At 48.8% G+C, this 127042-nt stretch overlaps 1 protein-coding gene across 6 annotated transcripts; it reads right to left on the bottom strand.

Moving 5' to 3' along the window:
• Positions 1 to 30372: 30372 nt before the first annotated feature.
• On the bottom strand, positions 30373 to 88794 carry SYT6 (synaptotagmin 6). 6 transcript variants are annotated; one of them, XR_009564342.1, is made up of 8 exons: positions 88518 to 88794; positions 77583 to 77931; positions 75232 to 75787; positions 42505 to 42625; positions 37876 to 38047; positions 36515 to 36665; positions 32913 to 32980; positions 30373 to 31226 (listed from the first exon to the last, which is right to left on the bottom strand). XR_009564342.1 is itself a non-coding variant. In XM_030869344.2 (7 exons), exons 1-7 carry the CDS (start codon positions 88678 to 88680, stop codon positions 31155 to 31157), a joined length of 1584 nt encoding a protein of 527 aa, XP_030725204.1. In that variant the 5' UTR covers positions 88681 to 88794; the 3' UTR covers positions 30373 to 31154. The 6 variants fall into 6 exon arrangements, 4 of the variants coding, with proteins under 4 accessions (XP_030725204.1, XP_030725210.2, XP_060156960.1 ...); XR_009564343.1 differs by having other exon boundaries at positions 36536 to 36665; XM_030869344.2 differs by lacking the exon at positions 32913 to 32980.
• Between the last annotated feature and the right edge of the window lie 38248 nt (positions 88795 to 127042).

The raw sequence follows: 127042 nt of genomic DNA, 5'->3' as shown, positions 1-127042 counted from the left end.
ACATAAATCTGATTAGTTTTTACCTTATCCATTCCACCCATACCCTAAAAAAAGGTAGAGGAATTTTCCTTAGAATGTAGAGGGAGGAGGAATGATTGTGAATTCACTAATACTTGTGTCCTTATCTAAAATATGATGACTTTCTTAATTAAGGTTTTTTGGATAAAAGTAACCAAAACCAACTCAAGCCAGTTTAAGTCAAAAGGAGAACTTATTACATACATTCATGGAATCAAAAGAGGAGTTGACTCATGAGGTTCCTGAAGAGGTAAGAAAAAGGGCAGCTCCAGGGGCTTAACATCAGATATTTGTGGTTCTTCCTCCACTGTGACTCACTGAAGAGGAGAAAAACCATGAAACCTTTCAATTATTCCCAATTTCAAGAGGATAAAAGTATTACATGAATGATTACTGCACTAATAAAATTGCAGGGGGGAAAAATGCATGCATATGCATATATAGGGGCATGACAATGTTAATCGAATTATAGTGCATAGTTTTAAGGCCTAATTATTGAAAAATGATAGGTCTAAAAGATCACTACACAACAACCACAATAAACTAAACTGATATTTATAAAGCTAAACAATCAACAAGCCAAATCTACAGTAATTTATAATGAATGCAATTTATAATTAATGATCAATATAATTAAGCTATCAAAACCCACAGTCAATTCTAAATAACACTGATGAGGCACTGACAATGAAGTGTCATTATCCCACATGCCAGGAATTCCAGCTCTCTGTGCGCCTGTGCTGTGAGAGCATCTCCTCATTGCCAGCTTGGCCCGGCAGACAGCTTCCTCAGCAGAACATCAATTTAGAGTTCTCTTTTATAACAGTCACTTTAGTTTGTGGACCCTACATTTTAGTGATCCACAATGACCCGTTCAGTAGAGTATTAGAAAATAGTCACTCATTATATATAAAATGTATGGCATTATATAGAAATGTCATTTGCACAGAAGAATAGAAGCAAGGCCTTGCATTTTGGGAAGGTTTGAGGCTCGCCACGTACTTTGGGAGTCACTGCTCTGGAAATCTACCATGATTTCCAGCAACTAACAGCTCACTCATCTTCCTCAGATCAAAATCTCCAAATCCCAAGGCAGAGATTGCAATTGACCCAGATTGAGCCAGCTTGAGCCCAGTGTCCATCCTGGACCAGTTATCCATGAGGTTGGAATTGGGGGTGGGGGGAGGGGGAGCAGGACCTCTTTATGGGAAGATGTTTCGTTTGTCCGCCCTGTGGATGTGGACGGCAGTTCCCACAGAAGCGGGGCTCCACGGACAATAGCATCCACTAAATAACAATACTGACAATGAATACTGGATTAGGGTCATGAGACGTATACCATATCTTGGACATCCAGAGGGAATTGGAATCTTTATTTTGTCTCCAGCCTTTGTGTAGCTGGAAGAAAAGTGTAGATTCAGTTCAATCCAGGCAACAATGTAAACAATACCTCTGGGGAAGAATCTCTCTATGAAAATGCTCAGTCTCCCAGTTTCTGGAGCCTTTTGTCCACTCACCCCCACCCTACTGCCCCCTTGGAATCATGTGGTGGTGTCCCTGCTTCCTGAGTCTCCAGGGCTCTATCTCTGTCCCTGGTCCTGGTCACTGTTCGCTCTGCTAAAGCCGGCAGCTAGAGGGATTTGTGATTTGGTCCCTCTTAGCCTAGGCAGAGCCCTACATTACTCCCTGGCTAACTCAGCCTCCCTAAGCGTTCCTGGCTGGGAGGAGGTTCCTCTGAGTTTCCATCATGTCCCTCATCTGGCTCCCCTACACTGGTGGTCTGTTCATAGTCTTTTCTAGACCCTCATTCTGCCTGACATGGCTACTCGGTCCTCATTGTCTATGCTTTGACTCATGAGGTCTTTATGTCCTTAGTGCTTTTCACTTTCTGGGTGTCTGAGAAGGTCAGTCCCAACAGTGGGGTGTGTGTGTGTGTGTGTGTGTGTGTGTGTGTAGTGTGTGATGTGTGTCTATGTGTGGCGGTATGTGTGTGTGATGAGAGGGGGGAAGTTATCTCCTTTCTTTCTCACTTTCTCACCTCCTCTCCCCATAATCCTTCTCTATGTCATGTCCCTCATCTACCATAGAGAGAGCTTCACAGCTTCACTGGCACTCTAAGAGCTGGTTCCTGATACACTAAAGGGGAAGATAAAGGAATTTTGAAAGTGATACCCTATGTTTATTGAATACTCATTGTATTCCAGACACTTTCTAACTACTTCCATGTATTTCAGAGTTTGTTATCTAAAAGGAATCCAGTTTGTTGAATGTGTGCTTTATGTGTATTAGCTTGTTAAATTCTTATAACAAACTTCTGAGGAAGGTACCATAATTACTCCCATTTTACAGATAAGGAGACCGAGTCATAGAGAAATTCAGTAACTTTCTTAACGTCACACAACTGGCAAATGGTAGAACCTGGATCTGAATACAGCTATTATGCCTCCGAGTCTGTCATTTTAGCCAATTGGCAATTCTAACTCTTTCAAGATAATAGCCTGGATCGAAAGATTAGTGTCTTGCTGAGAAACCTCATTTTAAATGTCCATAGCAGAATATTAATTCTTTATTTCTTTTTGCGTTCTTCTGCAACAATTTAATCTCTCCAGGCACATGATGCTTGGGGCTAAGTAAAGGGAAAGTCATAACCTCTGAAAGGCAAAAGAGAAAAGCACATCAATTATTTTTCAAAACACTGACTTCACCATCTTCATCATAACAATAATAACGATACAGATGCATAGAAACAGGAATGTAACAGAAGCAATTATCGATGGTGCCAATCTAAGCACTGTTTAGGGAAAGGAGCTCTTGCCCAAGTAGACTAACTGCTAAGATCTTCTGGACAAGGTTACTTCTGATGTCTTGAGAGGTCCTCAAGCTACTTAGCTGAGTGATATGCCCCAAGGTGATGGGATCTCCTAGAACTGCTAGGGACTCACTGCTCACTAAGGACTTTCTGGTCATGTGGCCTCTCATGTTTCTCATCCACGGAGAGAAGAGGCACTGGTTAGGTTCACTTCAGTCTCTGACCTGTTTGACAGTTGTGTTTTGTATGGTAATTAAATTGGTGGGTATTCTATCCTGGTGAGGTTGGGTGACATAAGCTTCCCCTGGGAGAGATCCTCTATTTGATTATGGAAAAATCAAATTTCTGAGCCGAGAAGGCTGAGGACAAGACATGGAGATCGGTGAATTAACCAAGATCAGTGCCCTCTCATGGAACCCACTTGTGCAGCCAGGCGAGTCACCTTTCCTGTCTCTGAGTCACCTTTCCTTGGGGTCACCTTTCCTGTCTCTGTCTGAGCCTGGGATCGCCGGAAAGAAGAGCCCGAGACAAAGCCTTAAATGTGAGATTTTATCGGCTAGTGGGAACAAGAGAGCATGAGTGGGAATCAGAGGGCATGAAGCAGGGACGGAGAGAGCTAATTCAAAGATACGTTATCAGGTGGGCTACTTCCTGGTTGCCTGATTGTGTGGGACTGTCTGAGAACGCCTGTCTGAAGGAAAGAAAGAGAAAGCATTTCTCCATGGGTTCCCATCCCTCTCTGGTCAGAGGTTTGTCCCTCTACCAACTGGCCAAGTGTTGACTCCCCAGCTCTTTTAGTTTCCCCTCCTTGTAGCTGAGAAGTCCTGGCTGGGGAGCAAGCAGTAGTGACTGCCAGGCTTAACAGCATGCAGGGGGTCCTAGCCCACAGAGGCCCGACTACTGCATAAAGAGAGAGCGGTAAGGCCAAGAGGGTCTGAAGATGTGTGTGTATGCAGTGCCTCCTTCTTCAAATGGCCACAACCAGCAGTATGATCTCAGGTGGGTCATTTCAGCCCTTCAGGCTTTAGTTTCCTCATCTGTGAGGTAGGAGGGCAGGAAGATGGGGCAGTAAACTCAGTCATTAAGGCCCCTTTTGATTTCAACATTCCGCATAGAAAAAAACTTCCAAATGGGACCTGAGGAGAAAGGATGGGTCAGGTATCAGACTAGCAGGAAGGAGCAGGCTTCCTGGGGAAGGTGTGACTTGGGAGTCAAGTGAAGGAGGTGCAGCTGAGGTAGAAGATGTGGAAAGGCTTCCATGACATGGGGATAAGGAAAGCTCAGTTTGGGTAGAATAGTAGGTGATTTGGGGATTGAGTAGAGATGAAGATTTGAAGGTGTGTGGTGTGATGGAAAGAGTGGACGGGGGATAAACAACAAGGTCCTACTGTATAGCATAGGGAACTATATTCAATATCCTGTGATAAGTCATAAGGGAAAAGAATATGAAAAAGAATGCATCTATATGTATAACTGAATCATTTTACTGCACATCAGAAATTAACACTTTGTAAATCAACTATACGTCAATAAAATATAATTTTTAAAAAAGTTCTTATTCACCAACTGCAGTGTGAGCTCTAAGTCAGAAGATCAAGTAATAAATTAATCGAGGAAACAAACAAAAAGAGTGGATGAGGGTCTGGGATCTGATTCCAGCTGTGCCTCTGACCAGCTATGACCTTGGGCAAGTCAACTGCCAGGTCCAAGTTCTTCTTCTGTAAAGTGAAGGAGGTATTTCAGGGCTCTCGGAGGCTTGGGTTTACTCACAGCAGGGCGGGTCAGAGTGGAGGGCCTTTACTAGTTGAAACTAGCACCTGGCAGCTGACCCAGCTGTGGGCGGAGAATGTGGCCTTTCTAGCCCTACAGAATGAGTGGACACCTTTACTGATATAGCAGGCAGACATTCAGTCTGAGACCCCTAATGAAATAGCAGGGTTTCTAAATAGTAAAGACCCTGAGGGGAAGCTGGAGTAAGTAACAAGCACCAGAGAGGTGAGTCTGGGATTAGTTCAGCCCAGATGTCTGGCTGCGGTCATCACCTGGGCACCATTCTGCTGGGAAGGGGACTTATTTATGCAAGCAAGACAGGCTTTTGTCAGCCTTTCAGGTGGCCACTGTGACAGTGGTGGTAGCTGTATCTCCAACTGGAGATCCAATGTTAGGATGACAAAGTCCACAGTCTTGTGAGGTTTAAACGCCAGCGGAGGGAGACATGTAACAAGTGGGCACGCTAAGTGCGTGACTTATAGGAGCAAAATAAATTCAGTGGTGGTGATCTTTTCTGCACTGTAAATGTGGGCAGATCTGAGGACTGGTCTGCTCACACCTGGGTTGTAGACAATCCTTTGGTCACTTTAAGTTGTAAAAACAGCCTCAATCTGGAAACCAGAATGTCTGGTGCAAGATAATGATTAAATGCTCCAATTTCATCCAAAGCTGGCTTCTTGACTCTAGGAAAAAGGAGGGATGTGGCCAGCTTCTGCTTTCTCTTATTACATCATCTTCCCCACCTCACCTTCTCACCTCTTCCTGGCCAGTATTTTGCTCCTTTCAGGGTGGAGACTGTGTATGTGAGGGGGAGAGGGAGTGTGTGTTAAGGGGATGGGGCAGTTCTTACTAGACTGGGAGATTCTGTGTTCTTTGGGTCAGGCAGATGTTTAAAGCTGACCCTTTCTTTGGAGATCACAGTCACTGCAGTTTCTTTGGCCCAGGTAGATGCATCTTCATTGTGAGGGGTTATTTGCTTTTCTTCCTTGGTCCCTAGAAACCTGGTCTTCTCTTCCAGCTTCTTCCTGCTGGGATTACTGCATCCTCTGGGGGCCTCACTGGGCGGAAGAACCCAAGACAAACCTTCTCTGATTTTTCTCACATGTTCACATTGGTCCAAAGGAAATACTCAAGCATCTCATATTCCAACAGGCTCTGGAAGCACAGACTGAACCTAGTACAGCACCCTCCATCCTGTTTTCCCAGGCTGACCACTTTGGTTTTCTCGAGGGGAGTTGGGCACAAGTCCAATATCTAACTCTCTTCCTCTCTTGCCAACCTGAGAGAACACACAGTAAGCCCTCCAAGTGGTCCTCTAATGCCCTCTCTGCAGGCTTGCGTGAAGGAGTTGGCTCTCTCAGGACAGCGACAACTCCTTCCAAAAAAATCCTCTATAAATCCCTCCTTCTTCATTTTCTTACCTCTCTTTTTATATATGTGAACTGGCTGAGGGGACCAACAATCATGGAAACATTCTTGACCATTTTCTTTGTAGATTTTGTATACGGTTATCTAGCTTTGAAATTTCACATCTATTGTTCCTTGGTGTTTTGGTGGAAACTTCCATTTCAATGTCCTATTACACAGGTAAACAAAGAGAAGATAATTTCAGATTTTAATAAGCTGCATGAAGAAATGGAAATGGGATGATGTGACAGAGGATGGCCTGAGGGGAAGAAGAGCTAATTTAGAAAATGTGATCTGGGAAGGCATCTATCTTGGAGGACGCGGCAACCTGAGCTGTGACCTGAAAGACAAGGAACCAGTTCTGCCAAGATCAGCCAGTTCTGCTGCTGTGTCGGGGGTGAGGGAGGATAAAGCATTTCAGGCAGTGGGAACAGCAGTAACAGAATCCCGGGGGGAACAGGTATGGTGTGATCAAGGAAGGCCACAGGCTGGATTGAATGGAACAAGTGATGAGAGTACATTGGAGAGGTGGGCAGGGACTGGATCATGCAGGACCGTGGGCTTGGTGAGGGTTTTGGATTTGTTCTAACTGCGTGGGGAAGTTGTTGGAGGGTTTTGAGCAGGAAATGACCTGATCTGATTTATATTTTAAACAGATCAATCAATGACACAGAAAGAAAGAAGGAGAGGGAACTATTATAGAAGAAAAGAACCTTGAAGACATAATGAAACACAATGTATAGACCTGCTTTGAATCCTTATCTAAACAGATTGTGAAAAGAGATCTTTGAGGCAACCTAGGAAATTTGAATACAGACTTGGTGTCAGATGATATTAATTAATTATTGTTAGTTTTCTTAGGTGGGATAATAACGTGATTCTTAAAAGAAATTCTGTATTAGTTTGAGACGCATAATACACAGGTGTTTATGGGTGATATGCCATGATATCTAAGATTTGCTTTGACATATTACACACACACACACACAAACTCAAACAAAACAACAGAAAACTGGGGCTTCATTATACTATGTTCTCTACTTAGGTATCTTTTTTTTTTAGAATTTAAAAAAAAATTATTTAATTTATTTATTTTTGACTGCATTGGGTCTTCATTACTGCGCGGGCTTTCTCTAGTTGCGGTGAGTGAGGGCTACTCTTCGTTGTGGTGAGTGGGCTTCTCATTGTGGTGGCTTCTCTTGTTGCAGAGCACAGGCTTTAGGCGCGCGGGCTTCAGTAGTTGTGGTGTGTGGGCTCAGTAGTTGTGGCGCACGGGATCAGTAGTTGTGGCGCACGGGATCAGTAGTTGTGGCGCACAGGCTTTGTTGCTCCGCGGCATGTGGGATCCTCCCAGACCAGGGCTCAAACCTGCATCCCCTGCACTGGCAGGCAGACTCCCAACAACTGAGCCACCAGGGAAGCCCCTCTACTTAGGTATCTTTTAAAAAATGCATATGATATAACTTAAATGTGGAATCTAAAGAACTGATACAAAGGAACTTATTTACAAAACAGACTCACAGACATAGAAAACAAATTTATGGTTACCAAAGGGGAAGGGGGCAGGGACAAATTAGGGATTGGGGATTAACAGATACAGACTACTGTATGTAAAATATGTTAAAAAGGTCCTACCGTATAGCACAGGGAACTATATTCAATATCTTGTAATAACCTATGATGGAAGAGAATCTGAAACAGAATATACATATTTCTCTGAATCACTTTGCTGTATACCTGAAACATTGTAAACCAACTATACCTCAAAAAAATTGGGGGGAAATGCATATTAAAAGTTACAAAGAAAAGAATTCGGCTGTTGTGTGGAGAATGGATTGCAGGGGACAAGAGTGGAAGCAAAGAGACCAATCAGGAGGCCTTGGCAGTCATCCCAAAAGAGGAGAGAGGTGATGGTGGCTTAGAGTAGCGTGGTAGGGTTGGGGTAGAGATGGGAATAAAGATAGAGATTTCACAGATAGACCCAACAGAGCTTGCAAGTTGGATGTGAAGGATAGGTAGCAGCCTGGGTAAGACTAATAAGAAAGTGACACTGGGGACGATGCGGGAGCTCGTTTTTCCACCCCAGGTCTTTCATTCTCAAACTAATCCCCACTAGATTGGGGATGGAGAAATGGGGAACTAAGGCTCTTTTGATTACTCATGTCACAGGTCAATTTTTTGTTCTTGGCTTTGGGGCTGGGCTGAGCCCAAGTTAGCAGTACAACTGTAGGGAGCTAGCAAAGAGGCAGGGAGAACTGGAAGACCGGCTGAAAAGTTTGGAACAGCTGCAAATTCTGTAATTCTACAAGGCAATTGGAAGAAATCACTTCCCATTAGAAGTTGTGGTCCTAAACTTCCGGGAAAATCCTTGGTTTATCTTCTCCTGGATGAAATGGTTTTTTCCATACTAGGCCATCCCATAATGCATTTCAGCAGTGGAACCCAGAAACACAGACCTCAAATCTACTCTTGGTGAGATCAACTGTGCAAACACCCGTTTCGCCGCTAGAACCACTGTGTCAGCATTTGGGAGCTTTAATACAGCCACAAGTACTGGTGCCAGTGAAGGGACTCCTGACTGCCTGTGATCTGTTCAGAGGCAAAGCTATTTGTTGGTAGCTCTTTGTTTTTGGTGTCACCATTTTCTTTTTCCTTTCTGTACAGCTGGTAAGACAAATGGAGATGTGCGTCTGTCACTGTGGATCTATCAACGGTTTGGATTTTCCGGATATAATCTTGTTTAATGGAGCCAGGTCTTTTTCTGCCTGAGTTTTTTTCCCTGTGTGTAAAGCATTTTTTGTTGTTGTTGTCGCTAAAGTGCTCTGATGTCCTGGCACTAAAACACAAAACATACACACACACACACACACACACACACACACAGTGCTTTTACTGCTCGTCAAGAATGGAGGCTCTGAATGGTGCTTGGAATGCAGTTGGGACAGCGCTGTGTGAGACGAGCAGACCTCATCCCTCATAGGTGGCTGCTGCCTTGCCTGTTTTGTATTCTGTCATCCTCCCTGATCCTGCGTCTGCTCGGTCTACCCTGTCATGTTGTTCTCTAGAAAATCAGGTCACCCTGTACCTAACTTTCCCCTGGTCCATGACTTTTAGCCACTTATTGGGCTTGTTGTGCTGTATCTAATCCTTGCTCAGCCTAGCCATGTGCGCTGCCATTAGAGAACATGACAAATCATCGCTTAAGGACCATAATATCCACTCTAATGGTTAGAACACAAGGTTGCCCTCTCCCTTGTGTCCAAGCAGCAGTTGTAAGCTCTTGGAATAGGTCCGTCATTGCCTTCTTAACAAATACAGTGTCTTCTGAGTTGGGGTCTCAAATCTCACTCCTCAGAGCATAGTTTTCTTTAGTTTTTTATTTTTATTTTTTAAAATTAATTAATTAATTATTTTAAATTTTTGGCTGAGTTGGGTCTTCGTTGCTGCGCATGGGCTTTCTCTTTGATGCGGTGCGCGGGCTTCTCATTGCAGTGGCTTCTCTTGTCGCGGAGCACAGGTTCTAGGGACGTGGGCTTCAGTAGCTGTGGCACGTGGGCTCAGCAGTTGTGGCTCGCAGGCTCTAGAGTGCAGGCTCAGTAGTTGTGGCACATGGGCTTAGTTGCTCTATGGCATGTGGGATCTTCCCGGACCAGGGCTCAAACCTGCGTCCCCTGCATTGGCAGGATTCTTAACCACTGTGCCACCGGGGAAGTCCCAGCATAGTTTTCTTTAGAATATGCTCATTCATGTGCTTTCTCTGCTACCAGAGTTTGGCACCTGCTCCCCAGCTGTCACTTATGGATTTCTCCAGTAGGAACCTTCCCTAACCACTTGCCATCAGGCAAGTCACTTAGTATATTTGAATCATATATCCTTCTTAGGTAAATAAGAGTAACATTCCTCCCGTCCTTCTTTCTTGGCATTGTGCCAGGGCTGGGGGCGTGGGGGGGGTGCTGGGATTATCCGATGAGACACAACTTGTGAATATCCTTTACAAAATATAAGACGCTGCATGAAAGTTAGCAGTCATTGTAATAACCAAGAAGCGTCTCTAAGTGGTGGGAGGTATATATACAGCAATAGCTAAGCGTGTCTCTTTTATTCAACACACCTGTATTGAGTATGTGCCAAGTACCGTGATCAATAAGACACAGTCCCTGCATTAGGAACTTAAAGTCTTGTGTTATGGACAGACAAGAAAACAGATGCTTACAATTCAGAGAGATAAGAACTATGGTAATACTAAGTCCCGTATGGGAGTGCACAGAAAACACATCTACCCTAGACTAAGAGACCTCCGAGAAGACCTCCTGGAAGAGGTGTGGGGCATGAGCAAAGCTGAGCCAAAAGAGAGACTGGAAGACGGAGGCCTCTGGGGACTGTAAGTTGTTCAGTATGGCTCTAAGAGTGAAGTCCAGAGGTAAGGCTGAAGAGACAGGCAGAACTAGATTATGGGGTGCGGGGGGGTTGGAACATTGAGGCACTACTGAAAGGTTTTAAGAGTGACACTCAGATATGTCTAAAAGCCACATGAGGAATATTTTGGAAAGAGGGAAGACTGAATGGGGAAGATCAGTTAAAAGGCTACAGGGATAAACTAGTTAAGAGATTACAGTAGCATTCTCTAAGCTAATGCTGGAGGGTTGAAAAGAAGTAGATGGATTCAAGAGATATTTGGGAGGTAAAAATCAATAAAATTTGATGTTTAATTAGATATGAGGCTTGGAGTAGAAGAGATAGTGAAGGGTAACGCCCTTATTTCCAGTTTGACGAACTGTATGGATGGTGGTGTCATTTACTCAGCTCAAGATCATGGAAGGAGAAGGGTGGCCATAGAGAAAGATGATAATTTCAGTTTGGGCTGTGACTCATTTTCAGGGCTTAGGGAGTCCATGTAGAGATAGACATAGTATTTGGCTATTCTGATATTTATTTCATGATGCTTGACTGCTCATAACTGCAGGAAGGGACAGAATTACAGAGTACATTGTTCTTACGTGACTGCCCATGCTGGCTCCACATAGAACTGATGGCAGACACTGGCTGACCAGCAACTGTTTGTGTGTGGTCTGGCTCAAACAAATGAGTGATACCAATTAGATTCCGTCTCTGGAGAGTTTCAACGAAGCCACTGAATACTGCCAGTCATTAAGGGACATGGGTGTTGGAAGGTCTTATAGAATCAGGGGCTGTGGTAGCAGTCACTGGGGCCATAAGTATGTGGCTGAGAGGGCAGCAAGTTGGTCCCCCATTGTCTTCCTGAAAGGCCTGAAAAGACAGGAGGATGGAATAGACACAGACTGATGAACAACTGGGTGACCACGTCACCACTTCTGAGAGAGAAAGACAGAGACAGAGAAAGAGAAGATGTCTGGTTTATTTTCTAATTTTTACTTCCAGTTTCCTTGAGCCTGGCTGTCCTTGTTCTTTCTATCCCTTAATCTCTCTCTCTCTCTCTCTCTCTCTCTCTCTCTATATATATATATATATATATATATATGGATATATACACACACATACACACTCATATATATCCACACATACATGTACGCACACATACATACACACGTATATATACATATATATGTTTAAGTGTTACATAAACATATTCAAAATTTTTTACTTTAGTTCTTTTAAAAGTGTGCAACCAGAAAAGTTGTAATTAGGATGGAAATTGGTACCAGGAGTGGGATTTCAAGTGCTAGAGCCTTAAGACTTGAGACCAGCTATGGTATCATTGGAATGAGACATAATAAAAAACTTTCATTATAGGATAGGAAGTTTGCAGTCTGTGATTTTTGGTGGAAAAACACTAATTAAGTTGTCACCTGCTATCCCTTGAGACCCAGACCATAGGCACACCAAAGGTGAAACTTTGGGAGGCTTGAGGCCTGAATGTAAGGATAATGAAGTAGATTACTTATTGCTTGAAACCTTAGATAAGGGCCAACAGCAAAGAGACAAGTTTCTGTCCAGAATACCTGTCTATGAGCAAATAAGAAAAACAGGGTGATTATGTAATTCTGGTGCAGGAAGCCCATTTTGCCTGTAGCTGGAGCTGTCTGATTACTTAGAACCAAGTCCAAAAACCAGTGGGCCCTGCCAAAGTTTGGTCTGGTCCTAATTTTCTGTCTCATTGAGTTTCTAGTGCCAAAGTTAAAAACTCTGATAGACAAAGATGGATGTTCAGGCCACGGGGAAACAATTATTTGGGAGGAGAAAGGGTTGCTGGAGAAGATGACACACCCCACAAGCTCCTCCTAGGTATTTCTCACTCTGCCTTCCCCAAGAAGAACCCTCCCACCGAGAGGCAAGTCTCACAGTCAGAGTTGGAATTTGGATAAGGAAAGACAGGTTAGGAAAGACGAACCAAGTGTTTTTCAGCTACATCCCTTCTGTACCATGTGGCATCAGCCATTAAGGGAAGGACAGTCAGATTGAAGAAGCTAATCCTGGCTTCTAAACAACAGATTTGTGGACCTGGTCCTCAGGATTCATTTGGGCTGTGAAGGATAGGCAGCCTCCCAAGGACATTGGCCTTTCTGTGCCAGCTAGGGGTTCCCTGTTGCTTTGGGATCTGATATATGCTTGGACCAGGAGCCACTGTATGATTCTTGTCCTAGAGATTTCTTTCTTTCCTCTATTTGTCAAAGTGAATGATTTTCCCCCCTGCTGTCCTCCTGTTTTTTCCTCCATTGTTGGATATCAGGGGAATGGCAGAGGTTGCATTTACCATTTAGCTCACAGATTGCAAGAAAGCGAGCAGTCATACTTGGACAGGATCTCACAGAAATAGAAGAGGAATAGACAGAGACTGAATGTTGTGGACTCTGGGGCAAGCAAGCAATCTCTGAGATGGCCTTAGGATACTCACCAACTCTGGATGAGGAGCAGAATGTGACTGTGACTTCCTGGTGTTTCTGTTGGGGAGGTGTATGATTTGTAGCTGTAAATGTGATCAAGTTAGGTGAGAGTGTCTTTGGAAATGTTTGAAGAGGGAAAAGTTCTGTGTGCCAGGCAGGGAAGCAGAAGAATGAAATTGACAGGCCTTCATTACTTGTCCTGTCCAGTGATGCTAGAGGGACAACTCTATCTATTGCATGATTGCCTCCCTCTATCGTGTCACAGCTCTTGGACCCGTGATGGACACCTAACCCCGGGCATCCAATCCTATGACTTCTGTTGTCTGGATTGAGTGGATAGAATCATCCAAGCAGACTCTTTCTTCCAACACTTGCACAAGGATTCATGGAATCTATTGCCATTTGGAGTGGGCTCTGGAGTTGGGTCCTATGCACTTGGGGGTTAATGTGTAGGCAGAGGAAGGTGATGGGGTGTGAGATGATAGCAGAGCAGACCCTGGAGGGTGGGGAGACAGAATTGCTGCTTCTGTTCCTAATGGGTTTCTCCTGATTTCAATTCCAGATCCTCTCATATCTGGCAGTGTTTTATTTTCTGTCATTGGAGTTCATTGGACTTCTGCTTACTTTAAATCCCAAACTGTAGCAGAAATCTAGAGTTCAGGAGAGAGATCTGGGTGGAGATATGGTTTTGGGGCCCATCCACATTTCCATGGAATCAAGACCCTGAGAGTAGATGAAATCACCTAAGGAAGGTATAGAGGGAAACAGAAAATGTTGCTTTTTTGATCATTTTAAATACTTTACATGCTTTAAAAGACACTAAGTCCTGGTGTATATGATTTTACTTTCCCGTCTAAATAACTCTGTGAAGTAGCCATTATTATTAACCTATTTTTACAACTAAGGAAAGGTGATAATGAGGGTTGAATCACTTTGCCCAGGTCACACTGCCTATAGCAATAGCAGCGATGGGCCCTGTCTTCTGACTGATCCATTTTTAATCCCCCGATAGGAACAGGTAGGGATCCACGGAGCCAAGCTATTTGCTCTGGGTGGGAATCTGGGGGCATCGTTCTCCCCTTGAGGTGGACACCACTTTGTAACTCTAAGAACCAGCATCGCATGCTATTTGCAGAGAACTTGTCAAGGGAGTAAATGAAATGAGGGGCGTCATGATCCCCATGACGAGCCTGCTGGTCTCCAGAGCCTTTAAGGAAGACAACTGATGCCCCATCATCGCAGCAGGGAGGGACTTGTGCTCCAGAGTTATCCCTCCCTGGGACTTCCCTGGCGGGCCAGTGGATAAGACTGTGTGCTCCCACTGCAGGGGGCACGGGTTGGCTCCCTGGTCGGGGAAATAAGATCCCACACACACACAAAAATGACAAACCTATCCCTCCCAAGGTCAATTCCCAGTCCCTCTGAGATGTGTTTAATGCCCCCAAATTTTACTAGTTGGGGGTGGGTGATGGGGGGAGATGGTAAATGGTATTTTTTGGACAGAGGGTTAGTTTGGGAAATGCTGAGTTGAATAAACATAGAGATTTCTTTACCACACTTCTCAGAGCGTTAGATGTGTTAATGTGCATCTCCCCAAGGAGCATATTATGGAAAGAATTTCCTAAACCTACTGGACCCCAGAACGCTTCCGAATGTGGCTGTGATCTGATGGGGGAGGGAGAGATACTGCGGAGGTGGGAGGCCGGAGGCTCAAACACACCTCCTGGGTAAGCAACCACCCCTCTCTATTTGCAAGCTACTGGCCTGGACGGGAACTCTCCCGACTGATAAGTGTGTGTGTGTGTGTGTGTGTGTGTGTGTGTGTGTGTGTGTGTGTGTGTGTGTGTGTGTGTGTGTGTGTGTGTGTGTGTGTGTGTGTGTGTGTGTGTGTTTAGCAAGTGTGTATTTGTGTCTATGCACCCGCAAGCAGACAGAGTTCCTGGCCATCAGCTCAAAGGCAGGAACCAGATTGATTTTTATCACTTAGCCCTTAAGGTCTTTCATCTCCTAATATTTGCTCAGGTCCCTTTGAGCTTTGAGGACTCCCTGTTAAATAAGGCACAGACTGCCTCACATGGTGGTGTGTGTGTGTGTGTGTGTGTGTGTGTGTCTCCAGTTGGTTGGAACAGGGCAGGGCAGGGTGGGAGAGCTCATTATCATTCTTATCAAAGTTGGCTTATTATATCGTTTTTTCCAATAGCTACTTTCTACTAAAATTATATTTTCACCATGATGTTTGTGATCTCATGAATTCTGTTTTTGAAAGTGCTCATTATAAAACCTTTCAATGCATATTTATTATATGTTTTAATAAAATCCTAATAAGTAAAAAAAAAAGAAAAGAAAGTCTAGGAAGGAGACAAGGCAAGATAAGAGGACACTTGGGCCCTTGCTGCTGGCCCTGACCCCTTGGGGGCCCTCTCTTTGGCCTGCCCTACCTACTGAGGATGGGTTGGAGGAGTCTTGCAGGGAACTTCTCTCAAATTGACACCCTCTGTTTATTTTTGCACCCCTAATTACCCTTTCAACTTGCCCTGGTTTATTTTTAGAGGTTTCCCATCCCCCTCATTAACAGTTCATAAAGCTCCTGTCTCACATTTCTACCATTTATACCCTTAATTAAACACCATGGCCTTTGTTATCTCTGAACACTCGCCTTGTTAGAATTTAAATGGAAAGACTCCCAGCTTTGGCCTTACTGATTTGAAGCATTCCCTCCCCTTCCTACAACCCTTTTGTGTGCCCTGGGGTTGTCGAGAGCGCTGTCTCCCCGGGGTTTTCTCTGTTGCCTTTTGGTTATTCTTTTTCATAATCAAGGACTGAGCATGTAGAAGAAGAAGGTTTGAGACTCTGGGTGTTCTGTCTTGTGTTTTGGTTTTGTTTCGTTGATTTTTTTTTTTTTGGCACCCTTGGCCTCCTTCCTCTACCTCTGCCTGAAATTATGAGGAAAGAGGTTGGTTGGGATCTTTTCAAGCTTTGCCATCCAATGTGTAAACAGAACAGCGATGCTTAATTAAATGCACACCAGGACTCAGATCCCTGATCTTACACCTGCTGATCCTCCCGTCTCATCAGGAAGGTGTTGCCTAATTACCTTTTCCTGCTGGCCCAGTTTATATTCAAAGCCTCTTAGTGGGAATGGCCAAAGTATTGAAAGCATCTATCATCAGAGGCATAGATTCCAGGTACCACTTTGCAGAGGAAAGAAGGCTGACGTGGGACAGGAGCAGCGCTTTGTCTGGTGACACTCGGTGGCACGGGTCCAGGTTTCTAGGGCAGAAAAGAAGATGCTTCCTGGGCGGTGTTTGGGGACCTGTGGAGGAGCCAGCACTTTGGGCAAGCAGCCAGTGGCCTGTCCTTCATGGCTCGGGCCCAATTTGCCTTGTGGAGCTCACAGCCTTCCCGGCAAGAGACAAACCTGTTGTCCATGCTGATGACTCAGGGGTGCAGGCTGTGACGGTGCCCCCGCCCGCTAGAAGCAGGACAGAGTAGTTAGGGTCAGACTTTTCCAGGTTTTATTCTCAGCTCTTCCCCTTGGCCTTAGACAAGTGACTTGACATCTCTTACTTGTTTCCTCATCTGTATAATGAGATAATACTAATTGTACCTACCTCCCTGTATTGATGTCAGAATTAATCAGGTAATGCAGGTAAAGAAACTGGCATGGTGACTGGCACATCAGAACTATTTAACCGATAATAGCTGCTAGCATTAGTATTAGTATTGTTGGAAGGTAGTGGCCATGTGGTCCTCAGTGGCCATTCTGGACCACGGGGCAGTGGGGATACTTAGAGAACCTTCCACAGATGTATTCTCTTTAGCCCGTTTCTCCCAGAAATTATCCTGTGTTCTGTGGATGGTGTAGGATAATTCTGAGTCATGGTGATGACGTTGATTCTAGTGTGTAGGAGAGGTTATCTACTCATTCATTCACATGCCAGCTTAGCCAACAGACGTTTATCAAGCATCTACTATGCAAGGTGCAGTGGGGACATCAGCTCTCAAGCAGGCTCTACTCTGATGGGAAGACCCTAACTATGACATACATCAGAATGAAACGTATTCTAGGAAGGAGATACAAAAGTTGGACTTAGAGGCACAGAGAAAAAGAAGCTGTTAATTTTGACCTGGGAGGTGCAGAACTCAGGGATGGTGGAGGAGGGACATTTGAGCAACAACATGAAGGACAAAAAAGGTTTCAAAGGGGCTTCCCTGGTGGCGCAGTGGTTGAGAGTCCGCCTGCCGATGCAGGGGATGCGGGTTCGTGCCCCGGTCCGGGAGGATCCCGCATGCCGTGGAGCAGCTGGGTCCGTGAGCCATGGCCGCTGAGCCTGCGCGTCCGGAGCCTGTGCTCCGCAACGGGAGAGGCCACGACAGTGAGAGGCCCGCGTACCACAAAAAAAAAAAAAAAAGGTTTCAAGGCGAAGGAGGAAGGGAAGAACACTCCAGGATGAGGGAACAGCATTAGCAAAGTCATGGCGAAGTGGAGATCCATAGTTGTTTAGGAAACGCAGCCTGTGTGGAGAGAGGGGAACATGGCACTGGACTTGAATGCTCCGGTAGGGAGTCTGAAGGAATGGGAGCGGGTGGCCAAAGAGACGTGACATCAGATCTTTGTTTCAGAGAGATAGCTAACTGGGACTGTGTGAAGGTGGGTTTGCTCCCAACATTTCACCACGAGGAAACCCCTTTCCTTAATTTACCTCCATAGATCTCACAGTTTGATTTGGGCCATTTAACAAATTCTGTTTATTAACATCTGTGAGGCTGTATTGAGGTAAATGTACAGTTTCTAGTAGTTCCTTTAAATATTGAAGATCCATAGATAATCTGAAAGTGCCGGGTTGGGGACCAAGGGCATCGAGAGAGGTCAAAGAGCAGAGATCTGCAGACCCCTTAGTAAATGCCCACAGTCTCCTGGGCCAAAGTCGGGGGACTGAGCTTAGGCAGGGCTGTGCTTTCCAAAAGGCAGGGATAGGTGGGAGACAGTCTGTGGGTGCAATGGACAGGACCTGTGAGGGAGTGGGGCAGAGGAGAGGGAGGAAAAGAAAGAAGGTGATTCAGAGGCCCTGGGCCTGGGGATGAGACCATCAGTGGTGCATTAACCAAGGGAGGGGGCAGACTCCAAGGGAGGAGTCAGCAGAGAGTGGGATACAGAGTTTGAGGGGCCTACAGTCATCCACATGGAGTTCTCCAGCAGGAGGTTGGGAGCTTGGGGGGCATCTCAAGACATTTTCTCATGGGCAGAAAAACTGGGGCTCTGTTGACCTTCTATCCTCAGGCTCAATGCATGGGATCAGCGGGTGGGACTAGCGATCCTAGGCCTCCACCTTACCTTTTTTTTTTAACATCTTCACTGGAGTATAATTGATTTACGTTGTTGTGTTAGTTTCTGCTGTATAACAAAGTGAATCAGCTATACGTATACATATATCCCCATATCTCCTCCCTCTTGCGTCTCCCTCCCACCCTCCCTATCCCACCCTTCTAGGTGGTCACAAAGCACCGAGCTGATCTCCCTGTGCTATGTGGCTGCTTCCCACTAGCTATCTATTTTACCTTTGGTAGTGTATATATGTCCATGCCACTCTCTCACTTCGTCCCAGCTTACCCTTCCCCCTCCCTGTGTCCTCAGGTCCATTCTCTACATCTGCATCTTTATTACTGCCCTGCCCCTAGGTTCTTCAGAACCTTTTGTTTTTTTTTAGATTCCATATATATGTGTTAGCACACGGTATTTGTTTTTCTCTTTCTGACTTACTCCACTCTGTGTGACAGACTCTAGGTCCATCCACCTCACTACAAATAACTCAGTTTCGTTTCTTTTTATGGCTGAGTAATATTCCACTGTATATATGTGCCACATCTTCTTTATCCATTCATCCTATGATGGACACTTAGGTTGCTTCCATGTCCTGGCTATTGTAAATAGAGCTGCAGTGAACATTGTGCTACATGACTCCTTTTGAAATATTCCACCTTATCTTTTAACGTATGCTCCAATCAATCCCTGATCACATAGAGTCTACTTCCTAAAATTCTCCTGTACCTGTCCCTTGGAGCCTAGGCAATGCTTGTTGACTATCAGAAGGCAAAGATTGGGTTAGGAAGCAGGGTGGACGGAGGGGCTCTGGATGGCACTCTGCCACCACCTCCTGTGTCCGTGCCCAGCCTGTGGTCAGCCTGATTTAGAGCAGATGCTCTCAGTCATGATCAACCTCTCTGTCTCTGCTTTTGCTCTGTGGTGACAGAGCAAGGGTGTGGAATAGGAAGCAGATGGCTTGCCCTGCTGTACTTGGGACTGAATTGCAATATTGGTGGTGGGGGCACTGGGCAGAGTTTCCAGAGTGGGTACTTTTGCTGCTAACACCCCTTCCTGTTCAGGTTGACAGTGTGCTGCCCTTGGGGCTGCCAGACAGATACATGGTGGGGGGCATAATCCCACCCCAAGATTTCCCATGAATGCGGCCCTCTGTGACTGCCCACTGTGTGGAATTCAGGAATTCAGAGCACAATCACCCTATGAGGTGGGTCTGGGTCAGGGTCTTCTTGATTAGGAACAGCTGTCCCACGCCAGGTAAAGCCAATCTCTAATTCTGGGACCAAACGGTCCTCCGTGCACGGGCTCGGACTTTACCAGCATCAGGATCATCCGCCAGCTTGTTGGAATACAGATTCCTAGGCTCCACCCCAGGTCTGGTGCATCAGAATCCCTGTGATAATGATTTACATTTTTAGCAAGGTTTCCAGGTGGTTCGAATGCACAGTAAAGTTTGAGAGCCACTGCTGGAGACCATCCGTATTACCATGACGCTTGGTTTTCTAGAAACTGTTTCCTGAACCACACGCTTGTGTTCTGAATCTGGGTACTTGACTCTGGTCTAGGCTCGTGTGTCCTCTAGCTTCTGGCCGTAGGTGCTTCCTCTCTTGCAGGCCCACCATGATGGGGCGCCTGGACATGCAGGGCAGCAGGGGGAGCTGGACAAGAAAAAGGGTCCGATCGTGTTCACTGATGTGGGGAGAGCTGGGAGTCGAGGATCAAACCAGCAGGATAATGCTGAACTTCACAGACAGCCGAGGGAGAAGTTTGCTTTGGGAAATCCTGGGTTTATGCTGCAGCAGGAGGGCCTTGTCTGTGGCAGGTGGCAGTTTGGGTCTGGTGCTCCAAGGGTCATGGGCTCTGGGATGTGGACCAGCATCGGCACGGAGGTGGTAGGTGACGTGGAGTTGGCGGTGGGTGAAATTGTCCAGGGAGAGGGTGGAGAGGTGGAGAGATGCCAAGCACTGGGCCTGGGGGCCTTCTCCCTTCTAGGGATGTTGGTATAAGAGTTGGGATGGATGCAAAACAGGATCCTATGAAGGAGACCAGAGTCAGGTAAGGGGAGAACCTCAAGGAGGGAGAGCTGATGGTGCAGGAGGCACTCCATCCAGGAGCCACAGAGATGGAGTGGGAACACTTGCTTTAACAAGCCATTGGCTCTGCGTACTGGCGAGGAGACAGTGGAGGCGAGTGTTCACGAGCTTTGGCTCTGCTCTAAGTGGGGTACACTTGGGCGGTGGAGCACCTGTGCGTTTGGCTTCCCTGAGGGGCTGGCATGGACTCTCGCACAAGCGGGCTGCAACAGGGCAGTAGAAGGGGAGCCCCTCCTCTGACATGTCACCGTGTCCTCCCTGTGCAACTGGGCTTGGCCAAGGCTGAGCTGTTAACCGCTTGCCCCGTGCTGGCTTCCCATGCCCTGCTCCCCAGGCAGTCTAGAACACCATGGCCCTCCTCTGCTCCTCGAGCCAGAAACTGCACTCTGCTAAATGAGCTGGACTTGCTGGAACTTTCTCGTCCGCCTAGGCCACTTAAACTTCCAAATTGGTTGAACACCAGCTGGTTTTCCGTTTGGGTTTGAGTTGCCCCTCCTCCTTGCACCTCGGCGGCAGCCGGTGAGGTCGAAGAGACTGGCCGCTCAGCTGTGGCTGAATGTGGGGAAGCTCACTCCGGGGGGCAGGCATGGAGTTGGGGATGAAAACTGATCCGTGCCACTTGGCTTCACGTTTTTCTCCCCAAAGTGAAAACCCAGCTGGCTCGTTCTCCCTGGTTTGCTTCTGAAGCTGTATCCGGTATTTATAGAGGACCGAACCAAGGGCCAATCAGCTCGGAATGGAAATTCCTGAGCCTGGAGTTCTCTGGAGCAACCGGCTCTTGGCTTTCTCTCTCCCTGGAGTTCAGCTGAGGTTTTCTCTTGAAAACTTTCAAGTTCTGAGAAGTTTGAGGAGGCACAAATGGAGGATGGACATGACAACACACTGTCTTCTCTTGGTGTGGACACCCTGTGTGCTTTTGGGGGTTGACGGCCACGGATGGGTGAAGGGCCAGGAGAATGGATCAGTGGGGGACCCTGGGGAAACAGCTGCGGTGCCCAGCTCTCTGGGGGTGACAGGCATTGTCTACTGTTCCTGCAGCCTCTAGGACCTCCCACTTCTGAAATTATGTGCCCGTGCTGACCTACTGGCTATCAACCAGAATTGGTGGTGGTTGTTAGCACGAGCCTTCCAGCTGCAAGGAAAAGGGATTGTGAGAGATTTGACATTTAAAAAGACAGCTGCAATGAGTGAGGTATTGACTGACACATTAACTAAAGGTCACCACTTTTGTTTCTGAAATTTTCAACGTTCAGTGCTTAAGTTATTCTAAATTAATTACATAGCCACTTGATTTATTCCTTACATTCCCCCTCCCTGCTCCCTCCCACCCTCTCCAAGCTTAAGAGCAGTACATTGGCTTATCCCCTTTGTTCTCAGGTTACTCAGTTGTGAAAGTGACAGGTCTTCAAGGGAAAAGGAGAGGGTCCAGGCCGCTGTGCTGCAGTAAGCTCTCAGGATGCAGATCGAGGTGGAGCCTGACCACTGCCATCAAAGCAACTACACCCCTGTTTTACAGATGAAGGAAATGAGGCTCAGAGAGGTTACGTGATCCGCCCAGGGTAGCCTGGAGAAGCTTGAGAAGGCAGGACTTAACCCACATCTTCTGGTTCTAGGTTCTTGAGTTTTCCAGATATACTGGGGTCAGAGAGTTGAATCCACCCTCACAAGGCAAATCTGGCAGGAAACAGGTAGCTGCTGGGATTGAAAGACTGGAGAATATAGTTCTACCCCCTGCTTCATTGCCAGGGAGAGAGCCCCTGGGAGCATAAGGGCAGCTCCAGGTTCGAGACCAGGGGTTACAGGAAGAACTTCTCTGCATAGCAAGTCACATATATTTGGATCATTTGGGAAAGAAAGTTCCTGGTAATTGAAGGATGACAGTGTCTGAAGCTCGTCTGGCCCTTTGATTTCACAATCCATTTTAACTACAGTGTGTCATTGTCAGTAATTTCTCCAGGGAGATGAAAGACCATGGTATAAAGGGCCATAGCCCTTTCCGCCATGATTAGCAAGTCCTCTGTCATCTCAGGGACTCACGTTTCCAAAAACACTGAGAATTTCTAGCCACGAGTTTTCATTCCTTATTGCTCCAGACTGAAGGGGCCTCACAAACCTGACTCAGGCACAGATTGCAAGGTGAAGCCACAGAGAAAAGAACTGCTACATGTCTCAGTATGCCTGAGGCTCCTGCCCACGTTGGCGCTCTGTGTCTCTCTGGATAATTCCTGATGTGTCACCAAACTTCCCCAATCTGTGCAGAAAAAAGAGCCACCTGGGGAAAAGAGTCACATACCTCCCCACTCCTACCCCCAGGACTAATTTACCGTGAGTTACTCGTCCTCGGCTGAGATCCCTGTAGGAGGAGACTCACCACTCTGGTTCTGAAAGGAAAGAGATACAAGAAGGCAGAGCTAGCCTGTGTGCATTCCTGAGTTTCCAGGCTTCCTCTGAACCCTCTGAATTCTTCTGTCTGTCCTCTCCCATGGCAGCTCATCATCAGTTTCCCTTTTCATCCCGGCTAATGGCACAGGCTTTGTTCGGAGCGGCACATGGTAGAGTGATAAGCCCTTGACTGTGCTCAACACTGCTTTCCAGTAGAGCTGCTGAATTACTGCCTTCACTCTTCCTTGTATTGTCCAACATAGAACACATTTATGGGCTGGCTGGCTGGGGCTGGGCGTGATGGGCAGACTCCCCAAGTCTTTAGCTGTTCCTAGAGGAGTAACTGATGTAGGGAATCAAGTTAGTATGTGTGACTGAGGGTTCACAAAGAGGTCGTTGTAGGGCTGTCTCCAGGAAGGGATGAGGCTGGGCTCTCAGAGGGTACATTTGGGATGCGCCATGAAGGGGATATGCATAGATGGCTGGGGTAGGAAATCCTTCTCTAGGATGCCTTAAGTCTCTAGTATATCTCTAGCATTGCCCTTACCATATTGTAGAATAATTTTCTATTTTTGTGTCTATCTCCTCCTCTGAATTGTGAGCTCCTTGAAGAGCTATGTTTTGTTAGAAGACAGCTTGGCATCATGCTTAAGCATGTGAGCTCTGGGATTTAGATATCTGGGTTCAGCTGTGTGACCTTGGGCAAGTTTCTTAACCTCTTAGGGCTAGACGAAGAATTAAGTGATATAATGGATGTAAAGAACTTAAAACAGTGTCTGGCATATAGGAAATGTTTTGTGTTCATTAGTTATTATTAATTTGTGTGCCCTCAGCCCTAGCATGTTACCTGATATATACTAGCTGCTCAACACATGTTTGTTGAGTGAATACCTATGTGCATGCAGAAGCAGATGAGCCTTCTTCATTCATGGGAATGAGTCCAACTGAAGTTCTTGAGTGTTCTGGAACTGAGTGGGCAGGAAAGAGAAACTGGGCTATAGGGTTGAGTTTGGTCAGCAGGTTGGGAGTTGTGCCAGGACATTTGCAGTTGTGAGAGGTGACTTCTACAGAAACTTGGCAAGAGTTGAGTTTAGTGTAAAAGGTCTAGTTAGCTGGTTTGAACTCCATGACTTGGTCCTGCACCAAGGATCACAACATGTGTTTAGAAGTAGGAACCCCAGAGGTAACGATGAATTTGTGGACAGATTGTCAGCAAATGGCATTTGTGGGTAATCACAGTGTCCTTAAGAGTTGGATCTCTACCTATACTACCCAAAGCAATCTACAGATTCAATGTAATCCCCATCAAAGTCCCAATGATTTTTTTTTTTTTTTGGAACTAGATTCATCCTAAAATTCATATGGAATCTCAAGGGACCCCAAAGAGCCAAAAATAATTTTGAAAAAGGACACAGTTGGAGAATTTACACTGCCTGATTTCAAAACTTACTACAAAGCTATAGTAATCAAAGCAGTGTGGTACTCACATAAAGACAGACCTATAGACCAATGAAACAGAATAGAGAGCCCAGAAATAAATCCACACATATATTGTCAAATGATTTTCAACACAGGTGCCAAGATCATTCAATGGGGAAAAGACAGTCTTGGCAACAAATGATGTAGGAAAAAACTGGATATCCACATGATAAAAGAATGAATTTGAACCCTTACCTCACAGCCTATACAAAATTTAACTGAAAAGGGATCAAAGACCTAAGTATGAGAGGTAAAACTATAAAACTCTTAGAAGAAAACACTGGGGGAAATCATCATGGTATTGGATTTGGCAATGATTTCTTGAGTATGACACCAAAAGCACAGGTAACAAAAGAAAAACTAGAAAAGTTGGATGACATCAAAATTAAAAACTTTTGTTCATCAAAGGACATGATCAACAGAGTAAAATGGCAGCCCACAAAATGGGAGACAATATTTGCAAATCATAAATCTGATAAGGGGTTAATATCTAGAATACATAAAGAACTCTTAAAACTTAATAAGGGCAACAGCAAAAATTCAAAAATAAGCAAAGGACTTGAATAGACATTTTTCCAATGAAGATATACAGAGGGCCAATAAGCACATGAAAAGATACTCAGTGTTACTAATCATTAGGAAAATGCAAATCAAAACCACAACAAGATACCACTTCATACCTATTAGGATGCCTACCATCAAAAAATCAAACAATAACAATTATTGGTGAGGATATAGAGAAATTAGAATCTTTGTACACTGCTTGTGGGAATGTAAAATGGTGCAGCTGCTATGGAAAATAGTATGATGGTTCCTCAAAGTATTAAAAATGGAATTACCGTGATACAGCAATTCCACTTCTGGGTATATGCCCCCTCAAAATTGAAATCAAATCAAGGACACGAAGAGACACTTGTGCACCTACGTTCATAGCAGCATTATTCCAATAGCCAGAAGGTGAAATGTCCACTGTGGATGAATAGAAAGCAAAATATGGTACATACATATAATGGACTATTACTCAGCCTTAAAAAGGAAGGAAATTCTGACACGTATTATAACATGGATGAACCTTCAGGACATTATGCTAAGCGAAATAATCCAGGATGAAGAATAAACGTCATGGGAATTCCCTGGCAGTCCAGTGGTTAGGGTCCCACACTTCTACTGCAGGGGGCACAGGTTCAATCCCTGGTCAGGGAACTAAGATTGTGCAAGCTGTGTGGTGCAGCCAAAAAATAAATAAAATAAAAAAGAATAAACATCATATGATTCCACTCTCATGAGGTACCTAGAGTAGTCAAATTTACAGACAGAAAACGGAATTATGGCTGCCAGCAGCTGGAGGGAGGGAGTGGTGGGGCTGCTAAATAATGGGTGTAGAATTTCAGTTTTGCAAGATGAAAAAAGTTCTGTGGATGGATGGCAGCGATAGTTGCACAAAAATGTGAATATATTTAAAGTCACTGAGCTGTACACTTAAAGATGATTAAAATGGTAAATTTTATGATATGTATATTTTACTACAATTAAAAAAAAAAAGGCAAGAGCATAGCTGAAGTGGCAAAAAAAGAGGTGGGTCCCTGCAAATGTGGGTGAAAATAGACTAGTGAGTCAAGTTACGTTTAAGCACTTTGGATTAACTTGTTATGAAGAAGTATTTTATGAAGCCCTTGATTGATGTTTCTGTTCATTAGCATTTTCATCGATTAGCTTCACTTGGGGACACCTCCATTATTATTCACATCACTTCTGTTCTCCTTGACCTCTCAATGTTTATAGGTCCTGAAGAACATCTCTTTGAGACTCTCCTTGTATTGGCGTGGCAGCGTCAGCCTCCTGTCTTCACACCTCGTTTTGGTGTGTAAGCTTTCTATAAATTAACATCTCATGCCTGACCTCTCAGGCAAGTAGCATGTTGGACTGCAGCTGCCTGCTAGACATCCTTCCAGCATCTCAAACTCAGCTGGGCCCAAACTGGACTCATCAGTTTTTTTCTTGTTCTGCTGAGTTTCTGGTTCCCTCGGAAGGCACCATCATTCTTCTGGTGCCTCGAGTGTAAAGCCAACAGCTTTGCATCCCGTTTCCCTCTCCCTTCTTCCAGATTTGCTCAGCTGTCAGCTCTGTGGTGTTTTCCACCTGTGATCACCACATCCTGTGCATGTGCCCTTGTTTCCCTGTGCACTGCCTGTGCTAGCCCAGCCCTTGGTCCATTCTCGACTGGACCACTGCAACTGCCTGCTGGTCTCTTCGTCTCCAGTCTCTCCCAATGGGCTTGCCACAGCTGTGCGGGGGGTGCAGCTGTGACCCAGCCAGAGGAAAGCCGGGGAGAAGCCAGTCCCGTTCCCTGAGCTAGAAGATCAGACATGAGGATAGAGCTTACTTCAAAGAGGAGCAGAGCAGGACAGGACAAATCATAAAGTCCCGAGTGGCTTGTCGCTGAGAAATAGCCTGAGGAGGTAAGACTGGGTAAGTGGATGAGGTGTGGCAGCTGGGCTAAGTCTCAGATGCAGGCAAGTTTTGAAGTTCCAGGTGATCAGCCCTTTTGGGAGCAGAAGCCTAGCCTCCAATGGGGGGTGGGCAGCAAGTCTGTTTCCCAGTGGAGGCAGCTGACAAGAAGTACGCAGGGACCAGGGTAGGGGAAAGGAGCGCTTCTCGGGCAGAAGTCCAGCATTCTGTCTGGGAAGAGCAGTGCAAGCAAGGGGGCAGTGGTTCAGGGGGCTCCTTTGTCTCCCCTGGATGCAGGTGGCTTGGCAGCCCTCGGAATTCCTCAGCTCTGGGTCTTCACGTGTATGGACCCCTCAGCCTGGAATGTGCCCCCTCCTCACAACTTCCACATCCCCAACGCCTACCCATCCTTGAAAGGTCTCGATCAGGGGCCCCTTCTTCCTCGAGCTGTCACTCCATCTGCAGAGCTGTGGTATTCTTTCTTGGACTTCTGTAGCTTTTTATTTCACCTCCCTTCCTGCATTTACCACTTTCTACCTTGGACTAGAGTTACTTATGTTACCAAGTTACTAGACTAAAAAGCTTTTTGTGGGCAAGATTCAAGCCTGAGGCTAGCACAGGTGTGTGGCCCAATATATAGCCGTGTGACTCGACGTACAGTCCTTGATTTCATTCAAAAATGAATAGACCACAGTTTCCCTTTATTGGTTTCTCGGAATCAGCCCTTCAGTGGCTGTCACCCTTTACGGGTCTGTGAAGTTCACTGTGGTCCTACCAAGTCCTGATGACCAAATATTTCTACTTCTTCTTCCTCTGGGAGCTTGAACCCCTTATGTTTTGGAGGCCACATGAGTAGTTCTGGGCAATGAACTGTGAAGGAAAGTGACATATATTCCTTCTGGGCCAGAGCACTGAGGCCGGGATGAGACCCTTCCGAGTGCTCTTACCCTCGGGCGTGGCAACTGGCCATGTCTGAGATGTTGGCTGCTCTGTCATCCTGAGTTCCCCTGAATCAATCCGATGAGCAGAGCCCCGCCTTGCCGACCTGTGATGAACATATAGCATGAATAAGAAATAAGCCTTTGTTGTTTTCAGTCGCTGAAATCTGAATGTTGTTACTGCTGTATAACCCAGTCCAGCCAGCCAGATGCATTTACCCTGATGGCTGATCTGCTGTAGATGTGACTAGCACAGCGGCAGATCCTGGTGGCTGGTGGGTGACCTGATGGGAAGTCAGAAGCAAGAGGAAGCTGCATCTTTGGGCAGCAGAGTGCTTGTCTCAGCAGTTTGGCTCCCTTGGTGTCTTCTCACTGTGGAGTGCCAGTAATTCAGATGCAGATGTGCAGGAAGAGCTAGTACCTTCCACTCTCTACTCTATGGGTTGCTTTCTAAATTAATTAAAAGCTGGGGGTGAGCACAGAGGACATTCTATTAAGTTAGAATGTTTTTGTTTTTGTTTTTCTTTTAATTTTCGAGTCTGCAACAGGATTTTCTCAAGTTGCGTTTTATGAGAATTAGCAGGATTCCTCTCGCGGTAGGCGAAAGCATTGCACTTTCCCAGTATGAGTGTGTGACCCCTTCCCTAGAGAAGCTTCAGCATCTGGAGCGGCTGCTTGTTGAGCTCAACAGCTGAGAAAACAGCAGAGCCCCGTGTGCCAAATGCCCTGTGAGCTACAAACCTGACAAAACAGGTGGATTCCAGCCTTCCGGGGTACACAGGTATTCCTTGGGCAGAATAAAATATGAACAAGCCCTTCCACTGTACCTTGATTGAAGGCAAGTGGTTATCTATGTGAAACACAGATTAAAAAAAAAAGCTTTCCAGTGTCCTGTGTGTGTGCTGACTGCTAAACCTCAGGAATGTACGATGATAAGAGAAACAGGCAAGAGGAGATTTAATTGAATAAAAACTCCAGGCTGTGACAAGGGTGGGACGACACAAAGCAGTAACTAACAGCATACTTTTTTAAATGACGATGCAATTAATTGCATCCTGAGTGTAAGGGGAGGGAAGGGGAGGGGAGAAGCATTCTTCAGCCTAGAAACACTGCTCCATAAAGGGAACTTTGCACTTTCAGAAAAACATCGATGTACAAAAGGCCCTGGTTATCATGACTTCAGCGAAGCCCATATCACCAACCCAAGAAAGAGGTTACTCGTGGCAGAGGAAGCTGACAAATGAATCAACCTTGTATTTCATTTTATTCCGCAACTTGTAACCATTTTATGCTCATCTTTGAGGGAGAGAGATCAGGGTAGACAACGAAATGGGCAGAAATTCAGGTTCCATTCATGCTTTGGGTTGAGGACTAGTCTCCCCTGAGGATGCTGGAGGCGGGGGTCCAGGAGCTGAGAGCCTCCCTGGCGTGGGCTCCCCAGCCTGTAGATGTTTACTAAAACTGCCGTAGTGGGACTGGTAGCAGTCGGTCAGGGTGGTGTGGAGGCTAACCATAATCTGCTCAGGAAATGATTTTTCACAGCCACTGGGAGGCTCACTCGTGTGAGGTGGCTGCTTGGACATAAAAGGAATGCCTCAGAGCAGTGACTCTTCCATGATTCGCACTGATCCTATTCCCTTCTCAGTCCTCCCCATCTGCCTACAGGTTTGAAGACGACAGCTGGACATGTGTTTCAAGCTCACTTCTGGAAGGAACCCCTCGCACTAATTTCTGGGCTCCCTATGAGGCTGGAAAGTCAATGCCCCCTTCATAGTTACAGGACCCCCAGCACCTGCCCAATGATTGAGATGGCCATCTCGATGGGATCATTCTAGAGTCAAGAAACAGAATGAAGTTCATGGCCTGTTGGAAGTCTTGTCATGACCTTGAGTTTCTTCTTCTCTCAAGAGAACATCCAGCCGCAAGGCCACTTGACTGGGAAGGCCTGTCAGTCACAAGACTTATCTTTACACCAATGACACATTAGCCCCTAGCCTAAAGCTCAGTACAGGGTGAATTCTCAGTTTATCTCCATTGTTTTAAGATGCAAACTTCTTTTGCCACGATATCCTGTTACCTCCTGCCCAATCTGGTCATTTTTAGGACTTAGGAGACACTACCCAAAGTTATATCAGCACAGAAACCTGATAACTTGGCTTAAAACAAGGGTTACTTTATTGAATCGCTGCTCCTAAAGCATGTGACATATGTAAAGAGTGAGACACAAGGTGTGTGAACAGTTTTTACGTTCTTGACCTGCCATTGTTGAAGGAAGCGCTTCTTCAGCAGACTTCAGCAGCAGTCACACGCACAGCTCTGGAAATTGGCATTTCACAGCCACAAACTGAAGTGAAAACCCACCCACACATCTACCAGGGCTATACAGACTGAGATGGAGCAAATCAATCTAGTTCTAGGGGGTTGGTGGGAAGGCCACTATTAACTCAACAGAAATGGACGATTACAATACAGAATAGTTCAAACATTCTTTTTTCCTAAACTGAATTTGACCTACGGTAGAGATCTAAAGAAAAAAAAAAAAATCCTTCACTACCACTGAAACAAACACTAAAGTCCTTTATAATCTATAGAACTAAAGTTTAAGATGAACATTGTCCTAGCATCTAGGGGGCTGAAATAGACTTAAGCTGACTTGGTTTTAATCAAGAAGGTACTGTTCATAAAAAGACTACACCTATTCCTTGGATTTCAAAACTTCCCATTCAGAAAAGAACATTTTATGTAGTTTTTTCTTTGATCTCTTTAGGCATTTTAAACAGTTGCTTGATACTTCATGGAACTATAAAGCTAGGTATAACGCAGAAATCATTCCAGAACATATGTGCTTCCTTTTTTTTTTTTTTTTACAAGAAGGTTATTTTTGAGAACAAAGATCTTGTTTTCAAACAAATATGGTCATTAACTGTGGCGCGTCAGAAAACACAGGGCATGTTCGTTTCAACAGAATTATTCCTAAAGGAAGTGACTCAGTTCCCATGAGGAATCAAGACATGTTCAATTCACGAGGACTGGGAGAGAGGAGCCCTGCACGACCAGCTGAAGGTTCACAGATAGCTCGGAATGCTCCCAATTTCAACATGGGGCCAGGAGTCCACATCTCGGTTTATGTCACATCAGCAAAGAGCTTCTAAGAGTCGTAAGCAGTAGCCTTTGTAAAGGCTCTTCGCTGAAGCCCACTTAACAAAGTAGCCATTGCCCGTCTCCCACTTCCCTCTCCTCCGGGGTTAGGGAGTTCAGTGGAGACACAAAATTTCAGAAACTCAAACCACCTCCCCCTCAAAGACGACTATGTTACACTGTATTTAATAGAACAAATGTCAGGGCTCTCCCCTCTTTTTTTTTTTTTTTCTCTTCTTTTCTTCCTGACAGCAGATCCATAAAAAGTGAAAGAACCAGAAAAACATCACCTTGGGAGACAGAAAAGACTAAGACAGATCTGACCACACGACAATTGTCTCGGCCTTGACCTACACGGGGCAGCTAAGACTCTGGAGTGAGAGGCACTGCCCCTACCGCCGCTGCTGCACAACACTGTGTTTAGACGGTTGAACAAGTGCAAAAAGAACCCTGCTGAGTCTCGTTGGTGTGGCCCGGCCTGCGTGCAGCTCAGGGTGTCGGAGGTGGTCTCGGAGACGGGCACGAGCTCTCGCTGTCGAAGCTGGCGGCTCGGCCCTGCCACTGGGGAGAGGAGAAAAAGCCACTTACCCGTTGCCAAGGGAATGTATATTTCAACTTTTGAAGCTCATCCGGCCCATGCACTGAATTCACCTTTTCCCGGCTTTTCATAAGCTTTCGTGAATTTTGCTGTTAGCCATGCAAAGACGTAAGGAGACCAGCTTTCGAGCTTCTAGTTTGGAAGGCCTGATTTTTAGAAAAGACCTGCTGCAGAGATAATGAAAGCTTTCTCTAGCGTGTGGAATGCATGCGTGCAGGTGTGTGTGTGTGCACGTACGTGCGTGCGTGCGCGTGCGTGCACGTGCGTGCATGTGTGTTAGTTAATGAGGTGCTATGACTGGACCATTTCTGAATGCTTCAGCCATTTTTCACGCTGAAAATCGGATTTTGTTAGCAGCGAAAGAGGCCGTCTGCAGAGTATGCCCTTACGGCCAAGATCCTGCAATCATGAATTCTTAGCAGTTTGTCTGGGAGCTGTTCGTACAGCTAAAGCCCTGATCTCGCTTCAGCGCTGGGCTCTCCTCTTCAGTCTGAGTGCTTCCCGGGGGGACTTCACACTCAACTTGTGAAGAGGTGGGAGGAGATGGCAGCCCCCTGCCCTTTCGGGTGCCTCCACCTTTCTTTTCCTCCCTCTCCTGTCTCACAGGCTGCCACTCCCTCAGCCCGACTCTAACCTCTCTGTGAAGATGGTGATGTAATGAGGTGTAATGGAGTGAGGAGAGGGCTGAGGGTGGATGACCCACACTTGGACCATCGAACCCTTCTCTACATTGAAAAGCCAGGCAGAGCTGGAGCCATGTTTTCTGGACAAGGATCTGACCCTGTGAATATTCCAGAGCCGTCTGGTGACTGTATAACTTCAAAGCAAGTCAGTGTCCACTGCTCACTCCATCCTTTCTGTGAGCAGAGGAGATGCCATACTCTCCTAGGTGCCTGCGGGACAAGGCTCCAGGGAGAGGTTAGGTACGTGGGTGAGATGGCCTTTCTGAACCTGAAGTGCAGCCCCTTTTGCTTCTCATGGGTTTTTGGGGTCTCCATGTGGAGGGATGGGGCTGAGGAGAAGTGGACTACACCTCTGTGTTATGTGTAGGGGTAGGATGGGGAAGGACGTGGTCCCTTCTCCACCCCACACCTCACAACACAGCCCTTTCTAGACAGAGCCAAGCCACTTAAGGATTAGACCATCCCTTCCAGCATCTCCTGTGGGAACCCACAACGCAGAGGAGAGACCCAGACCTGCTGATTGCTTTCATGTTCCTGGCTCTTAGGAAAGCCTCTGTCACCTGTCCCCAGGCTCGGTCCTTCATGGTCCCTTAGTACCCACTGGGCAGGCCAACCTGAAGATCTTTACAAGTAATCAAAGGCTGGACAGGCAGGTATTGATGACCACCATAGTGTGACCTGGGCCTGAGCAATCTTAGCATGCGAAACCTGGAGGCAGGCCTGGGGGATCATCGAGGCTAGCTCTTTTGTTCTTGCAGATAAGAAAACCAAGACACAGAGGAGTCAACGCACAGCTCGTTAGGAGCAGAGCCAGGATCTGAGGCCAGGTCTCCTAACTCCGTCCACACTCAGTGTTCCCTCCGCTCCATCCTGTGGCCACCTTTGCACCTGGCCACATCAGGAGAAGAAGGAGACACACAATGGAATAAGAAACCTAACCTCTTTGGTGCCATACCAGGTACTTACTCCTAACTCCGGTGGCAGTCTCTCTGATTGCAGCATCCACGTGAGTGAAATCACAAGCGAGGGTTTCCCTGGTGAAATATTTTACATAAATAAATGCCTGGTTTTTGAGCCCACTGTGACTTCTGACTCAAGTGTTTCTTAACCAGAAGGTGACATAAGATGATTACTAATGCTTTCATTTAACAGATCTTCATTTTAGAGCTTCTGCTTTTTCTGTTACAACCTTTAATGTTGGTGAAAGGTACATTGTAATTACTGGCTTCTCCCCTGGGTAAGCATGCCTCTTAAACAACCCGACTGATAGGCCAGCTCAGAGGAGGAGAAAAAGAAAGGGCTACACAGAGTACATCTTTCTTCCTTTATATAATAGCTCAAAGAGAAGTCACACGGAGCATAATTGTTTATCCAGGACACATGAAGAAGGCACACTGGCTCCCCTGCCAGCCCCTGATTTTTCCTGTGAAGATAAACAGAGGGAGGAGATGGGGTTCCTGGACAACGGGAAGATGAATGGTTCCTGCAGGCTTATCATGGTGGCTCTGAAATAGCATGAATTGGTCTCCGGGACACCAATGAGGATGATTATTCAAGGGCGGCTGTGGTCCAGTGAGATCTTTTATTGTTCTGAAATGTGTGACATTCCAACAGAGATATAAAATCTCTGGCAGATGATCTGAATTTGACCCTTCATAGTAAACCCCCTTGGAGAAGATCGCTGGTCAACGTGGGCTGTGTGTGTGGTGACAGCGACAGCACGTAGCATTGGGCAGGAGTGCTGAGAGGAAAGAGGCCACAGCCTCTGCTGGGGAAGGATGCTCACTGTGGCTTAATCAATTTTTATTCATGAAAAAACCCCAGCAGGGAAAAATACCTTTTCAGTTAAATTGTTCCTTCAACCTAATTTTAAAACTCCAAACAAACAAGCCAGTATGGTGCCCTCTGTTCTCGTTAATAAAAAAGAAATGAGGGCTTCCCTGGTGGCACAGTGGTTGAGAGTCCGCCTGCCGATGCAGGGGACACGGGTTCATGCCCCGGTCCGGGAAGATCCCACATGCCACGGAGCAGCTGGGCCCGTGAGCCATGGCCGCTGAGCCTGCGCGTCCGGAGCCTGTGCTCCGCAACGGGAGAGGCCACAACAGTGAGAGGAAAAAGAAAAAAAAAAAAAAAGAAATGATCACAGCACTTGAAACTCCTCTAAGAAAGGTAGAATATAAATATAGTGCTTTCTAGATATGATGCCACTTATCTTCCCAGGAGGGGGAGAATAAGAGTTTTGTATGTATTATACAAATGGGAGAAACAAGCTCCAAGAGCAAGGTTCTTGCTCAGTGTCCAGAACAGGACCAAAAAGAAGGCAGGAGCTCTAAGGATGATTGAGATGATAAATGTTCAAGTACAATGCATCACATGAACACAAAGAGGGTGTACTTAATGTTACCCTAGTGGTTTTTAGATGCATCTCTATACAGGTACTTAAACTGTGGATGCTAACAAGTGCAGGTACACATTTTTACAAATTTGTACTGAAGAAATCCTAAGTCGCCAAGATGAATGTCATTTTCAGCTTCTTCACACAGAGAAATGATCAGCTGAGCAGAAAATGGAAGGCCAGGGAGTGGGGGAAGGGAAAGTCTCGGGAACTTGGTGTGCGAGGTCAAGAAAAAAGTAAACCCAAAGGATATGAATCAATTTATTCTCTTTCCGTTTTCCATATACTGTTACTTTCCCTTTTCTGTCTTATCAAATATTCATTTTCAAGGACTTGGTTCTACTTTATCTTTCTTTTGTAGTCTGGACCAGTGAGTTGGAGTTCTCAAAGCAACAGGACTTGAAATCAATTATTGGGCTTAATTAGGTGGTATTCGTCATGGAGAGCGATGCTGGGGCTGAGCCCCAGCCCCTCTGTGCTACCCTGCACCTCAGCCCCATCTCCAGCCACTGTTGGCTGGTTACTCCAGTCTGTGTGGCCAGACTAACCAGGTAACAGCAATGGATTATTGCAGCTTCAAGGTCAGAAAGGCGATGCAAGTTGTGGGCTCACCTGCCACCTGTTGTCCTGTCATTTTGGGCCAGAGTTTCCTAGAAAAGCTGAGATGGGAGGAGCCCACCCCCCTCATTTTACCAACCAGGAAACTGAAGACCAGGTGGGGCAGTGAGGTGCCTGAGGCCCTGCAGCCCATCAGAGGCCTCTCAGCTCCCATTCCTTGCCCCTGCCCCACGCCATCCTGAACGTTTTAGTATACTTATTCTATCCTTAAATATCTGCAAAGGATTTTAAAAGGAGGGGTGCCACACCCCCTCTCTAGACTGAATCAGCCCTGCAGTCGGTGAGGTGCTGGATGCCCACTGGCTGCCTCCTGTGTAGGTGCAGGCTGGTTGTGTGTACCTCACCCACACCCTGCAGAGAGGGCCTTCTGGAAGAAAGGGGAGCCCAGGAGCTGAGGGACTGGCCTCACTCATTAAAGCTCCACAGCTGTGGTAAAACCAAGGCAAACACCAGACAGAAATGTGAAGCCTCGCGCTGCTGGCCAGCAGGCTTGACCACCCTGAGAGGGAAGAGGAGACGGCGGATCCTCTGGGTTTGCTGCCCACACCTTTTCTGTGTCATAGAACACGGGGAAGGGGTTACGCTGCTTTTAAGCTGAGGGGCCATGTGGCTTATTTTTTTATTAGTAGATTTTCCAATTTTTATACAACTCTCTAGACTCCCTGGCTGGAAACCTATTAAAATGAGTGAATGATCACCCGGCTTTCTAGGATATGGGTGGAAGTAATAAGATGAGGTTTAAAACTTGCTCGGCTACCCCCATGTCCCAAACCATTTAAGAAAAAGCCGGCCGGAGGACCACCAAGGTGATGAACGGCAGGATCTTAAATTGGTGCTGTTTGGTGGAGGTGGGGCAGGCTTGTGTCACTGGAAGGAACATTTTCTTTGCAGCTGAGAGACCAATAACTAGCTCAAGATTATGCTGCAAGTTGGAAAGGTCCAGGGCTGGAGCCCAAGTCTCGGGACTCCCAGGCAGTGCTGTGTCCATTACGTCTCTGTTAGGATCCGGCTGGAAACTGGGCCACCTTGAAGCCACACTCTCTTCTCCAACAACGGGGAGAAGCAACGTTCACGAGGGTAGGATCCTCTCTCTGGCCAGCTCCATCCACGTGGCGAGAACTGCCCCAGGACTGTCTGGCTAGAGCCTCAGGGAACTTACTGCTTCGACAGGGGTAGAATTTCTTGCCAAGTTCTGATCTCACCCTCTTGGGGCTCTCTCTGAAAGGACTGATTTGGCTCAGGGACTTCGTGGAAGCATTCCGGGCCCGGCACAGTGAGCTGCCGGGAAGGCTTCCTCCAAGTTTTTCTTTTCTGTTTTGAACTCAGTGTCACTTTCAATATACTCAACATCAAAGGCTTTTTGTCAAGCAGTTTCCCACCATCTTCCCCCGTTTCCTTTCTGCCTGTTACACCCTGGGTGAGAAGCATGTATGCCCCCCCCACCAGTGCCCCCCAAGGACCCACAAAGGCGAGGTCTCACGGCAGCCAACTGCCATTCTCCAGCCCACGCTGCCATGCAGCAAACATGCCAAGGGCCAAGCGTGACCTCACCCACCTCTCTGAAGGATTTCTTTACCTCCACCAAGGAGTGCCAGTGTGCGATGGGCTTCCGCGGGTATGCCAGCATCTCGTTCCAGTGGTCCCTGCCCAGGCCTTCGGCACTGATCCCCACACGACAGACTCCTATGATCTCGTTGTGGCCCACTCTAAGGGAGAAACAAAGGGCCCGGCATCGGTGACCAGACATGCTCTCAGAAAGGGAAGTCCCGCGGTCTCGGTCTCAGCCCCCCAGGTCTAACTCAGAATACTGAGCTCTGTAAACAGATGCTTGGCAGGCCCTCAGGGTGCCAGCGGCGGTGAAATACTGCCCAGCCTCCCTGGGTGGACATTGGACACAGACAGATGAGCAAAAGGTTCTCAACTTGTTTGGAATCTCAGGAATGGTGGGCAGATGGCCTGACTCTGGGGAGTGGGAGAGTTTAAGTCTCTTCCTTTATTTGACTCAGCGAGCACTTGAGACATTAGCGCTATTGGGAAATAAATCAACCTGCTCTGAGTACCATTTCTCCATACCTAGCGGCTGTGATGTGATTTATTCGCTCAGTAAGAACATCAATCATCACTCATATTTGTTCACCCAGCATCTACTATGTCTGGGAACTTGTGCTAAAGATCCTGGATTGAGGCTTTACTGCATGTTTTTTTTCTCCTTCAGTGAAAGTGACACCTGGAGAGAAGGAGTCACAGTGGCTGACGTAGTTGGAGAATGTGTTTGAGCGAGCCTTGACGGGGAGGCAGGATTTGGAAAGTGGTGGAGAAGAAACACATACAAGGTGGGGGAAATCAAGTTGGATGGATGTGCTGGGTCCAGATCTGGAAGGTCTCGAGAGTCCAGGGGAAGAGCTTGTCCAGACAGCAGGAGCTACTGATGGTTCTTGAGAGGGGCAGGCCCAGGAACAAAGTGGTCTTTTAGGAAGGTGTGCCTTGGTATGTTGGCTGGGTTGAGGCAGGAAGTGATGGAGGCAGGGGTCAGCTAGGAGGGCTGCACAGACATCCCCAAGTGGGAGTGGTAGCAGCAGTGGAAATGGAGAGGATGGGGGGAGGGGGGTGGGCGGGATTCTAAAGGACAGATGCCAGATGGAGGAATGGGAATAGTCGGGGGTGAATTCAGGGAAATTGATGGGTGGGGCAGCCCCTGATGGAAATGAGCCCATTGGGAAGTGAAGCTTGAGCTTCTACTTTGGCGGGGAAGCCATGCTTTTCCTCAAACTCCTGTACCTTCCTTGGGTGGGGCCAGATTTGAGACCAATGAGTGTCTGAGCCATGAACCACAAGGTCCAAGGTCCGAGAGCCCTGTGCTGCACTGAGGTGGGGACGAGGGGCAGGGAATCGTGGCCCTCAGGGACCTGTACCTACCTATCATAATCCATGACCGAGATGAGCAGACTGACTTGATCCATATTCTCCGGGGGAATGTCAAAGATGATGGCCTCGTTGTAGACGGGGTTGAGGGTGTTCTTCTTTATGGTGGTTTTCTTCTTCTTCAGTCTCCGCCCGTCACAAAGCAGGGACACTTTGACGTATGGATCTGTGCCAATGGGGGCAGTGAGAAGGGAAGGGAGCCTGTTAAACAGATGTCCTTAAACATCCTGTGCAGCAGAAGGATGGAAGCCCCAGACCTACTGTTATTCTCAGATGGTATCAGTGGGTTGTTAAAATAATTAAACCACCTTGTATTTAGGTAGCACACCTGTCTCTGCAGATGCTCTGCGCTTAATAAACACAGAGTCTTTGGTGACCTCAGGCTTCTTAGCAGAGTGCTTAACGGACTTCCACTAATGGGGAAGCTGGCCCCACATCAGACAGGATACTTGCCCGTGGGTATGCAGTTCACTAAATCTCAACTCTATGGTTGGCTGGCCGGCTCCAAAGGGTGGGGAAGCTAAACAAAGGCACTCTGTTCCCTTCACCTACTTGCAGCCTTTTCTCTGGGGGGTCTTGTCAGCATTATTAACCAAAGCATAAAGTGGGTAAAAATAGAATCGATGACACCCAAGGAGTAGCAATGAGACAGAGTAAATGAACAGCGACAGTCACGATGCTTGTCCGGTCCTCCCTACCTGAGGACAGGATTATGGGTCTCATTGTCCCATCAAGCTCATTTCCATCTGGCATCAGGGAGTGGGTAGGAGCCCTGCTCTCTGCCTCCCCGGAAGCTGTTTGTGCCCACTCTGGGCAGTGGAGGAGGAGGGTGCCGTGGCCGGGGGACTGAGGGAGGCAGCCTCCTGGGACTCAGGGTGGCCGGCTGCCATTTCATCTCTCAGTGGGATCTTGGATCCAGCCCTCGAGGAGATGTCTTTTTACTGACCTCCCACGCGCCTCCCATCCTTGTCCCTTCTTTAGTTTTCTGAATGGGTATTTCATGGTCAGCTTCCTACCCTGAAATTTTCTACTCATCCAAGTGAAGTGACACTGATTGTATCTCATCGCTCTGGTGTCTCAGTCACCGTCATAACTGTTATTTATGCTGCACAACTCAAGAAACGGGAGGGCAACACACAGGTAATAACAGCTTTTGAGACACCGATGTGCTGAGACACCTGCTTGCCCAGAAGCCAGGGCTCCTGTGACTCTGTCAGGAGGTGCGGACCAAGCAGCCGCTCCCAGCTCCTCATTCACAGGCATATGACTCTATCTCCTGGGCACCCAATTACCCAACGAGGCGCTCATGCTCCCTGGGAAATTGTTCAGGTGGCGGAAGAGGTGCACAGCTTTGGGGAAGCTACAGAGACCTGTGACATGGGATCAGAAACTCAAGCCTTAAAGGCAGTTCTGTAGATGCCCACATGTGCTACGGACTCACCAACGTGACAGCAGCAGCTGTGCCTTAGCCATGGGGGCACTTGGGTTTATGGGGTACCTGGGGAGACCATGAGGTGTTTAATCACCCTGCTGTCTCTGACGACCCATTTGCAAGGGTTCTCTCTCAGGAGGACGTTCAGTAAAAAGGAAGGAGGAGTTCCTAGAACTGCTGTGAGATAGCTTTCTCGTGTCCGCAGGCTCCATTTCCTATGGATACGCCCCGGACCGTGTTGAGGTCCAAGCAGATGGGTGGGGTAGCTACCTCCGAGGCCTGTTGTTAACTTGGCAACCTCTATGCTCCTGAAGTGTGAACATTGCCTTGGAAAGCGTCTTCAGGCTTGAGGCTGCCCAAGTCCTGCCTCATCCCCTGCCATGCCTAGTTCCATACACACCCACAGCGGAGCAAACCTCCATGTCGCCAGGCTTGGAAAGATGTGACAGAGCCACCTGTCCCACGGGCCACTAGGCAAATGCCTGATGACTAGCTGGGAGATTCTCAGCTTCCTTCCCCACCTCTATTCACTCGTATGAGGCGTATCTAATTTATAAAATTCAGTGGGTGTTTCCCTTGAAGGAACCCATACTCTCACCATCAACAAGAGGCTAAGCAGAGAGAGGACTCTTCCTTAGGGTTTTTGCTCTAGGGCAGAAGCCTGTGCTTCTAATGGAATGCTGGCTCCAGACGACCTCTGAGGCCCTTTCCTCTCCTGCAGCCAATGATGTTTATGCAGCTGAGGGAGGGGGCACAACGACCAGCCGTGTGTTTCAGCCTCCTTGTCATGAGGGCCATCATAATTCAGCATGCAGTATGTGTCAGGCACCACGCTAAGAGATTTACACATATCATGTCAGTTAAACTTCATGTCAACCCTATAAAATATTCATCATACCCCTCTTCTACATAGGGAAATTGAGGTTTGAGAGATTAAGAAACTTGCCTAAGATTTCAACTTAGCTCTGACTCCAAAGTTTACATTTGTAACCATTAGACTCAAAGCAGTAGGACCAGATGTGGCAGAGATGGGTGTGTTCACTCACTCACCATCCCTTTGGGGTATACTGATCCTTATTATTATTTTGTATTATTTTTTTATTGTCATGGTTCTAGTGGATAGGTTTAAAGAATTGATTCACGACTAGTTTAGATCGAGGAGAATAGGAAGATCCTTGGTTTTAGAGGTCAAAGTCATATAAATCAAGAACATCCACTCCCTAGTTTAGTCCAACATCAAAGCAGTCCGGGCTGAAGGCAACCTCAAACTTACCCTCCAAAACAGGAGATCTAGTTTGAGAAGCCCCTGGCAGGTGTGTCCCCACAAAGTTCTTTAGCCTATAAATTCATTCATTCATTCATCCTTCAATACATACTTATTCAATGCTTATTGTGTTCCATGAACTGTCCCAGACACTTGCTTACCTCAATGAACAAAATAGAAATCCCTAGCAAAAAGAGAACCCCTGAATCAAGCTGAGATTTAATACCAGATTCCAAATCCAGGTAGAAAAGAGAGGCAATCATGAGAGGGAGGTTAGAACTTAGCGTGAGAAAAGTCTCTCACCCCCAACCCTCTGATGTGGAACAGCCTTTACGATTGCCTTGGCGGCTTCGCTGTAAGCTCTCTCTCTAGCACATCAATTTAATTACACCAGAGGAGATAGTGTGGGGACTTGGGTAGCAAAATCCTATTTCCTTCAGCAGTCTTGAGCGTCCTCAGTGAATTTCTGTCCCTGCACACACTTATTTTGATATTAAAATGCAATCTACGTTGGTTGTATTTTTGGAGGAAGCCAGCTTGCTCTGCCTAAGAGCTCTGCACGTGTCGGAAGAGGTTCTTTAAGCTCCTCACCACATCCTGATGTGTGGTGGTAGCTTCAGTGGAAGGAGAGGCGTCAGGGCAGGTGCTAGAGGCATTGGGTCAGGCGCTATCTGGGGCAGCTTTTGGCCTGGAAGGTATGAGTGTTGCAGAGAGACAGTGCGGGCTGGGAGCAGAGGCTCTGAGGGATTCAAAGCCACCACAGATACACCTTACTTCAGCGTTTCTTGACCACCCTTCCCTGAAACCTCATATTTCAAGGCCTAATATCTCATCTTCTTCCAAATGCACTAGGTTGGGCCTGGGCCCAGATGTTTTCAGCTAGACCGGTCACTTCTTTATGGCAACTGTGATTACACTAAGGAAATAATTAATGAGTAAAAGGAAACCTCTTCCATATACTGCCAGCCAAGTTCAGAGGCACCTGTGGAGTGGATTTATATCGCTAACTGGGATCTCCAGAAGAGCTTCTTGGGTAGGGGTCTAGGGAAACAAACCAAGCCTTTCCCTGCATTTGCTACTAAGTGCAGCCCAGGCGGTTCTACGTGCCTGCTCTCCGGGATGCTCTACCCCATCCCTTGGGCTAACTTGAGCCGACACGGGGAAGGAGGCTCCTGGGACTCCTCTGTTATATCAAAACTCAAAAACCTTCTCTGACAATGACTTGCAGAATCGTGGAAAAGGATCAAACCTCTGACGCCGGGTCCAGCCTGCAGGCTCTGAGGCTGCGTCCAAACCAGCATCTCCTCGGTTACTAGAACAGGACTTCTTTCTCCTGCTGTACCTAGCAGCTCTCCTGGTGCTGAGACAGAGGCCCAGAGCCCTGCAGGAAAGCCTCAGATACAAGTGCACTTTGCTTTTCAGCGCCTCTGTTCCTTTGACTCGGTCTGCAGGGCTGCCATCGCTGCGTTGGACCTACAAACACTTAAGACACTCAAACTTGACATAACCCTTGGAAGTCCTGAGGCCTCACACAAACTAGAAAGATGTTCCTTAATTTTTTCACCTATTTATTTGCTTCTTATTCTCTCCATCCTCAAAGAGAAAGAATGATAGTAATAGCCAATATCTACTGACTGCTTATTATGTATCTGGCACATTTCTAAGCATTTACTTGAATTAACTTGTTTATGCTTAAAGCAACCTGTGTAAGTTTTTTTTTTTTTTTTTTCCAGATCAGGAAACCAAAGCATTACACCACAAGGAAGGGGCAGAACTGGAATTCAAAGCCAGACCATTTGCCTGCAGGGCTGTGCTCCTGTTCGAAGAATACTGACAATTCTTTCCCCTTCTCTCTGAACATCTCTCCACATCCTAATATCTAGGCTGCTGGCAGGCCACTTGGCCAGCACTCGGGTAGGAGAGGTACCTGAGTAGCCTGTGATGTCCATCGCCTTGAGGTTCCGACATTTGATCACAGTGAGGGTGAGCCTGCCTGCTGTGGGCAGGTAGCAGAGGGAGAACATGATCTCTCCCAAATCCACGCTTTCCTGCAAAGAAGCAGACAAGAGGGCAGATGAGGGGCACGCAGCTCCAGTGCAGCTGCAGGGCTGCTCCGGAGCCCAGGAGAAGGCTCTCTGAGGGAGAGCGCTATGTCTTTAAGGCCTGACGTTCTGGCCTCTATGCTGAGAGTAACTGGGTATAAAAGGCAATGATAACAACGCTGGGTCTTCAGCAGAATCTGTCCCCTTCAGTATTCCTTCTGAGCTCTGATCAGACTCTGGTCCTTGTCCTCCCCCTCCTGCTTTGGCCTCACCTGCCCTACCTCTGCCCTTTGGCTGCAGCCTCCAGACCACCAGGCCTTTTGGGGCCCAGCCCTATTCTCCAACTTACCCTTCTCAGTCACTGGACCCCTTGACTCCCCACCCTGCCTGGCCTGGAATCATGACAGTATTCTGTACAAGACCCGCTCTGGCCATCAGGGGTCCCCTCTCCCCACATATCTGGTTCTAGCTCTCAGCTCAGTCATTCTTTGTGAGTCCCTCTGCTTTGGCAGCTTCCTTGCCTCTCCTGAAACACATCTAGCACTCCAACTTCCAGGCTTCAGTGTGGAAGCACAGGGAATCAGGACCTGCCCAGGATATGTGCTGACCAAGAAGACGTACACGCGTCATTCCAAGTTTGTGCCAGGGCTTGGATCCGCTTTGTCCTTAAATGTGGTCATGCTTCAGAAGTGAGCCCAGCATGGAGCACACGCTCTGCTGCCTCTCCTGCCCCTAGAATCGTCACGACCAGGGATCCCAATCCTAGGAAGTTTCTGAGCAACAGGGAATAGGAAAATGTCAAAGATGGTAAGCGTGTCCAGCTGTTGAATTAAACAGCACCCCGCTGGACTGCCTTCTCTTCCTGTGCCACGCCTGGTGGAGGAGGGTGCTGTCACTGCAAAACCTCTCCCTTGGGCTCTGAGGCTGACGTGGGGCTCCAAGACATGGAGGTGTTTCCGCTCTTAAATCTCCCAGACCCAGGGTAGAAGAAGAGGAGGTCGGGGTTTGGGCTGGCTCTGATTTCAGATGCAGATATCCATTTGTTCACTCATTCAGTCAGTCAACAAGTAGTAATTGAGCACCTGCTATGTGCCAGGTGTTGCTCTGGGAACTGGAGATATGGAAAAGAACAAAATAGACAAAAATCGCTGCTCTAACGGAGCTTACATTTTAATAGGACAAAGGACAAGAAAGATGGCAAGTAAGTTGGTAAAAAGGATCAAGGAGAAAAAAATAAGGCAGGGAAACAGGATATGAAATGCTCATGGGTGAGGCTATAGTTGTTGAAATTTTAGACAGGGTAGCCGGGGAGGCCTCCTGGAGGAGGTGACTTTTGAGAAAGAGCGCAGTCAAGGGTGGCTCCAAGTTTCTTGTCCCTTCTCCTCACAGAGAAACACCCTCTACTGGGGACTCCAAGAGACCCCTGATACTTGGCCTCACCTGGAGAATAACCCACCACCCCTTCCAGAGCCTGTGGTCTCAATGCTCTCCCCTAGGTGGCACTGATACCCACCATTTCCCTAGCCCAGGATTTGTCCTTTTTTAACCCACTGGTGAATCAAATCCCAGGAGTAGCAGGTGAATCCTCCCGGCTCCCTGGGTGAAGAGGTGGAGGGGGCGGGGGTATTGGGGGTGGATGTGAGGGGTGGAAGGGTGGTGTCTGGCTGGGGCAGAGCTGGACACAGCGTAGAGAGAGCTACCCCCACCCCCCCCCCCACCCCAGCACAAGAGCCAAGACCATCACTCACGAGCTCCTGTGCCCCACGAAGCTCTTCTGTGACGGGCAGCTCCACCTCTGAGGCTCACAGCCACTGTGCAAGGCAGGGTGCATTGGCATTATTCCCTCCATCTCACAGAGAAGAATTCAGTGTTTAAACTTGGGTGTAAAGTCCTGACCAGGCTTGCGTGGCTGGTGGGAGACACAGCTGGACTCCGACCCTTAGGAGAGCAACGCCCTCCCAGCCCACCTAGGGAGCACCTCAAGGTAACCCTGGCTCCTCTAGACCTTAGACCACAACTTCACCTGTTCTTCTGTTTGTATTTGCCGAGAACCTGCTAGAGGCACCATGTTTAGTGGGGTGTAACCAATTAAAAGAAGGCACCAGGATCTCCCTCTCCCTCAGGGAGACACAGGAAGTGGCCCATGACAGGTGCTGTGGGTGTATGACTGTCCCCTCACGCAGCAGGGGTCGGGTCAGCAGTGCACCTGGCTGAATGTTCCATCTCTGGTGGGGGCACCGAGGTACAAGGAGGCCCCCAGCTCCCTTTATTTCCTTGTAACTCTCCAATCCTGCCCAGACTCAGAGAAACCCTTTCAGACGCAATAACAGGAATAAGAACCAAGGTTATTGCATGCGTACCAGGCGCCAAATCCTTTACTAAATTATCTCCGTCGAGTCGCACCACAGCCCCGTGAGGTAGGTGATCTTAGTATCCCTACTGCACACAGGAGGAAATGACTATTTGGTGAAGTTAAGCCTTTCCTAGGCCAGCGCGGCTGCTCGCACGCTCTCAGTGGCTCCCCTTGTTCGGCTCCTGGAATCAAGGCCCATCTTCCCAGCTTGCATTCCGAACCCTCAGCAACCGGGTCCTGTCTTCCCTCCTCACCTGATTATTTCTCTCTGTTCCTCTATGCCAACCCTCTGCTCCAGCTGGCTGGTATATCTTTGGTCCCTTTGGCCAAAATGCCTCCTCCTCTTATCTTTGCTTGGACAATCCCATGCCTCTTGTAGGGCCCAGGGCCATGCCCCTCACAGGGTTCCTCGTCCAGGGTCCAGCCCACACATAGCATATCTCCCCTACACCCCTGCAGCACTTTCTGTCCCTGAGCTGCTCACAGGTGTTACGGAGTCCCTGCCTCGCTGCAGCTGGGCCCTCCCATGCCGTCCAGGGACTGGAGGCCCCTTAGGGGCAGGGGCTTTGCTTTACACCTGCTGGGCTTCAGGGGTGCCCGATAGTATAAGAGGAGCTACACACACGCCCGGATAACGTTAGGGCCCTGGTGAGGAATCTGGAAGCTCCTAGGGCCCCCCTGTGAGGGGGGTGAACAAAAGGCTGCTGTCACCCTTTCCCCACACGGCTACTCTGGAGGCTTCGAAGGCTGTCTTGTCGCAGGAGTCTGAGCTGATTGGTTTGTGAGCTCAGAAGACTTGCCTGGGGATGTGGGAGATCCCTCGGGGTGAACGGAATCATCGGGGGTGCTATGGGCTGCCCTCAAGGATGGCTCCCTCTAGGGAGAGCACCGACCCAGCGGGCCCCCTCCTTTTGTGGTAGAACTGTGGCAGCTGGGGGGCACTCGTGGTGCTGAGTCTGCAGCCAGGTTTGGAACCCCCACCCCCATCCTGGTCCCTGCACTGAATAGTGAGCTCCACCCTCCATCGTTGGGCCCGGACAGGCAAAGGGAGTGAGCCAATATCCCCCTACGACTTGGACGCAGAGAGGAAACTGGGGCCGGGGGGCCCGAAGCCCAGTCCAGGACCTTCTGCTGTGGGTGACTGGGCCTCGCTGGACCTGATGCCAAGATAGCTGCTCTTGGCTCCGTGGATCAAGGGGAGTGTAATTCCCCTGCACACGTAGGCAGCAGAGGACGGGTTATTTGATAAAGGAAAATAAATGGGTTACTTTCGAGTAAATAGATGGAGCTGAGCAAACAGAGTCAGCATCTCCTGGTCGCCACCTTCCTCTCTGCAAAGCCAGGCCCAGCTTGACCCTATGGGCGGCCTTCCTGGGTTCTCTCAGCACCACCCCCTTTCTCAGGGGGTTTCAGCCCCAGATTCTGTGCACCTTGCCAGCCTTTTATCCTCATTAGGGATGTTTGCGACTTTGGCTTTAATAAAACCAGGGGTGACCAGGGGCCGCAGAACAGCCAGCATCTTATTGCTTTCATCTTCACCCTCTGTCAGGGGAGGCCGCCATAGGGCCCCTGGCTGGTAATGAGCTCCCTGGTGCTGGGGAGGTCACTGCTGTCCAGAAAGCAGCAGAATCCAAGTTGCCCCTCTCGACTGCTAACCCAGGGGCTGACAGCGTGGGTCTGAGCCCAGTAGCAGCTGGTAAGCGTCTTGGCTAATGCTTGCAGGGGGTAGGCCTTCAGCCAGGATGTCAGCTCCTGGAGCAGTCTGTCCTTACGTGCATACAGCCTGTCCAGCTACGTTGTCGCCCGTTATGGTAGCACTCTCCCCTGGCTGCAGTATCCAGGCGTCTGGGCAGGAAGATTTGTAAAGGCCCATCTATTGCACCACACTGCCCTTGCTGTCCCCAGCTGCCCATCTGCAACAGCTCATTAAAGCACTTCTCTCTCCTTGATGCACTCACACAGCCGTAGGCATAGAAAAAAAATTCCTATCCGTGGACTGTCCCGGAAAGAACAGTGAACCACAAGTCACTCCTTGTGGAGGCGTTAGTCCCTCCACCACTCACTAGCCCAGAGATGTCGGGCTCATCATTTCACATCTCTGGGCTTCGGTCTGCAAAAATGAGGGCGTTGCACTAGATGTTGTAGCCTTAAGGTCCCTGCCAGCCATAAAAACCAAGCATTCAAACTGGAAAATCCATTGTCAGGCATCATCAATTGAGATGGCCCAAGGATGCTTAACTGGTGTCTGTTTATTACCCGCCTCAAGGTATCTAGCAACTTTGTTTTGAAATTCAAAGACACTCATTCCTTCCGTTCCTAATGCCCCCCAAGTGTTTTTTGTTCTTCTCCAGGGCTAGCCTTCCTCCTCCTACATAGGCAATGAGCAGCGTCGATGTCTCAGCATCCCTCTTGGGAATCCAGGCTGAGCGAAACAAGAACGATGCTTCCCCATCTCTTAGAGAACACTTCTAGTCTCTTAATCGTTAAGTGGCTTGCCTGAATTTCCCATCAACAGCAGAGAAGCATCCGCTACACTTTCAGAAAAGCCACAGGAGAGTAAAAGGATCTCTGAAGCTCTAGGCAGAAAGTGCTGTTAAGTTACCCTGGGGCTGGGGGGCTGGAAGAGAGATGGGGTGCAAGCAAGTTTGCCTCCAATGGGTAAAGAAATGGCCAGTGAGCCTCTGTGTAGGCCTGGGGCTTGGAAGCGGGGTTAGAGGTGAATCAGATGTGGAGGCTGGATGCCGGGACTGCTCCCACAGCCCCCCCCCCAGACCTCTTCAGAGCCCACACCACGACCGTAACCTTTACCTTGATTGTGGGGTTATATGATGAATGCTGTGTCCTCATTAGATGGTGGGTTCTTTGGGAGCAGGGATAGGGTTTGGTGTTACTCATCATCAACTCCCACGTCTAGCCCAGGGCCTGATTCACAGTAAGAGCTCAGGAAATACTGGCTTGATGAAGGAATGGTTGAACCTATGGATTTGGGGTCAGGCCGATCTGGGTCCAGGTTCCAGCTCTGACATTTATGAGGAGTGCGGCTTACTTTAATCCTCTCACGGTCTTGGTTTTCTAATCTGTGAAATGGGGCTAATAACAGTATCTACCTCTTAGGACTGTTAAGATTAAATGAGGTAATTTGTGTAAAGCGCTTAGCATAGCGCCTGGCACAGAGTAAGCGCTCAGGAAGCATTAGCTGCTATTATAATTATTATAACTATAATGACTATTGTTATCAAGAGTTCACAGTCTTGGTGCAGGGGCAGAGGAGAGAAAGGCACGTGGGTAAGCAGTGGTATCTGGCTTGATCAGTGAGCACTGTAAGAGAAGTGTGGACAGATGTAAGAGGTAGAGGAGGGAAGAATAAACTCTAAGAGGGATTTCAGGGTAGGCTTCCCAGAGGGGGTGATGCTTGGTAGGATCCGGTGAGGTGAGTGAAAGGAGCTGACGGCAGAAGAAACAAGCAAGCACATTCCAGGCAGGGGGTCAGCGGGTGCATAAAGACACAGGGGGCAGGTGCGGAGGTCCCACGTGGCTAGAGGGCAACGTGGACGCAGGGTGGGCAACAGGAGCCCAGACAAGGCTGTGAACGGGGCAGGGCCCACCGTGTCTGCCTCAGGGCCCACACCTAGCAGCTTGCCCTTGACCCTGCAGGTATCTGCTGCCCCATTTCCCTCTCAGCCCACCGCACCACCCTCCACCCAGACCGCCACGCCAGAGACTATCTTCACGTGTGTCATTCATTCGTCACCCGCTTGCTAAAGGTTCCCAAATACGGGGAGACAGTAGTGGTGAGACAGACGGAGTCCCAGCCCTCCAGGATCTTATATTCTGGAGGAGGGAGACAAAAATAAAGTAAGCAAGAGAGTATCCAAAGGCGCTGGGTGAACCAGGGCTGGGACAGAGGGTAGCGAATGGCGGGGTGGGGGTGGGGCAGTTTAGACAGAGGGGTCGGGAAGCCGGTCTGACCTGAGGGGGTGGGGAGGTGGCCTGCCAGGAGGGAACAGTGAGGACCACCACGGGAGTGGCTGACAGGCGCTGTGCTGGGGAGCCCCGGGTTAGGGAGACAGGCCCAGGTTTCAGAGGCCCTGAAAGATGTTTGCATTTTCTCCCCTCTGAAAAGCAGGACCTCAGCAGGCTTGCAGAAAATGAATGGCCGGGGGAAGAGTGGATGCCAGAAGGATCCCAGCTTCCTTGCCCTCCTGCAGCCTCCACACCCAGTCAGTTACCCCGCCATGCTGTTCTGCCACCTAAGGGTCCGCAGACTCCGAGGCCCTCTCTTCCCCTCCCGCCTGCACTGCCTTAGCTCTGACCTGCACCAACTCTTGCCTGGACCTCCCAGCTTTCTGACTCCCTCCCTCCGACCCCTCTGATCTATCCTCCTTGCTATAAACAGGGGGTCGTTCTCCTGCTCAGAATCCTTCAGTGGCTCCCCATTCCATACCTGTTTTGTAACTGGAAAACCCTTCTTCAAATGAAACATTGTTAGAAGTCCAAATATATACAACGGATGAAAAGTGGCTTAGAGACAAAGCACCCAGAGCTCCTACCTTCAGCCCCTCCCTGGAGCTTCCAGGAGTCAGCTTGAAAACCCCTTACCCACAGCATCATGGGGCACTCAGGATTCTTCATGATTTGGCCCTTGCCTTTCTTGCCAACCATTCTGGTCCAGGTGCCCTATTATGGGCTGTCCTGTCCTAAGTGCTCATATGTACCGAGCCGTATAAATTTCACAGAAGCCTACGGTTATCTGCATTTTCTCCATGGGGACCCTGATGTGCAGTGAGGCTGTGCCTCTGGCCCAGCCCACAGCTACTCCATGGCAGAGCTGGGATGTGACCCCAGGCAGCCAGGCTCGAGAGCCCCCAGTTTCAGGCACTACAGCATCTTGCCTCTCTATAACTGCCCCTCCCAAACCCTCCAGGTTCTTTTGTACCTTCGTGTCTTCACCCTGTTCTTTCCACTGCCTGAAATAACCTCTCCCTCCCTCTGACTGTCCTGGACAACACTCCTCTTTCCAGCCCAGCTGTCCTGTTCCCTCCTCTTGGGTCACCTCCTCTCACTCCTCTGGTCTGACTTGGGGTGTCTCCCATGGCCCCTGGGTCTAATGGCCTAGGGGACAGGAGTTACAAACGCCTTGAAGCCCGGCAAGGCACATCTGGGAAGAAATCAGCAGGATCTGGTGACCCACTGGCCGAAGGGGATGCAGTGGAGGAGGGCGGAGACTGGCACCCCGGCTGCCCCATGCCCGCATGGCTGAATCAACTCTCTGCTGGGGGAGGGGAGCGGAGGGGGGGGGTGCTTCTCCCCGGGTGCCAGAAGAGGGCTCCGGCTGTGAGCCCCGGGCTGTTCCCTGCTCCCCCTCGGGCCTGGGCTTGCAGGGCTGGGGAGAATGCCCAGCGCTGGGGGTGGCCAGGGTAGAAGGGTGGGCTGTGTTTGCTGTGCTGGGAGCTGGGGCAGCTTCTATTTCTTCTGACTTCCATGCCTGCTTTTTCTCTCAAGTGTTTTCTGCCCCAAGGGCATTGCAGCGTTATCAATAAATGATCTAGCGGAATGGAGGCGCCTTAAACGAACTCCATACACTCCGGCTGCAGCCTGTGTTGTGGACACTGAAAGCCTGGGACCCGGCCCGGCCCATGGAGAAGGAGGCCCTCCAGCTCACAGGGAGCGGGGAGGTGAGGGAGACCCTCGCGGTGGGGTTTGGTCCCGGGGGACCCCTTGAGACACTACAGCACATCGGTGGGAGACAAATGTTTCTCTCTCTGAACATCTTCAGGGAAACGGATGGTTTTATTTAGGAAACTTTTTCACAGCCTCTCCTTCGTGAACCTGCCCTTGAAAAGAGGTTTAGCATTTCACACGCACCATTACTTTTGGGCAAATATCCATGAGTCAGAATCACACACTGGGAGGTACAGATCTCTTCCTAATGACTTAAAAAAAAAAGTGGGTAGAGAGGGAGAGGAGCTATGAGGGGCTGGAAGGAGTCTGAGGAGAGCAGAGTTTGGGGAAGTTCTAGAAGAGATGGAGGCAATGCCTGCTCAAGTGGAAAAGTCTGCACCACGGGTGCTTTCCTCTGTGAGAGGCCAGGGTCGAGGACTTCATCTCCTCTCTGGTCCATCCACGGGCATCTTCACTAATGACAGAGAGGAGTTAATGGCACGTTAATGAACTTAATGATGAGACTCTGTCTTCATTTCTTGCCTCAAGTCGTCCTGCTGCGTGGCTGTCAAACAACTGTGTCAGTTTCCCCCGGAAAGGGCGGGCAGCTCAGCGGTGAGTGATCTGCTCTCTGCCCGAGCAGGGCTGTGGCCACAGGGCTCTCAGCAGGAGGGAAGCTGCCCTGGTCCCAGTGGGGCAAGTCTCTTGGGACAGCGGAGGAACATTCCTGCAAACAAGGGCCCTGGGGATGCCAACAGGCAGGGCTTTGGTGCCAGACGAGGGCACGTGCTTGAACCACCAGTGATGGGGGCTTTAGCTTCTTCATATCTTTGCTGACCTGAAGGTTTAGGTTTTCACCTGTCTCCAGATGCTCCAGACCTCTGGGTCTTGCTGTGATGAGGCTGTTCTCCGAAGACCCTCTTTGCAGCCTTTCATGGAGTTGCCTATGCTGCTCTTAAAGCATTCTCTTCGTTTAGTTCTCCTCCCACCTCTGCAGCTACCTTCCAGTCCCTGCTGGATCCTCTTCCCATCCCTACCGCTAAGCAGTGGGTTCTAAATGCTCATTCTCTCCTCACTCACCCACAACGTTAACACCCATCTCCATGCTCGTGACCCCCGAATTTATGGCGTCTTCACCGACCTCTCCTCTAGACTCCAGCCTCGTATGTCCAACATGACATCCCATCCTGGACATCTCACAGAAATTCAAACTTCTCAGATGCTCAGGGTGAACTCTGAGCTGCTTCTGTTTACATTTTCCTCTCGTTTTCTCCAACTCAGGAAATGGGCCCTCCATCCATCCAGTTTCTCCAGGCAGAAACAAGACCTCGTCATTGATGCCTGCCCGCCTTGCTCCTTTGCATTTAGTTCAATACCAAGCCCTGTCAATTCTTTCTCAATTCAATCTTGAGTCTACCCACCTCTCTCCACCTCCAGTGCCACACAGAGGGCAAAATCCCCTCTCATTTGCTCACATGCCACAGCCTCCTAACAGGCCCGCTGCTTCCCTTTGTTCTCCTGCCCCACTTTCCGTACAGCAGCCAGAAAGCACTTCCAAAACTGTAAGATGGACCACGTCACTCCTCTGTTTGAAACCCTCCAGTGGCTTCCCCCTGTGGTAGAATAAAAGCCAAAAACCCTTCCCAAGACCTACAGGGCCCTATGTGATCAGGGCCCAACGCTTCCCCCTCCCCCTGCCTCAGCCCTCCTCACTACGCATTAGCCCCTCAGGCTCTTTCAGCTCCTCAACTGTGCCCCCGGGACTTTGCACATTCATCTCCCTCTGCTTGATCATTCTTTTCACAACTCTTCACATGGCAGGTGTCCTCTCATCCTTCAGGCCGCTTCCTCCAAAGCCACAGCCCCTGCTCTAGACTGTGTGTTCCCAAAGGACAGGGACTGGATCTGTTTTACCAGGTCCAGGACTAGGGCAGAGTAAACCAAAGTGCCCAGGCTGCAAAAGCAAAGGCGGTGGAGGCCCTCACTCTTAGCTTCACTCACGCGTGCCTCCAAGAGCGAATGCTTCCATACATTCTGCCCTCTCGGTGCCTGGCTTACCGTACCCTGGTCCCTGTCCCGTATTTTACTCACCACGATATTCCCGGGACTGAGCACAGTGCCTGGTAAATAAATAACACAGGCTCACCAATATTTGTTGAATGAATGAGCAACTCAGCTTCGTGAGGTGCACCTGGTTAGAAGGCGGTGAAAAGGACGGGTGTGGGCCCTTGCATAACCTCGGCCTTGGGTCTGTCCGGCAGTGTCCATGTGGGTGACAGCTCGGGGTGGAGCCTCATAAGTTGTTGCTCAGGGTGTGGTCTGGAGGTCTCCTGAGTTGGACTCACTTGGGGAGGTGGGGACTTGACTCTTGAGCTGCGCCCCAGGTCTACAGAGTCAGGATCTCTGAGGGTGGGACCTACGTGTGCGAGTGATTGACAGGCTTCCCAGGTGATTCTTCTATATGCTCGGTTTGTAACGTAAGGCCAACGAGGAGATTCCGAGGCTGCCCTGGACAAGACCCTATTAGAGCCTCTGTGACGTGGAGTATGACGAAAGTCCTTCAATATCAGTGTTGCCAAGCAAAAGTTAGGATCATAGAAGGGCCTCTTCTCCTTTTTTAGGTGCAAAGTTCCGATGGATCAAAGCCACGCTGACCCACCTGGAGCGCTTGCTCACCGTCACCCTCCACTTCTTCCCTACGCGCCTCAGGCACGCCGCAGAGCTGAGTTTTAGCAAGAAGGGGCCTCACCCAAATCTAGGTGGTTTAAGAAAACTGGATGGCGCTCTAGAAAGGTCTGACACAGCAGCAGAACTTGGAACTTGCCAGAAATGCAAATTATTGGGCCCACCCTCACAGGGGGTGGGACCTGGCACTCCATATATTAACAAGCCCTGTAGGGAAGTCTTAGGGGCTGAGAACCATTGCCTTGCGGAGTTAGAAGAACCAATTGACCACGCACACTCTGGCCGGGATTTTGACGTTGCTTCCACTTTGTCTCCTTATTTTCGTGATCAAAGCCAAAGTCAAGAGACAAGGGGACTGACAGATATGAAGCATCTGCTTGTTTGTAGAGACCATGCTGGGTACTTATCATACTGTACTTAATTCATTTCGTTCATACAACATTCCTGGCAGGAACCCACAATTGTTGCCATACTGAGGATCACAGAAGTTAAGTAATCACCTAGGGTCTCAGAGTGATCGACCAGGTCTGGATCTGGACTCCCGTCTGCTGACTCTGAGGCCTTGTTCTCCTCCTTCATGCCACCCAGCCTCCTCTGGAACTGTGCTCCACTCCACCTACCTTCTGCTCCTGGTTATTGAGGATCCGGTGGGCTAAGGACACGTGCGGGTTTTTTTTTTCTTTAATAAATTTATTTGTTTATTTTTGGCTGCGTTGGGTCGTTGTTGCTGCGTGCAGGCTTTCTCTAGTTGCGGCGAGCAGGGGCTACTGTGTTGCGGTGTGCGGACTTCTCATCTCGGTAACTTCTCTTGTTGAGGAGCACGGGCTCTAGGCGCACGGGCTTCAGTAGTTGTGGCATGTGGCCTCCGTAGTTGTGGCTCACAGGCTCTAGAGCACAGGCTCTGTAGTTGTGGTGCATGGGCCCAGCTGCTCCGTGGCATGTGAGATCTTCCCGGACCAGGGCTTGAACCCGTGTGCCCTGCATTGGCAGGGGGATTCTTAACCACTGCACCACCAGGGAAGTCCCTCTGGGTTTTGAAAGCAAAATTTTTCAGTATTCTGGAAGCAAGAAGCCCTAAAGAGGAAGGCTCTGAGACTCAGAGTCATTGCTTCTCTCTGGCTGCCCCAGTCTGCTTCCTCTTGAAAGGGGACCAGTGTGTGATGTGAGGGGACCCATCTCCTGCTCACTTCAACCAGCCAGTGCCGGCATCCTCAGTCAGCCGTTCCTCATGAAATGCACCTATATGTCATCATCTCACCCAGTGCTCAGTTGCTCCAGTGGACACTGCCTTATGCAAGAAGATTGGGAGAGGAGGAAGCCAGGCCAGCAGTGGAAGGACCCTGTGCTCTCTCTACACGGATCTTCCCACCTGAACTTCTCTGGGGTGCAGACACCAGGTCTGGGAGGAGGAAACCCTTCATGAAGAAATTTTGGGCAGGTAAAGTGTTTCCCTCTGTGTCCTGCAGAGTTGGAGTTATTTTCCTCACTTTTGTTTTCCGGCTTCCTCAGGTCTTAAGGTGGGGTGAGGGGATGGTCTGCAGGCCCTGTGGGCCTCCTGGGAGAGTTGCAAGCATCATATCTTGGGATTCACTCTCTTGGGGTGGGATCTTCGTGGATCAGAGCAAGACAGCTCCACATGCCACTAGGCAGCAAGAGACCACGAGTGACTGGTCAACTCATCCAAGCCTAGCTTCCAAGCAGGACCACATTAAACTCAACAAATGAGGCCTTTTTTAAAGACATCTCACTCACACCTTTCGCAGTGTTCCATCATCCTGGAACTCAGGAAGTTCTCCTTGACGTGCAACCCAGTGCCTCCCAGGTTACTTACACCCTTCCCTCCTAGTTCCCACCTGCTGTTTCATCAAAACGCAGACATTATGCCTTCACAGTCTTGAAGACAGTATCCGTTTTGACTGCCTTCCCTTCTCCAAAGCTGGGAAGTCCAGTGTCCTTGGGCTTCTCAAGTTTCCAGGCATTTCAGTGGCCCTCATCCAGACCCACAGTAGTCATCAACAAAGAACTCTCAGCTGGGGGGTTGGTGGGAAGCTGAGGTCTCGGCTCTTCATCCAACCAGAGGGGAGGGCATCACAGTTCTGCTACAAAACAGCCCCAGTGGGGGATGCATGGGGTTTGGGGCAGAACCCAGGGTTCAAATCCCTACTCTACTCCATTCCAGCTGCATAACCGTGAACGCCATTGAACTTGTCTAACCCTCTCTGACAACGAGCCATCCTCAAGGTGGTTTCCTATTGGGCAGCTGCTCTAAGCCCCTGATTTGGAGGCATAGGAGGAAACCACAGGGAAGACTTTGCCAGCTGCTAGTAGAAAAATCAAGATTTACATGCAGCGAGCATACAATCATTCTCCTGCCATATTGGGGCAGGCGGTGGCCCTGCACCCAATGGATGTGCTATCCAAAGCCCACCTGGTGGGCTGAGGGGCCAGGTGTGCTCTGTGGACATCTGAGTCAGGAAGAGGCAGAGGGGCAGCTGCCGTGGGCACATCCCTGGGTAGAGGGTGGGAACGAGGACATCTTCTGGCCTGGGTTTCAGAGGCCACAGCTCCTGACTTCAAGGCCCATGGGAAGCTGTGCTGGCTAGCAGCCTGCCTCATTCTTTCCTCCCAGCCCTGGGCTTCCCCACCCAGAAGCATCTTCAATAAGTGGGGTTAGGGAAGGACACCTGTGGGTCTTCTTGGGCTCCAGGCACCAGCTCAGGTGTCCCCAGCAACAGGATAAACTTAGGGGTAACATTGAACTTAGAGCCAGGAGGCCTAGGTTCAAATCCCAGCTCTGCTGATGGTTGGCCGAGTGATCTAGGGTGCGTCATGGGGCCTCCCTGAGCTGCGGTTTCCTCAGCTGTAAAATGAAAGCGTTGTACCAGATGACCTCACCTTCTCATCTGTAAAATGGGCTTAACCGTGAAGATGAATGAATGTGTGCACTTAAACCGCTCGCACGGGGTGTCTAGTGCAGCGCAGGCTCTTCACACACTTCCTCAAACGCCCAGGCCCCTTCCTGCTCTGTCCTGCTGTGGCGCTGCTTCGGGCTGGGCTTGGCCTCAGGAGTCTCCAATCCACCTCTGGAAGGAGAAGCTGCTGGTGGAAGAGGAGGGCAAGGGAGGAGGGAGCGTGGCTCCAGGACCCCTAAAGCTGCCCAAGGAAGTACAGAGCTCTGTGCCGGGAGATTGCTCTGCACCAGGCCCAGGGCCTCCCTTCCCCCTCTGCTCACCCAGAAGCATGATGATGAAACACCAAATTAGCTCCGTTATTGTAACTCCTCCAAAAATTATAGGCCACATGCTCTGCCAGAGCCAGCTAATGTCTCCCACTGGGGAGCAGGTGACACTAATGGTTATTTCCTCTCTTCCAGGCACCAAGTGCAGAGTGGCAGAAACAAAGAGTGAGGCTCAGGCTGGGAGGCGGCCCCGGGGGTGGGGAAGAGAGGTTTCGTGCAATCAGTGTTCCTGACTGCCCGGTACCAGAGCCACGGCTAGTGCTGCCTGAGCTCCAGAGCGGACGTTCTTTCAAATCCTTCCTTCCCTCTCCCGGAGGGACTGCCTCTTGGCACTGAATGAGCCTGGACAGCCCCCAGGTTCAGGAAGAGGCCAGCCTGGCATTAAGGCAAGGCCATACCCCACAGCCGTACTCCTGGCCCGGCCCAGCCTCAGCCCCTCATGCTGGGCATCCCCAGGGTTCCCGCTACTCCTGTTGTGGCGACTGCTGCTGACCGGGGGCCTGCTGCTCCCTGGACACCCCCATCTCTCAGGCCCACCTCTCAGGCTCCTTACGCAAGTTGCAGCCCGGCTTTCCTTGCCATCCTCTCTCAGCTCCTCCTCTCACCCCACCTCCACCTGCCTCTGCTCTCACGCCAGACAGCACCATCTCCTGTCTGCAGCAGTGAGGCCACCTGTCCTCAAGGAGGTAGGCCTTTCTCAGGCTGATCCGGGCCCCTTCCTGCCAGGCCAGGCAATGCGAAATCACAGATTCCGGGACCTGCGTTCACCGCCAACCACACACCCCACGGCTCTGCAGAGCACCCGCCACTCTGTTTTGGCCCACGCCCTTCTTAGAGACTAGGGTGGGAAGTGGGTCTCTTTATAGAATTCCCAGCCAAGCACCTTCTGCAACTACCGCAATTAGCAGTTTGAGAGCAAAGACCTCTCTGTGATAATCAGTATAAGAGCTCAAGGGTCTTTGGATATTACAAAGATCCCTTCTCGTTTTACAGATCAGAAAACAGAGGTTTTGAAAGCCTGGGCGGCCCAGTTGACGCTAGATGGAGTTTTTTAACCCCTAAACCACTTTGGAATCCCCTTCTTTCACTTTCCAGTTTCATTCCACATGTATGAATTGAGCACCTACAGGTGAAGGCCAGGGTTAAGGGCTACAGGGGACATGCAAATAAACAAGACCCCGAGGGGCAGCAGTGGAAAGTCGAGAGCCCTGGACTCCAGAGACTGCTAACCTCCACCACGGTGAGGATGATTACAAGGGAAGAGCCTTCAAGGTCCCACTCGTAGCTCACACTCATCAAGCACACGTGGTGTGCTGGGCACGTGGCTAAGAGCTCTGTGTTTATAGATTAGGGGTTACTCTTGGCCATATTTTACAGATGAGGACGCAAGCACAGAGATATTCACAAAGATATTAACCAGCCCACTTTGCTAAAGAGGAGGGAGATGTGGCTCAAACCCACGCAGCCGGACCACAGGGCCACCCGCTCAACCACCGTGCCAAACCAGCTTGGTTTTCTGAAAGGTTGTCCTCGGGGGTCATATCCGCTACCCTCACTAGCCAGTGTTCTGGTTTCCTCTAATGCTTCTGGAGCCCTGGTGAAGCAGTGTGTGTCAGTGCTTTACGTCTGTTATCTCAGTTACTTGTTCTTATAAATCTTTTTTTTTTAACATCTTTATTGGAGTATAATTGCTTGACAATGATGTGTTAGTTTCTGCTTTATAACAAAGTGAATCAGCTACACATATCCATATATCCCCACATCTCTTCCCTCTTCCGTCTCCCTCCCTCCCACTCTCCCTATCCCACCCCTCTAGGTGGTCACAAAGCACTGAGCTGATCTCCCCGTTCTATGCGGCTGCTTCCCACTAGCTATCTATTTTACGTTTGGTAGTGTATATACGTCCATGCCACGCTCTCACTTCGTCCCAGCTTACCTTTCCCCCTCCCCATATCCTCAAGTCCATTCTCTAGTAGGTCTGTGTCTTTAAGAACCTCATTTACGTGTCATAGCAAATTCATGAACTAGGTCTTATGATTACCTCCACCCCCTTTGAAGAAACTGAAGCTTAGAGGTGTTCATAACGTTTTGGAGTTCAAAGACCAGGCTCTGAACTGGCCCCGTGATGTTGTTCATTATTCCCTCTGGTCCCAGGAGCAGGGGGTAGCTTTGTTTTCCCCAAGCATCTGGTTTATACTTATTTCATGGACACAGAACCCTGGGACTAGGCTTCCCTCTCACAAGCTGCTGGAATGCTTCCAGGCAAGTGTGAGTCTGCTCCGGACAGCGTTCGGATGGTGGGGCACACGTGCTGGGTGGTGGCCTCTCTGGACTCCATTTGACTTTCTTTCATTTATTCTTTTGCCACATTTGTATGTTGTCTTAAGTTTATTTGTAATCATATTATAGGTCTTGTGAGCTAGCTAAATCCTTTTTAGAGCAACACAAAGCGACAGACACAAATAAATGAAAGTTTTTAGTACTTGCTGTGCAGCCTTCAGACAATTCACTCTGTCTTGCCTCAGCTTAATTTTCTCTATCTGCAGAATTAGAATAATGTCCCTGCGAAGACTTGCTGAGGACCGAATGAGGCAATGTGTGTAAAAGGGTCCTGTAAATTCAATAATGCTATGTAAGGGCCAGGTGGACTTGTAATATTGTTATTAATAGCAAGATGGGGTCCGGGCCCTTGGGGCACGTGCCCATGAGCGGTCTGGACCCAGGGATTGGTGAGGAGGGTCTGGTCGGCTGCGACCCAGTCCTGCATGTTGGGAAGATACCCAGAGTTGCTGATGGGTTTCTCAGAGTGGCCCAAATGCTGCCGTGGTGGGGTTAGAGCTGTACCACACCACACTGCCCATACCTGGAGGCTGTCCCTGGGGCTCTGCCCACTAGGAAGCCAGCTGGCTGAAGAGGGAGAGGTAATATCCCCAGGGCCACCCCTGGGCCCCAGAAGAAGGTCAAGCATTCACTGTGAGGCTGTAGGGCTCCCCAGAGGGTCTTCCAGGATGTCCCAACCTCATTCAGCTGGGAAGAGGAGACCACTCCTCACATCCCTAGGAACTCAGGGGTTCACTGATAAAGATGAGCAATGGCCATGGTCCATGGTGAGAAGGCAGGCCTGGGGGGCCCAGGTTCCTGAGCCTGGTCTTCACAACCCCACCTCTGAGCCTCGGCCCTGCTCGCCTAACAGTCTCCCCCTCCTGTTCTCCACACCGCATCCTTCCCTTCATGCTAGCATTCTTCCAGAATCGCTTAATCCCAGGAACTTCCAGGCCTAACCTAGACAATGCTTCAACCCTCTCTCGGTCTCCAGCGCATTCCTGCCCCTCACTACCTTCAGGTGATTTTTCTAAGAGGAAGATTCTGGATTTCATCAAAATGTTAATGGAGGTTATCTTGGGATAATGGGCTTACGGTGCGTTGCATTTCTTTTTTTGTGGCTTTCTGTATTTTCCAGAATATCTAAAACAAGAATATAATGCTTTGCCTTGAGGCAAGGAAGGATAAAATATATTACAGTCTTACAGCTTTTAAAGAAAATGATCTCACTTTTGGTTCTCTGTTCTATTGCTTTAAAACTTGACTCCAGAGAATCTCCTCAGTTTGCCTCATCTACAAAATTGAAATGCTGATTTCTTACTGTGCTGAGAGTGTTAAATGAGATAACGTACTTGGAACATGCTTTATAAACACATTAGGTGTTATTGTTGTTAGTCCCGGGAACAATCGACTGCGGCAAGAACCTCTGGAGGCCCCTTCTCATTGGCATTTCACCTCAACCTTGTGAAATACAGGTTATTTCCCACATTTTTCTAATGAGGAAACAGAGAGGGGATGTGATTTGTCTAAGGCCACACAGCAGAGGCAGGATTCTCGCTCTGGTCTCCTGACTCCCAGTCCTGCTGACCAGCAGGTTCTTGGGGGATGGCACTGTGTTTGCCTAATGCCTTGCGGAGGCCTCTTGGATCCTGACTGACAGACCAGAGTTGGCCGTGTGGCCTTGAACAGTCCTGCTCCCTTATCAGTGCCTCAGCTTCCCCAAGAGTGAAGAGATAATCCTTATCCTCCCTTCTCAACATGTGGGGGACAGCCTGTGGAAGCAGTTGTGGGCTTACTATCATCACCCATATGGGTATGTCACAAGCTGCAAAATCTTCAGGACGCAAGGTCTTCCTGAAATTCTTCTTTTCCAAATGCAGTTTCTCGGGGCAACCAAAAGGTGTCTCTCTCTGGGGGACTGGAGTCCCAGAGAGCCAATTAAGCAAGATTGAATGGGAAGAAGCCTCTTGCTGGGTCCCCAGTGTCTGATGGAGGGAGCGTGCGTGCAGGTGTGTGTGTGTACACGCGCGTGCGTACAGGGCTGCCCGAGGTCTGGCCCAGGGAGGCCCAGGCTGCCTCCAGCTGGCCAGACCCAAGGTGGTCAGGGGACCCTGCTGAGTCCTCCCTTCCTTTCTCACGCAAGAGGAATAGTTGCTCAACCAGAGTTTCTCTGGTAAACATTGCCCAAATTGGGCTGGGGGAATAGTTTTCCTTAGGGTGCAGTCACTCCCGAAAGTGAGCTGGGCATCTGCCCAGCCTTGGATAGGATTTACTAAAACCAAACCAAACCAAACCAAAACAAAACAAAAAAAACCCCTGTCAGGGAATTGGAATTACAAAGGCCCTCGCTGCCTGCCTTTTTTCCATGGCCCCTTTTTCTCCCCAGGCCTACCAAAACAGCCCAGAAGCAAGAAGAAAGTTTGGTCCCATGTTTTCCCCCTTAAAGCATTTTCAAGCAGGTGCCGCCAGTCACAAAGCCAGCCTGTCCCCAACTCCTTAAGAAGGGACGTGCTTATTGTTTTCATGACACACCACCAGAGCTGTTTTTCTCTCTCTGGAAGCTGGACTGTTCCAAGCACATGGTCCAATGTGTCACTACAGGGTTGTGAGTCAACTGAAGGCTCTCCAAAAGTGGAATCAGCCCCGCGGGGAAGGAGTCCCATGCCAGTGCTGTTCTAGGGCTGGGCTGGGAGAACCCCGCCCGCCATCCCTCCCCACAAGGGCTCTGGAGGAGGCTAGCCTCGGGGTGGGGGGGGGGAAGGGCTGAAGCGGTACCTCCCTTCTCCCCCGACCCTGAGCTGCCCCATCTTCCCTTTGGGGTTTTCTCTTCAGTTCTCTCTGCCCTAGCACCTTCTGCACTCTGTTTAAAGCTCCAACCCAAGTGGACACCCATACCTGGTCTACTCCTGGTCCCCACGGCATCCCTGAAATAGCCCTGCAATGTGAAAAAGCACTCCAAATGCTGAAGGTGAACCAAAGAAGTAACCACAGAAAACACAATGGCACACAGACAGGGCGCCTTCGAAGCCTTTCACCACTGGGCTCCAGGCCCAAAGGGCTGGGACAGCTTCACAGGCCCCTCCCCGGAAGCCCTCTGCCCATTTCTGGGGAGTGGCACCCTCTCTTTTCCGGACATTCATCTGTGGTCTCCTAACAGCCTGTATCCTTCCTGGCTGAAACCTCATCCAATCCTACCACCTGGGGCCTCCCACTTAGGCCTCATTTTGGTGGGCGGGGCTGTTTCATTCTCAGCCTACTGGCAGAACTGGGAGAGCTGAGTTGGAAAGTGGGTCCCCCTTCCTATCTCAGGTAGCAATTTCACCTGTCCCCCTAAAGAGGGGCCTCTCCTGCATATACAGGGACGGCCCTACATGCCCCTTTGTGGGCTCAAGGAATGCCAGTGGCCACAGCAGTTATTAGGTAAAAAGAGAAAACAAATGCTATGTGAAACCACAATTGCCTTCTATGGAGAGTGGAGCCAGCAAAGGCAATATAAGAGTCTCAGGGTTCCACCGCTCCTGGGGAAGAGGGCCCGTCATTCAGTTGAATACCTTCTTGGGTTCTGAATGTTTGCAGATGGGGCTGGAACTGAGCCCCGGCTTAAGGGCTGGCAAGAACAAAATTTCCCAGGGCAATTTAAAGAGGGGCACAGTTTGTTTGTGATTGAGGCAGAGAGCCTGGAGAAGGTGGAGAGGAGCCATTAGGCTGAGGGGAGCAGGCATTCTAGGGGAGGCAGGGCAGCAAGAACCTCTGGGAGCAGGTGCCTCCCGCAGCCTCCCCTGCCGCTCGAGGCTGTTCACTGGGCAGAGGGGCAGAGATACCCGATTCCCACGAGAACAAACCTCCAATCGAGCTCTGCTTCTCCCTTTGTGTTGCTTGGGGTGGAGTGGAGCTGGGCTTGCATCCCGTGACTGGGTCAGTGAAAGAAAAGGCTGAGAAGGGGACCCTTCAGAAGAGACAGACAATTAGCACCAGAGAGGGACCCGGAGAACATCTGCTGTCCCCATCCATCCTAGGAAGAGGTGGCTCTCGGGGACAGCCCCCCGAGCCAGCTCTTGAGGCAGCAGAGAGAGTTAGGGGCACATACAGTGGAGCCCACGCACCCGGTGTGACTCCGGGCTCTGCTTCCCACCGGCTTTGTGAGCAGTGGATCACAACAGTACCCGCTCTGCAGGGTGGTAGTGAGGGTTAAAGGTAAGCGCACAGAGCCTGGCACGTGGAGGGAGAGAGGCCCCAGCTGATGCCCCGCTCATGCCTGCAGTCGGAATTGTGTGCACAGACGGCGATCTCAATCTTGTTCTCTGATCGGTTCCCATCTCACCTCAACTCCTTCCCACCACGTACGTGCTCAGACACACGATTTCTTATCACAATAGAAAACAGCTCCTGGAGAAACTGGTCCCAATGTCAAGGATGTTGGCGCCCTCCCTGAAATCCAAACCTTGCCAAGTCCAGACCATTAGCAGGAAGACAGGCAGTCTTCTGAAGCAATCATTGGTACTTCTCGGCCATCAAGGTCGAGGGCAATGCCAGCCTGCACTGGCCAGAGAGGGGTGAGGGTTTAAACATCTTGCCCCAGCCCCTCCCATCCCAGGGGCTGTCTCCCCCACTCTAATTCCCAAGGCCAAGTGGATTCCATGGAAAACCCTCCATCCCAAGTTTCGCTGCAGCCCTAGAGAAACCCTCAAGGTCTCAGAGACTTTGTCCAGAGAGGAAGGCATTAAACATTCATGGAGAATGAGTAGGTGTCATTTCAGACCTGCAAAGAAAACGTGGCTACAGGGGACGACTGATGAGGATGAATGAGGACCAGTTGGGCACGGGGTTGGCAAGGGAGTGGGGTGGGGATGGGAGCTGCCTGCTGAAGAGGCCACATCTTTCTTCATTGTTGCTGACATGGAAACATCATTAAAATACGCTAGCACTTGGACAAGGCTGACCCAGACTCTACAGCTAGCTCTGTCTCCTTCCTCCTCCAAGGAGTAAATATGTGTGCGCAGTGGGAGGCCTGGAGGTGGGGGTTCGTTGGCTTAGGGTCCGAGGCACTTTGATACGTAGTTTCTCTTCCCTCCTTGGTTTCCTTGCTGGCGTTGCCTGTTGGTTTGCCTATTTCCACTCCCAGTAGAGACTAGACGTCTCTTGCGTGGAAGAGACTAATTGCGACAGAGAGAATGTCGTCTTTGCTCTGTGCCCTTTGACACCTCATGCCTTGGACTCCAAGTCTTGGCCCCCTTCCCTACAGGATAGAGAGGTTCACAGGCACAGAATGAAGCCAGGGAGTGGGCAGAGGCCTGGGAAGGGAAGGGAGGAAGGAGGGAGTAAAATAACCAGGCCAAGAGAATTCCCTATAAAAGCCTAGAGGCAAGGAAGTCAGTCGGAAGAGCACGGGACTGGGTCTCATGAGACCGGGGTTGGGGTCCAGATTCACACAGACTCACTGAGCCACCCCAGACAAGTTGTGCAATTTCTCTGGTCTTAACTTGCTCATCTGTGGCAGGAGGACGTTGGGCCAGATAATCTCCGAGGCCCTTTCCAGCTCTGACCTTCCCCGAGTCCACGAGAAAGCAGAGTCGGAACACCGGGATCCGCAGAAATTAGAAACCCCTCAGGAACTGCCCCAGTTCTTCCAAGTCAGTTGCCATTCTGGTCGTAGTTATACCCAGTGGCCCCAGTCTCTCTGGATTGCTGCTGATGTAGGGAACCCATTGCAATCCCTTCCTCCCAAATGAATCCTGCAGTTTGAATGTCCTTGTTAGCGTCCAGAAGGGATGTCTGGCTGTTGCTTCCCTTGTGACCAAATAATCTCTCTCCAGGAGAAAAACGTCCCTGTGAGTCATCAGGTGGTAGAAGCCGTAAGACAAGTGCGTGCTCTGCACGGCAAGGTGGGGGGAGCATGAAATGCACCAGTGTTGAGGAACAGATTTTTGTTGATGCGTGAGCCTGTTGCCTACTGATTTCCCGTTCATTCTCTTGTAAGGGAAAGATTGGATATTTATACCATTGAGATGCACAGCATACTAATGAAGGGCACGTGGGGCCGGGGCAGGGCAGTGCTGGCTGGCCCAGCCAGCTCGGAGCTATGGCAAGCTGCTGGCAGAGGAGGGAGGCAGAACAGGGCTGTGGTCTGGTTGCCAGTGGGAACTGGGTTCTGCAGGCAGCTGGCCAGAGTGGGCAGTGGGGCTGTCCGGAAGCTAGGAATTTATCAAGGGTGAGAAGGGAACTGTCTCCACTGTTCTGAGCCTCTGGCAGTCTCTTAAGGCCACTTCTTCCGAAGCTGCAGGGAAGGACCTATTGTGAAAGGCTGATTTTAGAAACAACTTAAAAGAAGCCAGTGGAGCCGTTATTTACAGCCGGGTCAGAGCCCTGCGTGGAACGATGAACTATGTTTTCCAGCCCTGCATGGGAAACCTTTAACCCCATGTACCCAAGGACGGCTACTGGCTACTTGGCCCAAGTGAGAGGGTGTGGAAGGTACACATCCGTCACCTCTGCTGAAGGGACAACCTGCAGGTCTGGAGCTTTCCCCTGTGGTGCAGGGACCGTGTTGTCATTCTGGGATTCTATCCCCTCTCTCTCCTGAACAGACACACTGCCTGTGGAACGGAGCTCGGACCCTACACCCAGCCTCTCCCCCTTTCTGGGTTCTTGATAGATTTTCAGCAACCCTTTGCTAGAGGAGCCTTGGCCCTTTGAGTATTTCCCAGAAAAGTCAAGGTCACATTGGCTGCAGAACCTGGAGCCTAGCGGGTTGAGTCACGTTCTCAGTACCTGAGCTTGAAGCATGGAGGGACCCCTGGCGCACCCCCTTCCAACTTCCTCCTGGTCATTACAGGACATGAGCTTGGAGGGCGGGGCTGCAGGTCTTATTCTGGAGCAGGAAAAGCTGCTCCTGGCTTCGACATCCCTAACATCACATGGCATCCTTGCGGGAGGCAACCAACCAGGCCCTTCCCCTCCTCCTCTCTTCAGGGAGGAGAGCAGAGGAAAGAGCCCAGCCAGCTGCCCTCTGCACTGGCAGGAGCTGAAGGAATAAACTGCGTGGGCGCAGGGACTGGACACTGTTGACCTTCCCCCAGCCTGAGGGTGTGGGTGCAGGAGAGCTCAGCATTCCCGAGAATAATGAGTGTAAGGAGGCCAGGCCCTGGGGAGTGTGTGGGTAAATGAACATTAGCAGAGACAAGGAGCTCCAGCTGAGCAGAAAGTAAACAAGAGAGGCCTGCAGCCCTGGAGTGACCCAGGGCTTCTGACCCGGGCAGTGGGGTCAGGCTGCCGGGAGGGCACAGCCAGGGCTCGCGGGGGGCCAGGCCGCTCAGAGAGTGGGCAGGGCTGGCCGGCTTCATACATGGTTCAGAGCAGCTCCGGCTGGAGGGCTTGGGGAACAGTCTTCATGGGTTTGGCGGGCAGCCCGGGCCCGGGCCTTGCTTCTTTCACACCTCCTGGGGCTTCCATGTGACCCTGATCTGATCTCTTTTAGAAGGTTCTCTCTCTCTGCTTCTATCCTGGCTTGGTTCTGCTTGCAAGAGTCCAGACACTCGGGAATTCAAGGCAGAATTCTAGGGATACCTAGACTTGCTGCAAATTCCTGATGCAACGTGCTGTCTTGGCCTGATCTGCTCTGCGTGAACTGGGGCTGCTCACCCACTTTCCCCCATCCCCACCCCACCTTTTCCCCAAGTATGGCCCATACATGGAGCTAGCCTGCTGGCACACTGCAAAGCCAGCCTTCCTAGGCCTTGAAATCTTGTCTCCCTAAATGATACATAAATGATAAAAAAAGAGTTCCCCCCAAATGATACAACCCATGTCCCAATATTCCGCAAATGACCTCATCTCCAACGGGGCTCCACCAAACAGCTCGTGGCAAGGCTGACGTTGAACGAAGTGGTCACGTCTCAGTCTGCACCTTACTTGATCCATTGCAGCGTCTGATACACTTGATCCTTCCCTCTCTCGTCCTGGACACACTGTCCTTGTTTCCTAGGACACTGTACTTTCCTGGTTTTCCTCCTATTTCACTGGCTGGGTGTTATCAGTCTCTTTTACTTCCTCGTGGTCCCCACATCTAAACATTAGAGTGTCCCAAAGCTCAGTCTTAGGTCTTTTCTCTAAATGTGGGATCTCAACTAGTCTCATGGCTTTTGACACCATCTATATGCTGACATCCCCTAAATTCAGTTGGTTAGCCGAGGCTTCTCTTTTGGACTCTACACTCTTTTTCTGGCCACGCAGCATATGGGATCTTAGTTCCCCGACCAGGGATGATCAAACCCGTGCCCTCTGCAGTGGAAGTGCAGATTCTTAACCACTGGACCACCAGGGAAATCCCTGGATTCCACACTCTGTATCCAAGTTTCTATCCAACATCTCCAGTTGGATGTCCCGACGGTATCTCAACTACAACATGTTCAAACCCGAGCTCTTGACTTTCCTCTCCATATGGGTTCTTCCTCCAGCATTCCCCAGCTCAGTCAATGGCGACTCCCTCCTGAGTTACTCAGGCTGACAACCTTGATTTTTCTTTCTCTACACCCTAGACCGTGCACCCAATCTGTCAACAAATACTGCTAGTTCTACTTTCAAAATGCATCCAGAATGAAGCACATCTTACATTTCTACCCCCCATCCTTGTCCAAGCCACCATTGTCTCTTTTTCATGGCAATAGCCTCCCAACGGACTTCCCTGTCTTTGCCCTTGTTGTAGAGTCTGTTCCCAACCCATCAACTCTAGTGGTGCTTTTAAACTTTTGACTGTGGAACACCATGAACCTTTCCTGCCCCTTTACCTCTCCCACTTCATCTTTTATTCTCTCTCCTCCCCAGTCCCATTTCTGCTTCAGCCACACTGGACCCTTACGGTTCTTTGAACAAGCCAGGCATCCTCCCACCTCAGTGTCTTTCCATTTACCATTCTCTCACCTGGACCTCTCTTCTTCCAGATATATGCATGGTTCTCTCCCTCTTGCCTTTCAGGCCTACTCAGATGGCCTCCTCTTGGGGATGTCTCCCTGCCTACCCTGTTTTACCCTGCAATCCTCTCCTCCAGCCACCCTCCCAACCCCAATACCACCCCCCTCCCACCCCGCTGCTTCCTGGCTTTACTTTCTCCAGGCCACTTACCACCCTCAGCCACACTATTTATCTCACACCCTCATGGTCTCCCCCACACGACTGTAAGCTTCATTTACCACTGCATCCGCAGTGTCTAAGACGGTGCTTGGTACCCCACAGATGCTGGAACACATCACTTCTGGTTGCCTAGTTCCCGAACTATCCCTCCTTTGCCTTCCTCAGTTCTCTTCTTTTCTCTCGGATCTCCCCCTGCTTGGTACCCTTTTCTGGCCCCTGTCCTTCTTCTTCTTGACTCTGGGTGTTCCCCAAACTCAGTTCTTGTTCTCAAATTCTCCTTCTGCCATCTGCATCTCCCATTCCACTCCCTTACTCTCCCAGCTTCAGCAATGACCTCTATTTTCCCCTTCTCCCATTTCGTGCAACTTAAATAACTGTGTCCTTTGGATTACATTTTTACTTGCTCTGAAAGCTCCACCCAACTGTAAGCTCCTTAAAAGCAAGGACTATATTTGTCCTTCAATACCCAGTGTTCTTGGACCCGAATAAGTTCTTTAAGAGATCACTGAAGACATGTTGAGTGGATGAAGGTTCATGATGCTTCCCTCCTTCTCCTGCCCGGCTCCTAGCCAGGATAGAACTGGGATCCTAAGATCCAAGGTGGGTACTTTGACGGCATTGCATCAAGCTGCTGGTCAGTGAGCGTCTGGGAGGCTTCATCCCAGGTGACTGACTGAGTCACAGCGAATCAATTGTGCCGATTCTTTGGTTCTACTCGAAAAGGCCTCTTGTAAGCTACCCTTGGATCACACTAGACTTGAGTATGTGGGTGTGAGAAAAGAATGCAACTAACTCTTTTCTGGCAAGGAAGGCAATTTCATTCCAGGAGGCCAGCCTTCCATCAGCATGCTGGGACCTGTGTGTCCCCTGGGATGGTGGAGGTGCTTTCCTGACTCCCCATAGGACTGTGAGGCTTTGAGGACTGGACTGAGTTGAAGTTATGGTATCCCCTGTGCTAGCCTGGTGCCTGGTACACGGTAATTACACCACAAGTAGTTACTGCACAAAGCAAAGAAACCCATTGTCTTCGAGAGAAGTTCTTTCTAGATCCTTCCCCCAATCCAAAGAAAATAGAGAAACACACTCTCCTCCCTCTTTCAACACTCTCTTCCTTCACTGCCATCAAAGCCTGGCCTAAAACTTTCCTTTTCTAGCAGCTTTCCCAGACCAGTCTCATCTGGCTCTGATTTCTTTTCTCCATCTCGCCTCAACACTTCTGCACATGGCTTGCAGTGCAGTGGTTTGCATGATTTGGTTGTGAGCTTCCTGAATTGCTCTGTCCCCAAGTATGTGCCCTGTGTGCAAGGGGGTTGAGGGGTTTGGGGGTCACTGGGCATGCTCCACACTTCCCAGTAGCTTGGTCAGAGGTGGGGCTTTTTCTTTGCCATCCTTTCCACAGCCCGGCCCAGCTTCTGTATCCAACACATGCTCAGTGATCAAACTGAGAGCACATAGCTGACACTCAATAATGTTTGTTGAATGAAAGAGGAATGAATGTCAAACTCAGTGCCGCAGGAAGAACACTGGGGAGATGGTAACGGAATCCAAGTGTCAGCACAAAAGCTGCCCCCTGAAACGAGAGGAATGATCCAGGCCACAAAGAGAAAATCCAACCAGTCACTCTTCTGGGTCCCCTGACGAGCTGCACAGTTTCAGGGTCTATCTTCTGTCCAAGGAGCAATGTAATCACACTCACTCCCCTCTAGCCATGCAAGGATGTGGGCTCTGTTGAAGACCTGGACTTGAGTCTTGGCTCTCTAGCACCTTCTGTCTGGGTGACACTGGATGTCACTGAACCTGGAACCTTCGTTTCTTTACTTACATACAGGGCACAATAATAAGGCTTATGGTGAGGATGAAATGGGATAAAGTTGGTTGTGCTCTTGGCTCCCAGTAGGAGCTCAAATAATAACCTGCGTATTAATAACCAGTAAATGGGGGGCCTGAAAGGTGGGGAGGGCGCTGAGCCTGTTTGCAGGACTGTGCCTCAAGGGAAAAGGAGGAAGGAAGCTTGCTGGTGGGGACTTGCTTGTGGCAGGAACTCCCCGGAGGACATTTCCAAGGGGCTTAAAGAGAGGACTGATTCTCATTGACACTGAAAGGAGGAGGGTGTGTCTGGAAGTTCTGCCCTGTGGCCTGTCAGCCTGGGGTTTACGCCTCTACTAAGGAGACCACACTTCCAGCGACTGGGTATCCCTGCTCTGAAAGCAAGAGAGCCAACCACTTCTCTATAGGGGAAGCTGAGAATCTCAGAATCTCACAACTTGGAAACTAGTTTCTGAGGAAACCACAGCTCAGAGAGGGCAAATCACTTTTCCAAGGTCACACAGAGAACACATGATAGGACAAGAAGTAAAAGAGAGAAATAAATAAAACAGGAATAATAACAACCAACAACCTGTCGGAATAGGTGATCTGGAAAAAAGTGGGGGATCAGGCCTGGGAGTGGTACAAATAGTGACCCACAGGCCGAGTTAGAAGGAAAGGCACTGTAAGAATGGGGCTCAGGAGGCTGCGCTGTGACAGTGCTGCCCCAGGCATCTTGTGCATTTTATTTCATTTACTACATAGAATACCGCTATGAGGTATGTGCCATCATTATCCCCATTTTACTGATGTAGAAATTGAGGCATGGTTTAGACAATGTCCCCAAGGTCTCAAAGCTAGAAAGCGCAGAAGCTAGAATGCAACACAGGTTTGTCTGGTATCAAAGCCTGAGCTCTTTGTACACAACTCTGCTCGTTCCCAGGCTAGAAAAGAGACTGTTCTACCACATAAGGCCCCCCCTCCTCTCTGCAGACTCCGAGTCCAGGCTCCCTGGAATTATACAGAGTACTCCATCACCCCCAAAACACACACATACCTGTACACACACACACACACACACACACACACACACACACACACACACACTCATTCTGACCTGGTGGGGACCTGGTAAGGCAGGAAGTTGGCCGAGTCCATCAATGCCACCAAGCACAACACATGTTTATGGCCCCAATGACAGCCTCCATGAAGGAGCTGGGATGGCAACAGGAATACCTGTGTGCACTGGGGTCTGAGGCCTCTGTAACAATAACTACAAGAATACAGAGATGTTACCAAACCCTGGTGACGGTGGCTCTATTTTAATGATAAATCTACAGCTTCATATAGAAATAATGAGACTGGGGGCTGGAGAGGGGGGAAGGGAAGAACAGAATGATTTCAGCCAATCGAAGTTGTGTGTGGAGAGAAAATGACAGACCATGGGGAATGCCCAGGAGACCAGCAGAGGATCTTAGTCAAGCCAGGCGAGAGGTGGGAGCCTCAGTGGCAAACCTGCCCATGCCTGAGCTTCTGGATTCCAGGAACAGCAGAGACCTCTGACTGTCCTAGCACACCTTGTTTGCCTGTTGCTCACCCTCTGGTGGGGCGTATGTTAGCTCCATGACAGCCTAGGCTTCCATCCAGAACAACCTGGGGATGCTGGGGGGAGCGGCCCTTGGGGCTGAAGATTTGCAATTAACAAAGGGCCAGCCTCCCCAGATGAACACCTCCCCTTCACGAGCCTTGAAGCTCCATGTTCAGTGGTTGTAAGAAAACAGCACAAATGCTCCAGGCTTTGCTACTTCAGACCACCTTGGGCACTGGGGCGGGGGCCAAAACAAGGAACCTGTCTGGTTCCACCTGCCAGGGCCGCACCTGATTCTCCCATACAAGTGTGAGGAGTACCAGGGCAGCAGCATTCATGGACTCCTGTGACATCAGAGCAGCCTCCCGAACCCACTTCTCACAGGGCCTCTCCTTCTACCCAGACTCTTGGTCACTGACCCTCCACTTCAGTCCAGACTGTGGGTCCCTGACCCTCTACTTCAGTCCAGGCTGGTTAATCTCTTTGCTACTCCAGACATAAACCATCTACCCAAACCATCTCTCTGTAGGAATGCACAGCCCAGGTCTCTCCCCACCACGCCTGGCTCTACTCACTTTCAAAATACTACTTGACTTTCTCCTCCAGGAAGCCTTCCCAGGTTAACTGCACCCAAATTCCATTTCTTCTTTAATAATCCTTTCCTTGTGCACCAATACGTAGTTTTGTTTGAATTAACTAAGCCATCTGTCATTCAACAAGAACTGCTGAGTTCTTACGTTTGCATAAAATGACACACTCAGCCCTGAGGGAGAATACAAGAGACAGTCAAATGTGGGACACAAGCCATTCCTGAGCCACTGGGGACTCTGCAAGGCATAAGATGACTCAGTGTATAAATGAGGGACCCAGAAAATAAATCCAGAGGAGTGATTGCTGTGAGAGCGGAAGGGCTTCAGGGAAGCTTTGAAAGGTGGATTGGTTTGGGCCACGCAGAGAGGTGGGGGAAAAGCCTGTCTGCCAGAGAAAACCTTGGGAGCAAAGGCAAGAGGCAGAAATGCTGGACGTGTTCAGCGACAAGAGGAGGAGGAGCTGGGGGCCAAAATGCAGCTCTAGGAATGAAATCTGGCAGGAATCTGGCATGCAGGAAAGATGGGAGCCGGCTGTGCTCATGTGCACCGCGCCCCACGATGCTGGCTGCAGGATTTCACGTACACTGAGTGCTCAGTCATTGCCCGTTACTAGGGCTTGGGCCTCTCTGGCCTCAAAATAATTCCAATTTTAGAGTAAGCCCAGGTAAAAGCACCAGCCTTTTATTACCTTTTCCTTTCCTTTGTCTGATTCCTCACCCCCCAGGATAAAGAGCCCACCCCTGAGAGCTGGCCTGCTGGAGAGGCTGTGGATGGGAGGGCCCCAGGGGCCTCACCACGCAGAACATTCAGTGCAGACAAACTGCGAGCAAGACAGAGAGTGTGAGCAAATGACCCGATCTTCTGCTCCAGAAACTCCTGGGCCCAGACTCCTCCTGCTTTTGACTATCAAGTTATATATACCAGTCCCTCCCTACCCACCTGAATTCTCCTTCCCCACCCAGGAAACCTTCCCTGGCTGTCCTAACTCTCAGATCTTACAGCCTCACAGTATTTGCTACTTTGCATCACTAGCTACTGCATTAAAGTTCCGTGGCTCAAAGAGGCTGTCTTCTGTCCCAGCCCCCCTTGCTCCCGAGTTCCTGGCACAGTCCTGCTTAGAAAGAGATGGAGGAGGATTAGAGTGGTACTGACTGAGGATGATGAGGGTGGCAATGATTTGTCCAGCTCCTTTTGGACGACCTGCCTTTTTCTGAAGCTGGGCTGAGGAAGGGGTGTGGGATGAGTGCAGGGACAGCCACGGAATTCTAGGATGTAGGAAGTTAGCATTCAGGGGAGGGGCACCCTTGGGCACGGACCGCACGCTCCAGGACTAGGGCTTTCATCGTGCCTGGAGCTCAAGTTACAGGAAAGGGAGGCCTCTGGAGAGGAGAAGGGAGGCTCTTCAGAGGGCTGAGTTGAGCCCTGCTTCCCACAGCCCCTGGCCCTCACACCTACCTCTCTCTGAGCACTTGGGCCTCAGCCTCAGTATGGGGGGGACTGAGCCGCTTTTCCGTATAGTCACGATAATGAAGCTGCTGCCTTACGAGCCCACAAGGGAAGAGCTGCACCAGATGTAAACTTCAGAGTGATTTATAAAGCGGAGCTCTTGGGCTTCAGGCGGGCACACAGCTGCTGTTCCAGCCCGCCCCGTCTGCCCGCCCTGTCTGCCGGCCCCGCTGCTTGTGCTGTTCTTGCGGATGACATTTCGGGAGAGCAAAAGTAGGGGAGGCAGTGAGACATCGGACAGGGCTGGTCAAAGTCAGCAGCAGCTAGGAGAATGGGCTGTCCCAGAGACCTTCTCTGGAGCAGAAACGGAGCCCACCAAGCTTTCTCTCTTTGAACAAATCGATTCTTATCCTTTTCCCACCAGAGTGGGGCTGATTCTCCCAGCCTCTCTCCTTACAAGTTCAGCCCATAGATATTGAGTATTGATTGTCCAAAGGGAGGGTCTGCACTCAGGGAAATAGTGCAAGAAATATCCCAGGAGACACTCAATCAGTTAGAGTTCAAGACACGAGACACAAGGCCATTGGTGTTTGGTGGCAACACCCCTGCAGGGCTCTCAGCTGTCTGGCTGGGCTTAGAGAGAGGCATGCCACCTACATCTGTGGGATGCAATTACACAGCTTCCTCAACAGCCACCCAAGGGACTGGAGAACACTGTCTACACTGGACCAAAGGGCTCTGGAGATGCCCTCTTAACTCTCTGTGCCAAACCTGTCCTCCCTCTTAAAAGCCAACTTGAGCCCCAGCTCCTTGACACCGTCATGGTTAATTCCAGTTGATCATGAACAGGCAAGCATCCCCTTCCCGCATGTGTGGATTAGCCAGGTCTCCCTTCAAGCCCCGCCCCCCGCCCCGCTCCAACTCCCGGACTGGCCCAGGCAGGCAGGGCCTAAGAGCAGGGGCTCTGCTGCATGGTAGTCACTAGTGCTGTCGTTAAGTACTTCCAGTCCCCCTTCTGGACACGTGGTAGGATTGCTTTGCCCGGCCCCCTTGATAGTAGGAGTTGCATGTGTCTTGCTTTGGCTAATGAAATATGAGTGAAAGTGACATGTGCCACTTCTGCATGGAGGCTTTAAGACGAGCACATGATTTGCCACATCTTCTTCCTCCTCAGGTGGTAACTATAGGGGCACAGGTCAAAACGGAGCCTCTGTTGGCTTGGGTCCCTAAGTAACAAGGAAGAACGGCCAAGCTGCAAAGCACATGTAACATGAATGAGAACTAAACTTTGGCTACGTTAAGCTACCAAATCCTAGGATGGTTTGTGGCTACGGCATAACCTGGTTTATCCCAATTAATACAGCCTGTTCCTGATTGCTCGTGCCGGGCTTCCAGCACACACCGAGGCCCTTGGCTCGCACTGCTGTCTGAGTCAGGCTACGGGCCTGGCCCGATCCTTACCCATGATTAAAGACATATATCATTTTATAGGTGGTAGACCTGAGGCCTGGCAGGTAGAGAGAACCACTTCAGAACATGCGATCAGAAGCCATAGATATGTTCCCTTCCCTTCCCACCCACATGGGGGCTCTGCTCCCTGCCCCCCCCCACCCCCACAACGTGGGCCCCAGGGCAAGGACTTCCCCAGAGTGGGCTGGGCTATTAGTCAGAGTCCCCTTCGTACCCTGAAGGGCAGAGGCCCATTCGTCTCTAGGGGTGAGGAGGATGCGGGACACATCCCAGTCAAATCCAGGACTGCAAGTCCTCAAGAAGCCCAGGGAGCAGGGCGGTACTCACACTGGTTGCGTACTGGATGTCCTTCCAGATGGAGGTTTCCTGGGACAGGTCAGAGGCCTCAAAGAGGTTGTCCAGGATGACCTCCCCGATCATGTCATGGCGGGAGAAGCGGTCAAAGTCGAAGACACTGAGATGCAGCTTGCGGTCAGCCAGCTCCTCATAGGGCACGGGGAAGTGAAAGTTCTCATCGAAGGTGGGGTTCAGGGTCTTGCGGTGCACCCGTGTCTGCAGCTTGCATTTGCGATCAGGCAAGAGGTAGATCTTGACGTAAGGGTCAGAGCTGCCACAGAAGTCCTTGGCGGGGAGGTCGAAGGCCTTCAGGATGCGCACGATCAAGGTCTCGTTCTCGTAGTCGTAGCGCAGGCTGAAGTTGATCTTCCCACAGGTCTTGGCCTCGGTTTTGGCGTCGTCCCCCTCCACTGACTTCTGCTTGTAGAGCTCGGGCTTGATGCGGCCAATGCTGGTGGGCTGCTCCGCCGCAGGGGGCAGCTCATTGCCGTAGTCCACGCTGGAGACGTGCATCTGCCGTGGCAGGTGGCGCTTGAAGGACGTGTGCCTGGCGGAGGGCAGGAGGGGGTGAGAGAGTGAGGTGGGGGAAGGAGTGGGGGAATGCCGGCAGGCATGGCTCGGGGCCCTGGCTCATCCTACCCCTTGTGAGGCCCCCTTTTCCTCCTGCCAGTTGACCCCCTTTCCCTCTGCACACACTCGGTGTGCGTGACTTGGTATATGAAAAGTAGTTGGAATGGAGCCTGGTACATAACAAGCTTCAGTAAGTGTTAGCCATTGTGATCATTATCATTTTTCCTGCTTTTCTGCTACCTGCTTTCTAGGTTTCTTTCCTGGTAGGCATGACTCTGGTTCCCCCATTAAACGATAAACTCCCTGACTGAGAAGGACCATCCTTTCCCACCCTCCACGTGGCATTCCTTCATCCCCACCACTACCATCCCCACCACCATAGTTAACATTTATTGTGCTTTGGAGTCAGACTGCATAGGTTCATTTCGGCTCTGCCACATTCTAGCTGTATGACCTGGGGCAAGTTATTTAACCTCTCTGTGTTATAAAATGAGGATAATAAAAGTAGTAATTGCATAGGATGCTGTGGGGGTGAAATGAATAAATACAATGAAGTGCTTAGAACAGGGCCAGGCATATACTAAGCTCTTCCCCCCCGGTACGCGGGCCTCTCACTGTTGTGGCCTCTCCCGTTGCGGAGCACAGGCTCCGGACGCGCAAGCTCAGCGGCCATGGCTCATGGGCCCAGCCGCTCCACGGCATGTGGGATCTTCCCGGACCGGGGCACGAACCCGTGTCCCCTGCATCGGCAGGTGGACTCTCAACCACTGTGCCACCAGGGAAGCCCTATACTAAGCTCTTATTATCACATGGATTCTTTCACTGGCTCCTCATGGATACCCTTATGAGAGTCATTAGCCCTATTTTACAGTTGGGAAAAGTGAGGCTCAGGAAAGGTGAGCAACTTGCCTGAGGTCAAACAACAAACTCTATAAACGTGACCCAGCACTTTCATCATTTCTGGCTTTCAATCTGAAGACCAGGCCTGCTTCCCTTTGGCTGGTCCCCTGGGGGCCTGGACCCAGGAATCCACAAGAGCCCCAAGTTTTTTTTTGTTTTTTTTTTTAACATCTTTATTGGGGTATAATTGCTTTACAACGGTGTGTTAGTTTCTGCTTTATAACAAAGTGAATCAGTTATACATATACATATGTTCCCATATCTCTTCCCTCTTGCATTGCCGCAAGTTTTTAACAAATACAATGCCTTATACCTGCACGTACCACATCATTGAAAAGTGTTTCTGAATTTGGAGTAGGTTTTTGTCATTATGTGGTGGTTGTTTTTTGTTGTCATTTTGTTTTTTCAGTTAAAGAATGCCATGTATACAATTGCTGTCATACGGGGAACGCTGTCAAAAGCTATCCTCATTCTCAAAGTGTTAGGAATCTCTTGCTTTATCTCCCACGCACTGCAGCCTCCATCTAGGAGGCTGTATTGACATAGACACATCATGAACTTCTCTGCCTCTGTGCCTTTGCATATTCTCTTCCCTCAGCCTGAAGTCTTTCCTTCCCTCCGGATAAGCCAACACCTCGCACCCACACACATCCCAGGGCTTACCACCTGCACAGCACCCCACCTCAAAGGTTCCCCTCTCCTGGCGCCCACCTCCGAGTTGACCACCCACCAAGGAGCACATCATCGGACATATTCTCCAACCAGAATATGCACATGATTATTTCTGGTCTCTGATCCTCACAGGCCGGAATCTCATTAATGTATTGGATCCAGGAATGTGGAGGTAGGGAAGGGAGGGGTCCACCCCTCACCTGGTGGATGACGCTGGCTCTGTGGTCTGTCGCTGCAGCCGTGTGTGACGCATGATGTGCTCTTTGACCGACCTCTGCACCTCGGCAGGGATATCTGGGGACGTGTGGCTGATCTTCACGGCTGCCTCTAGGAAGCCCAGGGTGTTGGGGTCTTTCAGCTTGTCCGCCATGTTGCCTCTGGAGCTGGGGCTCTGGAGGGCCTCCGGGGAGGGGTTAGCAGAGGAGGGGCTGGAGGCCTCCTTGTTCCTCCAGGGCATCCAGCACAGCTTCCAAAAGAGAAAGAGAAAAACTGCCACCAGGGCCACGCCACACACAATAACTACCACTGTGAGGAGGCTGACAGAGGTGCCTGCCCTCAGCCAGGCGGGGAGCGACAGGGACAGACACAGGAGGGGAGAAGCAGGGAAGGGTGTTCAAAGAGGGGCCACACAGAAGGGACAGAGACGGAAGAAGAGAGAAGAGTGGTCATGAGAAGGCTGCCCAGGTAGAGGAGGGATGGCTGTAGGGCTGATGCTCCGTATCCACCTTGTGAAATATCTGCAGCCTCGGGTTCACCTCGGTCTGATTTCTCCAGCTTTGCCCCTCCCCCCACCGCCAGCTTGGGGAGCACCTGGGTTGCCTCCCCTCCCCGTGGGCACGTGTATGGGGAAGGGAACGTAATTTAAATAGCAGCCTAAGCAAATGTGCAAATTCGTGAAGCAGTCACATTTGGATGCTGTTTGAATTTCTATTAGAGCTGTTACTATGGCCAGATTTACAGCAGGGTTGGTTTTGCAGACAGCTCTCTTCCTCCACAGGCTGTGGGGCCTCGGGGACCCTCATTCCCTTCCCTTACCCGGCGCCTGCCAAGCCCACAGCAGGAGCTGATGTATAGTTAGTAGGTTGACTTGAAGTGAATGAGATGGGGCATAATCTCCTCGAGGAGGGGGATTAGGTCTAATGCTTCTGCCGTACTCCCGGAACTCTGCACACAGTAGGCTCAATAAATACTTGTATTAAGTCGGAATCTGATCCACACAGTTGACTTCAAAGCTAAATACAGATGATTCCGATAGCTGTCCTTTCCCCCCATTCCTGTGGCTATGTGAGAGCTTTGCTGTAAAACTGAATGTCGCGATTCGTTCAGAGGCAGGCATTCACTGTCCCACACCCAGCCCACCTCTGCCCCCAGTAGGATGCCCAATACCCCAGGAGAACTGTGAAGGATGCCTCCCTCTGGGAGAAATTAGTAAGCAGGCTTCCCACCCCACCTTTAGGAATGAACCTTTGAGCCCAAGGCCTCTTCTTACTCTGAGATGTCAGAGGCCTTGAACCAATGATGGGTTTGCACAAAGGTCACTTGTAGACAAGCCAGCAGAGGAGGCTCGCCTGGCTTACATGATGATTGAAACATTGAGCAATTCCGTCATCACTATCATCATCATCACACCAGATTTCTGGCTTCTCTGGAAAAGGCCTGAGGACTTGCTAACTGGACCTATGCTCCCGCATGGTGGGAACTGGCGATGCCCTTCGGAAGGCTGCGTGCTCACCAGCTGCTCTCCCTGTTACCTGCCTGGCCCCTGCAGGCCTGTGAGTTTGTAGTCTCTGGATTATCCTGTCCCCATGCCTTAAGAAGGTTGGGATTTAAGATGAGAAATGACCCTACAAGTGAGGCTGTGCTTTTGCAGATGGGAGCGGTGGTCCAGAGAAGGGACTTGCCTGGGGTCACAGGTCAGACACAGAGCCTGGACCAGGGTCCAGATGTCCACTGCCCAGCCTGAGGCTCATTCCACTGTCCCAGACTCTTTGTCCCTGATTAAACTATAGGCTACTATAGCCCTGTGTTTTTTATATTTGTCTGACTCAGGGCTCAGCATAGAAACTGACACATGAGAATGAATGAGTCAATCAATGGCACATAAAACAGCTGTCATTATCTCTCAGCCAACATTTACTGAGCACTTGCCATGTTCCAGGTGCTAAGCTAGACTGGGAGTATAGAGATGCCCAGTCCCTCCTTGGGGGATCAAGAGTACTCTCACGGCACATGGGCCCCCGTGAAAGCTGTCCCCCATCCAAAGGCACCTGAGAAGGAGGCCAGAACATCAGCCACCCTCTCTGGGGAGTTAGCACTGCCTCCCAGCTCCCTGGTTGGAGGGTACTGGCCTTGACCAGCTACCACCTTCAGGAATAAGGGATGAGAGCACAGGATCCTCAAGTCCTTAGCAACCTACTCCAGCCCCCAGGTCCCTGCATGGAGACAGCAGAGTCTTTCCCCAATATAGGAACTGAGGTTAGTCCACCAGAGACCGCCAGGGACCAGGAAAACTGACTCCTATTTAACTTCTAGACTGAAGATCTGCAATTATGGTGTGCATGCATCCTGGGAGCACAAGAGAAAAAATATCAGATTGCTTAATATTTATTTATTATAATAAATAAATAAATATTTATTTATTTTTATTTATTATCTTAAAAATAAGAAAGCAAAATTGTAATACACAGGTTGACAGTAATAGGAATGATACCATTTTATTGTTGGATTTAGTCAAGTTATTGAACATTACTATGTCCAAGGTACAGAGCGCTTTTTATGTATTCACTCATTTAATACTCTCCAGTGAAATACGTAAAGATTATTATCCTCACTTTGCAGATGAGAAAACTGAGGCACAGAGGGTTAACTAGATTGCCCAGGGTCACACAGCTGGTAAGTGTTTGGACTGAGATACAACCCAGACACTTCAGCTCTACAATACCCCCTCTGTACGTGTGTATAGAACGTGGGAACAAAAAACACATATTGGAGGTATTAAATCAAAATAATTTTTGCTGTTATGAGTTCATGATCTAAATGGTTTGAAGACTGTGTTTTAGGCCTGGATCCCCTTGGGGTTCACCAGGAACGCTACCACAGGTATGGGTGCCCTTATTCTAAGCATCTGGCCATCTCTGGGCCCTCCACATCTGTTCTCTGTTACAGCTGTTCCGGGTGCAGTCTCTGCAATATGGGTCACCTTAAAACAAAAGGTATTTCTAGGGTTTTGCTTTCCTTTGATCATACATCTTGCTTGCTCTGGTAATAATTAGAATTTTAATGAGAAAGGGGGAGAATGGGGGAAATTCAGAGAGCGGAGAGTGCATTTAAATGTTCAGCCTGACAAAAAAACTGAATTCATAAATGAAAAGAGAGGTGGAGGAATCAATTTTTCCTCCGTGTGGTTGCTATTTTGAATGCGTCTCCACGTGACCCCCGCCCTGGCTGTTATTCCCTCGGAGACGTGATTAGGGAAGGCAGAGGTATGGATTATTGGGAATTGGCACCCCGCGCTCAATACTGGTTATGTAAGACCAGGAGGCCCTTCCTCTGCCTGGAGAATCTTCTTCCGGGATATCTCGCAGGCAGGCAATGCAAGGAGAATTAGGTCCTGATGCTGAGTGGGTTCACCCGCACAGGGGAACAAGGTGGTGAGCAAGGCTGGTAAGACCAGAATTAGGCCAGGATGGGTATGATTGTATAGGATTTAGCCCCTTTAAAATCACTACATGTGGCCTTGAACTCAGCCAGCCCGTGTAGCCTGGCTGAAGGTACATAATGGCCCAAGGGCTGTCCAAAGGCCCAGATGACCTAAGATATGTGCCTTCCTACCCTAGGCCTGCTGGGACCAACCCACCAGGATGTGTTGCCCTCTAGTAAATCACAGGTGCATAGCAGCCTTCAAAGCCTTCTTCCCACTCATGTCTTGTTTGAACCTCAACCTTATGAGGCAGATAGAATTTTGACGGGCAATTCAGCCACCTTTTGAGTCCTGACCCAGTGCTCTTCATATTTATTTGTATTCTTCCTCCCTGCCTTTTTCCTTCTTTATTTCCCCTTCAGGCTGGAGAGAAAAAAGCACTGCTCTAAAGTCAGACTGGGCTCATTCAATGTCCATCTCTACTGGTTTTAATCTCTCCCAGCCTCTGTTTCCTCATCTGTAAAATGGGTACAGTAATAGTATCTACCTCATAGGGTCATTGTGAGATTTAAACGAGATCAAGTGCATCAAAATTGCTCAGGACAGTGCCTAGAATGTAGTAAGCCATATCATAAATATTTGCTATTTTTATTAGAATTATCTAGCTCTGCCCAATATGATTTTGGACATCTCCTAGTTCTGAAATTTGTTTAGTGGGCAGAACACGTGCAAACCATGAACACTAATAAACAGAGGTAGCTTTAACTTTATCATTACAAACTAGGAACCGCCTTACTAGTAGAAATAATATAACTATTTCATATATAGCTAGGTGTCTCTGTATCTCAAGGCATAATACATAATATATCAAAGATCTCACATCTCCAAGTTTTTCTGTCAACACTCATTTGCTTGCTACTTGTTCAGTTGTTTTGTCATTACTGTCACCAGCCAGCTGGTGAACAGGAGCAAGCTCCAAAGCAATGAGAAGAAATTCATGGAAGAAAAATGTTCAACCGAGAACATGCTCCGCTTTTGCAAAGTCTTCTTGGAAACTGGGGGAAAGAAGTCCGTTACTCAGTATTAGGTGCAAAACATCTTCATGGAGGTATCAGAGGAGACCAGTATTCCATGGGTCCCTGGTTTGGGAAACCCTGTTGGCCAGTCACCCAGCAGCCTCTGGGAGAGCGAATAGCTGTGGAATTCGGCTTCAGAAACACACCCAGTGACCTGGCGCTGTGCAGGGCACGTGGCTTCTGGCCTGGGCTGGGGAAGTGGGCATCACTGGGTGCTCAGACACCAGGCAGACATCTCAGCTGAGCACCAGTGCCAGGATGACCACAGAGCACACCCGCCCACATTTCTAATTGCGTGACCTTGAGCAAGTTACTTAACTTCTCCAAACATTGGTCTCCTCTTTTATTTAATGGGGATTCTAATTATCCCTACTTCACAGAATCATTGTGAATATTAAATAAACTAAGGCTTTGAGCACAGTGCCCAATACATGGTGAATGCTCCCAAAAAGTAAGCTGCTATTACTTCTTCCTGTTTTGTTTTGTTTGTGTTTGTCTGTTGTTTGTTTGTCTGGTGGAGGATAATAGTTTACTGGGTACAGGAGGGACCCAAAGCTTGGCCATCTGAGGCAGGGAAGGGGACCCAGGACCAGAGGGCAAAGCACCTGAGAGACCTCAGGCTCCTTCTTTCCTGGGAAGTTAAGGTCCCCTGAATGCCATCAAGGCAGGACCTGCTTGTCACCTTAAGTGAGATTGTCTGACAGGGGTGATGGCTCATGGCCTCCCTCTCTTTCTGGAAAATGGCAAGCTATTAATTAGCAACCCAGGGCTTTCTTATCACCCCAATGACACTTCTTTCTCCAGAGACAGAGCCCTGGTGCCCCGGTGCCCCCTCCTCTTCTCTCCACCCACAGTGTTAGGATTTATCAGCAGTCCTCATCGCTTGCTATTGTTTCCATTTTTCTAATGGGCCTCCATGTCAGGAAGATCCATTTTGTAATAGTAACAGACATTCTCGCTAACAGATTGTAATTGAAAAGATAAACTGGGGAGAGGAAGTGAAAAGAAAGGACCATTTTCCCTGCTCCCCTCAAAGCTGGAGAAGGCTGGCTTCAGGGTCTGGGGCTGCTGATGGACCCTCGGAAACGGGCAATGCCAGGCTCTGCAGAGCAGGAGCTGCCTTGGCCAAGGAGCTGCCATTCAGACACAGATGGAGAGATAGACCAGCACAACCCAGAGACCAACCAGCAAGAAACTCAGAGGCCCTAAAGCCTGGAAGGAGCAGCGGGTAGTCTGGGAAGGGAAAAGACTCTGGGCAGAAACATTACTGCTAATACTAGTAATAGTATTTGTTATTTATTTCTACATGGTAAGTACTGTGGCCCTCAGTGATCTCATTTAACCTTCACATCCTCCCTAAGAAATTCACCTCTCAAAGATAAATTAACTACGTTTAGAGATGTTAACAAAATAACTTGTTCAAGTGTACCTCAGTTAAGTGGAAGAGCTGGTATTTGAACCTGGACTTTCTGATGCCAAAGCCCAGGTTCCTGAGCCAGGCCCTTGAGGGGTCTGAAGGCTGAGCTGAAGAACTACAGAGGAGAAGCCTGGGCAGAGAAGCTAGAGAGGTATTTCTTCACTATAATCAGGAGAGGGTGGGTTGCATAATCTACTTTTTGGCCTGACCCTCTGAACCGGGGCAGAGCCCCGGGGACTAGGATTATGACCAGCCTCCCCATCCTCCATTTCTTTCTCCTCCCCTGGAAGATGCAGACACTACAGCCACCAGGCAAATGACCAATGGCCCCTGGAAAAGTCCCATTCAGAGATGTACCTGAGAAATACCTGAGCGTGTGTGTATGTGTTGGGGCAACAGCGGCTATTCTGTTCTGAGGCTCACAGGCGTTCTCCATTAATAATAAGCTCTGCTGTGGCTTGTAAATGTATTAGGAGAACGTAGTATAATTAAAATGTAGGGTTGGGGCGGGGGGGAGCAGAAAGCCTTGGCTTCCTTTCCGAGATCCAGGCCGAACTACCAATGGGGATAATTAGCAGAGTCCAGACAGAGAAGGAATTAATGCTCTTGGAAAAGCTGTGATGAGGAGAGACAATGCTGGGTTAATTACGGCCGCACCAAGCTTTATGACCGGGAGCCTGTTTCCACCATCATTAGGGGATTCAGGGATAAATCAGAGACTAATGTGGAGTGTTAGAGCTAACAGAGCATTGGCGTTAATTTAGCAATTATTAGTATTTTGGCAGATGGTATAACTGTGCCTTTCTGCCTGATTGGTCAGGGCATGCAGCCCCTCTGAATGGGGCAATCAAGCCTGGGGTGATGGGGGGAGAGGCAGACAGAAAGCTTCATTCTTTTCCCTCTACTCCCCTCTCCCTGTTTATACCTGCAACTAGTGAGAAGAGAGGTCTGCCTGGGTCCTCTGCCTGGGTGGAGCGAGAAAAACAGTTCAGCGCCCCGCACAGAGAGAAGGGAGGGATGAGGTAGTGTCAGACACCTGGAGCATTCAGGGCTGGATGCCCTGCTCACTTCTACTTTCAGCCCCTCTGCCTTCAGTTCAAGTGTGGCTGAGTCCTTCCATTTTTAGAGGCTTCTTTTCCTAAGCTGGACCAGCAGGGGTGCCACTTAGCTGGGTCAGGACTTTCTCTTAGCCTGCTGCGCCCCGCTCCAGACAGCCCTACAGAGACCAAGGAAACCTGGCCTGATCCACATGCCTCAGTCTTACTCCTCCTTATTTTCAGTCATACATCATATCCCAACTCTATGGACAAGGAGGACAGAGTAACATTAGGACAGTTAGAAGAGAACACATCTTTTGTACAGAGCTTGGAGGGATGCAGCATTCTGGATCTACCATCCCCACTCTTGAAGTTTCCACACAGAGAGAAGAGAACTTCTAGACCTGTACATCCAAGGGCTCTACAACCCCTAGATACCGGACCCTGGTTCTAGAATTGTAAAGTCCAAGACACACCGTAGTGTCCGAATAGCATCACCATGGGTTCTAAAGGATTGTGGATTGCACCTTTCCCCAAAGAAGGCAAAATCTGCAGAATTCCTTCCTTCCATCAAGGAGTGAGGGAGTGACTCACTCAGTTATAGAAACAGGACTTTTGTATTCTGATGAAATGCTGTGCATTTAATTTGGCATCACAAGCAGGAAAAATACCTGTGCTGCAAAAGGCCAACTTTAAAGCCAGGTGGCTGAATCACAGAACATCTCCATAGTCATTAGAAAAGTGAACAAACATCACATGCATCTCATGGCCATAGGTAAGCCGGAGAATAACCATTCCTGCCTACCAGTCTGGGAGGGGCAGGGCAGCTCAGGCTCTCTCAACAGATTCCTGCATTTTCTGGAACAACTCTGTACTTCTGCTCACTACCTTGAGAACCATACAACGCAGAACCCATGCTACCCACACTTAACTCTCTGCAACTTGGCTCATGGAAAAAGTTTATTCACCTCCATAAGGCAAATGACATAAAGAAAGGTGACGAACTGCCTGCCAGTTTCCCCTGGGGTGGGGTTGTGGGGGTGGATATTAAGAAGGAGGGCAGACCCTTTACCTTTAGAGTTTTTTTTTTAATAAAAAAAAAGATGGGACTTGCTTTCAGCTTGGACAGTTTGTGTAGAGATGTTTCCCAGTCAGGGTCTGATTGAGATTTCCTGTGCAGTTCCTAGCACAGACCTTGGCATATAGGAGTGTCCCAGTAAATGATAACAGAGTCTGAATCTCTGTTGTTGAATCTCAGGGTGTTACTAGAAATCCCATGAGCTAGAGACTTAGAGAAGGAGTGAAGGCAGGGGAAAACATACAATGGTAAAGGGAACTGGGCATGCTCTTGCCACTTGCATTTTTCATACAACTGCAAATGAAAAGATGCAGCGTTTCTCTGACTGGAGAATCTGGACCCAGACAGTGGCTCTGGGATGCAGGGAGTAGGCTGGGAGATGTGATACCTGCGGGCCCTGGTCCCGAATACCACAGCATCTCCCCAGACGCCATGCTCCCCTAAACCCCCAAGATCCCAAAGCCACACTCAACCATTTTCTTTCTTCTGCTTTGATCAAGGGTGTCCTTCGGCCTTCCCCATCCCTTTCAGCCCTCCCCCGCCCCAGCTTGGCCCCAGGGCTTACTGAGACTTGTGATTCAGCAGCCAAAGTTAAAGTTCCCCAAGGCTGACAACTCAACCTCTCTTTCTGAAGCAGCCTGCAGGAAAGGCATACTGATTCATCTGGGCCTGCTGGCTCTCACCCCTCAGCCTTCTCTCACCCGCAGCCTGGCCACCCAGGTAGGTACCTGTCATTCCAGACTATGGGGTGTCCCTCTGGAGTCAGAACACCAGTGCCTCCCTGTATCAGGATGTGCTACACACATATGCCAGCCGCCCCCCCCCCTTAGCATTTCTGCCCTAAACAGACAGGAGAAAGAGCCTCCATACCCGACGGAACTCGACAGGTGAGTTCTCACCTTGAATTAGCCCCTTTAGGATCGGAGGGGTCAGAACCAGCATTAAGGGCCCCACTGGAGATGGATCACTGGAGGAAAGGATGGAAGGAGCTGGGGAGGCAGGAAGGAAGAGACACCCTGACTTGGGGAAAATTGTGTGTCTGTTGGATATAGGGAGCTGGGTGGTGTAGATGGTGAGGGCACGGAGAACCAAAGTCTGATAATACTTGCTGGGCCTAATTTGCTCAGAGATTCTTCAAGAAGAATCAACCTCTTCAACCTCCATCACTGTACCACCCTCTAAAAGTTCTTCTGCATGTCTAACCTCAGTCCCTTCTGCTGCAGTAATCGACCCATTGATTAAACATTGCCAGGGCCGGGGAGAGAGAGAGAGAGGGAGCAGCGCCCCCCTACAACCTACACAGGGCCGAGGTGGGCTCCACGCGCCCCGATGCTGGACAGAGCTCCACCTCACGCACACAAGCCTCCCCTGGCCCACCACCCTCTTCTCTCTCCCCCATCCCCCAGCGGCACTGTTCCTAACCTAGGACCTATCTGTATCTCCGATCTCTAACCTGTGAAAACAGGGCCCTGGAACCTGCGGCCTCTGGGGAGCTTACCCCACCTGTACCTCCCTCCAAGAACCGCGGCTTCCGGTCCCAGGAGAAGCGTGTGGAGACGAAATTCCCGCCTCTCGAGGCCCCCTCCTCGTTTTCCCGCGCGGGTGGTGCGCAGCCGCGGGGCGACCCCAGCGTACCTCTAGGCCCAGTGCCACTGGGGTCAGGGCCGGGGTACAAGGAGGGGTGCAGTCTGCGGAGCCAAAGGAACCCCGGCGCCTTGGTCCCTGCAGGATCTCCCCACCCCCACTCCGCATTCTCTCGAGGCTTCGCACTGCTCCCAGCCTCTCCCCGCGCAGAGGGAACGCGACCCGGTACTCCCTTCCGCCCAGGACCCTCCAGACGTCGGGATCCGGACAAAGGAGCCCGGCTGTAGCGGGAGAGCGCGGCCGCGCGGCGCCGGTGAGGCAGGTAAATACCCGCCACCGGCCGGCCGCCAAGCTGCCCACCCACCCGCGGCTCCGGCCGCCAGGGCGCGACACGCCATTCCCGCTGTCGCGACTCCCGGGAGACACCGCAGCTGTGCGCCGGGCCCGGGCCCTGCGGGGCTCGGGCTCCAGACTCACCGGCTCCGGCGAGCTCGACCGGCGCGGGCTCCCGCCTGGGCTCGGCGGCCGCCTGGGACTGCGTCCGGCGCCGGGTCCGCACCGTTCGGGCAGGAGGCGCCCGCTTGGCAAAGTCGGCAAGAGGCACCGGCTCAGTCGCGCACCGGCCCCGAGTCCGAGTGAGTCAGAGAGAGACCGAGGGAGCAAGTTATAGGGGCGGGGGGTAGGGGGTAGGGTGCTGAGACACCCTCCCCCACCCCGCCCCCCGCCCCCCAGCGGAGACGCAGAAAGCCACTCGCAGCCGGAGACACCCGGACACAAAGACCTCGTGCCAGCCGCAGATCCAAGTTTCTCCCTGAGAGACCCAGGGGGCTCGGGCCACGTTCCCCGAGAGAACAGATAAACTAACGGACAGACCGACAGACGCACCCAGGGACGTCGACACCCCCGAAGAGACGAGTTACTTCCTCAGCCGGGATGTCCCTGGTCTCCTGCTCGCTCTATAGACCCCTCCACTGGCAGATTGCCCGCAGAGCGAGCAGAGAGACAGGAGGGAAACTGAGGCTCCTTGGGGCGCCGCGTCCCGGGAGCCCGGCTTTCCGCGGGGGTCCCGCAGAGTCACACAGGAGGGGGCAGTGGGATTCTCTCCCTCCCGGGTCCCCTTCACGTCTCTCTGCTTGCCCTGCAGGCGATGGGCCAGGGCACTGGCCGAGGCTGGATCCGAATCCAGAATCCTGCGCCGGAGTTCTCCATCTAGGTTCCGGGGTTCCCGGGGTTGGGGCTTTGGGGAGCGGGGACAGCCAGGGCGAGAATCCAGGAAGGGAGGGGGCCTCGGCTTTTCTGTTACCTGCGTCGGCAGCGCTCGGACTCCGCTCTGGGGGCTCTAGCTCGAAGCTCCGACAAGTCTCCACGTCCAGCCCGAGAGGGGGCGGCCGAGCCCGGCACAGCGAGGCCAGGACCGCGAGCGCCGCCTGGCACCGAGGCTCCCCGGTTTCCCACACCCCGCTCATGCCCTGGATACCCCAGCCCTCCAAGCAGCCGCCCGAAACCGCGCCGCGGCCGGACTGGGGCGGGGCAAGGCGTCCCCAAAAAGACCCTCCCCGCAGCGGCCCCCTCGGGCTCCGTTCGGCTTTTAATCACTTCCCCGCAGGGTCTCCGCCCCTCACGTGGCATCCCGCAGCAGCTGGCAAGTCTGGCGCCTCACGGCCGCCCCCTCTACACTCAGCGACCAGTCTGAGTCCGGGCGGTTCAAGGCGGGGGAGCCAGGTTGTTCTGCATCCTGGAGGGTGCAACACTCGGAAAAGAGCCTGGGATCTGGCTCCACATTCACGGCCTGGTGTGACCTTGGGCCTCTCTGAGCCTCAATTTTTCCTCTCTCTATAAGGGGTATAATAATTACGAGTGTTTCACGGGTTGACTGGGGATATAAAGATAGTGTTTGTGAAAACACTTGGTAAATTGCCACATGCCACACAAGCGGAAACGAAATAGACAAACCTATTACAGAAAGAAGGATGACCCCGCTGGGGGTGGGAGGACCTTGGCCAAGGTTCCTGATGGGAGAAATTAGTCAGACTTGGCCCAAGTCGCAGCTTCGAAGACAGAAAACCGTAAGACTGCGGGGCGATGCGAACTGCAAAAAGACTTTCTGAGCCCCGCAATCCTGAGGTCCGCGGTACCCGCACGTTGCTATGGCGACGGGAGGCAGCGGCCGTCTCTCTCCATGGCAACGGGAAGGGAAAGTTTCTGGCGAATCGGAATGGGGGGTGTTTCAAGAGGGCTCTCAGTTCCCGCCAGACCCATCTCTCCGCATCCGTGCAACACCACTGATGTTACGCTTGCTATTAAGCGTAACAAGGTCCAGGAAGACCGAAAACTAAACGGGAGGATTGAGGCTAGATAGGGCAGAACAATTCCCTCCAGGAATCGTGGCGTGAGGTCCAGGAGCAGATTGACTGAGGGGCTCCTACGCGCCTCACTCAGCCTGGATGTCTGTGGAGAGCCACCGGGTCGCGGCCCTGAGGGGGCCCTGTCACAAAAGTCTTGCGTCATCAGCTGGTCGGCGGGTGGGCCTCTTCCTCTGTGCGGTTCACCTGAAACCCCAGGCTCAGGTCCCTTTGCCTTCCCGGAGCTGGGAAGGAAACTTTAGCTGGAGCCTCTGGAAGCCACGGGGCTGGTGTGTACCTGGGTGGCGGATGGAGGAGGAGGGTCTTTCCTCCTAATTAACACGCTAATTGGAAGTGGCTCGGGAGGTGACTCGCGTTCCGGAGGCAGGAGATTCGGAGCCCCAGCTCCTGGCGGTGTCCATCGTGCTCCATCTGCACCAGCCGCGCTAGCCGACACTTGACTGCCCTGGGCATGCCCTGGGTACAGAGGGTCAAGCCAAGGCCTAAGAGGACCGTGGCCTAACTGGGCGGTTTTTCCTCTCCCCCATGTGCTTCCTAGCTCTGTCCGTGGTGCTGAAGGCCCAGTTGGTGCGACCGTCGCGTGGGCACCCCGTTAGGGATGGGGGGTGGGGCGGGCAATTGCGGTGGGTTCGAAGCTTCCACCCTGACTTCAGGAACTTGCGACAGGGGAGGGCTAGGAACTCAGGCAGGAGGGACTGAGTAGGCATGATCCCAGCCACACAATGCAATCCAGGCTGCCTTCCTGTGGGAGGTGCTCAGCTGCTGTTCCAAGAACAGGTGAGGCTGTGGAGTCCCCATTCTCCTCCCAGTGCTCTTAGAACTCACCTGAGGGGCCCAGAGGCCCCATCACTTTTCCCTCCACCACCCGATGCAGAGCTCAGTAGCTGGGAGAGACTGGAGCTCAGAGGCCCCTTGTCACACGCTCATTAGCAGTTTCCGAGGGGGTTGGTTTGTGTTTATGTAAAACAACAAATGGAGAAGAACCGCTCTCTGCCCATGTTTATGGCAACTCTCACTCCGCGGCGATTTCTCCCTCCCCCTCTCAAATTCCCGGGGAAATTTGCAGAACAAAGCGCCTTGTGTTGCCTTTGCAGAAAATGAAAAAACACAGGTCTGTTCCAAGGGCCCAGGCCCCTGATGCAGGGAAATCAATATTTTGCTTTACAACGAGTGGGGGAATTTGCATCTAAACTGAAGGCAAAGGAGCCTGTTCGGAGCAGAGCAGGTGGTAGGAACTGAGAATTAACAGATAATTTCTCATTGTTCCAGGATTCTGCCTCCACACTCGGCAGGCGGTTCTGCAGCGTCTCTGGTGCCCCGGCAGCAGCTCCGGACCTGGCATTTCTCATCCTAACGGGGAGAAAAAGGTTCTGCTCTGACAGGGCTGCGGAAAGGGGCTGGGGCTCCCCAGTCAATAACGATTGAATCTGGATTGTGCAAGTGACTGTGTGCCTGTGAATGAGAGAGAGAAACAAGAGAGACAGAGACCGAGATAGAGATAAGAGACAGAGACACCTGGAGAGGCAGAGAAGGAGAGAGACATACAAAGAGACAAATAGAAGAGATAGATTCAGAGAGCAGAGAGAGACAGAACTGGCATGCATGTAAAGGGATGTATAAAGGGACACTCATTCAGAAAGAGAGATAAAAGAGAAAGGTGGTTTTTCTTACATTAAGAACAAAGCTTTGCCTTAGTAGTCATTTTCCTGCCCTCTCCCCCACAGTTAATTGCTGATACTTGTGGTCACATAACCAGACACAAAGCAGAAAAAATATCCTCATGTAAAGATGGGACCCTTTCCTCTCTAGAACCCCTTTCCCTTACAAGCCCACTCCCAAAACACATCTATGCTTCTTCCCATGTGAAGAGACCAAATTCAGGCTCCCAGGGTCCGTCCTACTCAGACCTGGGGAGGGAAGGAGAGGGAAGAAGTGAAATTGTTGCCCCTCAATGCTACCTCTCACAGGAAGACCATTCTGAGTTTTATTTAGGGGTGGGGAAGAGAAGGAGGGGTGGAAACAGCCAGCATGGCATAGGCAAACAAAGGCACAGGAGGCTGGGTTCCACGACTGGTGCACCAAACCAGCCCCTCCCCTGTAGTCACCTCCCCTGCCAGGGCCTAGGTTTTCTTATTGGCAAGACAATGAAGTGGGATAAGGAGCTCTTTGAGTCTCCGTCCAGCAACCACACTCTAGGATTTTACAGGAGGGGAAAGGAGGAAGCTGAGCAGGGAAAGGAAGGAGGGAGTGAGGAGCAGGTTTTTCTGGCTCTCAAGAAAAGAGTGTGTCACAGATGTTCAGACCCACTTTGGGCTTCTCCTCCCTCATTACCCTCATCTCCTGTACAGTCATGGCTGGAGCATCCTGAGCCTGGAGCCCCCAAGGCCAGACTGCTCAGAAGCAGGAGAGGGGGTTTGGGGTGAGGCGAGAGGAAGAAGGAGAAGAGAACTGAGGCAAAAACCAGCAGCCTCTCGCTGCTTTGCTGTCCGTCCTCTGATCAGAAATAGCCAAAGTACACTTCCCCTTCGCCCCCCACCCCAAGTCTCTTAGGCAGTGGCCTGACTGCCCTTGGAAGCTTCCCAACCTGTTCTGAGCAGCAATGTCCTGTTGAGTTATACGAAAAATAAAATAAATTAAAACAAAATAATAATTTCAAAAAAGAAATTAAACCTCAATAGGAAATTGCTAATGCTGTAGGCGGGAAGAATGAGCTCTTTTGACATGAGCCGATGTGTCATATTGTCTTTCCATCTCAATGCAATTTCTAAATAGGGAACCCTTTCCCCATTCCCTCCTCCCCTCCAAACCCCCAGCAGAGATGTGAAGGAATCAGTCTGATATTCATAGGTGGATTGTCTGACGCTCAGGGAGAGATACAGAGAAATAGACACAAGCAGACCCACTGCTTTGCCGAGCAGATTGGAGCCAAGGGGACTGTGACCCAACCTTGAGGACCACTGATCGCCTCTCTCCACCTCTCCCATTTTCTGCTTACTGAGGCATCTGGCCACTTTCTGCGAAGGTTTTTAACTTAAAGAAAACAGACATCAGCTGAACCTGTTCTACTGCTGGTGGAGAATTCAGTTGACGTCCTGAATTGAGGAGTGGGAGTAACTTTATCCCATTTTTTGGAACACGCTCTTCTATGGAATCCACATGGGGTTTCTGCCAAAACAGCTTTATTGGTGTTTCCAGCAGATGTCACCCTATGCCCCCAACCTCACACCAACATAGCAACTCTAGCCAAAGCTGGGTGACTTCTGCAAACCATACCCTTCCAAGCCATTATAAGAGTTTTCAGGAATTCCTCCTTGCCTGAAAGATGCAGAAGACATTGCAGAGCCCTGAGTCGATGCCCAGGTATTTTTGAGAGTCCAGTCTTGCTTTTATTCTAGGAAAGGTCCTTGACAATTCAAACCTCCTGAGCCGAGGGTATATTTGCCCCTGTCTCATTTCTTCCCCATTTCAGAGGCCCCATTTCTGTTGTGCTTTCTGCTCAAGCATACAGAGTTCCAGATCAGACTTGGGAAGACTGGACAGAGTTTGCTGCTTCCAGCCTGGCTTTGTGGGCTAAAGCAGGCTGGGGACCAGAAAAGCAGATACAGGTTCAAGGTCAGAAGGCAACATCCTCCCTAAAACAGTTTTAGACATGGACCTAACAATGTTGGGTCCAGGGCTTTCTCTGCATTACTTGAGAAGTGAGAAGGATATTGGAGGGGAAGGGCTGGGAAGGAAGCCAATTGTTCTCTTCTTCACACTGACCTTGGATAGAAGAAAGAGCATCGGTTTTGGAGTCAGACAGACCTGTGTTCAAATCCTGGCTCTGTCACTTAGTAGCTGTATCACTTGAGGCACTTAGCTCTCTGAACCTCAACTTTTCATCTGTAAATTGGGACATATAAGGCCTGCTTTATAGTGTACAAGGATTAAGTACCTGGAGTTAAATGCTTACTATATTATGGCTGACTCATGGCAGGTGTTCAAACAAATGACAGTTCCTATCCCTTTCTTCCTTCTCTCAGATCATAGAGGGAAAGCCAGCAGGAGCATCGTCTAAAGGTTAACCATACCCTGAAGATTGCCAAGAGCAAATCTGCCTCATTTAGTTTTATAACAACCCTAAGAGGCAGAATGGGTGGGTGCTAGTAGTCCATTTGGTAAATGAGGAAGTTAAGTGACTGGTCCCTGGTCATACAAGCTAGGATGTAGCAGATAACTGGAATCTAAGCCTTCTGATCCCTGGTGAGTGTCTCTTCCTTCTACTGGGGAGGATGGTGAGGGTATGAATAACTTTTTTCTTTTACAAAAAAAGGTTATAATATTTTCAAATTGACTTCATAATAAATAAAAAGTATTTGGAAAGAAATTACAGAGTACTGAAAGATTCACTCCTGTGTCTCTTTGCAAAGGTCTTGGCCCTCTGACCTTAGCCATCCAATTACCCCTTGGACCCAGTTGCTGGTCTTAAGAAAAGACAGTGTCATTGATGAAACACAGGGCTGGGACCAGACAGCTTCATGGCTCAGGACATGCTTGGCTGCTTCACTCGACAGAGATAGGGCTCCTCAGAGGACAGCTTAGGGAGTCTCTGCTACAGCTGGGTTGTGTCCTGTGGTCATAGCACAGCTTCCAGGAAAGGTCCAAGCCAAGATTCTTGTACGACCAGGACCCCAAGGACTGGAATTATCCCCAAGGAGCCTGGAGGGAGTTTGTAGTCTCAGGACTCTGGCTGTTCCACTAATGAAAAGAAACCGGATAAAATGCCAAAACTGGGCTTCCCTGGTGGCGCAGTGGTTGGGAGTCCGCCTGCCGATGCAGGGGACACGGGTTCGTGCCCCGGTCCGGGAGGGTCCCGCATGCTGCGGAGCGGCTGGGCCCATGGGCCGTGGCCACTGAGCCTGCACGTCCGGAGCCTGTGCTCCGCAACGGGAGAGGCCACAAGAGTGAGAGGCCCACATACTGCAAAAAAAAAAAAAAAAAAAAGCCAAAACTAATTAAAGTCACAAATCCAAAAAAGGCCCTGTCAAAACTAGAAAGTCTTAATACTGGATTTCAACAGAACCCAAGCAGGAAGAATCAACAGAGTGTGCATTGGGTCAGGGGCCTACTGCCCCCTGTGCAATGAAGGGCTGGAACCCCTGGAGAGAACAAATTTGTTCCCTAAATTTTAGCCTCCATCCATTCAGTAGGATAAAAATCTTTTTCCATCCCAGCCCCCAAGCATCATCTATGTGTCTGCTGTTTGCTAGAGGTACAGTGAGTGGTTTTATTGGCTCAGCCCCCACCTTCATTACTACTCCTGTACGTTTGTAAAGTGGAACAGTTTATACAACGGTCTCACGTATGTTGTCTCATTTCATACTTGCAACAGCCCTAGGAAGTGAATATTATTATCCTCCTTTTACTGGTGAGGTCTCAAGAGAGGCTAAAAATAACTGACTTGGGATCACAGCTAGCAAGTGACAGAGCCAGAACCTGAGCCTGTCTTTTTACGTCATTCATTCATTCAGCATTTATTGAGGTGCTACTAAGTCCCAGTTCTGGACCAGGCACATAAGAACAGACCTGTGTTGTTTCCCATAAGCACTAGCCCTCCATCACACACAGTGTGCAGAGTCCTAAGCATACGGCCTTTGTCCTGGGGGAGTGCGCATAATCGGTTGCAGAGAGAGACCACACATGAAATTGGTTTAAGATGAGTTCTCCGACCTCTTTGCTGCAGAGTTGCCCATGCCCACATCGACTGTGAAATTCGCTCCTGTGACATGACTCTCTCTGGATCGCTCTTTTCTCCTGATTCTCTCACTCTCTCCTCTGACTCCTCCCAGCCCTTCCATTTTCTCCAGGGTTCAACTCTCGTCCCTTCTTCTGTCTCTGCACATTCTCTCCACTGATCTCATCTACTCCTAGGGCTTTAAATACTAAATAATACGAATAGTAATAGTACTAAACACTTATTAAGACTTATTGTGTTTCAGGGTCTATGTTGCTTGCTTAACATGGATTACATCATTTAATTCCTACAACAACCCTGTTATTATCTGCAGTTTATAGGTATCGAGTGATGGAACCAGCACTTGAACCCAGGCAGTCTCACTCCAGAACCTAGCTCCTAAGGACTCCCAATTCTGCTCTGACTCATCAGTCTCTCCTTGGTCCTACACATGCATTTCTAAATTCCTCTTCTGAACACTTTCACCCCAGACCTCCTGAATCTAATATGTTCAAGGTAGAATTCATATTTTCCTTCACAAACCTGCCGTACCTCCTTAAAGGAGGACGTAACCAAACCAAACTAAACCCAAAACCTTGATTCTTGCCTCTTCCTTTTCTACCCATATTCGGCCTGTCACCAAACCCTCTTGTTTTTATCTTTAAAATGATCTAAGCCCTGTTCTCCACACCACTGTCACTGTCCCAGCTTAGACACTCAAACTTCCTCTTCTGGATCATGGAAGTCACCTTACGGGATACTGTAATTATGTCATCCTCTCACTTGAAACCCTTCACAGACTTCCCGGGGCCTTCAGGATGAGGTTGACACTCTCTAGCATCGCATACAAGTCCCTTCCAGACATGGCCTCTGTCCACTTATGTAGCCTCCTCTCCAGACACTCCGGGTATCCCTGGAGGCTGCCTGTGCTGCGGTCACAGAGTGATAATCCCTGTCTCTCATCCTTCCACCCCACCCAACCTCCTGCTTTTGCTGACTGTTCCCGCACATCCTCTCTCCTTTACCCATGGCCCCTCTAGATTCTGGAACTTTGCAATTGCTTGTCCCTCTGCCTTGAACACCTTTCCTCTTTTCCTCGTCACCCAGCTGGTTCCTATAGGACATAGAGGGGTACAGAGGTAAAGACTGTGGGCTTTGGAGCCAGGCTGTCTGGGTTCAAATCTTAGATCTGCCGTGTAGTAGCTGTGTGACCTTGGGCAAGTTGCTAAACCTATCTGTGCTTCAGTTTTCCTCTTCATAAAATGGAGACGATAATAGCAGTACCTCTCTCGTCAGTTTACCAAGAGGTTTAAATGAGTTGACATACATGAAGCACTCAGAACAGCCCCTTCCCTGACTTCCAAAGCTGTCTCAAGATGTCCCCTTTCTCGTCAGCCCAATGCTCACTTTTTTTTCACAGAGTCTTGCAACAGCACACCATTAACTTGGTTAACTAGGCTATGAGCTCCTTGAGCTGGGATCTAGATCTCATTCATCTTCATCTCCTCAGTGCCTCACACCTAATCCACATTCAGTGAGTGACTACTGCTCTGAAGACAGGTACATATGTGAATGTAATGCAGTGCAAAGCAAGGATGTGAGTGCCAGAAGAATCCCAGAATACAATTAAATGGGCCAAATCAGGGAAGGCTTCCTGGGGGAGTAGAGTTTTGAGTTTTTTAGGCAGGCGAGACTGGAAGGAATGGGGGAACACCTTCCTTCCAGGCTGCAGGAACAGCCTGGGGTAAGGCTTTCAGGCAAAAATAAGCCCTCCATGTGAAGGGGAAGTGAGCAGCTTTTCTTGACTGGAGCATAGGTGAGGGACAGGTGGGAGAGAGAACCACCAGCCTTCACGCATTCCCAGATTCACCTCTAGGAAGCTCAATCTTACTTGGCTGGATTTTTACAAAGAGCCCAGTTTGTTCCAGCCAGTCAGGAGGCCAGCTGAGGAAGACCCAAACCCTGCCCTCAGAGAGCTTATGATGAAGCTACAGGAAGCTGGGGGGAGGAACCAGCTCCAAAGTCCTCTGTGACCACACCAGAGTCTGGGTCCTGAAAAGTTTCTTCATGAGAAGAAATTGCTCATTTTTCCAGGTATCAAGCCATTTCTGGGAAGCAAGTGTGTGTCTGCTGGCACAGCTCACTGTTTTCGAGCAAACGTTTCTGATGATAACACCAAGTCATTACTGTGCAATGAGCGCTGCTAAGGGGAATTCGGAGTACACACCCCACCTCCCACTCACCTCCCTCCCTTTCTACCATCTCTGCTCTTTCTTACCCCTGCACACACGTTCTCCTCCCATCTCTCCCTCTAACTGCTGAGCTGGCTGTGGGAGAAGAGAGGGCCCAGGGTGGGACTCTCAGGCCTTCCAAATTAGCAAAGTGCCCTTGGAGCTGGGAGGGGAGCAGAGAACAAAGGGCATTGGATGAAGGGGAGGTGGAGGCTGGCCTCGGATGAGAACATCTGTAAAGTTAAAAAGGGAGGAGCCCTGTAGCCTGGGGGAGCAACCTGACAGCTATTTGCCTGTCCAGCACCTTGGAAATTGGGGGATTTGCCCCAGCAGTGTGGAGATGGCCCAGTGCTGAAGCCAGGTGATGCTTTTTTTTTTTTTTTTTTTTGCTGTACGCGGGCCTCTCACTGTTGTGGCCTCTCCCGTTGCGGAGCACAGGCTCTGGACGCGCAGGCTCAGCGGCCATAGCTCACGGGCCCAGCCGCTCCGCGGCATGTGGGATCTTCCCAGACCGGGGCACGAACCCATGTACCCTGCATTGGCAGGCGGACTCTCAACCACTGCGCCACCAGGGAAGCCCCAGGTGATGCATTTTTGTTCACCTGGGTGGTCCAGGCTGCTGGTAAGGACAGCAGCTAACATGGGAACATGCTGACGGGAACATGCTTTGCTTCATTCTGACCAATTCTTTCCCCTGCGCACACGCACCTCCCGTGCCACAGGGACATACACACACGGGCCACAGTCAGACACACGCCGCCAGGGGGGTTTTTCAGCCCTGCTCCTGAAAGCACCTGACAGCTTCTCTGACTTACTCTCCCTCTGGGAGGCTACTGAGCTTTTAGGAAATCTCAGCAGTCTTTGTAGGATGGAGTGGGACAAGTTTTGAAAGTGCTGAGAAAATCATGGAGGGGAGGCCCAGAGCCCACTGAGGCCTCAGTTCCTGAGTGGGCTTCTTCACAGTGGGTGGGGGGAGGGCTGGAGAGCCCCCAACTGCCCCAGCCAGCGGAAACCAACAGTGGCTGATGGAGCCCAAGCCTAGCACCGTGGGGGCAGCGGGGAGGTGGGGCGGTGGGCAGAGAGGAAGAAACAAGGCAGGAGGAGGAAACGGTTAAGCCTAGGGCTTAAGGAGGAGGAATCAGGGACAGGAGGTGGCTGAAGTGGGATCTGGATGCAGAGGAGACTTCCAGATACAGCAGGCATTGGGGTGGCAGACAGGCCACAGCGCCATAGCTCGGGGAAGCCACAGAGAGTGAGGTAAGTGCCTCTAGCCCCTACAGGAGGCGCCAACAGCCTGGCTTGTCTCATATCCAATTGTTCATGATTCTTGCACGTGAAAACTGCCAAAAACCAATCGCTTTCCTCACAGCTGTGCTCACCTGGGGTGGAAGGTGGCAGGGAGGGTGGCGGGGGGCTTTCCACTATTCATTGCGTTAAATTGTTAGAGCCAAACAGTATAACAAAAGGAAGTCAGTTGCTCTCCCTGAAAGCCGTCTTGATTGGCCTGGAGGCTGCCGTGGGGTTTGTGAGCGGAATTTGGGCTCTGCTTTCCTCAGTTCCCTCTGGCTACCCTCAAACCCTGCTCAGACAGTTCCCTGGCCGAGAAAGCAATTCCCATGCACCTCCCTCAGCTCTGACTGCCTCCGCATTCCCCCACACGGCCCAGAGACACAAACGTTGAGCCTTTCCTCATTTTGAGGATCTGCTTTGGGAGGAGGGGACGGTCCCATCTTCCTATCTGGGTTAGACCCCGAGAACCCTTTATAGACCCTATATATCTGCTGCCTTAACTGCCCTCAGACTTCATGGGAACGACTTACCTAATTATCTGTCTCCTAGACCAGATAAGGACCAGACCATCAGCCGGGTGAGGGCAAGTTCTGCATCTGTTTTGTTCACTTTGGTTTTCTCAGTCCTCGCTTAGGGTCTGTTGCCTAGTAGGTGCTCAATCAATTTTAATCAGATGGATTAACTGAGATAAGAGTTTCAACATTGGTGGTAGTGATGAGGGGAGTTGTTTTTAATTTGATTGATTCTTTCTTGCCAAGAAGGGAATAGCCATGAAGTGTTTGAAGGCAAAGGATAGGTTTGTGGACCACAGGATGGGAGAGGGGCGTGTCCTCAACCTGAAATTCCTAAAATCGGCTGCACAGTGAGAATAACTCCTTTGAAGATCTGCCAGGTAAAGCTTTGAGACCTTCTCAGAACCTCAGTCACCTGGACCAGAGCCAGGGGCAACCATCAGAGGAGACCTTTCCCTTCCTTCTCTGATCTCCCAGGATCCAATGCTAGGTGCCTCTAGAGATGTAGCTCAGGGCAGGTGCTGCCTGACTGGCTCCACACCCTGGAAATCCTCTTCTTGGACCAGGAGGCTCATTGCTTCTGCTCAGTTTCACCTGAGAGCTGTTGCAGATTTCTGCTGCCACCTTCTGCTTCCGGGAGGAGCTGCTCCATCCCTTAGTGGTCCCACCCAAGTGAAGACAGAATTCTCTTCCTTGGGTCTTCTCAGGGTGCAATGACAGGTTGGCAGTTTGAAAAAGAACCTCAAGAACAACTAAGGAAGGAATTTTAGATCATATAAAAAGTTTTGGGTAGTTAGATTCCCAAAGCAGAGCCTATGATCAGAGTCACCACACTCAAGCCAGAAAGAGCAGGTGCATGTCACCAGTGCCTCACTGGGGTCCTGGCCCGGTGAGGTTGAGCCAGTAGGGCTGGGTTCTCAGGGCTCACCAACTAAATGGTTGGAACGAGGGAGTCCTGACATTCACTGTAAGCTCTGCAGCAGCAGCTCATTGGTTGCTTGTGCAATAGCATAGAGGTCAAAGCGAAAGGCTACCAGAACCAGGGGCAGGAGCTGAGATCCCTGCTGCAGACCCAGAATGTCAGAGGCCAGCAGGGATGGGGTCAACACAAAGCAGGCTGGGCCCCAGGGCAAGTGTCACAAACACTTGTGAATGTTCGCAACTTGCCTTTACGGAGTGGTTGTGGTGTGAGTAGGGCTGTGTGGATTGAGCAAGATGAGAGAGTTTGGGGCTGATCAGAAAGCTTCCTTTCCTTCCAGCCACTGCCAATCTTCAGATGAGCTGGTCACGCTACACTGACCTCTCTGATCAAAACATGAAATAGGACCACAGTAAACTGTCACCAAGAGAGTTGGATGACCTTCATTTTCAGCCCAAGACAACTGTCATTGGGCAAGACCCAGCAGAGGCTAAGAGCATGGGCCTTGGAGTTAGGCAGAGATCATTATATATACTGGGGATCCTATTCATTTAATGTATATAAAACCCCACCCCCCCAACTTAACCTCCTTTTTGTCATCTGTAAAAGGGGTTAATATGACCACCTGTTGAGTTGTCCAGAGGATCGAATGTGGTAATACCTGAAAAACACTCAGCATACAGTAAACACTTATTAATAATAATGATGATTCGGACTTGGTAAGTGATTACTGAGTGACCTCAAGTACAAGGGGATGGCCTTGGTAAAGTCCCCTATCCTAGGCCCCCAACTGAACACCTTAACCACATGGGGACAGTCATGCCCCGCCCCTGCCCCGGCCCCAGTTTGTCCTCAGGTCCAGCAGGAGTGCTCTGCCCCCAGATAAGACAGGCAGGGTCTTTGCGGGCCTGGAAATCTTCAGATGGCCCCTCTGCCTCAACACTGAGGTGGGCACTAGTGGAGGAGGGGGCTGCTGGTTAAATCGAGCCATTTGACATAAATTATGAATGGGTGACCTTTCCTAGCTTAATTACTCCTGCTGCTGGGTGGTCCAGGCTCTGGTGCTAGGCCCCCAGGGTGCAAGTTCTTCTCACAGTCAGCAAGCCCATGGCCTCGAGCTTCTGCTTTCATCCACTCTAGTTCGTGTAGCTATTTTGGTGGGAGGAAAATTCTCTCACTGTGATGAATGTCACACCCTAGGTCAGGGGCTGTCCCCCTTTGGGCTTTTCTAATCCCTTGACCTTTGCAGAATTAACTTATCATTCTTTTAAGCTTGATATCATTGCCAGCTCTTTTTTATTTTTTTAAGTTGAACCTGAGGGTTATTAATGAAGCTGAGATACTAATAGATCTATGTGTTCATGAACTGATACACAGAAACAAATGCATTCAGACAAAAAATGCTCAGGGCACTCCATGACCCTCTGGAACCTGAGGGGTATTCTGTTAGTTTGCAGCCTTGAGAGGGAAGAACCAAGATGTTAACCTTTTTTTTTTTTTAATAGAAAAGTTCAAACATATGTAAGAGAGTAATATGAAATTCTACATACCTATCCCCTAGCTTGAAAAGTCATCAACATCCTCCCAATCTTGTTTCATCTCTTCCCCCATCCCTTTACTTTCCTAAAGTATTTTAAAGCAAATTACAGATTTTATATCATTTCACTCGTCAACCAATTCTTCTGCATATGCTTCTAACTAATAAAAACCATATATATTATACATACTTAATAAAACTAACAAAATAATAATTCTATAATATTACCCAGTCCATATTCAAATTACCCTGTGGTCTGAAAAAATGTCTTTTTATAGTTGCCTTGTTTCAATTAGGATCCAAAGTGGTTGGTTTTTTGGTTTGTTTTTTTTTTGACTGTGTTCGGGCTTTCTCTAGTTGCGGCGAGCAGGGGCTACTCTTTGTTGAGGTGCGTGGACTTCTCACTGAGGTGGCTTCTCTTGTTGAGGAGCACGGGCTCCAGGGGCGCGAGCTTCTGTAGTTGCAGCACACAAGCTTAGTAGTTGTGGCATGCGAGGCCTAGAGCGTGCGTGCAGGCTTCAATAATAGTTGCAGCGTGTGGGCTCTAGGGCACGTGGGCTTCAGTAGTTGTGGTGCACGGGCTCAGTAGTTGTGGCTCGCGGGCTCTAGAGCGCAGGCTCAGTAGTTGGGGCACATGGGCTTAGTTGCTCCACGGTATGTGGGATCTTCTCGGACCAGGGATCGAACCCATGTCCCCTGCACTGGCAGGCAGATTCTTAACCACTGCACCACCAGGGAAGTCCTCAAAGTGGTTGGTTTTTTTTTTTTTTTTTTTTAACATCTTTATTGGGGTATAATTGCTTTACAATGGTGTGTTAGTTTCTGCTTTATAACAAAGTGAATCAGTTATACATATACATATGTTCCCATATCTCTTCCCTCTTGCGTCTCCCTCCCTCCCACCCTCCCTATCCCACCCCTCCAGGCGGTCACAAAGCACCGAGCCAATATCCCTGTGCCATGCGGCTGTTTCCCACTAGCTATCTACCTTACTACATTTGTTAGTGTGTATATGTCCATGACTCTCTCTCACCCTGTCACAGCTCACCCTTCCCCCTCCCCATATCCTCAAGTCCGTTCTCCAGTAGGTCTGTGTCTTTATTCCTGTCTTACCCCTAGGTTCTTCATGACATTTTTTTTTCTTCTTAGATTCCATATATGTGTTAGCATACAGTATTTGTCTTTCTCTTTCTGACTTACTTCACTCTGTATGACAGACTCTAGGTCTATCCACCTCATTACAAATAGCTCAATTTCGTTTCTTTTTATGGCTGAGCAATATTCCATTGTATATATGTGCCACATAAAGTGGTTGGTTTTTAATGGCTTTTTAGCCAAAGTTGGTGACCCGATGGAATGACCTAGAGAAAAATCTTGTAGTCATTAATGTAGGGTGGGGATGGGGACATGGGGAAAAACAATCTACATTTTCCAAAGACAAGGCCTGAGCCCCAGAAAATTGTTTTAAGCTTGGGCATTTGGGGAGTGTGCCTCGGAGTCTTGGGAACAGAGATACCCCTTTGGCATAGTACGATAGCCATCCTCTGGGATAGGTCTCATGTGATCACTACAAACTGGGCTAAGGGCTTTGCCAGAGCCTTTGTACTGCTCCTGTCTCAGAAGTTGTGCTGTCTCTTCCACTCATGGATTTAAGGGATGGTTATGGGCATCTGTTCTGAGCTGAGAGCTCGGGGAACAAACAAGGAGAAGACACAGTCTGGGTGCTACAAGAGCTTGCCACAAGACAATGTCTTAAGCCCCTTGGCAAGTGTGTGCAAAGAGCAGCAGAAGCCAGAGGGAGCCACTGAGTCCACTGGGAGTCAGGGAAGACTTCCAGAAGGGGTCACACTTTGAACTGCTTCTGTGGTTTCTGAGGGGCCAATAAGTCAAATCTGCAGATTTTAAATCAGAAGCAGACATGGAAATCAGAAAGAGATCAAATATCTACTTTATCAGAGGTAAAGCTGAATTGGAGAAAACAGCTTAGATCCAAGGCCCAAAGGGGCTACCTGCTCCTCGTCCTGAGTGATTTTAAGTTAAATGCAACAGGGAAGCATTGAGGCTGCAGAGAACAGAGGGCAACATTAAAGAAATACCAGGCAGTTTGTAAAATGCTTTGTAAACAGGTCAGAGCTTCATTAGAGTGGACCTTGGAGTTTGATGTTGAGAAGTTTGTCTTAGCATGGGCCAGGAGAAGCTGTGGATCATTAGTTCAGTGAGGTCTCACACATAAAGAGAGAGAAAGGCTTCCAGTCTAGTCTGTGGCCTCAGTGTTCTTGCTCAAGGTGTTCTCCTGGCTTAGGGACCCTGCCTAAATCCTTTCAGTCATATCGTGCCCCTCACACACTCTTCTTCAGGAAAGCTTCTCTTGCATCACTTTTTGCTCTCCTTGTCAAACTTTGCAGACCTGCCCACACACACTGCACTCAATGATTGCAGTGGAGGTCCCAGCATTTCCCACAGGATCTTCCACATTATACAAGTATTTTTTGCCAATGCTAAGTCATCTCCCATGGACTTCCAGAAGTAAGCGCTTAGGTTAAGATGAGGTCATGGGGGTGGGGCCCCTGAGATGAGATCAGTGCCCTTATAAAAAAAAAAGACCAGAGCTTGTGCTCACTCTCTCTCTCTTTCTCTCTCTCCACCATATGAGGATACAGCAAGAAAGCCACAGTCTACAAGCCAGGAAGAGAGCCTTCACCAGGAACTGAATCATCCAGCACCTCAATCTTGGACTTCCTAGCCTCTAGAACTTTGAGAAATGAATGTTTTCTTTTAAGTCATGCAGTCCATGGCATTTTTAAAGTAGCAACTTTTAAAGCTAAGACTAGTGGGGACCTTGACAATCACTCTATGGGTGGAGTGTTTGGGAGAAAAACATGATTGGGGAGCATGCAAGAGAGAGTAGTTGGTGAAGTTGTGGAAATTACAAGAATGGTCAAGTTTTTCAAGGAGTTTTGCTATAAAGGGGCACAGAGAAAGGAGGCAGCTGCTGAAGGAGATTGTGGTGTCAAGGGATACCTTTATTTTTAAGATGAGAGATATTACAGCACATTTGTATGCTGATAAGTATGACCAAGGAGGGAGGGGAAAGTGATGATGCAGCAAAAAGAGGAGTCTGTGCAGAAGCGATGACCTTGAGTGGGAGAGGTCCAGTACTGAGAGAGAGGGCTTAGCCTTTGATGGCAGCATGTACACTTCATTCCTGGTAACAGGAGGGAGGTGGACTTCATGCATTCACCGTGCAGGTGGGTAGATGGATACAGCTGTGGGAATTTCTACTCTTTCAGTGATGCTAGGTCATCAGCTGAGAGTGAGGATGGCATCATGGGTATAGGGGGTTTGAGGAGATGGAGAAAGTATGAAAAAGTCCCCTTGGAGCATATGAGCGTGAATCAACTAGACGAATGTAGGAGCACTGCCTAGCAGCACTGAGGGCCCACTTGAGGTTTGCGGACATGAATTTAAAATGAGACAAATCAATATGGGTGTGTGGGTTTTTTTTTTCAGCCATGATTGCAGGTGAGGGGTAGGCAGAGTTGGATTTAATCAGGGTTGGGATTTTGCCAGGCAAATACCAAGAATGAGACAGGGCAAGAGAGTTTATTACAATGATGCCAGGTGGTGATGCTACAAATGGATGTGGGAATCTAAACTACATAAGGAGGAAGGCAGGCATGAGCTGGGGAATGGAGAGTGAGGGGTGATCAAGTCAGAGTGACATTGTAGGTAAAGATGAATGGGAGCAAGTGGCTAAGGAGGAGAGCAGGGCTGGGGCAGTGAGCAAACCGAGAAACTGAAAGGCCAGGGACTTTGATATGGCTGTGGAAGTCACCAGGAATCATGACACGTAGAGAGAGCAAGTAAAGCAGGTGATAAACTAGTCAGTGAATGGAGGAGTCTTTAGGAGGGACAGTAGATAATTACAAAAAGGGAAGATACTTGGTGGTATGACATGACAACCTGTGCTCCTAAGCAGCTGAGGAGTTCTAGGAAGGAAAGAGAGAAAATCATCTGAAAGTGGCAAAGAGGAGTGAGGGCACCGACCCTAGGTCTGGGTCCAGGGAGGTGTATGTGATATTGGATTCCTGGTGCTGGGAATATGCTGCAAACCGGACAGGCATGGATTTTATGAAGATTATATTTCAAATGAGGAAGACAGATAATATACAAGTGCATAAATAAATATACAAGATAATGTCAGAAAATGAGAAGTGTTATGATGGAAATGAAAATGGTGATGTTACTGATGGTGTCTGGCCATTGGGAGTGGGGTAGAGCTGCTTTCCAGTTAGGGTGGTCTCAGTGAGTTGCCTGTGGGGATCAGATTCCCAGGAATAGTGAAAAGCAAGTGTAAAGACAAGTTCAAAATCATGATGCTTGAAGCAAGATCAGAAAAGGTCAGGATCCTGCAGACTTAGGGAGTTGGGCTCCAAGTCTGAGAGAGGAACTTAGCCAAACAGAGCCCCCAAGAGATAAGAGCTGAACTGGAGTTGTTTGTCCGCAATGCCTCGGGATGTATTAGAACTGAAAAGAACATTCCTGATAAATCTCTGTGTGGCTCAGAAAAGTTATAGTATTCCCAATACCCGCTTTTTATAAAGTTTCACTTTTTTTTTTTTGCCCTTAACCAAATTCTTCTATCTTTGTCTAAAATCGAAGAACATTTTTATTCTGTTTGCATTGTTGGCTGAACATTGCGTCGTTGGTCTTCTCTCTCACTTGTTCTCATTTTTTATTTTTTTGTTATTCAGTGCAAAACAAAAAGCTGTGATCATGAAAAGACAATAGAGGGATGGCTGGAAGAAGCTTGTCAAAATAACCTCCTGGCTACTAGTTTTGCTTCTGCTCATCCCTATGACTTTCATATGCATAGAAAGGCCAGAAATTTATCAGAAATGGCAGGAAATTGCATTCTATTAATTTCAGAGCCTTTGGCTCCAACAGCTCCATCTTCAAGAGTGGTTGCTTCTAGGGTGTTCAAGAAAACAGTACGTCAGAATAAAAGCTATTTTGCTTATCTGTTTCATTGTTTAGAAGAATATATTTCAGTACATTTTCCAGAGAGAATTTGCTCAGAATCTCATCAGTTTATTTAGAGTTAGCTTGCCGGCACAAGCTCTTGACTTCAACTTGAAGACAAAAGCTTAGAGACTGTGGGTGAGGCTGGTGAAAGAGAATCTCTTACAGGAATCAAATTAAGAAAAGTGAAATGTCTTTCAAAATGAACGGAATTACTTGAGAAGCAGAGAATGAAAAGAAAACTCAGAGCCTTAGAAGCAATACCCCCTCCCATTATATCCCTGATATTTGTTCCTTCAGCCTTTGCTTGAATTTCTCTAGTGATAAGGAACTCACTACCTGTGAAGACAGACTGTTCCATTTTTAAGCAATATTAATTGGGAGAAGTTTCTTCCTCTGTAAGGGCAGAAATGGACTTTCTGCCACATTCACCTGTTGATCCCAATTCTATTTTCCAGAGCCTCCCACACACAGCAATTCTTCATGTATCAAAAGGCAACCTTTCCATCTCCCTTGGGTCCAACATCTCTGATCACTTCTCTTCGGGATTGCCATTTTCTAAGGTCTCTTCTGCTGCCCGTGGCCTTCTAAAATCCAAAATGGTAAAACTCTAAGATTGCAACTCAAATTCAGACATGTGTTTATCTCACTGTGTTAAGGAAACACTGGGCAGAGTGACACATGATCTGCAGAGGCTCAGGGCCTGCCAGTGACTGTCTACCACTCAGTGTCTCCAGCAGATGTCTGGTGCTGCCCAACAAAGCCAGAACTCGCTCCCATCCCTCCTCCTCCATGAGGGTCAAGGCCAAAGATTACATAAGCACATGAATTTCTCATGCTTTTTTGTGGTCATGTATCACTTTGAAAAACTGATAAAAAGCTCTGGGCACCTTCTCCAGAAAAATGAACATGCACATAAATATTGTATTCAATTTTTTCAAACTTACTCACCCCTCCCATGCATGAACCGCACGCCCTCCCATGGGGTACAAAGACTCCGGATTAAGGATTCCTGCTCTAAATAAAGCATACACAGCCCAGCCCTCCACAGCATTTCAAAAGGGTTTTCAGTTGAGGACTTGAAATGAGTCACCCCATCCACCCATCCTTTCCATCAAATATATCAAGTATGTGTCGTGTGTCACATCCCAGGGGATGGCACTGAATAGGATGCAGTCTCCATTCTCGGAGAGTTCATAGTCCAGTAGGCAGAGAACAAGTAAGCAATCATGCTTACACAATTATGCTATTATAACAGCAGCACTATAATAGGTACAAGGACGTGGCAGGCACAGCAGCAAGGCACGTAACCTGGTCTGGGGTGTTTCCAGGAAGACTTTGATTTTTTCAAATTTTACTGAAGTAGAAAGAAAAAGACAAATACCGTATGCTAACACATATATATGGAATTTAAGAAAAAAAAATGTCATGAAGAACCTAGGGGTAAGACAGGAATAAAGATGCAGACCTACTGGAGAACGGACTTGAGGATATGGGGAGGGGGAAGGGTGAGCTGTGTTAGTGTTACTACACTAACAAATGTAGTAAGGTAGATAGCTAGTGGGAAGCAGCCGCATGGCACAGGGATATTGGCTCGGTGCTTTGTGACAGCCTGGAGGGGTGGGATAGGGAGGGTGGGAGGGAGGGAGACGCAAGAGGGAAGAGATATGGGAACATATGTATATGTATAACTGATTCACTTTGTTATAAAGCAGAAACTAACACACCATTGTAAAGCAATTATACCCCAATAAAGATGTTTAAAAAAAAAATTTTACTGAAGTATAGTTGATTTACAATGTTGTATTACTTTCTGCTCTACAGCAAAATGACTCAGTTATACATACATATATTCTTTTCATATTCTTTTCCATTATGGTTTATCACAGGATATTGAATATAGTTCCCTGTGCTATACAGCAGGACCTTGCTGTTTATCCATCCTCTATGTAATAATTTGCATCTCCCAATCTATCCCTCACTCAGCCCCCCAGCCCCCTCCACAACCACAAGTCTGTTCTCTATGCCTGTGAGTCTGCTTTTGTTTCATAGATATGTTCATTTTTGTCATGTTTTAGATTCCACATGTAAGTGATATCATATGGTATTTGTCCTTCTCTTTCTGACCTACTTTGCTTAGTATGATCATCTCTAGGTTCATCCATGTTGCTGCAAATGGCATTATTTTATTATTTTTAATGGCTGAGTAATATTCCATTATATATATGTATGTATGTATATATATATATATATATATATACATACTACATCTTCTTATACAATAATCTATTGGTGGACGTTTAGGTTGTTTCCATGTCTTGGCTATTGTAAATAGTTGCTGCTATGAACATAGGGGTATCTTTTCCAATGATAGTTTTGTCTGGGTATACGCCTAGGAGTAGGATTGATGGATCTTATGGCAGCTCTATTTTTAGTTTTTTGAGGAACCTCCATACTGTCTTCCATAGTGGCTGCACTGATTTACATTCCCACCAACAATGTAAGAGGGTTCCTTTTTTTCCACACCCTCTCCAGCATTTATTATCTTTAGACTTTTTAAGGATGGCTATTCTGAATGGTGTGCGGTGGTACCTCATTGTTCTTTTGATTTGCATTTCTCTAATAAGTCATAATAATGAGCATCTTTTCATGTGCCTACTGGCCATCTGTATGTCTTCTTTGGAGAAATGTGTATTTAAGTCTGCTGCCCATTTTTCAATTGGGTTGTTTGTTTTTGCTGTTGTTGTTATTGAATTGTGGGAGCTGTTTGCGTATTTTGGAAATTAAGACCTTGTTGATTGCATCACTTGCAAATATTTTCTCCTATTCCTCAGGTTGTCTTTTCATTTTGCTTATGGTTTCCTTTGCTGTGCAAAAGCTTATAAGTTTGAATAGGTCCCATTTGTTTATTTTTACTTTTATTTCTATTGCCTTAGGAGACTGACCTAAGAAAACATTTGTACAATTTATGTAAGAGAATGTTTTGCCTGTGTTCTCTTCTAGAAGTTTTATGGTGTCTTGTATTATATTTCAATCTTTAAGCCATTTTGAATTTATTTTTGTGTATGGTATGAGGGTGTGTTCTAGCTTCATTGATTTACATGTGGCTGTCCAAATTTCCTAACATCACTTGCTGAAGAGACTGTTTTTTCCCATTGTATATCCTTGCCTCCTTTGTCAAAGATTAATTGTCCATAGGTATGTGGCTTTATTTCTGGGCTCTCTATTCTCTATTCCCAAATAAATTTTAGGATTATTTGTTCTAGTTCTGTGATGTCATGGGTATATCATGGGTATTATGAGGAGTTTTCAGAAGAGACTGCTAGGTCCTTCAGAAGTCTTATATTTAGATAGATGTCTTTGAATCCCAGGTTCGGTACTAATTCGATAGGCCAAACTGGCCATACTCTTGGCACAACACAACTCCTCACAGCAGAGCCTCCCTTGTTCACCTGCTCGCAAGGCTGCCAGACTCCAGGCTCACAGTAAATGCTACAAGAGCCACTTTTCCTTATCCATCATGCTATCTCCTCCCTAAGGAGCAGCTGCTGCTTCTTCCAAACATCGCTGGCCCCCAGGCAGGTAAAATTGGGACACAACTCCAATTGCTAATGAAGACATGATGTTCCTCTAATGAACACAGTGGTGCTGGGATCCCACTATGGATGAATAATTACATCCTAATTAAACACTCCCTTTTGTTTCCCACTCATCTATTTAGTACTAAATGTGAATGAAGTTTGCTTCCTGTAAGATTCAGCTCTGACACATTCCTATGGAGTCACCAAGAAGTTATTTCTCCAGTGATGCTTATTTTACCACCTGGTGCTCTTAAAGATCAGAATATATATATATATATAAAATCTTTGTAGGTGGAAAACATTTCCTTGTAACTGGATTCTCTTTGAACAGATGATCTGCACTGGGATTTTTTTTCTTGCTTCCAGATTCTCCTTGGCATGATCCTCTCCACTGATTAAATCCATTCTTCAATGCCGTATTGACCAACTTCATTTACTCTTCATGCCACTGAAGCCAGGAAGGGAAGGGTGAGAAAAGATCTCCTTAGCTCAGTTCCTGGCATAAAACTAAGCGGGAATGCAATCATTTTCCAGCACAGAACAGGGCTGACTTGGGAGAGAGGCAAGTTTTCAAGGTCTTGTAGGTTTTTCTTTATGGCTTGACTGTATCATCTGTTCAGAAGCTTTGCAATTTCTCCAAACATTAGACATCTTCATACTCAAATGCCTTTCAAAGCCCAGGCAGGATTTTTTCTGAGCAAAACAGGCTTATCTGGGCAGCTTTCTCTGGCATAGAGCGTCCAGATTTATCTGTTTTTTGAAAAGATCATGACCCCAGATGGGCAGGAGACAGCACAACAGGTGAAGAAAAACAAATCAGGAGTCAGGGCAGTCATTAGTCTTGTTGTTTGCCAGGATGGTGCTTCCGGCTCTCCTTGTGTTTGGGCTCACATGGTTGGTTTGGGTCAGTGAGTTGGAAACCAAAGAAACATGTGACACTTCCATACCAGAGCACTTAACTGCTGGTGTGAAAGCCTCTGGAGAGCTTGCGCTGGTGGCAGCTCCATCAGCAAGGGTCCCTGGGTTCCTGCAATGAGCAGACCTGCTCTTCCTAGTATGCATGAATTATACACATGCACCACCATAACTAACACACACCTCAAGGTCCCAAGGGTGACATTCATCTCTAATAAAAATGAATGTGAATCCACATTTCAAAAGTGTTTCTGATCATTTCTTTCTTTCTTTCCTTTTTTTTTTTTTTTTTTGCCAATGTCTTGTCAGATCTGATTAGATCATCATTGTTTTACTGTGGAATGTGGCAGATGCAGAATGCATTTTGGGAGCAGAAATGTCAGTTCTGCCTCTTTCTTATTGCTCATTCAGGCTTCTATTATCGGTGTTAACTTCTAACCACAGGAATTCTTTTAAACCATTTGTCTATTTTATGAGAGCTCTTTTAGCTAAAATTAGGTGACATAATCTCTAACTCCATAAAAACTAAAGGTTATGGAAAAACAAAAAAAAAAGTGCATTGACAAACAACACCACATTAACCCCTCTGGCCCCCACTTTTGCTTCTGAGTCTCTGGACCATTCACAGTTCAGAACCATTCAACATGTAGGCCAAGTAAGGGCTCCGGTGTCATTAAAGTATTAAATAACGCTAAGTGTGATATCTTATTTTTTTTAAATATAAAATACAAACACTGCATTTTATTGATTCAAAGACACATTTTTTTCACATTTTAATACCTCCGAAATTAGGATGCATCATACAACTGATAGCATGTCATAGTTTAATTGGTAGCTTTAAAAAAATTTTTCACTAACACAACATTGTACATCAACTATACTTTGACTTTTAAAAATAAATTAAAATTTTTTTCCCCAATGTACACAAAATAATGGTAATCACTGACATCTTTGGTAAATAAAATAGGAGAAATAGAAATCTCAGGATCATCTTCTTTGGACCTGAATGGATTGTTTTGTGATCACTTTTGGAGAGCACTGCTCTGGAGTCCTGCTACTCAAAGTGTGTTTTGGGACCAGCATTATGGACATCTCCTGGGAGTTTGTTAGAAAAGCAGAATCTCAGGCCCCACCCCAGACCTCCTAAATTAGATCTAACAAGATTCCCAGGTAATTTGTGGGCGTATTAAGGTTGGAGAAGCCCTGCTCTAGAGGCTTTGAAATTTGGGACTTGTCCAGTGGGAGCTTGTACTATATTTGATGAGAGCAGATATACTTCAAAGGCAAGTGTCTTATGCACCTGGCTGGCTGATGTCTATTCTTTTAAGACTCTGGGTACCTCCTCAGTAGTGTGCTGGTAAATGTTTAACAACTGGCTCTCTGGAAAAGAGGGAAAAAAAGACACCTGATGTGTAGCATTTTCCAGTTTCTATGGTGTAAATATTCCTCCCATGGCTGATTTCAAGCTACCAATGGTTGCTTTGGGTAACATTCCTGGAAATTTGACAGTCAGCTCTCAAGAGCCGGTCTGAGTCAACTGTAGTACTTTCCTCCAGAAAGTCCTTCCTGCCTCCTTCTCCTCTTCCTTTTCCAAGGTTGAGTAAGGACCACCCCACCTGTGCACATCCCCCTCAAGGCGGAACCACACTGCACTACTTCACCTTATTCAGTGTCTGCGCAGTAGGCAGAATAACGTCTCCCCCAAAGATGTCCGTTTCCTAGTCCCCAGAATTTGTTCATAAATTATGCTGTATTACTGACAGTTGGCCTTGAGCTGGGACGATTTTATTCTGGATTATCTGCATGGATTGAATATAATCACAAGGGTCCTTATAAATCAGAGAGAAAGGCAGGAGAGTCTGAGTGATACAAGGTGAGAAAGACTACATCAGAGCTGATGGGAAGAGCCACGTGCCAAGGAACGCGGCAGCCTGAAGAAGCTGGAAAAGACAAGAAAACAAGTTCTCCCTTAAAGTCTCCAGAAAGGAATACCTACCAACACCTTGATTTTAGTGAGACCCATTTTAAATTCCTGACCTCCAGGACTGTAAGAAAAGAAATTTGTGTTGCTTTAAATAACTAAGTTTGTGGAAGTTTGTTACAGCAGATATAGGAAATTAATACAGTCTGTCTTTCCTACAGATCAGTGGTTTACGAACCACTTAGCTACGTATTAGAATCACTAAGAATATTTAAAAATTACAGATGCTGATTTCATCATGGCCTACACATTAGGATTTTTAAAGGCATCCCAGAGGGCATGCCGGAGCACTGGGCTCCTGATTCCATCATCGGAGAGCTTGTTAGAAAGGCAGAATCTCAGACCCTAACTCAGATCTACAGAATCAAAATCTGCATTTTGAAAGACCCCAGGTGACTTGTGTGAACATCAGATTTGAGGGGCATTACTTTAGCTCATGAGTGTTTTGAGGACAGAGGCTGTGTTTCCTCACCTGGCTTCCCAAGCACCCAGCACAGTGCCTGGCACAGAGTATGAACTAAGTAGATATCAAATGAATGGCTGAGTTCTGAGCAAACTAAAAGCTTAAACGCTGGAGCGATATACAGAAATAAAATGATAGCTTCAGAAAGATCTAAGATAATGGCTTTCAAACTTTTTTTTTTGAAGTAGAGGAGCTTTTTTTTTTTTTTACTGCAATCTTAAGTAGAAGTTGAATATATAAGACAGATAAAAGTGGCACCAATAGATTTCCCACTCAGCCTCTCGCTGGGCCTCTGCTCCCCACCCCACCCCCAGGGTGGTACCCTGAAGCTCAGAGAATACAGCAGGAAACTTTAGCTGGAGGAGAGCACAGGGAGGGCCTGAACAGGATGCTGGGTACAGAAGGTCCAGAGCAAGAACAGGCCAGGTGGCAGCAGCGTGACCCACAGCAAGTGTACAGATAGGATAGTTGTATAGAAAAAAGCAGTGCAAGTTCATTGGAATCCAAGGTGTCAGGCCTAGCCAGGCCAAATAGACTCAGTGCAAAGTAAGCTAAGGTCAAGGGGCAGAGGTGATGACCGGGCAGGGAGAGGAAGGCAGACGCGGAGTGCAAACATCCAGATGGGGCTCAGACAAGGCAAGAGGGAACAGGCAACCCTGCCATCCACTGGTGTTTCTGTTCACGTGCCACTCTACTCCAAATTCAAAGTCCAGGAAAATAGAGTCCAGCTGGGCTAACTTGGGGTCCTTGCCTTCCCTGGCTGGGGGAGGACAGGTCACCTCCATTCACAATCCTGTCAATCCTATACCCAGCAGGAAACAGGTAATTTCCCCAAAGGAAATCAACGTGCTGATGGGAATGAGCAGTTAAAACCAGCACATGTCCTTTACGGGCAGGGAGTGTTATCTCTGTTTTTGGAGCCCCCTTCTTGGCACCAGGAGAAACTACTGGCTGATATATGCTCCCGCTTGACTCAAGGCAGGACTGTATGTACACAGGGCATATTATTCCCCAAAGCTTTTGGAACATCTACTGTGTACCTGGCAGTGAATTCCAGCTCTCACAGAATTCACAGGTGGGTGAGGGAGAAAGGACTTGTAAATGGACTGTTCTACAAGGCATCTGGTGGCACGTAGTTTCACAGAGTGGTTAAGAGCCCAAATTCTGCGACCAGATTGCATTTGAATTCTAGCCCTGCCACTTACGTGCTGGGTGACCTTGAGCAAATTGCTGTCTTTCTGTGTCTTTTGTTTTCTGATCTATAAAAGAGGCATCATATTAGTAAACACCTTCTCGGTTGTTACGAAGATTCAATGAGTAAATATTCCTAAAAGTGCCTAGCAAGTGCTATGTAAGTGTTTGTAAAATATAGCCACTAAAAGTGAGCCCAGGGTGTCAAGGAAACACAGAGGAGAGATAGCTAACACTGACTTAGAAGCTTGAGGCACAGTCAGGGCCACTTCCTAGAGTCGGGCAGCTGGGACTTGATGGAGGCAGCAGAGGACAAAAAACCAGAGTTTTCCAGGGGGCATCTGTGAGACGTCATAGAGGAGGTGGGGGTGATGAGGGGGGAGCTTCGGCTCCCCTGGAATATGCGGGGCGTGGCTGGGCCAACTCAGGCACAGTGGGTTTGGGGAAAGGGAAATGCCGACAGAAAAGGCACAGTCCAGTCTAAGTCCCTGTGAAGCCTCCGTGCAGCCTGGAAGAAGGATGGGCCTCTCTCCCGCTGAAGCACAGGTCACTTGTAAGATTTTCATCCAAGTCCAGCCCCCTGAGGTTACCAAGTGTAGCTCTGGGTTGCCTCTACCTCTGAGTCTATGTGCATCCAAGGGATTAAATAATGAACGAACTAAGACAGCTTAGAAACCCAGCTCTTCTTTAACACTATCCCAACATTGCTCCCACCACCCAAATTGTTTTAATCAACTCACAGGCCTTCCACAGCCATCCTGTCCTGTCCAGATAAACTGCAGTTTTAAAAATTGTCCATGCCCTAAGGACCCTGCCCCCAAGGCATGGCTAATTAAAGCAACCTGATTCCTACACATTTGAAGGAGAGCCACATTTGATGTGAGCCTCGGAAGCGCTAATGAGCTTCTTTGCCGACAGGTGGAGAGAGGGCCTTGGACGTGCTGTCTGCAAGGTTGGAGGAGCAGCCACTGTTTATAAAACTCCTCTCTGGGGTCTACCATCAGAAATCAAAGCTGGGGCTCTCATCTGACCAGGCCACTCCCGAAGCTCTTGGTCCACGCAGAGCCACGGTCACCTCTCTCTTCTCAATTGCTCTGAGGAGTATAGATCCAGTATGGAGATCTCTTGTTAATTCCATTTCTCCACTTGCTTAGAATGTTTCTTCGTTGGGCAGTGAGTGAAACTGGGGAGTATATTAGTAGGAACGGTGGCCCCCAGGAGGCCTCCACCCATTATTTATGAGAAGGTGACACGCTGAGAAAAAGGTTGTTTCCTCTCGAGATGTCAAATGTACTAACGGCCTTAATGAAGCCAATGTGCAAGGAATAAGAAAATTAGTTTCATACCGCATGTCGTTATTGGTGGACGCTCGCCTGTCGATACGTTTAAACTGCAACAGAGAAGCCCATTAAGCGGCTTAGATCAGGAGGTGAGCACACTCTGGAGTAAGGTGTGGGCAGAGGCAGGGATGGGGGAGAGTTTGTGTGGGAGTCAGACTTGCCAGCTCACCAGAATCCTCAAGCATGCCGCTCCTTTGCTGTCTCCTTGTCAGACAGGAGTGGGCAATGAACCAGAGAGTGAAGTGGAATTGCATTAAAGCAAAGATGCAAGAAATGATTAGGCTTAGCATCCCTTCTCTCCTTTGCTGGAAGCGTCTCAAGAGCCAGGGGTGTGTCTTTTAATGCTTCCAAAGCCAGCCTCCCACCAGATGCCCTGCCCACCCCTGTTCTCACCAAAGTGGATTCAGGGCTAGGCAAAAACTTCCGGGATGGAAGAGGAGAAGGGCAAGGACCCCCAGCTTCAACCATGGTCCCAGAAAGCCACAGAGGGAAGGCGAGAGGGGGAAAGATAGCCATGGCTGGGGTTATACTGCCTCTCCCGTTTGTTGAGCCTTACTCAACACCAGCACAGCCCCTGCAGAGTACAGTTCTTCAAGAATCCCAGCACAAGTGTCTTTCTCCTCTGAATGGGTAAGGGGAATAAGCCAGATGTAGCGGGACAATGCCCAGAGACCCTGCTACAGGCTGCGGGGAGCTGTGCATCCCATGCCTGCATTTTGGTCCAATACACATACATGAGGATGTTTTAGTTTAATCTTCACAGCAACGCTTGGGGGTAGGAACTACTATTCCCAATTTGCATAGGAGGAAACTGACAGAAGTCAGGGGGTCTGATGGACAACTGGTGAATGGTAGAGCTTGGATTCGAACCTAGCTCTGCCTCTCTCCAAAGCTGGTGCACTCGTCTGTGCCCCCAGATATCCTTTTAGGGGAGGCCCAAACACAAATAAAGGGTCTGGTCACGTGGTGTGGAAAAACGCAGCCTCTAAGGCACGTGCCTCCCCTGTGCGGTATCTGGAGCTCCATAACTTTCTCTGCTGGTCAAGGAAGCTAATCATTATGCAAGTGTGTGAGAGCCATGCTATTGTATCTGTTCCGTTCAAAAAGGAAATAACGCCGCCAAATTGAGTGCTTTAAGTATTATTAGTAACCAGTTATTTGCAACACCCTTCAAAACCGATTGTAACATCCGCCTTCAGTGGCTCTCAAAGAATGCGGTGTATCAGAAGGAGATTCCTGGTCCCCGCCCCACTGATTCTGATCTAGTCGGTCTGGGGTAGCTTCAGAAAGCTGCATTTTAAGCAAGCTTCCGGGATGATTCTGAAGCCAATTGGTCTTTAGGCTCCACTTGGAGGAACCCCACTTAGAGTATACTGGGTCTTCACTCCCGAGTCGTGGGTTGGGAGGGAAGGGCACTAAGACTGGGATCAAGAGTCCTAGGTTTTGGGCTTCCCTGGTGGCGCAGTGGTTGAGAGTTCACCTGCCAATGCAGGGGACGCAGGTTCGTGCCCCGGTCCGGGAGGATCCCACATGCCGCAGAGCAGCTGGACCCGTGAGCCATGGCCGCTGAGCCTGTGCGTCCGGAGCCTGTGCTCCGCAACGGGAGAGGCCACAACAGTGAGAGGCCCGCGTACCGCAAAAAAAAAAAAAAAAAAAAGAGTCCTAGGTTCTGACCTCAGCCAGCTTCTCCTCAGAGGTATGGCCTTAGTCTGGTCTCTCTGGCCCCAGTTTCTTCCTGGGACACTGAACTGGGTGAGCTCTGAGGGTCCCTCCAGTTCTAAGTGGGAAAGCCTCTGAGGCAGGGCCCCAGTCCAGCCCACTGGGGGTAGAACTGTGTGCTTTCTTTTTCTTTTCTTTTATTTTAATTGAAATATAGTTGATTTACAATGTTTCAGGTGTACAGAAAAATAATTCAGTTATATATATATATAATCTTTTTCAGATTCTTTTCCATTATAGGTTATTACAAGATATTGAGTATAGTTCCCTGTGCTATACAGTAGGTCCTTGCTGTTTATCTATTTTATATATAATGGTGTGTATCTGTTAATCCCAAACTCCTAATTTATCCCTCCCCCATCTCTTTCCACTTTGGTAACCATAAGTTTGTTTTCTAACTCTGTGAGTCTATTTCTGTTTTGTAAATAAGTTCATTTGTATCATTTTTTTAGATTTCACATATAAGTGATATCATATGATATTTGTCTTTCTCTGACTTACTTCACTCAGTATGACAATCTCTAGGGCCATCCATGTTGCTGCAAATGGCATTATTTCATTCTTTTTTATGGCTGAGTAAAAATCCATTGTATATATTTATGTACCACATCTTCTTTATCCATTCATCTATCGATGGCCATTTAGGTTGCTTCCATGTTTTCGCTATTGTAAACAGTGCTGCTGTGAACATCGGGGTGAGTGTATCTTTTCGAATTAGAGTTTTTGTCTTTTCTGGATATATGTCCAGGAGCGGGATTGCTGGGTCGTATGGTAGTTCTATTTTTAGTTTTTTGAGGAACCTCCACGCTGCTCTCCATAGTGCTGTGTGCTTTCTTTTCTTTTTTTTTTTTTTTTCTTTTTTTGCGGTACGCGAGCCTCTCACTGTTGTGGCCTCTCCCGTTGCGGAGCACAGGCTCCAGACGCGCAGGCTCAGCGGCCATGGCTCACGGGCCCAGCCGCTCCGCGGCATGTGGGATCTTCCCGGACCGGGGCACGAACCCGTGTCCCCTGCATCGGCAGGCGGACTCCCAACCACTGCGCCCAGGGAAGCCCTGTGTGCTTTCTTAAAGGTAGAGAAGATGGAAGGGGGTGGTGAAGAAAGAGCAGGGTTAGTGGACAGACGTAGTCCTGCCCTCCAGTGAGTAGGGCCCTATGGACAGGACTGTACCAAGATGCTGCAGAGCAGTTGAGTTACCTGGACCCAGATTCCTGGAAACTCAAGACAGCCCAGCCCAAGGTGGAGCTGACTTACTGGGGTCCTGTCCCCTCGGCAGGCATGGCTCAGGGCAAAGAGTTCTAGACCATCCAGGTCCTCGGAAGGGATTCTGTGCAGGTGGGATACAGAAGCCCTAGGCTCTCCTTGCTCTGGCACAAACCCTGTGTCCTTTCCCAAGTCCCTTTACCTCTTTGGCCTTCAGGGTCAGCCACACCCTAAAACAAGTCTCTGGGATTAGACCATATCGAAGGCCCCTTCTCAGTCTATGATCTGACGATTCTGAGGCATCCTTCCCACCATGCGGAGCCCTGTATCTCATAGATCCTGTCACGGGAGCCAAGCTGTTGAAGACAACCCTGCATTGCTCCACAATCCAAAGTGGATGAAGACTAATGGTGGGTGGAAGCTGTCACAGCCTTAATTCTATATGAATAAAACATCTACGTTCAGAGGTGCCACTTGTACCTCTGCACACGCTCAAAATTAATGTGCCGTTACTGCTCCACAGCCTGTCCCTAACACGCAGCCGAAATCACTTTGCCCCTGAAGCAGCGTTAGGAGGAGGCCAAGCACAGCATCAGCTGTGCCTGTGAAAATGGCTTTGTGTTGGGAGCGAGAGTCCCTTCATACTGACAACTGTTAATCTGGGCTGCAAAGAAATCGAAGAGACAGAATGCGGGGAGAGAGGGGAGGGCGGGAGGAAGGCAGGAGCTGCCCCTGCACCTTGCTCAGTGTCCTCGCCCCTGCCTGGGCTTCTTAGCCAGCTGTGCAGTGGGTGAAGGGGACAGTGGGAGCCATGTCTTGCAGGTGCCCACGTCCTGTCCTGTCCTGTCCGAGCCCTGCCTGCCAGCCCTGCAGCCATGAGGAAGAAGGGGGTGCTTCTCTCCTTTTAGTACCCTCTCACCAAGGAGCTACAGAAGGGCCATGCCCTGTGCTAAGTGAAAGGGATACCGAAATGAATCAGGCACCCATCCCCCTGAACACCAGCCTTGAACCACACCTCAGTCCAGTTCCTGCCCGCGAAGCCCAGCTGGAGGAGGCCAGGCCCGTGGCACACCCCGCCCGCCGTGGTGGATGGGGAGGCTCATTCTGTGTGATCAGGGGCAGCTCTCCCTGCTCCCCCATTTCTCCTGACGCTGCCTGAATTCAGATCCTTTTACATGCTCACCTACAGGTCACAGTGGCCTTCTCACAGTGGTGAAGCCATGTTCTAAACAGCAGGATAGACATGGGGACCGGGGCCTGTGCTCCAAGTTGATGGGCCAGTGTTTCAGTCTTGCATACATTCCAAGGTCTCTGTTGCTGTTGTTGTTGTTTTTATCATAGTCTTAAGAGCAGCCTTGTTAACATACTTCTTCAAATTGTGGAAAAGGCACCACACTGAGGAGCTGTGCTGGGAAGGGATGCTGCTCCCCCTTCTCCCTCATTCTTCCTCCAGCTGCTCTCCTGACTTCCAGTTCTGGCCCCCCTTTCATACTCCTCAACTCTGCCAGGTAGACCTCTCCCAAGCCCACTGGGATGGGTCACTCCGCTGCTCACAGACCTCTCAGATTCAGGCTGTCGGACAACAGTGCTTACAAGGACACTTTGACTATCGGCTACCTTCCAGAAGCTATTCTGGATACTTCATGTACATGACGTCATTCGATCTTCACCCCGTCTCACTAGGTCGGTATTATTACTAATCCCATTTTACAGATGGGAAAGCTGAGCTTCAGAGAGAGCATGAAAGTGGCAGAGCCAGGACTTGAACCCTCAGCCAGTGCATTGCCACTGCACTTCAGTGTCTCTCTGTCCTTTCATGTGTCCACCTGATAATGTCATAAACTGCTGGCAGGCAAAGGCCAGAGTTAGGAACTGTGAACAGCTAACTCCTAATGCAGAATTTCCTGAGGCATGTTCTATGGACTAGTCCTTGAGATTCTGGGCAGAGAAGAGGGTCCCAGGTCAAATGCACATAGGAGAGGTTGTCCATCTGCCTCCTGAGAGGTTCTCTGGGAAGTGACCAGTCTCTCTTCATGACAGGGCAATTAACTGAGATAATATTTTGCATTTTGTTCTCACTCTACTTTTCCTCCACCAACCCGATCTCCCTGAGAAAGTAACCAGCCTTTTGTTCCCTGTCAATGGAGGGGAGATCCGTTCTGTAGGATCTCAGTAGCCACTTGCTGATACACCCTTTCCTGCCTTTGGGAGAAATTTCCTAGATTCTCCCAGAGGGGAAGACAAAGGCAAGTGCTTTTTTTTTTTTTTTTTTTTAACATCTTTATTGGGGTATAATTGCTTTACAATGGTGTGTTAGTTTCTGCTTTATAACAAAGTGAATCAGTTATACATATACATATGTTCCCATATCTCTTCCCTCTTGCGTCTCCCTCCCTCCCACCCTCCCTATCCCACCCCTCCAGGCGGTCACAAAGCACAGAGCTGATATACCTGTGCTATGCAGCTTCTTCCCACTAGCTATCTACCTTACGTTTGTAAGTGCTTTTTTAAAAATTTTATTTTATTGAAGTATAGTTCGTTTACAATGTTGTGTTAATTTCTGCTGTACAGCGAAGTGACTGAATTTTATATATATATATATATTCTTTTTCATATTCTTCTCCATTATGGTTTATCACAGGTATTGAATATAGCTCCCTGTGCTACACAGTAGGAATTTTTTGTTTACCCATTCTATATGTAATAGTTCAAAGGCAAGTGCTTTTGCCTGGTGGAGAATTGGGTGGGGAGGCAAAAGCAGAGAGAAGTGCTAGAAATTCTTTAAGATGAAAGGCAAGCAGAGGTTGGGGGCTTCTGGGAGAAGCTGGCACCAGGCCTGATGGGAGCTGTCAGGACCTGATGGGGGCCTGTGGGGAAGCCGGACTCCGGGCACTGAGGCTCCAGCCTCAGCTAAGCTCCCTGTGCCCAAGCCTGGCATAGGTGCAGTGGCGCCACCCCATCACGTGGCCATGGGCCCTGCACCAGGAGCCCTTTGGTGATGCCACGCCACGCTGAGCCTCAAGGGTCCTGCCCTGTGTCAAACCCCAGGACATTGTCATAATCCTGGAGGGGGCGGGTGGGATCAGGAGACGAGTTTTCCATTAGCCTGGTGGGTTGGAGGCTCAGGTTGTGTCAAACTGATTTTAAGAAAATGAGGTCGTGGGCTTCCCTGGTGACGCAGTGGTTGACAGTCCGTCTGCCGATGCAGGGGACACGGCTTCGTGCCCTGTTCCGGGAAGATCCCACATGCCGCGGAGCGGCTGGGCCCGTGAGCCATGGCCGCTGAGCCTGCGCGTCCGGAGCCTGTGCTCCGCAACGGGAGAGGCCACAACAGTGAGAGGCCCGCGTACCGCAAAAAAAAAAAAAAAAAAAAAAAAAAAAAAAACCCAGATCATACAACAGTTCTTACACAGCCAAGTTTGAATTTAAATTCTTACCGTTAAATTTGGTAACTCTTTATTTGTCCACAGAAATCTTTTGAACACATGAAGTCCATATTAACAGTTTTTGGAATTGTTGGTCATTGGATCGCTTTTTGGGAAATTCTGACTTTAGAACAGTAGCCTCCATATCTGGGACTTAACCTTCCAGGAATAATGGGCCAACCAGACAGGATAAGAAGGAGGGGGCTGGTAGAGAGAAGGAGGGAAGAGTGGGAGAGGGAGAAAAAAAAGGAGAGAGGGAGAGAGCACGGGAGTCAAGGGCGGGTGGCAAGGGCTTGAGCTAGTGAACTGTGGGGAGAAAGGACAGAGCGGGAGAGATTGGAGGAGCCGGGAGGCGGAGGAGAGTCCACTGCAGGAGCAGGTGGGGACTTCGCCCTGCTCAGAACCCCTGGGCCTGGGCCGCACCCCACCTTACCTGTGAGTGAAGCAGACCCCGAGGGGTTGCAACACCAGATGGGCGCTCTGTGAGAGGGAAGACAGGGCTGGATGTGTGGCTGAGAAGAGGCCCAGCTCAGTTTTGAGGGCAGGATCCTTTCAGAGAACTGGGGATCAGGAGACTAGATGTAGGCTTGCCTTGGCCAGTTATCCAGTCCAGACATTTCCTCCTGCAGGGTACCCCCCAGCTCTAACATTCTATAGTTCCATAAATGGAGTTTAATGTAAAAATCAAGTAAAACTTACAAACAAATCAACCCAGTACAGGTATGCGAAGGCCATAGTTGTTACTGAGCTAGAGAAACAAATGCTCAGAAGTTCATTCAAAGAGTTATACTTAGTGTTACTTTTCCCTCCAGAACAACTGTTTCTGGAGTCACATGCACAAAGCAAAGCGAGAGGGGAAAAGAGTCTGTGGGCTCTGCCCTGCCGTGTTCACACAGAAGGAGGAACACCCTTTGGCTTCCACAGGCCTGAGGGCTGATGACTGAGGCCCAGGCTGCCTCGCCTTGTTCTGGGCGAGGAAGATGGGATGCCATGACCCAGCCTTAAATCCCTTTACAGACATTATTCCCACAACACCCTTCAAGTAGTGTACTGGTCAAGACTTCTGGTGATGGATGTCAGAAACCCAACTCAGACGAGTTTAAACACAAAAGGGAATTTACTGACTCAGATAACTAGGAAACTGAGGGCTGCTTTCAGAAATAGTTGGAACCAGAAATTAAACTGTTTCATTAGGGCTCTCTCTTTTTTAACCTCTGCTCTTTCTACTTGGCTACACTCTTTGGACAGCATATTCCCACATAGTAGGATAGTTTGCCGACCACACCCCATACTCCACCTTCACAGTTAGCAGCTCCAGCAGAAAAAAAAATCTATCTTTCTCACTAACCCCACCAGAAAAATCTGGTTGACCAGCTTAAGTCACATGCTACTCTGTGAATCAAACTCTGTGGCCGAGGGATGAAATTCTCTGAGTGGACAGACCTGGGTCACATGCCTTCCCTGTGACTGGGAGGATGAAGTGGGTGAGGCCCAACCCCACTTGAACCCCAGGGCATGGATTACCTACAGGAAAGAAGTGGGTAAAGAAGGGATTCTAGACAGATGAAGACATCAGATGTCCTCAAATACACTGGGGTTTTTTTTTTACGTTGTAATTTTAAAGAAACATTTATTTTAATTATATAGCTTATACCTGAATACATAATTATAGTAACAGTTTAAACTTCAGAGACACGTCTAGGGCAAAAATCTCAATAAAATATCCTAGATAAAATCAATATTATCATTTTCTTAGTATCGCCTACAGTTTTCTTTGCTTTTTAAATACATATATGTAACTTAGAAATATATAATTTGCTGCACATAAATAAATACTAACATCCTATAGATATTGCAATGTAATTTCTTTTTTGGCTCTACATACGATTGTACCTAATTTAATTACATAAATACATATCAAATAGACTGTTTTTAAACCCATTTTGCAGATGAGAAAATTGAGGATCAGATTGGTTAAATAACTCACCTAAGTTCACAAAACTAGAAAGTTGCGGAGCTTGGACTTGAAGCCACATTTTTCTGCCTCCAATATGGATGTTTTAACCACTAAACTCTACTATCCAAACTGTTCCAGGATCCCCAGGAACTAAATTATCTCAGCTCAAATACTTGGGGCTTGTCATTCAGGGCTCCCAAAATAACTGATGTTGCAGAGAGCCTGACAGTAAGTTCAAGACCCCTGCATCCTCAAGGAACTTTTTGCTCTGCTCCATTCATATTCCTCTGCCTTTTCCCAGTTGGAGGGAAAGAATGAGGGAACCACAAGCACACGCCTCATTATCCCTTCCAAGGCTGAATATATAGTATGCAGAATAAGCCAAGCATCATCCTTTAAGGCAAAAGTTCTCAACCACAACGTGTTCATACTGGTGTGGTGACTCACTCATAAGGTGCCTTGCAAATGATCTGTTTTACTAATAGTTAAAATACTGGAGTTTGCAAATGATTTACCCTTAAAAAAATAAACCAGAGAAAATCCAAGGCTATCCCTATAACAACATCCATTTCATTCACTTGTATTTTATGCTTTCTTGAGCGGGAGAGAGGTGATGTTAAAGCAAGCAGGCATGACCTCATCATCACCCTGACATTGGTTCGGGGAGATTTTCTTGCTTGTGTGCCCTACTGGAGAAAGGGTTGGGAATTATCCATTTAAAGGAGGATTTCTGCCCACAAATACCTTCTCAATACCTACTTTCAACTCTACTAAGTAAAGGTATATTGGTTTTAAAAGCTAAAGCTAGGTAGGGAGACTGCTTAACATTCGCTGGCATATCAGAGTGAATTATAGGATACCCTTGTACTAGAATAAGGTATTCTAGAGATCGCAGAAGAATGGAGACATTTCTGAGTACTTTCAGATAATAAAAACTTCTGAAGGGCTAAAAAAAAAAAAATGTCAAACTTTAAAGTGGAGCTTTCAATAGAGGTGAAAGCTTTGAGTTAATAGATAATCTTATGCAAAATAAAGTTCATACTAGCAAGCAGCTTCCAGAGTGAGCGACAAAGTAGGCAGCAGATTTTTTTTTTTTTCTTTTTGCCATTGTGGCAAAGTGGAGCTTTATCCTTTCAGTTCTGTTTTGCTTTCTGGCTGTTTTTAATGTACTTATAGTATAAGAGAGAACCAGATCACACACCCTTGTTCACTGCAGCATTATTCACAAGAGCTAAAGGGTAGAAACACCCCGAATGTCCAGTGACAGATGAATGGATAAAGAAAATGTTGTGTGTATATACAACGGAATATTATTCAGCCTTAAAAAGGAAAGAAATTCTGACACATGTTACAACATGGATGGAATGTCCCTGTAATGTCACATTACACTGTTATGTTCTCAAGGGTAATGTCCTTGAGGACATTATACAAAGTGAAAGTGTTAGTATTTTGTCACAGAAAGACAATTACTGTATGATTCCACTTACACGAGGTATCTTAAAGTGGTCAAACAAACAGAAAGTAGAATGAGAGTTGCAGGGGCTGGAGGGGGAGGGTGGGGAGTTAAGTGAATACAGAGTTTCAATGTTACAAGATGAAAAGGTTCTAGAGAGCTGTTGCACAACAACGTGAATATAGTTGACACTACTGAACTGTATATTTTTGAAGGGTTGAGATGATAAATTTTATGTTATGCATTTTCTACACAATTTTTTAAAGTTTTTTTAAAAAGAAAGAGACAGAAAACTAGGGCTGAGCTGTTCAGTCATTTGAAACAAGCAAAAAATGCAGGGGTGGGGAGGCAGTAATTGGTCCCAGAATCAAATCCCAGTAGCCTTTGGAAGTCAAAAATGACAGTGATCCCTTCTCTGGGAGAACAAAGGTCAAAAGAAAAATCTACATGGAGTAATTTAGTTCAGAAAAGGAACATTCAGAAATAGGAAGAAGAGGAGAGAGGAAGGGAAGGAGTGGTGAGAAGCAAGCTGCAGTTGTAGTCTTAAAAAGGATTATTTTTGGGCTTCCCTGGTGGTGCAGTGGTTGAGAGTCCGCCTGCCGATGCAGGGGACATGAGTTCGTGCCCCAGTCCGGGAGGATCCCACATGCCGCAGAGCGGCTGGGCCCGTGAGCCATGGCCACTGGGCCTGCACGTCCGGAGCCTGTGCTCCGCAACGGGAGAGGCCACAGTGGTGAGAGGCCTGCGTACCGCAAAAAAAAAAAAAGGATTATTTTCAACAATACACCAAAAAAAACTTCAAAATAATGCAGCAATGTCATATCCGGCATTGTACAAAGTGTAAAAGTGTCACCACAGCTGTCACAAAAGCCCTTCATGCTGCTGGCAGGGAAAGATTGCTTATGACTAATTAAAATCTCACCAATCAGTGGTGAACGTTCTGGAGTTTAATCAGATTGCTTTCCCCACACCTAGCGTAAGAAAATGGAACGGAGATAAAGAATAGTTTGAAGGC

This window comes from Globicephala melas, chromosome 1 (genome assembly GCF_963455315.2).
Source record: "Globicephala melas chromosome 1, mGloMel1.2, whole genome shotgun sequence".
Taxonomy (NCBI): domain Eukaryota; kingdom Metazoa; phylum Chordata; class Mammalia; order Artiodactyla; family Delphinidae; genus Globicephala; species Globicephala melas.
This window is presented reverse-complemented; position numbering and strand designations above follow the sequence as displayed.

What these genes read in the sequence shown, in the direction of transcription:
- SYT6 (XM_060300977.1), bottom strand. Translation starts at nt 88,680, where the DNA reads ATGAGCGGGGTGTGGGAAACCGGGGAGCCTCGGTGCCAGGCGGCGCTC. An exon ending in TCGGTCATGGATTATGATAG is followed by an intron (nt 36,666 to 37,875) that starts GTAGGTACAGGT and finishes TTTCTCCCTTAG; the next exon opens with AGTGGGCCACAACGAGATCA. An exon ending in TAAAGAAATCCTTCAGAGAG is followed by an intron (nt 33,370 to 36,514) that starts GTGGGTGAGGTC and finishes TTATCTTCACAG; the next exon opens with GAAAAATCAGGGGCTGGCAG.